The sequence below is a fragment of the Siphateles boraxobius genome, unplaced genomic scaffold (genome assembly GCF_051911475.1).
Source record: "Siphateles boraxobius isolate OS27281-9 unplaced genomic scaffold, OSU_SipBor_1 53, whole genome shotgun sequence".
NCBI lineage: Eukaryota > Metazoa > Chordata > Actinopteri > Cypriniformes > Leuciscidae > Siphateles > Siphateles boraxobius.
This window is the reverse complement of record NW_027509175.1, coordinates 7,377,501-7,511,105: the sequence shown is the minus strand read 5'-3', so window position 1 is coordinate 7,511,105 and position 133,605 is coordinate 7,377,501. Positions and strand designations below refer to the sequence as shown.

Here is a 133,605-nt window from a genome sequence, read left to right as displayed (position 1 = left end):
TGGCTCACACGATGAAAGAATGTTTAGAAGTTTGTGAAGAGTTTTACAGTTCCACTATCAACTCATCAGTTTTGATCGACAAGCCATGCGTGTGCATTTAGTCATTGTGCAAATTCTAGACAATTATACTTACTCTTTGGCACACATGTGTCAAAACAAGCAATTTGCCTAAATAAATAAGAAATTCAAATCTGATGTGAACAAGAAACTAATTGTTCAGAGATCTGAATTTATTGTTTTGAGAGAAATAATGATCTGAGCCGAGAAAGACTGTAATTTGTTGTTTTTTATTTACTTTCAGTGTTCTAAATCATTTTCATTATCATTCATTGTATTCTACACAAAAACAACATCTTGGTATAATAACGCCAGAGGGATATGATTTTTTGCATTATTGCACCATGATGCAATACTTTATTTTTTATGGAATAACAGCAGGACACTTCTAAATCTTGTAATCACGGTGTCTGACGGATGGTTAAGCCATTACATGTTGTCTCACCGGCCTGAAGCTGCAGTGAAGTGTTCTTGTTCTCTGACATATGTTAGTCCAGATGCCATGCTCTCTGCTGCTGGTCATTAGCCCTTCTATTGCCCTGTGTCCGGCTCATATTCACTCATGCTGAGCACACACACACACACACACACACACACACACACACACACACACACACACACACACACACACACACACACACACACACACACACACACACACACACACACACACACGCGGGTTTATTTGGTTTCCATGTTTTGTGGTGACTCTCAATAAACGTAATGATTTAACCTACCCCTAAACCCATCACAGAAAATTTCTGCTATTTTAGATTTTTAAAAAAGACCATTCTGTATGATTTATAAGCTTGTTTTCTCATGGGGGCAAAAAAACTCCCCACAAGGACAAAAATGACTGGTATTGCCCTATGGGGACATTTGGTCTACATAATGGAATTGCAGGACCACACACACACACACGCACATACACACACACACACACACACACACACACACACACACACACACACACACACACACACACACACACACACAGATTTCTTCTCCCGCCATTATCACTGAACAAAGCATTTTGTTAAACTATTTATTTTGCACATTTTACACTATTTTCACTGTTATAAACATGCTTTTATATAGTCTACTTTACACTAAATGTTTGACTATCTTGACTGAACTGTTTCTTATTATATAGGCTACCTTAAAAAAATGTAACTCTTGAAATATAGTTATCCAAATATAATTGGTTATCCTTCAAATAGAATTTGAAAAGAATGTCACTGTATTTTATTTTTAGAAAACATTCCACCACATAATTCTCATATTTTCTCTATTTTCATATATTTTATTAGCTTTTATTGATACAATACAGGGGAAACCATACTAGTTGTTATATTTTTTACTCATTTATTTTTGAAAGTCAGTTTCTATGAACAAAGAATGATACAGAAAAGATAGCCTATAGGCTTTATGGCATTGGCATTAAAAAAAAAAAGATTTGAAACAAAAACGCTGGTGAAAACACAATTGTCTCATTATTAACTTTGTCATAATGCTTGTTACAAGCCCCGGTCTTTTTTTAAATTTTAAACATTTAACTAACAGCCTTTTTATCTAACAACTTTTTTTTGTAATTCAGTCTTTGTTTTCTTTCTCTGGTATTTGCAGGGGGAAAATTGCCAATAATTACTGCTGCGTGTTGTGCTTTTGATAAATAAACTTTGATTGTACACATTATTTAGCCTAGAAGGACAAATGCACCTCGCACAGATCAAAGTAGCTTAATGCGGGTCATTTGGCTTGCTTGTCTTTTTAATGGGGTTTTATAAAGGGGCTCATTGAAAAGTCAAAACGGCGTAAGATGCGATTTCACGCCTTTTTAGGTTCAGCCATAAGTGTCCAGCAGCTCGCGATAACAGCTGTGTGTTCGTGCGTCTGTGTGTGTGCGCTGAGGTGAACGGACACTTGAGTGTCCCCCGGCAAACAGCGGCCGCAGCGCGCGCCAGTGTCCGCTCGTCTCTCCGGTTGCTGGGCGCCAAGACAAACTCGCGCTGTGTTTGAGCAGAACACTATTACACGCGCGCGCGTAAATATTTGCTCAGAAAACAGACTCCCCACGAGCGATGGGTATAAATGAGCAAACCGATAATTATCCACGAAACGGACGACAAGACTTCACGAGCGACATCCATCCAGCATTACACGGTAGAGAGACTCACTGCACAAACATTTTCTAAAATAACGGAAAAAAATTCTATCTTTCTTTCTTTCTTTCTTTCTTACTTTCTTTAATATACAATATATATATATACAAAATTATATAGTAAATAGATATTCTTACAGTTTATTAATTGCAAAACTGTTGACCAAATATATTTATGTACATGTACAAATTGTACAAATTACATTAGCTATAAATGCAACAACAACAAAAAGCTTTCCCCAATCTGGTATTTATAATTTAAAAAAAAGAAAAAGAAACAAAAAAAGGAATATATATATATATATATATATATATATATATATATATATATATATATATATATATATATATATATAGCCTAACTGTAGCTATATATTGTTGCACATTTATATCGGCATCTTACACAATTTATTAATCAGCCTAAATTTCTGCTGCAGATAAACAATAATAATGGCTTTCTTTCTTTCTTTCTTTCTTTCTTTCTTTCTTTCTTTCTTTCTTTCTTTCTTTCTTTCTTTCTTTCTTTCTGCTTATTTATGTTATCTTTTCCTGTATATAATGTAATATATAGAATTAATAGAATAAAAAAAAAACTGTGAAATATGTCACAGTTTAGATTAGTATTCGCACAGTTTATTAATTGCAACGCTGTTGGCCAAAACTATGTTTATTGGAAATATAATATATTACATTTTAATTAGCCTACATCATAAATGTAGACTAAATGTAAAAAACACACACACACACACACACACACACACACACACACACACACACACACACACACACACACACACACACACACACACACACACACACACATATACTCTTGTTCTGAAAAAACAGTTAATAACTTAAAGTTAATAACTTTTAGTTAACTAAAAAAATTACAGTAGCCTATATGTATATCAAATTTTCTTCATAGGATGGCAGCAAGTGTTATCAGGACACTGAATAATTTGGGTTTTGCAAAACCCTTCCCTCCCTGCTTCTTTCCCGCTGAGGATGAGGATGAGACTGAAGAGGAATATGAAGAGGAGCTGAGAGAGGACAGTCTGGAGGAGGAAGAGGATGGAGTCGCCAGTGAGTCTCAAGAGGAAGAGTCGTGGAGTTGTGATCCCTCCCCCAATAACGCTGAGATGACCAACCGGCTTCTGCGATTCGCTGAGCTCATCAGCAACGATGTCCAGCGATACTTTGGCCGAAGCCAAGACCCTGATGCCTGTGATATTTATGCAGAGAGACCGTGTGCAAAAGTCGGGGGCCGCCAGCGATACTATGCTGACTTCATCAAAGTAGCATCATCAGGGCAGGCCGAGGAACCGGAGTCCCTCGGGCCCCTTGCAGAGCTCTTTCACGATGCTCAAAGGAAAGGCCGGGGTTTGCCCATGAGCCAACGGTGTCTGCCGGTCAGCTTCTGGACAGAGCCTTTCGCACACCAACTCGATGTGTTAAGTGATACCAACCCGCAAGAGAACTCGCTCAGTGTGATGGACACATCAGAGAGCTCGGTCAGCATCAGCATGTTCAGTAACACGAGTGTTTGCACCATGACCAGCTCCAGTGTCTCAGGGACTCTCAGCAGCTCCAGCACCCTAGACTTCAGTGATTTACTCGCTCACTGGGCCATGGACAGAGAGAATCCCAGTGAGTTTAACTGTGACTACACGCTATCATAACCAATCATTTTTTCAGTCATATCATTGCAAAATATCATTCATATTTCAATGCTTAATGCTTAAAGCTTTTCTTTCTGTATGATTAAAAGCAAATCAAGATACTTTTTTTCTTTTCTTTTTTAATACCAAATAGTAATTTGCTATTTGGAATATCAAGTGTACTTTGTTATGATCCATTCTCAAATGTTTTCATTTGTTAAGTAAACATATTTATTTTATTTTTATTTAAATGCATTAAATTTGTGATTTCAGTTTTAAAATTCTACTCCCTACATTTTCTGGATCATTCTTTGCTCTAGTTTGTTTTCATGTATAAAAATAATTATTTTGCTAAATAAAATGCAGCTACATATGTTATTAAAACATCCTGTTTGTGATCAATAATGCAGCTAACTTCTATTTAATGGGGATAAATAAGAAGGAATGTTGTATAGTCAGGTCACAATCACAAAAGTTTAAGTTCATTAAAAAGTCCTGCCTTCGTTTAAAGAACATTTAAGTAGCTTTTATAAACGTGCCTTAGAGAAAAACTGGTGTGCATCTTAATGGTGAAATCTTTATTTTGAGCAATATAGTGACTTATAACAAAGGCAATAAAGAAGCATTTAATTTGATTTATACAACAAGGAAAATTCATTTACTTTACATAAATCAATCAATTGCTCGAAACGGAGTGGGAAGAAGTCAGACTTATTTAGACCCACCCCGGTCTGTTACAATTAAAAAGAAAAACACAGGTGGCTGCTTCCTTAATTGTTAACGTTATCATATCTTGAATCAAAACAATGGCACTGACATATTTTAAGATATGTCAGTGCAAGTTGCTATAAACCAGCTGAAATATGCATTTTAAGCCTTGTCATATATATATGTTAAACCGGGGTCATATGTACTAATTTTTATCTAATTTTAAAAAAAATGTATAAAAACTACAGTATAGACATCAAAATGACAAAAAACACAACAAATTAAAATGAAAGTGAAAAAGTGAAAAAATAAAATCGAATTCAAAATATTAGCAAAAACTATAGTAGGCCATATCAGTGATACTAAAACAACACTCCCTGCAGTCGATTAGTGTAGAAAATATAACTGACCACAGAATACTGCAAACAACCAATCAGAATAAAGTATTCCAGACAGCTGCGTGCGTACAAATGACACTCACATTCATAATTATTCGAACAATAGAATAATGCAGTGACAAAGCGTTATAGTAAACTGGTTTCAACACATTTCCTGGTGATAATGATCTGAATCTGATCAATATACTACATGCACAAAACAAAATAAACTAAAAGTCTGTCTATTTTCGTCCACGTAAACACAGGCCCTTATGCTGAATAAATTACTGTTAATGCATGCGAGTACCAAATCCCAATTCTATCTGTGTTTACAATGTAGGAGTGAACATTAGTGGATGTCCGCTCTATAATATTCATCATTAGTAATAGTACATGTGTGCATGTGTATCTGTCTTCAACACTGTGCTCTGAGTGCTTACGTGTACTGAACATGGGCAACTCACTTGTGAACGTGGCACGTGGACAGAAAGGTCAGATATGGACACGTGGTTTGGTCACACATTGATTGGAATCGTTGAATCCATGAATGCATATTATTTATACTTGTTTTGTCGATGAATAAATAATTTAACATGAGACAATATTTATTAATTTGATTTTGGACTGTATGTGTATATGGACTATAAAAAGTCATCAATGTAAACAAAAGCCGTTTTCATCTACTAGCTCATCTATTCAATAATTGGTTAAGATGAAGCAAGCAAAAAAAGATAGCTATGTTAAGTGAAATGAATTTCTATACGTTATTATATTTGCCTGTAATCTAATGCTAATTTCCAACGGCACTCGTGAAGTGGCCAGTAAGATCAGTAGATTTGCACCACGCAGGCTTTTCAATGATTCGTCAGCGTCAGTGTTCTCTTATCAGCGGCACAAGACCAGACGGCAGCATTTTACAGCTCATTTCAGCACTTTTACTACAGGTCCGCTGAACTGACTGACCATGAGACTTCTACACATTCTGGGTTTCACCCTCTTGCTCTGCGGCCTGTGTGTGAGGGCAGAGGATGGAAAGACTGAGGACAACGTTGAAGAAAAAGAAAACAACGGTGAAGAAAAAGTTCAGAAAGACACTGAAAATGATGCAGAGCCAGAGAAACAAGAAAAAACAGATGAAATTACAGAAGAGAAAGACGTTTTGGTCCTTCATAGTGTCAATTTCGACAGAGCTCTCAGTGAGAACAAGTTCCTGCTAGTGGAATTTTGTAAGTATGACTTTCCCTATGAATCTGACTGATTAATGTACTGATCTTATCAATGCAAGAAAACATGTGGCCATGCATGAAGGGATTTTAACTGCAATTTGTGTTCAAAATGAGCAGGAAAAAAGTGTCCCTTTCACTTAAAAAGATTTAGTTGGATGCATTTCAAGTATCCTATCCATGAGCACCACAAGAAAAGTTCAAGGATTGCTAACGTTTGTTTGACACATCATCCATCAGGAGCGCACCTGTTATTTCTCCCACCCTTGAAAGGCTGACCTTTTATGCGAATTTTACAACACTGTATTATAGTGTATTGTGCTACTTTCATTGCAGTAAAATATCGAAGTAGGCGAAAAACTATGTACTTGTCAATTGTTACATTTATGCAAATGCAATTTGTAACGTAACTACTAGCACATAACTAACATGCAAAGCTAAAATGGTCTAGTTGTCGCACTTTATACTCTTGTAATATTTCTTTAACAATTTCAGCATATAGGCCTAAAGTATTCACCGCCGTTCAAAAATTTGGGTCCGGTAAGACTTTGTAATGTTTTTGAAAGAATTTTCTTATGCTCACTAAGGCTGCATTTATTTGATCAAAAACACAGTAAGAACAGTAATTCTTTGATGAATAAATCGCTCAAAAGAACGGCATTTATTTGAAATAGAAAACAAAAACTTTTTTACATCTGAAAATTACATGACTCAAAACCCTACAGCATTATAGACCCGGTGTGCTTTATATGAAGGTAGATGTTGGTATCAACCTTGCACTTTCTTTCAAAACATAAAAAGATGCTCCATGGTGTGGTCACTGCCGCAGTCTGGAGCCCATTTATGCCGAAGTGGCTGGACTGCTGAAAAATGGGTCATCTGATGTACGGCTGGCTAAAGTGGATGCAGCTGAAGAGAAAGAACTTGCCAACGAGTTTGGTGTGGGGAGTTTTCCCACACTTAAATTCTTCAAAGATGGCAACAGGCAAAATGTCACAGATTTTTCTGGTAATGTATTTGTTCGTTTAGTGTGTTTGCATGCATGATTTTATTTTCATACAGTGTGCAGAAGCTTATAGGCATTATTATATGATTTGAAAAGGAAAGCGAACTGTAAAAGGGATCACGATGTGGCTGGAGAGGCACACAGGCCCCAGTGCTATTGTTCTCAATGATTTGAAGAGTGCAGAGGCTCTGCTGGATGCAAATGAGGTGGTTGTGGTTGGATTCTTCCAGGTAAATTATCTTTTGTTTGCATAAAGTAACTGACTTTTACGATCCGACAATTCCTTATAACAAGAGTGCAGAATACTGTATAAAAAACAGATCATGACACTCTCTCTTCACAACAAACGATTTATCAGATTTATTAGAATTGTTTTAAATGTAATTGAATTTACTCTCTCTGTCTATCCAAGGATTTGGAAGAAGATAAGGCAAAGACATTCTATGATGTAACTTTAATAGCAGTGGACTTTATCTTTGGCATCACAAGCAACCCAGAGCTCTTTAAGAAGTATAATGTAAAGAGTGACTCAATGGTGCTCTTCAAGAAGGTAATCCCATGCTCCTATAGCACTACATTTTGTGATTGGTAAATTAACTACTATTGGTGTGTATTTTAATTCATCCCAGTGATTCAAAACTTTTAAATTTGTTGTCTAAAAAAGATTCATTCAATGATTTATTCTCCAGGTAACATTACAATTGAATCTTTTTGTGTGTTATGAGTGAGTCATTGAATAATTCATCTAACCGATTTGCTAAAAACACAAGTCAACAGAAACAATTGAATCTTTTTGTGTGTATTATGTGTGTCATTGAATAATACATCTAACCGATTCGCTAAAAACACAAGTCAACAGAAACAATTGAATCTTTTTGTGTGTGTTATGTGTGTCATTGAATAATACATCTAACCGATTCGCTAAAAACACAAGTTAACGGAAACAATTGAATCTTTTTGTGTGTTATGAGTGAGTCATTGAATAATACATCTAACCGATTTGCTAAAAACACAAGTCAACGGAAACAATTGAATCTTTTTGTGTGTGTTCTGTGTGTCATTGAATAATACATCTAACCGATTTGCTAAAAACACAAGTTAACGGAAACAATTGAATCTTTTTGTGTGTTATGAGTGAGTCATTGAATAATACATCTAACCGATTTGCTAAAAACACAAGTCAACGGAAACAATTGAATCTTTTTGTGTGTGTTATGTGTGTCATTGAATAATACATCTAACCGATTTGCTAAAAACACAAGTCAACAGAAACAATTGAATCTCTTTGTGTATTATGTGTGTAATTGAATAATACATCTAACCGATTCGCTAAAAACACAAGTCAACGGAAATAATTGAATCTTTTTGTGTGTTATGAGTGAGTCATTGAATAATACATCTAACCGATTTGCTAAAAACACAAGTCAACGGAAACAATTGAATCTTTTTGTGTGTGTTCTGTGTGTCATTGAATAATACATCTAACCGATTTGCTAAAAACACAAGTTAACGGAAACAATTGAATCTTTTTGTGTGTTATGAGTGAGTCATTAAATAATACATCTAACCGATTTGCTAAAAACACAAGTCAACGGAAACAATTGAATCTTTTTGTGTGTGTTATGTGTGTCATTGAATAATACATCTAACCGATTCGCTAAAAACACAAGTTAACGGAAACAATTGAATCTTTTTGTGTGTTATGAGTGAGTCATTGAATAATACATCTAACCGATTTGCTAAAAACACAAGTCAACGGAAACAATTGAATCTTTTTGTGTGTGTTCTGTGTGTCATTGAATAATACATCTAACCGATTTGCTAAAAACACAAGTTAACGGAAACAATTGAATCTTTTTGTGTGTTATGAGTGAGTCATTGAATAATACATCTAACCGATTTGCTAAAAACACAAGTCAACGGAAACAATTGAATCTTTTTGTGTGTGTTATGTGTGTCATTGAATAATACATCTAACCGATTCGCTAAAAACACAAGTCAACGGAAATAATTGAATCTTTTTGTGTGTTAAGTGTGAGTCATTTAATAATTAATCAAACCAATTTGCTAAAAATACGAGTCGACGGAAGCAAGCCTCAATATCCTTTTTATCAAAATTTGCTTGATTCCAAATCTAATAAACAGAGCAATTCCAATAGGGTCCTCCTTGCACCAATAGTGCTCGAGCCCTAATAAGAGACTCACAAAAGAATGTTTAATACCATATGCCTTTTTAATTATGTATGGTCATCTGTCATTTTTACACAGTCCCCTTTCTATGACCAAGATTGATCTACATGACAAACTGATGACAAGACCTTCATTCAGTGTTGCTCCGAGTCTCGTTCAGGCATAATACATCAGGGGGCGTGTTCATTCAGTTAGTCCAACCAATGAAATGCATCTTTTCTGCCCACACTCAAAAGCTATTGGTTCATGTTATAGTCAGTCGCTGAAGACAGTAAAAGCCACACACTTGAGATTTCAGTACATTAAATATCTAAAAGTACATAAAAGTGTACGATTTGTTCACTTAAAAGATTAATTTAAAAACACAGATTTGTGTAATAAAAAGAAAAAAAGAATGCAATTAATTAAATGAATTCAGTTTGGCGGTTCAACTGTTGGTTCAACTATCTCCCAGCATGTCCTTCTTTTTGTGTATGTTTCAGTTTGATGAAAAGCGGGCAGACATGCCACTCTCTGAGGAAGAGCTAGACAAAGGGGATCTGATTTCATTCATCCATTCTAACAGTATGAAACTTGTCATTCCATTTAATGAAGAGGTAACACGTTAAAATTAATTTGAAAAACTGACCAATGGACAAAAAGTTGCAAAAAACAATTTTAATATATCTATCTAAAAATATATAAACTACTGTATTTGTGCATAAATCAAAAATTATTTATGAAATTATTTATGATATTATCACTATTTTTGTTACCAAACCAACTTTTTTAAAACTTTTTTTCTTTGTATTTATATTATCTTTCTGCAGAATGCTGATCAAATTTTTAGCTCTAAGGTCCGTAAACATATGCTCCTATTCATTAATACAACTGTGGAATCCCAGAATGCACTGCTGGAAGATTTTAGAGATGTTGCCAGTGAGTTTAAGGAAAAAGTAAGGTTTTTAACTAAATAACTAAATTGTAACTAAATAAGGAAAAAACACGAATATAATGTGAAATATAACATCACATGATTTCTTTACAGAATCAAGAGTCATATTTGTTTATTTTCAGAGAGCCATTTCAAATGTTGTCATGCTCACAGTCTGTGTGTGTGTGTGTGTGTGTGTGTATGTGCGTAGGTGCTTTTCATCACGTTAGATGTTACATCTGACAAAACGGATCATGTGCTGAAGTATTTCAGTATCTCTAAAAATGATGCTCCTATTATTCGCCTGATCAACACTGAGAAAGTGGTGACATACGCAATGGAAGGATCAACCATCGACAAAGACACGCTGAGAACATTTTGCCAGGGTGTTCTGGATGGTACTGTGAAGGTGTGTAATGCAGCATTATTGTAATATTGAATAAGTTTCTAAATCTGCCTACTAAAAAACAATCTGCATTTTATTCTAGCCCTTTTTGAAGACTCAAGAAATTCCTGAGAACTGGGACAAGAATCCGGTTAAAGTTCTTGTAGGGAAGAACTTTAACGAAGTGGCTTTTGATGAGACAAAGAACGTCTTTGTGGAATTTTGTAAGTTTTTTTTATTTTTTATTTTTATGCTTTATTTCCAACAAATAGCATGCACAAGGATTACTTTTATATTATATCTGAATGGAATTTCACAAGTTAGTTCTTCTTAGGCTCAAATACAAGTATTTAATAGTATATAGCATTAAACTCAGCATGAAATCAAATTTGACCATTTCCATTAGAAATTATTTATCCTTGCACATCATTATTTATTTATTTTAAATCACATGCCATCGTCATTTTTAAACAAAATAACTTCCCCTCCTTCTTGCAACGACTTCTCTTCCTTGATGACGTGTTTACTGCCGTGAGGGTGGGACAACCTGTCACTCACATGAGAACGACCAATAGCAAATCACAACAGTCCAACGATCCAATCAATTCGCCATAGACAATATCAAGTGCCACCCTACATTTCTTTTCTTGATTGAGAAGTCGTTTTACTCAGATATGGATTACATCACAACAGGGAAGAAAAGACTATCGCAATTTCCGTTTCAGCCGACTTTATCATTTGTGTCATTCTCACAGATGCTCCATGGTGTGGTCACTGTCAGCAGCTGGTTCCTGTGTGGGATGCGTTGGGAGAGAAGTACAAAGACCATGAGGACATAATCATTGCAAAAATGGATGCCACAGAAAACGATGTGGAAGATGTCATTATACAGGGATTTCCCACCATTAAATACTTTCCTGCTGGGACTGAAAAGAAGGTTCGCAACAACACACTCACTCTAAAGCATGTTACCTATCAGTGTTTTTGGTAGTGGGACACTTGGCACTCTTTTTATTGTCTTTACCACATATTTTAGTAATCATCCTAAATTAGTTATCATTCACAAACACTCAAAATTCATCCTGTGAAAACCGTTTTGAAATTGGACTGCATCACCATTGAAACGGTGGTGATATTTTAAAACCTTTTAGTGTATTCAATTTTTGTGATATCAAATTCAAATTTGGAACACAACCTGGTTAGACATGTGGCTTTGATTTTTCTAGCAATTTTGGGTATGCCTATGTTTATACAACAACGATGAACGATGTACTAAAAACTGGAAAGTTTTGACAAAGTTGTCGAAATGATCCATGTTCACACGGATCCTTGAAAACGACTAAAATCGCTGTACTATGCATGCCAGTATGGAGTTATTATTGTGCCATAATTAAACAAACAAATCCAGCATTTTGCAAACAAACACGATCTGCTTTGCAAAGGAAAACTTGACTCGCAAACAAACAGAAAGCAATGTGCAAGTGAAAAGGTCAATTTGAGCGAAAATGCAGTGGAGTAACACATATACAGGGGCGGAGTGGCAATCGGGAGAGTCGTGACTTTTCCCGGTGGGCCGGTAGTGTTTCGAGGCCGCGAGGACTGGTCTGATAATAGTTATACATAGCAAGTTCTTATCAACATCATCTGGCGGCCTGATGTGCGGCCGCTGGCCTTAGATCTTCTGCCAAGTGCGTCAGAGGTTACGGGTTCTAATCCGCATTCGTATAGGTTTTTTTTCTCTCATCATAACTGAATATGTTCATCAGTGGTTACAGTCTATATCAAGCAGGGACACGTTTTGTGTGCATTTTATTTTGTGATTTCACCGGAATGAATAGAGTCTCCACAACGGCGATAGTTTGAAGAGCGCGTCCGATTGAAGACTGCGCGAGGCACAACAATATCCATGCAACAGATAGCAGCAGCAACAAGCGCTCAGCTTGAGTTTAAAAACAACACATTTTAGCACTAGATCTCTTATTTAATAGCGAACTAAATGAATGCTCTGCTAGTCAACTGATGTTTTATTTATTAGGTAGGCTACATCCGTGCCTTAATGTTTAAAAAACTGATGGGACACGACTTCACTGGATCTAAACAAATCAATCTAACCATAGATGTGAAATCTATCAATCTAACCAGTCCCCATACCCCGTCCCCACCCCCATCCCCACTCCGCCCCTGCACATATGCATTGTGTTTTGCACATATAAATAAATGAGCCTAGATAATATTTCACAAATAAATACAAACCATCCTACAAATTGCATGTAACCTTTGAACAAATACCAAATCGAGTGCATACAAATGCATATCTGTCTGTTATTGTGAGACACTTGGCTTTTAATGAGATCTTTCAGCTCGATTTTCTCACAAATGCGTCCAGGTAGATTTTCTCACAAATGCAGTTGAGCAACTTCGTCTTCTAAAACAGTAGATGGCGCTAAACTAGGGGATTAATTTAGCGCTAGTCTCCCAGGAGAAGCACTGATTAGAAACGCGTGCTTGCCTTTGCATACAGATGAGGAAAATGAGCGGTGAACAGGTGAGTTTTCTTACTGCATATATAATTTACTTTTTTGAGGTTTTCTTTGCTAAATGTTATTACATATCTAGATCCACATTAGAAATCCACATTAGCACTTAGTAGCACTTCGCTCTCTCTCTTTGCAAAATGTTATTACATATCTAGACAGAAATCCACATTAGCACTTAGTAGCACTCTCTCTTGGATAGAGGAATCTATAAGCTGAAAGCTCTGCCATCATATGTTGCTTTTTTCAATTTTTTTATTTACAAATGTTAACAAAATGGGACCCTCCTTTCAATTAAATGAATTATTCTCATTAATTTATGGAGAACGGAAGAAATAGACTCGTTCAGTGTAGACAATCACTAATTTAGTCATTTCGTACGCGTCCGATAGGAAAAATGTAAAAAGCAACATATGATGGCAGAGCTTTCAGCTTATAGATTCCCCTATCCCAGAAAGAGTGCTATTAAGTGCTAATGTGGATTTCGGTCTACATATGTAATAACCTTTTTGAGTTTTTCTTTTGCAAAATGTTTAATTATAGATAAAGATAGAAACTAACCTGTTCACCTCTCATTTTCCTCAGCTGTAGGAGTCAGTGCTTCTCCCGGGAGACTAGCGCTAAATGAATCCCCTAGTTTAGCGCCATCTACTGTTTTAGAAGAAGTTGCTCAACTGCATTTGTGAGAAAATCTGCCTGAACACATTTGTGAGAAAATCTACCTGGACGCAATTGTGAGAAAAATCGAGCTGAGAGATCTCATAAAAAGCCAAGTGTCTCACAATAACAGACAGATATGCATTTTTATGCACTAGATTTGGTATATGTTCAAAGGTTACATGCAATTTGTATTTAATTGTGAAACATTATCTAGGCTCATTTATTTATATTTGCAAAACACAATGCATATGTGTTACTCCACTGCATTTTCGCTCAAATTGACCTTTTCACTTGCACATTGCTTTCTGTTAGTTTGCGAGTCGAGTTTTCCTTTGCAAAGCAGATCGTGCTTGTTTGCAAAATGCTGGATTTGATTGTTTAATTATGGCGCAAATTAACTCCATATGCCAGGCCAGTAGTTGGCGATGACTCTTCGCAAAGAAACATTTACAAAGAGACGATAACAGTATAATTTTAAAATACTTGCACTCTGAAACCGGTTTTCAAAACGCGTTTGTTGTATAAATGAATGGCTAAAACGCAAAAAAAGTTTTCCATTTTTAGTTAAAAACTGTGCTGTGTAAATGCCCGTTTGAGTCCAAATATTTTTGTAAAATATATATTATGTATAAAATATATATTTTTTAGTTCTGTACATTTGTTTGACAGTAAATTTAAATTTATACGTTTCAATTTATGCCGCCCAAAAAAAAGGGTAATATTTAACGGGTATATATTGCAAACGGACATAAAATGATAGTAGGCCTATGTTGTTTTTTTCTTATGTTATTATGTGTAACTAAGAGTGAGAATGGCAGTACTGAAAACTGAAAAATGCATTTAAAATACTTTTTTAAATCAGATTGTTGACTATGATGGAAATAGAGATTTGGAAACATTCTCAAAGTTCCTGGATAATGGAGGAGTGTTACCAGAAGAAGAGAGCAAAGATAAGGATGAGGACAATGATGATGATGATGATGAAGATGAGGTCAGTCAAAGGCCAACAGTTGGATTGATTATTTAGCCTGATATTAGGTGCAAAAAACAAAAAACTTTTTGATTTGAGTAATATAGTTGGTGTGTTTCTTTCTGCTTTTCAGGTATCGGATGAATCGATAGAAGAGTCACCAAAATCTACCAATGAAACAAGTAAAGATGAGCTGTAAAAACAAGGCATACATCAAATCCTTTGTACTGAACCAGATCAGTGTGAGATTTATGGAACAGGAGCCAAATGTGTTTTATCAGATTAATGTCATTTTCTCTGCACTGGACCATTTCAACAAACTACATACCTGACTAAATTTAATAAAAATAACTTAACATGTAAAGGTTCTATTCATGGTCCTGATGGTCTATAAGTTATTTCTGTGGTGTGGGATCAGTTAGACACTACTATTGTCAGTATTGTAAGGACAGATGTTAGAACTAGGTTGTGAGGGGTAAATGTAGAAGGTGGAGAACAGTTGCAGCAACGAGAGCTCAAACAGGGAATACACTTAATGTCTCTTTAATTAGTCCAGAAAGTAATTCCAAACTGAAAAAAGCCGAAAGAGAGTTTAGAAACAAAGTGTAAATTAGTATTTCCCAAAATCAAAAACATCCCAAACCTTCAAAAGGAAAAAATAAGGACAACAAAAAGCAAAATTCATCAAACAGAGAAAATAAATCTCTGATTTATATATAAAATCACAGGAGGGATTTACCAAAAGACTGGAGAATTTGGTTTTAATATATCAAACACTAAGGAACAGAGCAACCAAAATACACTCACAGGAAAGGAAACAAGTGGCTTCAGAAAATTATATTGGGGAATCTCACAGAATTGTCAAAACCATGACTGATTATTGAAGCCTCTTTAAAAGAGAGAGAGAGAGAGAGAGAGAGAGAGAGAGAGAGAGAGAGAGAGAGAGAGAGAGAGACTATTATTAAGGAAATTAAGTTTTTAAAATGACAATTAATAACATTTTATGTTGAAGAAATCATTACTGTAATGGCAAAAATGGTTTTATCACTATACCATGGTGGTATGTTTTACTATATAAAGTATGCAGAATTAAATGTTACACATCATTGTATTACAGTATTTTTATGTTTTAATGTAATACGATACACATTACTGAACTGCTAAGAGAATCTAGTCACCATTGAGAATAATGGGAAATGCAATTAACGTTACATCTTTTTAATCTTTTGATTTTGTGGTGTAACATGAACACGGTGAGTTTCACCCTGATTTTTTAGTGTATTTGTTGATGACATGGCCTTTTTTCACAGTAAATAATGAATTCATTAATTAATATCCCTTGGCCACAATTATGATACAACATCCATGTTTGTGTAAATATTAATTTCACAAGCAACACAGCTAGAGCAAGGTATATTCATGCTTTCAAGGGAGCACCATGACGCATACAATGCATCCGTGTTGTAGGAGAGCAGACATTGTTGCGTGAATGTGCTTTGGAGGTTAATATAGCTATTGTAAATAAAGTGGTAAATTATGTTTAAAAGCTCTCTTAATAAAGCTCCCGCATCGCTTCATAAAATGAGTTTAAACCACTGGAGTCACATTGATAATTTCAATGATGTCTTTACCTTTCTGGGGCTTGAAAGTTCTAGTTGTATAGGCTGTCAATGGAGGGACAGAAAGCTCTCAGATTTCATTTAAAAGATCTTCATTTGTGTTCTGGAGATGAGAAGTCTTACGGGTTTGGAACGTCATGAGGGTGAGTCATTAATGACAGAATTTTCATTTTTGGGTTAACTAACGCTTTAACTCACCCTAAGGCACATTCCTCTTCATTGCAACGGAATGCACAGATAACCAGTAAACAGGTAGAGTGAGTCAGGCAGTGATGTCAGAAGGAAGGTTTTCTACAAAGTATCAACACGCAGGTAAGAATAATTTAGCTATATACATCTGTTTAAAGTTAATTCACTCTTAATGTATGATACAAGTTAAGCATTTTGAAGTAAGGTATAACACAAAGTATGATTAAAATGGCATGAGGTGACCGGTGTTATTTTTTCTGGGCCAGGGTAACTCGTATGAAACATAATTCATGTATGAAGGAACATTTCTAAAAAGACAGGTAAACATTCCCAATTTCCCTATAAGTTTACATACATTATGTGATCAAATGTGTAAATGTTTGGTAGAAAGACACGCTTCAATACCAACATGATAAATAAGGTCTGAATGTCATGTGCCTTAGTTTGTTTTTTCAGCCAAGTTCACAACTGAGATTGCAACATCAGGCTTAGAAAAAAAAAATACATGTGGAATTACACTTTATTTCGATAGTCACTTTTGACATTCAACTATATAAGTAACTTTTCAACTACATGTCAACTAACTCTCATTAGAGTATTAGTAGGCTGTAGTAGACAGTTAGTAGACTGTTAGGTTATGGTTAGGTGTTAGGGTTCAGGTTAGGAGAACAAGTGGACTTGTAGTTGCTGAGTTACTTAAAGAATATCTTTTGGGGGACCAACAAAATAAAGTGTTGGCAGATATTAAGCAGACAGTCTACTAATACTCTAATGATAGTTAGTTGACATGTAACTGCAAAGTTACTTATAGTTAGTAGGATGTCAAAAGTGGACTATTGAAATAAAGCGTTACCCCCATTTGATTTTGTCATCTTGTTCAGCTGTGTTCCCCTCATTATCCTGTGTATAAGTTTCATTCCTTGGTTGTCTGGTATTGTCTGGATTATTAAAGACTGCTTTGAACTTTCACCTTCCCCGTCGTGCATTTAATATATCACTACCAAGTTGTGTCACCAAGTTGTGACAGAATACCTGACAGATAAAGTGAGTTATATTGCGGGAAACTTTTTAGCTTTTGTATATGTTCTCTTTTTTTTTTTACTTTTGAAATATCCCCCCGTCGTTTTGGACATTCCATCTGTTCGCCAGCTTTGTCTCAACAATTTTTTTTTTTAGACATCGCCTACCATTCTCACTACTCAGACGACTGCCTTTGTGTAGTACTCTAAGCGGGACTTAACATCGACACGAAGTCAAAGTTCTCTGGGGACCTCGAAGGAGCTTCGCTATGTAGAGAGGGTCCTGGCATCATGTGAATCCTCTTTCTAAGTCATCCCTGCTGATGACGACACCAGCCCCACTCCCAACCCAGAGCCCAGCCAGAAACCACCCAGCTGCGCGGAGCAGCAGCCTGTGCCCACCGCAGACAGAGGGCCAGACTGTGCTTCAATGGGAGAGACTGCCCAATCAAGAGTGACTAAGAGGAACATCGCCCCGGAACCTGAGCCGGCAGCGCCATCTGTCACTGCGGCAGTTTTTGTGGAGTTGAAGTGGATGAATAGGAGCCCTCCCACCCCTGAGAATAAGTTTCTATTGACTTTAATTGACAGTTGTTTTGTATTTGGAGAGGAGGATTGCCTACCCCCCTTTGATCCCACCTGAATCTTCATCTTCATCTTCAAACCTGCTAGCCCCTACCAGCCTCCCTCTCCCACCTGGTTTCCAATCGCTTGCCCACAACTCATTGTTTTCCCTCTTCATTCCCTCTGTCCCTTCTCGGCCTATTTTCCAGCCCTCAACCAGTCCGGCTACCTTTTCTTCGCTGTGTCCCATCAGCCCCTCTGTTCCTCCTCAGCCTAATCTCAGTGGCGCGGATCCACCCCGTGCCTTCAGTGAAGCCAGCACCTCCTGGGCATGGGGATCCCATGGCTCCGTCTCCAGCCTCTGATCCTGTCACTCAACCTTGGCCCATCGCCCTGACTCCTCTGCCTTCACTCCTTCCTCCCTCGGCTCCAGCAGGGATCATCGAGCGTTCGGCTCCACCGGGCTCCCTCGAAACATCGGCTCGGCCTAGGTCGGATGTCGCCAGCACATCACCACGGACTTGCGGATCGTCCACTCCGCTCTGCCCCTCCACCCCAACGGATCTGTTTGGCTCTGCCTTCCCTCAGACTCCACCTCTGCCCTCGGTCGCTCCAGTTCCACCTTAGTCTCGCATAGCCAGACCTTCAGACTGACGGTAGATTGGTCTGGACTCTATCGCAGTTTTTCTTGGTCAAGGACCACCCAAGAGGACGTTTGACTGACATGTAACGCAACCAATCACAGTTTGTTTTGTTCCGCGTCATGTTTAGGGCTGTGACAACACAATGTCTATGTCCCTACAATAACAGACCGGCATGTATCTTTTAAATTATTTATTCAAGGATGTCGCGAAAGTCAAGTTTACTGCAACAATGCAGCTGCAAACTTCACATACATTTGTAAATCCAGAGTTAAGTTGAACCTGGTAAACGCTCATTGTCACAGTTATAAACACAATGGCTTTTCTTCTTCCATGAGGGGTTTTGGTGTCACGGCATTTGTTTCCAGGTGGATCGATAAAGAACGCGACATATACCTGTCCCGGACATCCTGTAGAATTCAACCAATCAAATCATGACATCAAAACTCCTGAAGTGTTTCCAGAAAAGTGTGCCAAATGCATCAGACGTTCAGGCAACGGTCCGTGGGCATGACGTCTAAGGCTGAGACTAGTTCCACCTCAGCGCTCCAGTGCCCTGCTTCCACCTTGGCGGGTAGTCGCTGTGGCTCTGTCTCCAGCATCAGTTGAGACCCTTACCACCTTGGCTCTTCCCTACATCAAATACGCCGTGGGACACCATCCTGGCTGTGGCCTGGATTGCCATCTGCCTTTTCCTGCTCGTGGCCACCCACTGGATCACTCCTCCACCTGCACCACCCTGGACTTATTTGTTTGTCCCTCTCCCTGATCACATCATGAAAGCCTCCTCTTTCATTCGTACCATCGATGCGAGGTCGTGCCTTTCCGGGAGGGGGCGTTCTGTGACGTTCATAATGCGTCATGTTAATGTATTTACAAGTGTACTGACGTCAGGACAACTCATATTGATATAGTAGAGCTGATTCAACCAGGTTATTCTCAACATGCTTGGCTTTGTTCTACTTTGAACTGAACTTGCTTCGGTGTAGAAGCATTAATCTATTGCAATTAAAATAGGTTACCACTTTCCTCAGCTCTGAGCACTGCTGGTAAGAAAGACAGTGCATTTTATTTTTCTACTGATAGATTATTTTGATTAGACTTTTTTGTTATGACTAAATCAGAACATATCTGATGGTATTTACTAGATTTGAGTATTTCTAAAAGAAGGAAGGTAATGTACACCGATTTTATTCTATCATATTTTCATTTAAAAACTCGATGACTTATGGCCATTTCAGACAGGACGCAAAAAGCGCTGCGGTGGCCTCAGCGTAGCCCATTCAGATACAAAACGATTTGCGCCTCGCTGGCCAGAGCAAAATAGTAGTTTTCAAAACTTTTAGCGGGAGTTCAATACGTCTAGTTATTTGATTGTTGTTCCTCCCTTCCGTCAAAATATATATCTGTCCCATGCTAAGAAGCGAGCGATAGCACTAGCCCTGCTAGTAAGAAGAAAAAAGAGAGCAGCAAGGAAGAAGAGGTCCGGGAAAAGAACAGTTTGGGGAATAGTATTGTATAGGTCCAGAAATTCTGACACAGTACCAGTTCATCCATTTTGCTTTCTGCGTCTGTTTGGATGCCCCGTTTCTACTGGTCGCGGGGGTAATCGTCACCGAGCGTAGCGGCGAAAGTTGAAATATTTTTAACTTTGACCGCAGCTTGCGCGCGAGCTCGCCAATGGTGCGCTCCGCTGTGCGTGCGCTTTGGTCGACGTCCTCGCGCGGCGCAAGCCATTGAAATAAATGGGTTTCATAGCGCAGCGCAGCGCAATCCGCGTCCTGTCTGAAGGGCGCTTCAGGCTTATAGGCCTACCATCTCATTACCATCTCATTAAATTCAGTATGGATATTCCTGGACGTGCTGGCTGCACATCCCCACCCCCCGATTACGATGACATCCATCTTTATGAGGAGATCCCAGCTACACTGACACCCTTATATGACACTGCTATAGCGCCACCTGCCTACAGGGAGACAAGTAAGAGATGCAGTTGCTGAGAAATTGTCTTTATATAATAAATAAAAGTACAGAAAAATCATTTTCTTTATCTTTACAGAAAATTTTCAAGAGATTCCTAAGATTCTTCAAACCCCTTATAGGAGGGCAGACATTTTTCCTGTCCTCAATGTGCCACCTCAAATAGCAATAGTGAGACAAGAACAAAGTAAGTGCAGTAAATCAAGCATTTTTCTCTTAAATTTAGACCATTATTATATATGTATTGTATATGCACAATGTGAACAGTATCCACATTTTTCTGTGAATGTATGAAATACCTGGATGACATTTTCCAAAAATTTGCAGTATATAATATAGTCTAAGTTACAGTATCCTAAAGCAATACACGAAATGAACGGGAATGAATCATGATTTTTAACATATTTTCTTTTCTCTTATATTAATTAAAAATATATTATTATAAATAAATTTCAGTAAAACTTTCAGTAAATGACGTGTTAATAATAATGTGTTAATAAAAAGTTAATAATGTGGAACTTTTACTGTGTGTTTACTGTTACACACGTTTTTTCACCATTGAAGTGTTCATGCAGCAGGAGGCGAGGGCTGTAGGTCCTCAGGTGACAATGGTGCAGCCACAGAGGGTTGTTGTTTTGGGTGACACACCAACAGTGACTGTGTGCCAGTACTGCCATAAGAGCATCATCACTGAAGTGGAATATAAACCTGGTTCTGCTGCATGGGCCACGTGCCTCTTATTAACTCTACTTGGGTAAGTGAATTATCGTAAAAATTGTGTGGTAACTGTGGAATACTATTTTATTTTATACACCTAACATTTATTATTGTGCATCTGTCTTTATTATGTTTTACAGGCTCATTTGTGGATTTTGCCTCATCCCATTCTTTGTCAGGGGGTTTCAAGATGCCCATCATGCCTGTCCTTACTGCCACAGGCACTTAGGAATATACACCCGCAAATGACTTTCCAAACTCTCACCCACACATTTAACATTGTGATCCATAATCAAAATCCCCCCAAAAAACATTGTAGAACAGATACCACACTAATTTAAGTGCCACAATGCATTAAACAATTATAATGCTAAATATATTTGCTTAGTTAACAATTTACTTGTACATGAGAATCTTGCCCTGGCCAGTGTTACACTCACTTATATGGAAGTAAAATAATGCCAAATTTCTTTGAAACAAAAAAGCCTGTTGAATTGCACAAAAGGCATTGCATTAACCCTGCTTGCATTTTAATGTTTTGTATTTTTAAGGCTGTTCTGAAATTCAACATGGTTGAATATTTTTTCAATTTTTCAATTTCAAATGTTTATTTCAAACCTGCATTCAAGTTTTCTCACAAATCAACATAACAGGCTACATAACAGACAAATTATACAAGTGCATGGTTTGAAAAGGAGGTGGATGAAGCAAATGCTTATATGATTCCAAACCCCCTCACATTCAACACAAAATGCCATACAAAAACAATATACAAACAAAATAATTCAAGAGCAAAAGTATTCCTGTACAGTACATACAGAATAATAATTGTTACTATACAATTGGAATAAGACAAACAAAACAAAACAACGCAGACACACCACACACCCTTACAAAAGACACTGGCCCAAAGACTCTCTGCCTCTACACCCTCTCACCACTAGCTTCATGCTGAAGGCATCATTCTCTGTCCTCTACATATTTCCTTATAACATTGTTTTTAAACAAATATTTAAAATGAATTATATTAGGACAGGTTTTTAATTCATCCACCAAATCATTCCAGAGCTTCACTCCTCGCACTGAAATACACATAGATTTTAGAGTGGTTCTAAACTTGGGCAAATGTTTATTTTTATTGCCTCTTAATGTGTAACTATGATGAGCATCTCTATCACAAAATAAATTTTGAACATTGGGAGGCAAAGAATTTTGAGATGCCCTAAACATAATTTGAACAGTTTTAAGATTCACCACGTCCTGCAATTTAAGCTCTTCCAGCTCTACAAACAATGGATTGGAATGATGTCTATAATGAACACCAGAGACAATCCTAATGGCCTTTTTCTGCAGAGTGATCAAGGGCTGTAAGTGAGTTTTGTAACAGTTCCCCCAAATTTCAACACAATAATATAAATAAGGCATAATAAATGAATGGTACAGTAGAAGTCGAGCTTTAGTGTTCAGTAAATGACATGATCTTTTCATCATTCCAACACATTTAGCCACTTTTGTCCTCAGGTAGCTGATATGGGGTTTCCAAGAGATCTTCTCATCTATTATAATGCCCAAAAATGTATTTTGTTGTACCTTTTCTATTAGTGTATCGTCAATAACAATTTTAACAGGTATATTACATTTACGATTACTAAACAGCATAATTTTTGTCTTTTTCAAATTCAAAGACAGCTTATTAATATTAAACCAGGTTTTTAACTTTACCAATTCCACAGTTACCGAGGCCAAAAGTTGCTCCAAATTGTCATCAGCACAAATAATATTGGTATCATCAGCAAAAAGGATAAATTTCATTTTCGTTGTTATTTTACATAATTCATTAATATACATTAGGAATAGTGTAGGTCCCAGTATTGACCCCTGCGGCACTCCACACGTTATATCCAGAAACCCTGATTTATATTGATCAATCTCAACAATCTGTCTCCTCTCGCCTAGATAGCTCTCTAACCATTTTTTTGCTATTCCCCTTATGCCATAGTCCTCCATCTTTTTTACTAAAATCTGGTGATCAATGGTATCAAATGCCTTTTGGAGATCTATAAAGATCCCCAAAACAAATTTATTTCTTTCAATACCATCTGTAATTTCTTCCAATAAGTCAATTAATGCATGTGAAGTACTTCTATTTTCCCTAAACCCATATTGACAATCGGATAGTAATTGGTGTTTATCAATGAAGCTTCGAAGTCTTTTGTCAAATAATTTTTCTAAAATTTTGGAAAACTGTGGCAGGAGGGAAACAGGCCGATAGTTATTAAAGTAATGTTTATCCCCCAACTTTAAAATTGGTATGACTTTAGCAGTTTTCATTTGCGATGGAAAAATGACCAAATTGAAAGGATAAGTTACAGATATATGTGAATGGATTTATAATTTCTTCTGCAACATTACGAACAATTCTCATATCGATATTATATATGTCTTGGGATATTTTATTCTTGCAGTCCCTGATTACTTTCATAACCTCCCTCTCATCGGTTGGAGTGAGGAACATGGTATTAGAATTTATATCAATTAGTCCCTTAATATGTTCATTAGTGAATGGAATTTTATGCGCCAGATCAGGTCCAACATTGACAAAAAAATAATTAAATCTATCCGCGATCATTGTTTTGTCTCGTATGATTGTGTCATTTTCCACAAAATACTCCGGATAACATGAGCTGATGGAACCACGGCCAATAACGGTGTTCAACACTTTCCAAATTGCTTTAATATCATATTTCTTATTGATCAATAAATTAGTATAATATTCTCTCCTACTTGCTCTCAATATGCTAGTTAATTTATTTTTATATGTTTTATACTTCTGTTCAGTTTCACTAGTTCTATACCTAAAAAATTGCCTATATAGAAAATTTTTCTTTTTACACGAGTTCGCAAGCCCTTTTGTTATCCAGGGTGTTTTTATATGTTTTCTTATTGTGCATTTTTTGATGGGACAGTGTTTATTATAAAGTGTAATAAAAATATCAAGAAAAGTATTGAATGCTGCATTTACATCGGACAATTGATAAATGGATTCCCAGTTTTGGCTTGCCAACTCGTTTTTCAGTGCTGTAATTAATTGGTCAGTTATGACTCTACGGTAATATTCACTTTGTACAGTTTTAGATAATGTACAGTTAAGATCATATACCATGAACACTGGTAAGTGATCACTAACATCATTCACTAACAAAAAGCTTATTTAAGCTGTGAAACACATTTTCATATTACAAATGAAATAATCCATATACACCTTTCATATTTCACTTCCAAAATATCCAAACCGTTTAAAAATACAACCTATAATATTCAACAGGCAATTTTCGGTCCATTTTATTTCGCTTTGCAAATTCGCTTCCACAAATTCAGTGGTTCAAATTCGACAGTAAATTCAACATTGACATCCAGTAACTCAGCGGTTCTCAAAGTGTGAATGGTTCTCTATTCTCACTGGTGGGGAATAGAGACGTGACAGGTGGGGCGCGCCAAACGGGACGAAATTTTCCTTTATATGCCTTTACCTTTATTCGTTGATGGCGAGTCCGCATCAGCAACTTCATTTTTGCATGCGACACAGAAAACACCAGTTTATTAATAAACAATTAAATGTCTCCTTGGTATTTTTTACACATTCATAACCATTACTTTTGCCGGTTCTTTGTGGCAAGCTTTATGCGTGCGCTCGTGCGCTTGAGTGCGGCAATATAAAACTCATTATCCTGTATAGCCTATTTTGACTGTCACAGCTGCACTTTTATTTTCTTTATTTATGAACTTGCTGTTATTTGATGTAGATAGTCAGTTTGTATTTAGACAACTTGTTACTATACTGATTCTACTTGTTACTTCAATAAATTGGAACATTTTAAGCTTGTTGCGTATTTCATTAGCATTGTGTTGGGGCGATGGGGGCAGGTGGGGTTTGAAAATTCTCCCTTGTCCAAAGTGGTGAATGACCGAAAAAATTTGCCAACCACTGCAGTAACTGCAGGAAAAGCAGTAGATTACAATGTAGCATAATCTCCATCTGCTGTTAGTTAATCTCACCAGCCGGGGGTGCAAGCGCGTGTTGTTGACGAAGACCGAGCAACAGTTAGAGCAAGCCATTCATTCATAAAAACTCATTTACAGCAATTGAGTATGCATTAAGTTTTTGTGATGATTATCTGGGTCAGTATATATGCAGAAAAGATGATAAAGGCACACAAGCTGTGTTTGTTTCATTCATTATCTTCATTGTTACTTTCCCTGTTGCCTTACATGTTGCAGCTTTCTCTACCATGAACGGGATTATAATCGGTTTCCCTCAATTTCTCATCATACTCAAGGATTCCCCTTCCGTCGGGACAAAACGCTTAATGGACTAATACTAAAAGACCAAACACACACCTTATTGGGGAAGTATGCCTACATGTACTGCATTAGATTAAACTGGGAAGGGTCATAGCACTTGCATATTGTTGTCCTATATTAATAGTTTAACTGTAATTCGCTTTGGATAAAAGCGTCTGCTAAATTATAGATATCCATAATAAAGGCTAGATGTCTTATGGCGGAGCCTCTATCATCATCACCGTCGGCCATCTTGTCACAGGCAAGCTTTCTGACGGGCTCTGTGGTACCTGATATAAGATGAGTGATCAGCACGAACACAAATAGTCTTATCTCGTTGAAATCTTGACGGATTTACAAACGGTTTGGTTTCTTACAAACTTTATTAACGTGGCTATAATTCTAGATGATTTTTTATTTATACACTTATTGTTCATAAGTATACAGTGTGATAACTACATCTCTGACGTTTATAACAAACCAAACCGTTTGTAAAGGTTGTAACCGAACGCGACGCGCTGTTTGATGCTGAATGGAGAATGAATGACAGTCGCAGTGGAGGGAAACGTTTTCGTGAACTTGAATTTAATGACTTAAATTTCTCCCTCACATCATAATATAGTATGACTTCATATAGTATACCCCCCTCTCCCTCTCTAACATTTTCTCATCGAATCTAGTAATCTACACGATTCACGTAGGTCACGGTCACCTATTTTGGTTTCAAAACGGCGAATTTCGCCGAAAGGTGAGTGATTTTCATGTCTGCTTTTACTGACGACTGCTTCTCAAATCTTGGAGTTCAATGCAGGATTCACAAACCGCTTGCTCTTGAAAGATGGTGTTAGTTTTGAGTTTTGTATTGTGGAGGTCTCCTGCTAACTGGCTAACTCACATTATTACTGTCTTACTGAAAAACTTCTGCTGATCAGCTGTGGGCCACTATTACCTAAAACTGTGTCTATTAATGCAGATTATCTGTCGTTCTCACAACTTTGAGGAAATATTTGTTTACCAACATATAGGCCTATGTTACATCAGATCCTTCACGCTAGAGCTCGGCTAACATTGCATACATGCACTGTAATAAGGGTGACCACCTGCTAATAAGCCCAAGGTGGGACAAGGGGTATGTTTCTGAGGGACAATGTGGGACACTGCCTGGCGCGGCGGTGCCCCCACCCCACGGACAGACTCACTGATAGTGGTTTACCCATTTCTAGCACATACCACCTTACATGGTATATTAATAATGCCCTATTCCCCTAAACATGTGTAATTGCTGATGTATGCTCATGAATAGGCCAACCAATGTGTATTTTTTTCTAAATAAAGATTCATAATATTTTGAACATTCAATGAATTGACAGATGCACTTCCACTTACGATTTACTTTAGCTATTTAATTTTATTTATTTTTCATTACAATTTATTCACCTTAAATAAATAATAATATAAAATTATAGGATTAACAGGAATAGCTTGTTTTCACATGACGTCACGTCACTGCGTTGCCATAGCGATACATACAGATGGAGGGCAGGAAGTGATTTTCTATATTTAGGACTCACTATAACAAACTCAAAATGCCTATGTTTTGCGTCGTTTATGGTTGCTCAAATCGATCAAACCTCGAGGAGTTTTTATCGTGTGTCAAAATTTGTTGTTCATAAGGGGGGAAAATACAAGAAATTGACAGAAAAACATCGGAAAAATTGCCGGTCGGGAGGAGCCGAATTGGAAAATGCCCGTGTGTGTCAGTGATCACTTCGTCAAAGCTGAGTTAATACAGCTTATGTGTCTGTTTGTGTAACGTACCAGTTTTTGAACTTTGTAAAGTCAAAGTATGTCTGTGAGACGAGGTAGTTGCTGATATCTACCGCCTCAGTGGCAGGCAAATCTTTCAATTCAGTTGAAAATCGGTCCTCTTCATAACGTATGGATCACGTCCAACATATGTTTAGATTTTTTGTTTATATATTTCTCTTGTAATAGCGTCTAAAGTAGTACAGTACGGACTTTCCTCCATCACGTCCATTGCGTTCTTCACTTCCTGCCCTCCATCTGAATTTCGCGCGTCAACACAGTCACGTGACTGCAAACTACCTATTGTAGTTGCTCAACACCACAGGAACAGTTTAAAAAAAATTCTTAACTCACAACTCCAGAGGTTCACGGAACGAGAAGTCACTGCGCTGTCATGACAACAATGAAAAAGTTGACAACAACCTAGTCAGCAATTCAACTGAGGTCACGTGGGTGTGGCAACAGTAGCGTGCTGAACTGTCAAGTAATGTTCGTTTGGGTGCCTGGGGCTCGAGGATATAGAGCGACCGACTTTTTTTTTGAGCAAGCATTGATTATGCGTGACACGGTCTCAATTTGCGGGACGCATGAATTGGGCTTCAAACGCTGTGCGCGCACGCGCTACGCGGGACGGGTGGCCACCCTAACTGTAATTGATACAGTTTCCACATATTCACCGCAATATATTAGAAAAATACTCTGTAAATAAATTAGTGAGTAAAAAAACATGCACTTGTTAATGCTGATGGTGAGGAATTACAGTTGCAACATCTAATAATGTACCCTTTTACTTTTACTTTACTCTTTTACTAACTCTTTGAAACTTCTTAAAACAAACTGTCTCAAAACATATAAAATAAATTATTTGCTAAAATAATGACAAAACTAAGAAATCAGAAATATAATAAGAGCAAGGGTTCAACAATGACAATTATTGTTGAAAACTGTAAAAATATTATTTCTCAACTGTCTCAATACAGTGCAACTGTCCTCAAAACCTTTTTATTATTATTATTGTAACAGACTTTGTTGGATTGTACTACATGACAGAATCCAACAAAGTCTGTTACTATAATACCGGTAATGATGTACTGGCGCTCGTTGTATGTGTGTATGCAATCTATTTTTCCCCTCGGGGCTTGCCGTAGATAGGAATGGGTCGTGCTCATTTGGTACTGGAGTGTCGCGGGTTTTTGGAGTTAGTGATCTGATGTGTGGTATAATAAAGTGGAGTTCAAACTGCTATGTTTCAAACTGCTACCCTTACACCTAGAAGGTTAAGTTCCCCTACGGCTATTTTCTTCAACTTAAACCAATACCGTGACTATGCGCAGCTGCGCACGAATTGTCTATGCACTCGCGAGCAGGGGCGGAGCCAGACGATGTAAACATTCGGGGCTTAGCCCAAACCTAGGGGCGGTCCAGGCAGGGGCATACTCCCTTGGAGATTTTTTCCCCATTTACGTCAGCTAAATGCACTATTTTTCAGGCTGTTTGAGATATTAGAAAGCCTAAAAATCTATACACTACCTGGGAAAATTATGATAGTTAGGCCTACTCAGTAAAAAAAAAAAATCACAGAGTAGAGCCTACAACCTATTTTGTATGTAATTGTTCTCCAGCTGTAGTGAATCCAAAACACCAAAAATGTTAAGGATGACTCATTTTCACCCCTGGCAACTAAAAAGAGGCAACCATTATCTGACTATTTTTAAGTTTGCCTAAATAGGTAAAACACAGTGGTATCTGGTGGCGTGTAAAACTTATATAGCAGCCCTTTTAGACTGGGGCCAAAACGCCACCATAACTCGCTGAGAATAATTTAAGTGTCTTATTATTAAATATGTATACTTTTTGTTCAGAATTGCTGCATTAAATATTGATGATATTGTGCAATATGTTACAGTAAATTAATGATGCGTTGCCCAAAAAGCTTGCATATAAAATTGTGGACAGTGATATTCATTTAATTAGCAATACTCTGCTGCTACCATTTATTCATTATCACTGTTCACCATAACAATTCCTTTAATTATGTAAATACTAATATGTTTATTACATTATTACAGGTGCATCTCAAAAAAATGTAATATTGTGGAAAAGGTCATTGTGCTGCACCACCAGAACAAAACTGACAGATTGAATTTCAGGAAACCTTTGCAGGTGTTTTGAGTTGATTAGCTGATTAGAGATCTTGTCAGGTCGTATAAACAATTCTTTGTTCTAAAATTCTAATACATTTTGAGATAGGCGTACTGGAGTTTTGATTTCCATGAGCTGTAAGCCCATCATCATGATTAAAACAATAAAAGGCTTGAAATATTTAACTTTTTATGTAATGAATCTAGAATATATTAAAGATTTACTTTTTAAATTAAAGTATGGGGGGAAAAATAACTTATTGACGATATTGATGCATCTGTACTTGGAATTGTTGTCATCACTTAACTCAAGTGTTAGGCCTACAACAGCAGATTCACATTTAACACTTGTCCACGGTTCGTCTGACGCTGCTTCTGAATCTCTCTCATAAGACAGTAAAAGAAATGGACACAGCGACCTCGTTGATTTCAACGGAGAGAGTTGAAGCCGAACATGGGCACTCACTTCCTGATAGCCAAGCGTTCTGCGCAGGCTCAAACTGAGCTTGATGACGTAGATGTCACGTGAGCAACCTGACTGACAGTTGTAAATCTTCTAGTAGCTGTGCCAAGACAAATCTGAATCACCCATAGACAGTCACCCAACGTTAATCGTGCACAGAGACGGTGAAGCGCGACCTGCAGCAACTTTTGGTAAGTATTCTGATTAATTATTTTGTCATTTTGCTTAATATTTATTTATTTAAAATTTAACGTCAGTACGCCTGCGAGACTGTGCGAGCTTCTCCTCCTGTCTATACGGTAATGTCTCTATTGTGCGACATGAAGTCGCGTGGTTATGACGCAATTTTTAGCCTATTTTTACAAGAATGGCTTCTACGGGGCCATAACGTAAGATACAAAGTAATGGAGCCTTTTATACATTGTCGTGTTTCTTTAGAAATAAATAATGGACAAATGAAGTCTTTGGATGCCTCAGATGTAAAGTTATTCGCTGTCAAAGTGACGCCAAAATGAATGGGAGTCAATGGGATGCTAACAGCAGGTGATAGCCAGCTACAATGGCGGCCCCCGGAGGCAGCTTCAACTTCCGCCTGATGGATTACCCCCTTGATCTCTCTCCGGCCGGTGAGGTTTACTGTTAGTGTTCCGTATAAAAAAACTTTATGATGTCCATAATAACTTCAGCCGGTTAGCCAGTAAGCTCGCTACGACGCCGGTTTAAACATACAACAGCCCGCAAGCGGCCAACCCCTGATGACAACGGCGAAGAAGATTAATTTATATTCTTCTTCGTTAGTTTTTATTGGCAGTTGGCAAACAAGCTGAGTGATGCGCGATGCATTACCGTCCGCCACCACGCACATTGTTTAATTTTTTGCCGCTCCATCAGAAATTCTGAGAGGAAATTAAACAAAGTTGAAGTTATTTTAAAAAACCTAAAAGATTCGGGGCTTTTGACAAACCATTCGGAGCTTAAGCCCAATTAGCCACCCCCCCGCTCCGCCCCTGCTCGCGAGGTGTCTAGATTATGCGCATGACTTAAACGCTGGCAGACACAGCAGCATTTGTTGGCACGTATATTGATCATGAAATCAGAATTTTCTTATCTTGAATTATTCATTCATTCATTTATGTCACTTGTTTAAGTCATCTAAAAAAAAAAATTTAAACTCGATTGGGGGGCCCCCTGGTGGCCCCAAGCAGCCACTTAGTTCGCTTATGCCTCGGGCCGGCTCTGCTTTCATCCCTATTTTGATGCTTTCTCTAGTGTGTTGAAAGTCTCAGTGTGGCTGGTACCATGTGTGCTCGCTCTTGAGTTCGAGCACGCGCACGAGCGCTCTTGTAAAAATTGGTTGCAATCTGAAACATCACCGCTAGATGCCGCTAAAAACTACACATAGCCCCTTTAAGTCGTGATGATATTCAGGAAAACAGCACTCGTCGTGTGAGGTTGCTTAACTGTATCATATGTTAAAATATTAAAACTTCACATTTTGAATTTTTATTGGCAATAGGCTATGTTGTTAACATAGCGCAACCTTGTTACTGTCAGTAGCCTATAATACATTTATTATCCACTGTCGATCGCAGCTTACAATAAAGTTAATAAACCCAGAATCATTCTCTCGTTTTAGTGATTCAATAGATATTTTTTGTTATTGACGTTTCAACAGGCTAATTGTCCGTTCGGGCAAGTAAAATTCTCTTTTACTTGTCACTTCAAAAAATCCAATTGTCCCGGACAAGCATTAATGTCGAGCCCCTTGTGAATTTAACCCTTAATCAGTGTTCAAAAAGGATAACGTTTAATGTGTTTGGGGTCTAGTAGACTTTTAAAGAGCGATTGCATAAGGAAATATATATATTTTATATGGAAAAGTATATATCATTTTTTTTATTTACTTCTCAACTATACATTTATGCTGTGTTTTAGTGGAAATTTGGAATTTGTTTACCTATTTACTGCACAATTACTTAGGCCATAAATTGGCTCATGAAAAATTATTTTTTAAAGAAAAAATCACTTAAAAGACGATCTTAATTAAATCTAAATTGTTTTTGGACATTGCTCTATGTGTTAGGGATAGAATACTGACATCTGCTGGTTTGTGGAAAAACTTTAGAAGAGAAAGTGCAATGACCACATATATCCAGTAGAGGTCCATATAGGGACTCATTTCTATTTCACTTCATTTTTCTTGATGCTTCAACTTCTCCTCAAAACTTTATGATATATATTTTGTGAATATATATATCTAAACATTCTGAAATACATAAAAAATCCATTTTTGTCTAAGTTAGAATTTGTTGTCGTTGTCTGATATATTTCGAATTATCTGCTTTTGCAAATTATTATACATTTGCAGAAACATTACAAGTCACATTTTCTTTCTCTCTGTGTGTGTGTGTGTGTGTGTGTGTGTGTGTGTGTGTGTGTGTGTGTGTGTGTGTGTGTGTGTGTGTGTGAGTGAGGGAACATGCGTGTTCCATGTTGCATTTGTGAAACTTTTGCAGATTTATGCCAGTTTAGTTAATTTTTTTTTTTTTTTTTGCCAATTTCTATAAAAATGCTCTCTGTTGCAGTCACATACATTTGTGTGTGTGTGTGTGTGTGTGTGTGTGTGTGTGTGTGTGTGTGTGTGTGTGTGTGTGTGTGTGTGTGTGTGTGTGTGTGTATGAGATAGTTTGAAAGTTTGTTCCACTTTTTATTTATGCTCTAGGGCCAGTCCTTGGTTTATATGTAGACATTTTCAGATTTACAACTTACTTTTATTTTTTGACAAACAAAATGAAAAAAGTCATTTTTTTCATTTTCCCATTCATTTTCAATGTGGGGTCATTTTGACCCCAAACACCTTAAATGGTAAAAAAAAATTACACACATTTAGAACAACCAAATCAGGCCTATTTTTTTTTTTTTTTTTTTTTTTCATGTTTAGATTATTTAGGAAAAGTCTCAGAGTTTCATGCCCCTGAGATGAAGGAAATGTCAATTTTTCATAAAAAATGAAGGAAAAGTCCAGTGGGGCCCCCTGGTACCCCAAACACTGATAACATTAAATTATGAATAAATATTATTTTAAAACCAAACATTGCTTCCAAATCAATAAAAAATGTTCAACCTCAATACAACAATAACACGATGCAAAGTTTTAGAAGTGACAGGTTATGCCGAGTTCAGACTGCACGATTTTCAAAATAATCGGGTCACTGTTGTTTTCACACTGCATGACTATCTGGGTAACATTCAGTTGCTGCTGTGTTCACACTGCACCGTGGATCGGCGACAGGAGGTTTCACACTGCATGACTTTACAAAAGAAAGAATCGCCGACAACTTCTGTCTGGTCCGCAAACTACGTTTCACAACCAAACAAACGCGAGAAGTGATAAGGAAATAACGGAAGATCAGCGTGCGTGAGACCGGAGTTCTCGCGCGACACTGAATTTGTTATTAAAAATGATAGCCTACAAGAAGATTGCGATCCAAATTGTCTGTGCACTGATTTGTAGCGAAAATGAAAAAAAAAATAAAATAAACAGTTTATGCAGGAAATGGTTGGGAAGACGAGGGGAGCAAGGACTGTGTTTTGCAAAGAGTTGGGGGTAAATAAATAATTTTGCAAATGTCCTGCTGTTGCTGCTGGTCATGCAAATGTTTGTGCTTTGTTTCTGTTTGATATAATTGAAAATTAAGCCCTATCTATTAAAATACTGATATTCTGGTCTATAACTCCTCCCTGAACATCCTGCTGTCCTGTATCTTGCTCTCTCATTGGCTGTCGGTCATCGCCGCTGTAGTTTTCAGTCAGAACACTTTTCACACAGCAGGATTGTGAATCGCCGACAGGTCCAGATATTTAGCATGCCAAATATCTCACGGGCGTCGGCGACTCGTCGGCGATTCCCTCAGATCGCGTCTTTGCTCATTCACACTGCGTGATTGTCACTCGCGTGAACGAGCACCGGTTTGCCTGTGATTTCGGGCAAAATCTGGGCTAAAATCGTGCAGTCTGAACTCGGCATTAGACATGGAAGATCAAGTCCTGCTGTGTGAAATGTTTTTTTGACAACAGCATCGGCGACGACAGACAGTCTTCTTGTTGTGTAATCCCGGGCGTACACCAAAGGATTTTCACAGTCCCAGACTAAAGACCGGCAGTCTTTAGGAATCTTACTGGAGTCTCGGCGCGCTCCCGTCGTCTCGATCGTTAAATGTGAGGTGATAATCTGCAGTCGGCGACCTTATTTATGCCAGTCTTTCTCTAGTCTTTCATATCAAACATGTTTGATATTATCGCAAGTCTTTAGTCTGAGACTAAAAACTGTGAACCCAAGTCTTTAGATGTGAGCTGATAATCTTATAAAGTCTTTTCTAAATCTTTTCAAAGTCTTCAGGTGTACAGAAAGCATTACACATGCAACGACTTTGAAAGTTGCAGGGCGCGGCCATTTATAACTTGGATGTTCAAGACTTCCTGTGTCTTCTGCTTGCAGTTATCTTAGCTGTAAAAAACAACTCGATATGCTGCTTTACATTGCAATCTGGTATTTCTTATCATATTATTTTAATGTATTGTCGTAATTATAAACAGACATTTTGCATTTAGCCTATACGCATTCACAGAGAGTGGCTTAGGCTATATTCTGGGTTGTAATGTAAGGTGGATAAGTGTAGGGAGGCATTAGCTCGCATCACATCGGGTGTGGCTGATAAAGATAAATGGGAGGAATGCAAAATCATCATGACATTTTAACTGTTTAACTTTGCAAATTGCCTAATATTTTCAGTTTCCTCTTTTTTATTGTAATCAATTCATGTCAGGTTTTTACATTTTCAGTAAATCAATGATAACACATTACATTTCTTCAATCACAAACAAGCTAAAGACACTCATAATGCTATGCAAAAATATATATAAAAAAATTCTAATATTTTCTAAAAGATTTGAACGACAAAATAACTAGCTTCCGGCAGAAGGCTGTATGCTAGTCAACTTACGCCAAAAGAGTAACACTTGACGATGTATGACGTATGATTTAAGAGTAGCGTAAGCTTTTTAATAGTTTTTAAAGTTTTTAATATCAATATTTTTCTTACACGAACGCATCAATTCAATTCAGATGTCCTTTATTAACCTGCCAGAGCTGTGTCGAGCACTTTTATCATGGCTGGATGCACTTTGATGGACTTCGAGAACTACAGTAGAATTTCAAATTTTGTGTCAATTTTTAACATATTCAGAATTAATAAGGGTAAATCAACATACTAGACTGGATGGAGCGTCAGCTTTATCTACATAGTCTAAGTTGGGTTTCCACAGAGTTGTATCTTTACCGGTATGTAGATCTTTGATGGAATCACGTCCTCGTGTTCTAATATCAAAGAGACATGAACTTCAATTGTATGAGTTTCTTAGTCTGCTGTTGGAATGGGAACAAACTCAATTGTGTTAGCAATAATGGAAGCTCTATTATATTATTACAACTGTATTATTTTTAATACCGTATCTCTTCAGTTAAAACCAAAATGCATATTGTCCATTCAAGCGCACATCTGAAAATCTCTTTGAAAATGTGTTACTGTAAAAAAAAGTTCAAATCTTGTTTTTCGAGCAATAAAAATAAATCAGAAAAAAATCCTGACTGAGGTTTTCATTATTAATGAAAGGGCCAAAATGCATATTGAAAATTGCAGATGTCAAATGCAAGTTAAAAACCAAAATGCATATTGTCCATTCAAGCGGACATCTGAAAATATCTTTGAAAATATGTGTAAAAAAAAATCCCGACTGAGGTTTTCATTATCAATGAAAGGGATGATTAATCGAATGACATCCGATCAGATAAATTGCTATTCGTTTCTATTAAAATGAAATCCTACATATTCAGTTAATCACATTACAGTGATTATTTTTGTTTATTTGCTTTTTATTTCAATTAGCAGTAATTAACTGACAAGAATATTGCACTGGAATTTGCAACAAAATACAACATCATAAATAAGGATGTTCAGAATCGGGTCTTGTTTACCTAATAAGGACTGATAGATTGAAAGAAGTTTTCATTGGTGTTGAACCATAGTGACTGAGCAACTGGTTATAAATACAGCTGATTTCAAGCAATGATCTGAGCATTGCACAACGGAGTATAACAAACACCATTGCTGAGTTGTATTGGTATGACATTTCTCTCTTTCCATTCTTAGTGTTTTAAAACGTGTTAATGCATATATTTATTACATTATTTATAATAATGTTGATTTTAATAGGACGTTGTCAACATGTGGATTTCTGCAACATTCCTTCTTTTTGCCTTGACTGTGAATGGAGTGTCATCCGCAGGTACAGTAAATGAACAGAATAGATAAAATACCTCTACATTTAATTTTTTTGCATCTGTTCAAACTGCAGATAATGAGGAGGTTTTCAGATTCTGCTTTCTTTAATGAAATGGCTTACATTCACAATTTTCGTCATGCACTAAATACTAATCTCTCATTTTTATTCAATCTTCTTTGCAGAATCTAGCATTGGCCGAAAATGCCCCAAAGGCTGGGAAAAATTTGGAACACAATGTTTTAAATATTTCAGCGACTCTAAACCATGGGCCGAGGCAGAGGTAAATTTGTGTTTTCGGAAATATAAATGATTAGGTGCAAGTTACACTTTTTACACAGGTGGGTCACCAAATAATGTACCCTATTAACTATGCACTTAAGTGTAAAAATAAGGTTAAAACAGGTTAAATATAAAGTAATTAAAAACTTTATGAATTTGAATTTATTTCTTAAAAAACAAATTCAGTAAATATTGAGTGTTTTAAGTGTTTTGCATGTTGGTTATGACATGCACTTTTCAAAGATTATGATAAACTATACCACATTTATATAGCCAAGACCCCCATCCCCCCTTCAGTTCATTACTGAAATACTGCAGTGTACTTTAAAACTCTTTCTCCTTACAGCAACAATGTGTTGACCTCGGAGGGAACCTTGCATCTGTCCACAGTCCAATCACTCACAATTTTCTAAAAACCTTTGTGAAAAAAAATTCCAAAGGCTCCACACGAACCTGGATTGGTGGTCATGATGCACCTCAGGTGATTCTTTTATTATTTCCCTTTAAATATCAGTCCAACCTAAGAAAATAAAAAGCTCTGGTAAGTCATAATTATGACATAAAAAGTTGAAATTATGACATACTAAGTCATAAGTATGAGATGAAAAATTGAAATAATGCCTCAAAAGTTGAAATTATAACTTAAAAAGTTATAAATAGAGTTACAATTTTAAATTATGACATCATTATTTTGAATTTTCATAGCATGTCATAATTTCCTCTTTTTATTTCATAATTATGACGTACCAGAGGATAGTTTGTTTGTTTTTTGTGTGGCGGGAATGGGCTTCTATAACCATTGTCAGATTATTGTAAAAGTTATATTGTTGTAATTAAATATTGTTGGCTTTTATAAAAAAAAAAAAATAGCTTGAGCTTTTTCTCATTTTTAAAGGCTGGTTTGCATCGCCCCAACAAACACCAGCAGGAGTTTCACACTCGAAAATGAAAGAAGTTTTATGTTTATTTTAAACACAGACAGTTAGAGTTCCCACGTAAAGATTAAAAGGAGGAGGGGAAAGTATAATCAAGTGGAAATGGAAACAATACATGCTTTCAACAATGTTAATACCGTTTTTCAGGAGCTTATCTGGTTTTGGAGTGACGGATCAAAGTTTGAGTACAATGACTGGCACACTGGTGAGCCGAATAATTCAGGAGGACGCGAAAGATGTGTGGAGATGGGCTATGGAGGTAATATTTCATCTATGCTGTCCATATATTAAACCTATTTTACCAAAATTGTTTATTTAGTATGAATCATATGCTGTTTCAAAGGTGGATTCAAACCTTGCATGTTTTATTACACATTTATGTTTAAAGAATCCTGCTTGCACTAAAGCCTAATTATATTGTATATAGCCTAATATTCTGAATATTATGACTTTAAAATTCCACAGGTGAGAAACGCTGGAATGATGCACCCTGTGGAACTCACCTCCCCTTCATCTGTTACAGAGTGGCTAGAATTGAATTTTAATCCTAATTTTGATTTATACTAATAGGCTCTCATGTCTCATGTCTGTCCATCTCATATCTCCAAAGTCTTCAAATCTGATGCAACAGACATACTTTGAATTTTAATATCCATCTTTGCAAAAATAAAATTTTAACTACAAATGTGCACCTTTCTTTCTTTGTTGCCCTGAATCATACACTGGGCATACATATGTTGTAGTTACGACATCTACCAGCAGATGTAGCTGCTCTTCTACCATGTTTAATAGCTTTATTCATACCAAACGACCTGCGTAAAATTGTATCAAGTATAGAACAACAACAACAACAAAGACACACATAATAGTATAATAAAACCCACAAACCAGAGAAAAGCATTTGTATGAGGTTAAACATTGAGAGTAATTTTTGACTTTTCAAATATTTTTTTTAATCAAAAACAAAAATAGTCTAAATTAATGTAGTAAGTATGATAATTTGTGTAGTTATAAAGAAAATGTTTTGTTTTTGAGAGATAGCCACACGAAATATGTACTATTGTATCTTCTATATCAGAAAAAAAAAATTCCCCTCAATACTTTGAGCAGAAACCTTCCATTTAATGAGTCCATGACTTATCCAGCAAACGCTTGACTGACTCCTTGATATTGTCTTTAATATCTTGGGCCTCTTTAGCTAAACAAACCATTATCGTAAATGTTGGTTTACTTGTTTAAAAGTACATCAATTAAGCAAACAGTCCTGGCCAGAATTTGTCACTGGTTGTTTAACACTCCAGTGCTTATTGAGATCAGTGTCTGCTGAATGATCAACCAGAAACAATTCAGAAAGCTGCAAATCTCAATGTCATGGATTATTATGCACACTATGTGTGCTTTTGTGACATCAGAGGTGTTTGTTTTTATTCACTTGGGGTTGTGTTTGTGTAAGTAAGTGTGCATCTGCATTGTGCATTGTCCCACAGATGTAATGACACTGAGATGTGTTGACTGAGAGTACCAGGCTGTCCCACTCATATTTTCCTGCTTGGACAGCATTCAAAAGTGCCTCAATGCTCCCTTTGATTTGGTTTGGAATTACCATAATTTAAAATCTATCAGTCATGTCAGTCACTGTATTATTTGTAGGCTAATTATACATACAAACTGTTAAAAAACCTGAATATCAATTTTTAATTCAATAGGATAGAACACCAGAAAGCTATTTGTGGAAAGTATCATGTTAGAAGTGCGAGACATTATTGTACATTGCTGTCATAAAATCTATTTGATCCATATAGATAGCAACATTAATGTCTTATTTTATTGATATTTTGTTTGAAATTTTGTTGTCCTTAAACCTCTGGTTGTATTTGGTTATTTTAGACTGTTTTTTTTTTTTTACTTCACTGGAATTGTGGCACTTGCTGCTGGGGGACTCTCCATAGGCATAATGGTTTACTGTACAAACTGTATATTCTATTCCCTTACACTAATCTTACCCATCACAGAAAACGTTATGCTTTTTTTCATTTCCAAAATTCAAAGTTTAGTATATTTAGTAAACCATTTCCCTCGTGGAGTCTATTACAAATGATTTTCCTTATTTCTCGCACCAGATGGCATTCCAAAATATATTTTTTTAAATCTTAAACTGTAGGCTATTAATTGTAAATAATATGAAATATTGTTTTATTTTCATTATTCTTTTATAGAAGAAAATTGCGCATCTATTAGGCTATAGGTGAATATTGTCTAACACCTTAAAATCCTTAAAATTATTGAATCAAAATAGTTCATTTATTTAATTAATAACAAGTGTGAACCCTAATAGGAATACCAGATGGTAGTCGTGAATTTTTGATGTGTGAGAGAGAAAAAATAATCAAGGTAGAGGGAGAGCACAGAGATTATTGCTTCCTGTCCTGTGATTGGCTACTGAGCTCAGCCCGCACCAAGCTCCTCCCCTACGGCATGCTGGTGTGAGTTGCTTATGTCGCTGTAGTGCAGAAAGAGGGGGAGAGAACAGAAACGAAAAGAGAGACTGTGCTAAACAGCCCCCCTCCCCTCTCCGGGAAATCAGGCTGATGAGTAAGGCAAGCAATTGTATCGCTGGTGCATCTGAAGCTACACAGCTATGGAGGAAAGGTAAGACCCGAAACACAGACAGACACATGAAGAACAGCACAGAAAGGCAGGGAGGTTTGTTGTTCTGCAGTCAGGGAATGATGTAGCAGGATCTGCGATACACCAACGCACCATGTTTCCATGGGAAGCAAGAACGGGGGTGGGGTGGAAGCAGAGGAGGAGGAGGAGAGGAGAGGAGAGGAGATGGATGCTCACATATGCACTGTGATGGAAGATATTACTGTTGCGTTCGTAGGCTTGTCTCTTTAGATCAAGTGTTTGTGTTGCATGTAATGCATGGAGCCTGAACCTGTTCTATTGAAGACTGCACATGCCTCATGCAATCATACAATATCAGGTATTTTGTAGAATGAAAGTGAATGTTGCATCTTTCTGATAGGCCTCACGTATAGCCAAACTGCTACTTGTTTCTTTAGCTCTGCATCTAATCTAATATTCTGTTGATTTCAATTGTCACAGGCTTTCAATATTTGTAGATATATAATAGATGTCGATATGTGCTGTGCTCCTTGGCTTAAATTCAATCAGTTTACCATAAAAAAGAAAATCAGACATTTGTCATTTACACTGAAATGACTATATATATATATATATATATATATATATATATATATATATATATATATATATATATATATATATATAATATCTTATATTATATATAATATAATATAGGACCTCTTATATTATATATATACAGTATAATGTATGTGTGTGTGTGTGTGTGTATATTATATATATATATATATATATATATATATATATACAGTAGAAATATATCATAAAATATATTAAATGCGTATATCCAATATAAAATACTTATTTGAAAAAAAAATATAGGCCTACTGTGAAATATTTCATGCTTACCCAAATTAATTGGTTTCATGATTTGTCAAGCAGAAGAAATGATGCTTCTGTCTCTTAGACATGTGAAGTAACAACATGTGGTTTTGACATATGAGGCACTTTCCATGATTAGGGCACAAATCTACCATAGGCAATGAGTTCTCTAAGGCTACGTTCAGCAAAAATCTGATTTGTTTGATTTTGAAAGTCTGCACAGCAAAAAAACAAAACATTTGGAAGTGGTTTTAAATGTGATTCCAATCAGACTTTTACAGATGTGTCAGTCTCAGAACTGCTCAAATCAGATTTTAAATGGACTTTTGCGTCACTTTTTACACGACACACAATGATAATTGCTGAATTTGCATACTACTTACTATAGAAAGATATGATAAAAATGTTAAGAGTAGTAAGTTAGTATGCGGTTCTGAATCCAGCAAATGTCAAAACCGATTAAGGAAACGCTGGAAGTATTCACACGGTGTTGGTGTTTAAATGGTAAGATTTCTGCATTTTCTTGTGCAACGGAGAATTTCTGCACCACGACTTGACGGGCCGCTTATTTGGATGGCGAGATGATGCACCTCCATTTTTCCTGAATCTGTTTTGAAAGCCTTGTCACATACGTGGGCACGCCTACATCATTTACCAAAGCAACCCATGCAGATGGTTATGACACACAAATCTTATTTGGTCACTTGCAATTAATTGTGCAGACAGTCTGCCTGAAAAGATCTGATTTGAGGAAAAAATCTAATTTGCCTGCAGTCTGAACACATTGCCTAAGTTTTGTCAAAATCCAGGTCAGAGACTGGTTCCGTGGCAGCCCTTTAAAAAAAAACGGATGGCCTTCCTACATTGTTCTTCAAGCCTTACTGCAGTGAACCAGTTTCCTGCCGCCTTTACCACAGAAGTTCATGTAAATTATCCTCCTTTCTTGAGGATGTTTCATCTGAGTTATTCACCCCACCAACAAATCATAAACGTATGACAAAAGTATGGTGGTGGACCTCTTTATGTAATTTAGGTACCTTAACTATCTTCTGATTAAAGCAAACTGGGAGTGAAGAGGATGTTTCTTATTTATACTTCCAGGCTTTTTCCCAATACTACACACACTTGTTACAAAAAATGTATACCACAGATACACAGATTACATATTGTAACTTCTGTGTTGTGCAAAATTGTATAACACCGCAGAATCTTACATCCCCCCTCCTCCCGGACCCCCAGTGCAAGCCGTTTGTAATGCCTGTTTAAAAAAGAGCAATGTAATTGCTATATCTTTTAGATTAGGATTTCCTTAACTGGGGTTAGAGTTATGAAAATAGTTGATGAAAAGCTAATAATAAAATAAAATGTAAGATTGAAATAAATGGAAAATTTTTCAAATAAAAACTATCAAAATAAAACACATACTTAAAAATATATATATTTTTAATTTGTTTACCTATATGATACCATTAACCAACATCTGAGAACTTTGGAAGTGAATGTGGTGTTAAATTATTGAAATAATATTCAGGGGAAGTAAATATTTTAGGGGTTCATTTGACAAAAAAGTTTGGGAATCCCAGTTATACTCAAAATGGCAATTCTGTTAATCTTTTGTAGCAATGGCAGCTAAGCTACCTGGCTAATCGGCTAGCAGTATGTTAAGGTAGCAAGTTATTCAGTTAGCAGTATACTACTAAGACAACAGATTAATCAAATAGCAGTATGTTAAGGTAACAGGCTAAATGATTAGCTAGCTTGCAAGCGTCTTTGTCGGGTTCTGAGGTTGACTATCAACATTTTCTGAAAGCTTAGCACATCCATTCACTGACCACTATTTTCCAGACCCTATTTTAAAATGTATTTGTGTGAAGTGTCAGTGTGGGAATTTTCTTTTTCTATGCTTTGTAGCATGTAACGCTGGCTGTAAAAGCTCATGATTATGACAAGTGCTTGTGCCTTCATGAGAATGACATGTATTTTTTGGTCTGTAACAGGAAAACTATCGGGTGTTCTTGGATCTTCTGTGCAGAATGCATGAGTGGTTTTACCCTGGGGAGATTCTGCTTCAGTAACTCTAAATAGTCCTTCACAAAATCGCTTGTTTGTCTTTGCCAGGATCCTTATGGTTCACGTTCCTTGTCCTTTGTCTTTGTGATCTCTGAGATGGAAAGAGGGGCTCTGGTTCTAACACTGAGAGCTTTATGTGATAGAAATGGCATTGTCTGAAGAGTAATAACATATGGCAGCTCAATATTCCATTTCCTTGTATTACGTCATGTCGTGAACATTATATTTTTCATCCGATCCAATTCCCCTGTGACCTCATTCACATTCAGTTTTAATTCCCAAGTAACTTATGTTTTATCAGTATTCACAAAAGTAGTATTAATTTTCTAGGGATTATGTTAAGTACTATCACAACTTATTGCTTCCTTTAAATATGAGTGCTTGTAGTTACTGATTCAAACCTCAGGAAACACAAAGCATGTTTGTGACCCCATTCCAGTTACCTTTTCAATTAAACTTTCAAAGTATTGTGGGATATTACTGACCGTATCAGCTATAATACAAAGCTTTAAAGATTTTAACATTTTTAGTGATTGAATCATGCTTTGCCTAAATTACCATTAGTCTAAGCGAGTGTCTGTGATAAATCAGTAACGGAGATCATAGTGAAGCTCAAAAAAAGGACTTGTTTGTTTGGAACAGGACTTGGAGGACTTAGAAGTGTTTGTTTGTTCTTGCATTTTGTCCTCTGTCTGGGTCAGAATATTACAACCTTCTGTAAATTATTGATGTGGTGAAGAGTAGTATTGCAACGTATTTAAATGATTTTCTTATGTTTTTGAAAAAAGTCACTTAGGTTCACTAAGCCTGCATTTATTTGATCAAAATAAAGTAAAAACAATAATATTGTGAAGTATTATTGCAATTTAAAATAAATGTTTTCTATTTTAAAAAGTAATTTATTCCTGTGATGGCAAAGCGTCATCACTCCAGTCTTCAGTGTCACATGACCCTTCAGAAATCATTTTACTTTATATGCTGATTTGCTGAAAGAGACTTTTCTTATTATCAATGTTGAAAAAGGTTGTTCTGTTTAATATTTTTGTGTAAAATGTTATATAGTATACAGAATAGAAGCATCTAAAGCATTTATTTGAATTGGAAATCTTTTGTAACATCTCACATTGCTTCACAGAGTTCAGATTGTATCGAGATTATATCGAGTATACCATATAACATTCCTTCATGACATCAAAAAGCATCGATTATATCGATTATATCGAGATTATATCGAGTATACCATATAACATTCCTTCATGACATCAAAAAGCATACTTTAGCTATGAGACTTTGCTCATTAACGGGCTTTCAGCACATAAATTATATGTATTTATTTACAGGAAATATTCATGTGATTGCAGCTCTTGTGAATTGCCATTTTAGGTTACCATAGTAACCTGTATGTCTCTGTAAATTTGTGTGTGACCCAGTTAGATTATTTTAACTCTCTTGTCTGTTCCATACAAGTTGATTTGTCATGGTATCATTGCAATACCCTGTTCTTTTGTCATGTACAATGGTAATGTCATCGTGTATCTCAGATTTTGCCTTGTTTTGTTGTATTTGTAGCCTTCTACATACAGTTAACTTGCAGTGTTTACTGTATGTGTGTGTTTTAATCACTAATCTCTCTTTTCTCTGTAGAGCCCAGTATCAAATGAGGGGAGATTGTGATTGGTCCCTGCAACCTGTGGTGTATTTGTGTCTCCAGTGGATCAAATACACTTTATTACCTTAATTATCTTCAGTCATATATAAGAACACACACACTCGCATGCACAACGCCTGAGCCTCATCTCTCTAAGGTGAGAAACACTTTAAAAAGAAACACGGCATGAAACGGAAGTTGCGATCATCTTTTCATTCCTATTATTGTGATGTATATCCAAGTTAAACACCTTCTTGAAGGAGAAAAAAAATGATTAAATTTTGTCCATTGTACTGTTATTTTAGTTTTAGCATAGTTTTATTAATATTTGAATTAGCTTTTCTTTTTATATTTGTAGTTTTCATGTTAATTTAGTTTAATTTGTTCGTAATTTTGTTATGTGCATTTGTAATTTTATTAAATATTGGTATGGTATTTAGGTTTTATTAATTTATTTAATTCAGTTTTAGTTAGTTTTTATTGATTTCAATAATCTAGTGCTTTAACTTAAACTTATTTCAATTATTTTTTAAACATATGTTTTATTTTATTTCAGATTTATTTCAATTAACAGAAATGTTTAAATAGTTTTAGTTAATAATAATAACTCTGGTCCATCAGGAATTAATTTTCTTTCATGGTGTCTGTTCTTAAAGGGAGGGTAGGTAGAATTCCCCAAAAATAAATTTTTCCAAATTTGTTTAAATTGTCTCTATATATCAATGCATAATTAAAATGTAAGTACTCTGGAAAAGAAATTATAAAAATCGAGTGTCTGTAGTCCTCTCAGGATAAACACAGCTCATTATTCCATTCGGGACGAAAGAAATGATTGGCTGGGGCGACTGTCACTCTCCCTCGCTACCATGGATACCACCTCTGCTGATACAGGAGCAGCCCAAATGCGCGCACCTGTTTGAAGAGGCACGGAAGCTAGTAATAACAATTACGGCAGAGAAATTATGGCCGCTGAATTTTCCAGCGGTGGCGATAACTGAGTGATCTCAAGGGGCTGAAAAGTAACTCCATTCTGGCTTTATTTCTGCTTGACAGGTAATCTTGCTGTTTTCATTTTGATGGCATTTATTTTTTCATGAAGCATGTAACGTTATCACTAGCACACGTAGCTACCTAATATAGCTACCTAACGCTACGTAGCATAACTAACGTTACACTGGCTTAGCTATGACAGTATAACTTTGGTGTCGACTTGTATGACGTTACTGTTAGTGAGCCAGGGTTGAGACGATAAACAAGCAATACCTTGCACGACCTCCTCTGCTTCGCCCTCGACCCCGGACCTGTCCATGAGCCGACGAAGCGGTACTTGTCTCCGGAGTGTAGTCCTCATCAGAGCCAACAGTGCTTTCATCGTGGAAGCTCTTACATGCAAAACACCTGTATATGTTATGAATCTTACAAATTCACCTTCATCACAGTGTAACTGATAGTAACGGCAAACATGTATCAATGAAGCTATTTATAGCTTTGCCTTATATTGAGTTCGATTCGGTTACGAGCTAGTAAAATATTTTAAACTTTACCAGTATCGATATGCAAGCTTGATAGTGAGTACTGACAGCCATGTTAATTGTTTATATTCATACTGATAAAGTTAGTTATTTTATTACTTGTGATTCTGACATGATGCCACTACATGCACTGCGCTCCTCTCTGCTCGGCGCTGGTAAACGCGTCCGACTCATCCAGCTGAGCGAACGACCGGGATCGCGCGTTCATGTGTTTTGGGGGCGTGGCTTTGGAAGGAGCCGAGAAGGGAGGGGTCGGGAGTTAATGGAATAATGAGCTGTGTTTATTGCAGTCCTGAGAGGACTACAGACGCTCGATTTTTATAATTTCTTTTCCAGATTACTTAGATTTTAATTATGCATTGATATATAAAGACAGTTTAAACAAATTTGGAAAAAAGTATTTTTGGGGAATTCTACCTACCCTGCCTTTAATATTAGCAACATTTTCAAATATTAATATTACGTTATTTTCCCTGTCCATATTGGTATACAGCCACTTGGAAACTAATAGGACAGATTTTGGAATGATGTTTAATAATGCAATTTAGTCTTAGACATTCAGTTTTACTGTTTTTCCACCTTTCTTGGCATAGGCTTCACTATGGAAGCCTGTTTCCATCCCAGACTAAAAAATATAAAAGGTAATTGTGAAATATGGCTTAAAATAAGAAATAAAATCACAGTTGTTAGATATAGCCACAATTACAAAAACAATAAAGTTTAAATTATTTGATATGAGTGATCAAACTACTTTCTCCACAAACAATGTGCCATCATAACTCTTACTTCAGGATGTCCCAAAAGGTTTTTCTCCTGTTTCAGGTTTGTGCTTTCTGCATCCTTGTATTTTGGGTGCAGTTACACCCTCCAACCGCATGGAGGCGCAGCAAGCTTCTCCTGATAGCAGCAGTGAGGAATGTACTGTACTAGAGGCTCTGCCTGGCAAGGGAACCCTAATTTGCTCTCAACACAAAGGAAAAGTGAGACATCTTTCAGTACACTCATACACATAAACACACACACACAAACTGACTCACACCACAAAATGATTGCACAGATGGGTGAAATGTCTCACAGGCAGAATATTTCCCACAAGCACAAGCTTTCTGTCCCAGATAAACAAGTTTACCCTGATCTCAGCTGGCTGCTCTATAAATAATACTCATAAAGTGTCCTCATACGATAGGTAACATTTAGGATGACCGTTCCTATGTTAGGTACTTCTCACAATTGAGATTTTTTTGGAAGTTTGGAAATGTATCATTATTCATGTATATTAGGACATGTAGCACCTAAAGTTGATTATAAATATTGTTGGAGAAGATAATAAGCTTCTGTTCAAGCATCACAAAACAAAACTATTCTGAAGGAAGGATCAATGGAAAGGCCATCACAGTAAATTGAATGGGATTGATTTCGGGATAGCAGTCATCTAGAATAGTGGTTCACTCTTATGGCTTTTTCAATAACCAGTACTTGGAGAACATACGGCATTATCAAATGAATATAGTTTCAAAAGAAGACTTTTCTGACCTTTGGATTCCACTGTGTAAATAATAAACATTTCATTTATGGGAATGGGAAGTTTTAGTACACACTTATATATGTGTGTGTGTGTGTGTGTGTGTATATATATATATACACACACACAGATACATACATAAATGTTTATTAGACAAAGGTAAATGTTAGAATTATTTTAATATAAATACATTTTGTAAAAAATGAAATGGCAAATATTATAAAAATTCAAATACAATATTTTGTCAAATACAATTGACATTTACAAAATAGAAAATTCATTGAAATGTTTCAGTACATTTTAGGGTGTTTTTAAATTTCTGCATTAATACAAAGTTCTGTCATGAAACTCTAGATGTCGCGGGCTCATCTCTATAGGACACAGCTGATTAGTTCCTGCTCTCAGAAACCCTCCACCTTCCCCAGCTCCACCTGTATAGATCTGCTATGGGTGATTCATGTACGCTATATTGTACAGCAGCAGCATGTCTTACTTGCTAACAGCAGCGTGTTGTGTATTTATTGGCAGTAGCAATTCCCGTACTTGCTCTGCAGCAGCAGCAGCAACGTAGCAGATCTATTCCACCAAGACCAAACATGTTACATTGTCATGTCCATTACCATGCCAATCACTCAGAGAGTTGTCATGACAGAACTTTTATGTGCTGTTTTCAGGTGACTGCGCTGTACTGTTTGGCATGCGAGAATGCAATATGTGAGGACTGTATGAAGGGAGAACATTCTGAACACCCCACTGATTCACTGGAAAATATTGTGGACCAACAACTAGCGGCACTTCAGGACAGAGTGGATTCAGCTAAGAACAGGTGAGCCCATGATGCCCATCCCGTCATTCTCAGTACAGAAAAATAAATAGACTTTTAGATGTATAAAAAAGAAGAGCCACACAAAATATATACAGTGCCTAGCATAAGTGAACACACCCATGCTAAAGTTGACTTTAAAAGTTGATCTTAATGCCTTAATTTAAAAAATGAGGAAAAATCCTACCTTTAAGGACACCAATTTTCTTTGTAAATTAATAGTGTATCGTCAATAAATAAATGTTCTTCCATAAAATACAGGTTGCGGAAGTTCTGGACACCCCTATGTTAAATTCCCATAGAGGCAGGCAGATTTAGATTTTTAAAGGCCAGTTATTTCATGGATCCAGGATACTATGCATCCTGATAAAGTTCCCTTGGTCTTTGGAATTAAAAAAGCCCACATCATCACATTCCCTTCACCATACTTAGAGATTGGCAGGTGTTATTTCAGTTAGGCTAATAGCTGGTATGATTTGCATTGAGAGATGATCTTATGGAAAGTGCCCCATGCCAGTCTCTAGGTATGGTGAAGGGAATTTGATGATCTGGGGCTTTTGGGATGCATAGTACCCTGGATCCATGAAATAACTGGCCTTTAAAAATAAAAATCTGCCTGCCGCTATGGGAATTTAACATAGGGGTGTCCTGACTTACGTAACCTATATTTTAAGGAAGAACATTTATTTATTTACGATACATTATTCATTCACAAAGAAAATTGGTGTCCTTAAAGGTTGGATTTGTCCTCATTTTTAAAATTAAGGCATTCAGATCAATTTCCAAAAGATGGATTTTTTTTTCCCTCTTTTTAGTCAGCTTTAGCATGGGTGTGTTCACTCATACTATCCACTGTATATTTTATACTGCATTCACCTGGCAATAAGATAAATTTAGTTACATATTTTACCATATTTAAAACAGAGATTCAACAGATTTTACCTTACCATCAGTACAGACAATTTGAAAAATATTCTCAGTAGATTATGTTTGGGGCTTGCTTGACACAAGAAAAAAATTCCATTCCCTAATTGCTTGATTCATTACGTGATTGCTTGGGGATTTACTATTGATGTCTGCAGTAATGGTTGATGAATGAATGGATGGTTAATGGACATATGTAACTAACTTACAGGCTTCCTCAGATAAGAGAAGCAGTTCAGTGTTTGAGAGACATTCTGCAGCAGCTGATCACTCAGCGGAGCTCCATTGAGGAAGACATCCACTCCTCCTTCAGCGAGCTGCACAAAACTCTCGATACGCGCAAGAGCGTCCTGCTCATGGAGCTGGAAGTCACTTATGGACTGAAGCAGAAGGTTTGTTTGCAGTGCGCAGGAGACACACAACTGATTTCAATAGAGTTTGGTGTTTGCATGTTGTTAAGATAACGGCACTAATGCAGATAAGCATCAACATTAATGCCTTGCACAAATATTTGCCATATTAGTCCATTTGTAATTAGATTAAATATGCGTACCGTTTGGTATTGAACAAATAGTAACACTTTACAAAAAAGGTTCCATTTGTTAACATTAGTTAATAAGAACCAACAATGAAAAATACTTCTGAAGCATTTATTAATATTAGTTGATGTTTATTTCAACTTTGACTTTTACATTATTAAAATCAAAAGTTGTAGCTGTTAATATTATCAATTAACAATGAACAGTTGTATTTTTATTAACTAACATTAACAAAGATTAAATACTGTAACAAATGTATTGCACATTTTTGTTAATATTATTTTATGCATTAACTAACGTTAACTAATGGGATTTTATTTTAAAATGTTAACAAATAAATTATAATATATTAATTTACATATATTTGCTGTATACTACAAATAAAAAGTTTGGGGTTAGTAAGATTTTTTAAACGTTTTTGATGTCTTTTTGCTCACCAAGGCTTTATTTATTTGTTTAAAAATACAGTAAAAACTATTTTTGAAATTTCATTACAATTTTTTTTTTTTACATTTAAAATGTTTTTTTTTTTTTTAATTTTATTATAATGTAATTTATTTCAGTGATTAAAACTGAATTTTCAGCATCCAGTCTTCAGTGTCACATGATCCTTCAGAAATCATTCTAATATGATGATTTGCTGCTCAGGAAACATTTATTATCAATGTTGAAAACAGTTATTATTTTAGTATTTATATTTATATATTTTAGTGGAAACCATGATAAAAATGTATCTAACATTATAAATGTCTTTACTGTCACTTTTATCAATTTAATGCATCCTTGCTGAATAAAAGTATTAATTTCATAAAAATAAAAAAAATCGTACTAACCCCAAATTTTGAACGGTAGTGTATTTATTAAATGAACATATTAAAGTATATGAGTACATTAATTCGATATAAATAAATAAAATACATATTTTCTATCTATATCTTAATTATGCCGCCTATCTTTTAAATCATCTCTTCCATGTTATTTTGTGTATCCTAAAGGTTCTGCAGGGTCAGCTGGACACTCTTCTACATGAGGAAGCTGCCATCAACCATAACTGCAGCCTGACCGGCGAGGCCCTGGACGGGGGAAACAAGGCTGTTGTTTTGCAGACCCACAAAGACGTAGGAGAGAGACTGAGTGACCTGGCCAGCCAGGGCCTTCCTCTTCAGCCTGAGGAGAACGACCAGCTGGATCTCATGATGGAGATCGAAGGGCTTCGCAAATCCATCCACAACTTGGGCACTATCGTCACCACCAATGCCGTGGCCAGTCAGAGCGAGGCGTCTGGGGAGGGTCTGGAACAGTGTGTTGTGGGCCATCCGGCATCTGTCATCATAACCACAAGGGACAAGGCTGGAGGACTTTGCAAGACGGGTAACGCCATCATCTCGGCTGAAGTCTGCACGCCGGATGGAAGTGTTGCAGACGGCGAAATTGTGGACCATAAAAATGGAACGTATGAATTCCAATACACGGTGAAGAAAGAGGGCAATTTCAGTCTAGCACTGAGACTTTATGATCAGCATATTAAAGGAAGCCCCTTCCAGTTAAAGGTCACATGCTCTCCGGATGATTCTCCGCCCACCACCACTGCAGCCAATGCTGCATCCACGGGTTCCAGCGATGGCGGGGCACGGAAACGCAGCGCCAAGTCCCCAGGGAGCAGAAGCCGGCAGAAGGGCGTCAGACGGGGAGGAAGCTTGTTCAGCACCCCCAAAAAGAGAGTGAACCCAATCGAGGATGACCTCATTTTTAAAATAGGTACATGCAGGAAAGGATGTAAGGCCCGGTTACACCAAGGACGATAACTGTATAACATATATAGTTTTAATTCATTTTTATTTATTAGTTTTAGTTTATTAAGTTTTTAATATTTTGAACTAGATTTTATATTTATATTTATATTTTTAGTTTTTACTTTTATTTCAGTTAAAAGTTGAGTAATTTTGCAGTTTTAAAACAAATGTATTTTATATAGTTTTAATTCATTTTTATTTATGAGTGTTGGTTTATATAGTTTGTTATTTACGTACTTTGTTTTACTAAACAAAAATGATTAATGTTGCCTTGGCAACAAGCTAAACTATAATAAGTTAAAGTTTTTTCAATACATTTTTATTTCAGTTAACCTTTATTTTTTCAAGCAACAAAAATGTTTTAAAGTTTTATTTTTCCTTTTAGTTAACAATGATAACCCTGCACCAAACTAGTACACACAGTACCATTCAAAAGTATTTCAAGACAAAGCATTGTCACTTTTGATCAATTTAATGCATTTTTGCTAAATAAAAGTATTAATTTTCTTTAAAAAAAAATCAAAAAATATCTTATTGCCCCCGAACTTTTGAACAGTGGTGTTTCCAGCATGGAAATGCATGCATATTTGACCCAATCTAACCTTATAAATAAACCTGAATAAAATCAGAAGAATGTTTTAAGGTTACATGACCTAAAAAAGAAAAAAATCCCTGACATAACCACCTAGCAACACTCTTGCAACCATCACACCACACACATTTTCTTCTTCAAAACAAGTCCAAAAAGTAATCTTTACTGTACTAATCTTCACAAATGGCTGGTCTTCGGCTGGTCTGTTATCTTCAGCCCAAGTCTTTTACATAACACCTGTTGGTTTCATAGGAACAAAAGGGAGGAATAAAGGAGAGTTCACTAACCTCCAGGGAGTAGCAGCGTGTTCAACAGGAAAGATCTTAATTGCAGACAGTAACAATCAGTGCGTGCAGGTAAGAAAGCCCTGTTATTTTCAAACATGGAAACTCTACTTACAGTATATCTGTATAAACAGATTCTCTGTTGATCAGATATTTTCAAATACGGGAGAGTTTCAAAGCCGGTTCGGGGTACGTGGCCGGTCACCGGGACAACTGCAGCGGCCCACTGGAGTGGCTGTGCATCCAAATGGGGACATCATCATTGCTGACTATGACAATAAGTGGGTTAGCATCTTCTCCAGTGAGGGCAAATACAAGGTCAGTTATATTTAGTTATTACAAGCAAATTTAGAATTTGAAATGCAACTCGAGTTTTAATGATAATGTACGTTGTTCTGATTTTTCTAAAGGCCAAGCTGGGCTCAGGAAGGCTGATGGGTCCGAAGGGAGTGTCTGTGGATCAGAACGGTCATGTTATCGTTGTGGACAACAAGGCCTGTACGGTTTTCATCTTCCAGCCCAGCGGGAAACTCGTCACTAAGTTTGGCAGCCGGGGAATCGGCGACAGACAGTTTGCAGGTAGGTGCATTTCTACTGCAGTCGAGATGAAGGGTTGCACACTGCTTTGCAACAGACAGATGCACATTTTGTACTTTATTCAATCATGTAATGTTATCATTCTATGGTTCTGCATCCTCGCCCTTTCTTTCCATGTAGGCCCACACTTTGCTGCAGTCAACAACAACAATGAAATAATCATTACAGACTTTCATAACCATTCTGTTAAGGTAAGCTTAACATGCTGTTTTCTAACATCGCTGACCCTCTACTTAGACATATTGTAGGAAAATTATTTTATCTCAGAATGATTAAAAACAATATTATTATTAATAAATAATAATAATAGTAGTAGTATCATTATAAATAATATAAATGAAAAAAACAAATCAAAATAAAATATCAGATTAAAATACACATATAATAATAAAAAGAATGATTTTTATTATAATAATGATAAAAACAAATCAGTATTATATTAATTTATAAAATATAATTTAATAAATAAAACGATAAAATGTTACAGATCAAAACACACATTGATATTAATTATAGAATTGCATTAAATATGAATTACTAAATAAAAATTGCATTCATATTTATTTATTTAAATATTAAACATATTTGTTATCCACAATTACTATATCATAACATTGCATTAAATAGCATTGTTTTACAGATTTATTGCAGCACTTCTGATTGACACTAAGGGGTGATAAAGTTGATTTGGAAATTAAACATTGCCTAAAGAAAAAGGCTCGAAAGGATCACAGAATAGAAGATTGTTGCTTGATTGAATTGCCTGTATTTGATCTTAATTGCTACTCTGTACGATGCAACCATTCTCTAGCCTAGGCAATAACCGTGAGCTCAAACTCATCACAAATATTTCGGTTGCACTTTATTTTACAGTATGCGTACTTGCATTGTACTTACCTAAGAAAATACTGGGTAATATAAGGTGACTACATGGGTTAGGTTTAGGTCTAGGTAACAGTTATTGTAATAAACTATAATAAGTATTTACATAGTATTTACATGGGGAACAGGACTGTAAAATAAAGCGGTACCAATAAGGAAAGACTACTTTTTGTCTTTTGTTACTAATGTATATTCTGCACTTTATATAATGTTCTTATGTCATATATAATATTACTTAATACTCTCTTATAGGTATTTAATGCAGATGGTGAATTCTTGCTCAAATTTGGCTCAAACGGCGAAGGCAACGGCCAGTTCAATGCTCCCACAGGGGTTGCTGTGGATGTCAACGGGAACATTATTGTGGCAGACTGGGGAAACAGTCGGATACAGGTAATGAGTTGTTATGAAGTCCTGTATTAACTTGACAGACACCGTACTTGCAAAAAATTCAATTGAAGGTGAAGTAAAACTCCTACCACCCTGTCTAGACTATCTTGCCAGAAAAATGTAGCTAGTACCTTACAAGCTGATGTAAGTCAGTCTCCAATAGCTAAGCTCTGCAGAAGGAACTTTGTTTCTGAAAAGAATCTGAATAGTTGTCGTAAAGGGATAGTTCACACAAAAATTCAAATGTTCATTTACTCACCCTTAAGTTATTCCAAACCTGAATGAGCTTCTTTTCTTCTGCTGAAAACAGTTGATGAATTCATATAGGTTTGGAACAACTTGAGGGTGAGTAAATGAGTAAACTATCCCTTTAAATCCTCCAATTGTGAGGTCAATGTTTATTTTATTCTCTGCACTCTCTTCGGAAACACATGTCCAATTCCTATTTCCTAGCATTTGCCTTATCCCAAACTCACAACAATATTTGAGAAAGCAACACCAGAGCCAGAGTGTTCACTCTTTGGAAAGTCAACCTAATTTTTATTTATTTATTTATTACATTTTTGGTATTGGTAAGATTTTTAATGCTTTAGAAACAAGTCTGCATTTATTTGATCATATACTTTAAAATATGATTACAATTTAAATAGTTTTCAACATTAATAATAATAAGAAAATGTCTTGAGCAGCAAATCAGCATATTAGAATGATTTCTAAAGGACCATGTGACACTGAAGAGCCCCAAAAATGTCCTGTCATTCATTTATTCCTGTGATGCAAAGCTGTAATTTCAGCATTATTACTCCAGTCTCCAGAAATCATTCTAATATGATGATTTGCTGCTCAAGAAACATTTATTTTTATCAATGTTGAAAACAGTTGTTTCTTTCAGGATTCTTTGATGGATAGAAAGTCCAAAAGAACATAATTTACTGTACTTGAAATACAAATATCACATTATAAACGTCTTTACTGTCACTTTTGATCAATTGAATGGATCCTTGCTGAATAAAAGTATTAATTTCTTCTTTTAAATCGTCCTGACCCCAATCTTTTGAACGGTAGTATATAGTTATCTCTTTAAAATGTTCACCTATAAAACATTTTCCAGCACTGCTCAGAAGCTAAAATGACAATACAAAACAGATAAATACATACTTACAACACAGAATGTTTAAAAATGTAATTCCGAAATCAAAATTGTCATTCTCAGGTGTTTGACGGAAGTGGATCGTTCCTGTCCTACATCAACACCGCTGCCGACCCTCTCTACGGGCCGCAGGGCCTCGCTTTGACCTCGGATGGCCATGTTGTGGTGGCAGACTCTGGGAACCATTGCTTCAAAGTCTACCGCTACCTACAATGACTTCACAGGGACTGGAAAAAGAAACAAAGTCAAACTGTATGTGTCCAAATCTTGCACTTAATGTGATGTAATGGTATTCTCCCTCCTTGGTTTTCACATCTTTTAGTATTTGTTATTACCGTGAAATGACTCTCTAAGAAGACTAAAGCTTGTTAACTCTATTTATGGGATGCCTTGGAATGCCTTTGCCAAACCTCCACATATTACTGTGGAAATACTGAGACATCAGAATGCATTGGTGAGTGTACTACCTACAGTAAGCTGCAAACTCTGCTGCATGTGGGAACCATGCATGGGCCGCCACCTTTCGGACACATCCCGGTCCCATCTGACTTCTCTAGGATGCTATTAGAACACGATCTGAACACTTTTAATGAGAAAACATTTTAGAGATACTCCTAACTCATGCAGCCAAGAGAGCAGGAAGCGATATCTCACTGAATCCAAGCTTTAGCATTCCCTCTTTGACCATTTAGCTCCATTGTTTATGCATCTTAGAATTGACTAATACACTACTAAAAGTTTGGAATAATTCAGCTTTTTGTAATGTTTTTGAAAAAAGTCTGCATTTATTATCAAAAAATAGTAAAACCGTATTTTTTTCATATTATAACTTAAAATAACTGTTTTCTGTTTTAAAATGTATTTTTTCAAAGCTGAATTTTCAGCATCATTACTCCAGTCTTCAGTGTCACATGATCCTTTAGAAATCATTCTAATATGATGATTTGGTGCTCAAGAAACATTTCTGATTATTATCAGTTGAAAAGAGTTTTTGCTGCTTCATATTTTTATGGAAACCATTCAAGTTTTGGAAGAGTACAGTTAAAATAAATAAATGAACACTTTTTATTCATAAAAAATGCATTAAATTGTTCGAAGGACAGTAAAGACATTTATAATGTTACAAAAGATTTCTAGTTCAAATATATGCTGTTCACTGAATTTTCTATTTATCAAAGAATCCTGAAAAAATAAAACGGCCAAAACTGTTTTCAACATTGATAATAATAAGAACCATTATTAATAATTGAGCACCGAGAATAATTAATAATAATTGAGCAGCAAATCATTATATTAGAATGATTCATGGAGGATCATGTCACACTGAAGACTGAAGGAATGATGCTAAAAATTCAGCTTTGCATCACAGGAAAAAAATGCATTTTAGAATAAAAAACAGTTACTTTAATATGTCAATACTTCAAAAATATTGCAGTTTTACTGTATTTTTGATCAAATAAATGCAGCCATGGTAAGCATCAGAGACTTAATAAAAATATTTAAAAAAATGATTATTCCAAACTTTTGACCAGTACTGTAGGCCTGATTATAGCTTCACAAACGCTGATCTTATTCCACCCGTGTCTGTTTAATTCATTCCAATCAGTGCAACTTCAATAAGCAAACTTACAGTGTGGAATTGAAACATCACGAATAGCATTTGTCCTGTGTAATGATGACATACTGTGTGTACATGTGTACAGTAGATTACACAACGCACTGTTGCCTTGCATACCTATAGAATGATACTAGCAGCGTACGGCTCTTTATTTAGAAAATATTAGGACTCTCTATTTTCCTTACGAATACTATTAAAAGCTGGAAATATCTATATATTTGTGTATTTATCGTAAATAATGTTTCAGAGCAAAGAAGCTTGGGTTTCAAATGCAAACGTAGTCAAAGCCAAACATTTTCAAGGACTTGATTTTGATTCGTCCATCGTTGTTCTCCTGTGAATGCCAGGATTCTTAGAGGGATTATTCATATAGAGTAGTAATGATGTCATACAAATGTCTGCAGAACTCACAAGCAATAGTATTTCATCATCATCAAAACGCAAAGGTCATTTTTATGTTTTGCAAATTCCAGAATGTTCATGGTTGTTTTGGTACAGTAAGTCTGTACTGTAAATAATGCATATGGTTTAATGTGCTTTATTTTCTGTATATAAGGATTGTATGTAAAGAATGTTTTGTACGTTCATCAAAAAAAGAAATTTTACTTGAATGTTATCGTTTTGTCTGTACAAAAAAAATCAGCCTTAACATTTACATCATGCAACATTTTCCATTGTTTCACTTAATTGATAAAAAGGGTTGCGGTAGTTTATTTTATTTCATTTAGTTTATATTTTTGATGTGTGCCTGTTTACGACTTACAAAGATAATCCTGCTTGGACTGTGTTGATTTTTCTAATATTGCTGTCACATCATACCATTATCATGCTAATGTACAGCGCATTAAAAAGTGACTTTGGAAAAGCTTGTCCTGTTTTAAAAAAAAGAATTGATGATAAAATATGACATCATTCATTTGTTACGTTAAATTTGAAAGATGTTCTCGCTTTCATTTTAGATTGTCACTTAAATAGTCAATATTCTGGCCCGGTTTCACAGACAAGGCCTAGATTAAGCCAGGATTAGGCCTTAGTTCAATTAGGCTTTAGTAAATGTCACTTAAAAAAATATTACTGGTAATCACTTGAGACAAAACAATAGCACTAACATAGGAGTGTTGATAAACTCTAGATATAGAGATCTACTCTATGTTTTGATCATCGTTCTGAATCCCATCTGCGATCCGGACATAGTCTTAGACAAAAATGTGATTTTCTCAGATTTTGTTAAAAACGTTTCTTTAATGAGACCTACCGACATTCAAGTGTTGATAGAAAAAGAATGGATGCAGCTAGAACTTTTTTTTTGTTTTTGCTTAAAAGAACGAACAGAACCTCTGCTTCTGATATATTGCATGTTCAGATATTGATATTTTTGGGGGCCTATTTTTGGGGTGAAAATTATCAAAAACTATGCCGCTGGCAACAGCAAGAACATTGGTGGCGAAAGAGGTAATATTTTTGTGGAAAGTCAAATATGAATTTGAGCATAAAGATCTGAGAATAATTCATACCCAAATGTCCTACTTTTTCAAACTCAAATTCTTTCTACTTAGCACAATCACGACAGACTCAAGTCATATCAGTAGCCACATAAAAATGGTTTAATTTTACACAGAGCAGATCGCCTCATTGCGGTTTGACAAGTTGGCCAACTCAACATAAAATAAAAAATAGAGTGCAGCTTTGGCAATCACCCCTCTAGTCTTCACGCTCCATTTAACCGCAACAAAACCATAACCACTTAATATCCACACCATTACAACGCTAAACGATTAAACCGAGACAGACAAAACGAGGCACGGTTTCGTGATAAACAGCAGCTTTAGAGGGGCTTCTGTACATCTTTGATTGATGCATCAGCGTAGGTCACTTCTGAAAAAGTCGTGTGTATTTGAACAAGTCTGTTTCCATGTGTCTAATGATTTTAAAAAGCAAAATAAGCAGCCGTCTGATTTATATTATAAAGTGTAAAATTTACAAATAAATATTCAAAAAGGTCAACACATGCACAGTTTTAAACAGAATCAAATACTGTAGGGGTTTATTCAAGTCCAAGTGAAAAATTTATTCCGTGCACGATTCCAATTATGATGGGTTGCCAGGCGACCAGGTACCTCAACCAATCCAGAAGTTGTCCATATAAAACATGTGTTCTCTCCCAGCTGATGTGGAGATTTAAGGCGTAAATATGGTTATTACAAATTTGAAAACTTTTAGTGTGTATTTTGGTTGAATTCATCTTCAGTACACTTTACACTGTCAAATAAAGTTAACCAATTTTTTTTATGTTTATTTTAACATTAAGAAAATAAAAAAATGCATATAGTACAAAGTTTTATCCCAGATAATATAATAGTTTTCTCACAATTGCGAGTTTATATATTGTAATTCTGAGAAAAAAGGTCAGAATTGCAATATAAAGTCACAATTACAGGGCGTTCTAGGAATTTGGTCATTATTTATCGAATGTCATGCATGTGAATTATGACCAATTTAACAAAATTCAAGGATACGGGTTATTCATCATCTTTTTGAGGTCCACCTTCTCATTGCAGTATGGACACGTCTGCTTTTTTCCCACGATGCACCAGCCACGAATACAGAATTCATGAAATCTGTTGACCATAGGTAGTTAAGGATAATTTGACTAAACAACCAAAGATTTGCAGAAACTTTTACTTCATGTTTCCTCATACAATAAATAGAAAAAAAAATCAAGTTCTTGAAACGCACATCAAAAAATGTAGCTAACACAAAATGTCAATATAACAATAAAACTTCTTGTTTTCTGTTAAGAAAAACATTACAGGCAAGGTTTATGGGAAATGAAGGATACATGTGGTTACAGGAGAGCTGGTAGGTGTCCTCAATGATGCCTTCCTCATCTAGGTCGACAAAAATCTTCTGACCACACACGGCGCAAATGTCATCACTAAGGTTTCGGGATGGCATACCACCCATGTTATAGTACTGAAGAAGGCAGACAGAAAAGAAACCAGGTAAAAGAGTTACTGGGAGAATTAACAAAAGCCTTTACTAAGATATGAAATTCATTTTTTTGATATTGAAATGTTCACAAATAATACTGCAGGATATCTGAGAATAAATTTAAGGGTTTAAAGCCGTGTGTCCACCAAAGCGTTTTTAGCCAGCTGAAAACGCCTTGCACTTTTTCAGTTGAGACGCATGGTTGATATGATACGGAATGTGCGTGGAAGTGTTACTATTACTAATATCTGATTTCACAGAGAGTTTCAGCCCGTTCTCATCCCAAGGCGTCATATACTGACGCTTTTACCCTTTAGCATCAATATGAGACGCAGATATATGGCGCCTTCTAGTGGTCTAACCCTAACACTTCCCCAGACCTAAACCTACCCATAACCGAAGCATGTTATATTGACGGTAAAGGGTGCCATGTGCGTCGGATGTAGATGCTTTGGCAAAAGCGTCAGTATATGACGCCGTGGGATGAGAATGCGTTGAGAGTTTGTATCTGAATATAAAATGTTGATACAATGCAAAGTACTTGTTTTAAATGATTTTGTTCCATTGTTGTGCTGGTTGTTGTCGTCTGTTGTCCTTGCACAAGCAGGAGGTTGCGGTTGGTCGATGTGGGGTTTGTCCCGCCCCTCCTTCACTGTAATTGGACGGCTGGGTAAAAAGTGACAGTGATGAGCCTCTGTTTTACCCAAAGTTGAACATTCTTCCACTCTCAGCATCCGGAAAAAAAACAGCAAGCACTCAGCGCGAAAGAGATGCTCAGCATCATGTCACGCTGCTACCGTATTTAAATAAGCGCCGATCCCATTGAAAACAACTGAAAAAAAATAAGGAAAAAACGCTTTGGTGGACACACGGCCAAAGAGTTACATTAATATGAGAATGTCTGGACATTGACGTATAGAAACTGATGCATATGTATTTACCCCTATAGTGGATGCCATGTAGTCTGAGCAGATTTCAGCAAAGTCACGTCCCATTACCCCATAGTACAGACCATAGAAAAGCATGATCACACCTACATCCATCGAGTCCTCTGCTTTAATCCTGAAAAAAAAAAAGTATTTACTTGGTCATATCCCAATTTCAACTTTAATTGAAATAATTGTGCAGCCCTTAAAAACATATTTCAACCATAACTTATACAATCAATTGTCTATATAAATATTTTTAGAATGACAATCAGCCTAGCATGTACATCCTCTGAAACGTTTGTTACCACAGAAGTACTGTATGCATCCATTTCTTTTCACACTCACAATTTCAATACCTTTTTCGGACGGGACTAGTTTTCTAAAATACATTTGAATTACAGTTCTTATTATTCGACGTCTGTGATTTCATGTATATATATATATATATAATTTTTTACTTAATTTGGTAAAGGTTTTGGCACTTGCTATGTGAACAACAAAAATTAGGGACATGATTCGAAAAGGTTAAATGGCCCTGAAAAAAATAGTCACACTTGAACTCTTCGCAGTCAAAATGACCGCATTGGATTCAAGTGGGAAGTGAATTTCATCTAGTGGAAACGTTTGGAACTGCACCCAAACAAAATCTTACTAGTTTTTTGAGGTATCAACATCAATTTTGGAACACAACTTGTTTAGATTTATGGCTTTGATTTTCTCACAATTTTAGAGTAAAACACGTTTTGGAATATATATATATATTTATATTTAATATAACATTTTTAAATGGCATTTGTGTGCATTTTTCATAATAATACAGCTTTTTTATAGTTTCACTTTAGCAATACTCTGTCTTTATAAAGAGAGCAAACTGCAGTCTGTGCTTCAAAGCATTCAAGATTTACGACAGTTTAAGTTGGAAATTTAATTTTCAGGTCTATGCTCAAAAAGTAATTAACAGGTAATAAATGGATCATAACCGTTCCTTAAATATAATTTAGTACTATAAATCCCCTAAAAATAATTCAATAAAAAACATTATCAAACTAAAATACAGTACATTCTTTTCATTGAAATAATAAAAACAATTCTGGCATTTTTGACCGCCACATGAGCAGCACCAGTTAAGTAAACTTGACGGGTTTATAGAAGTGACTGTTCATAATAAACTCACATAAGTGAGCAGAGAAATCTAGACAAGTACCTTACTCTAACCTGACACTGTCTTTGCAGTTTCCACAATTTGGCTCCATTTTTTTATTGTAGAATTTAATTTTTTCTTAGGATACCATCCATATTGCAATGAAATGAAAGCATGCCGAAGACTGGTGCGCAAACGATAGCTCAGATAGGTTAAAAAAAATAACACATGAGGAGAAGCATTAGGAGGATCATACAATATTGGCAATCATAGACATTCAGACCGGATTATATTTCCCAGAGGACTGTTGAGTTTGCTGAAAACAGTAGGTAATTTGCCCTGGAGGTTGTGTGAGGAAAAACTCAGACTTGGCAGATTTGGGTGGGATTAAAAATCACAAAGTATGTCTGTGAAACACAAATTTCTCTAACGTCCCCCTGGAAACTTCGTGCCATCCGAATAGGGCTTAAGGGAGTAATTCCTTCTAATTAGAACGCCATTGTGTCAGCATTGCCATGGAAACAATGAACAGGGGGCGAACTAACTACTGACTCACTCCTCAGACAGACAATTTCTCCTCCTTAGGATCCCTGTGGACTGCGTTTAGGATCTGAATGAAGGCGCTGTTTCATTTCTGATCAAAAATATCAATGTTTTCAATGTTACGCACCTGAAAAAAACGTTGAATCCAAACATGGTAAACATGATGGCAAGATATCCTATAACACCCACAGCGTAGCTCAGCTTGTAAATGAGGAGGAACCACTTATACACCATCCTGCAGAAGTGAAAGGCTTTTAGTTCATAATCTCTACAACAATGCACAGGCAACACATTCTACAAGGGGCATTACACGTCGTATACTGCACTCATAAAACTCGCATAGCTGCTGCTTTTTTATATGAGACAATTATATGTAAAGCAGTGCTTCTGAATCTGAAGGCCGTCCGTTTTCCAACACAATACAATATCCGAAGCTGCATACACATGATAATTGTGCTGTAATGACGACAAACTGTTGATTGATATATTTAATTAACATTGTTAATTAATTTTATATATTAAATTAATTAACTATGATTCATTTTGTGATTCCAGAAGTTACGTTATGTATTCCAGAACTATATTTTCTTCATTAAAAAATAATAGTTGTTGAGGGAAAATAATAAGAAAATCAGTTTATTTTTATTTTACAGTGTGCATTATTTTAATATTTCATTTAAATTAATAATATATTAATATAAATAGCTTTATAGCTCTTTTAGCTTTTTTAAAAGAAACGATCATCCAATTAATGAAAAAGTTTAACTTTCTATATGCTATGGAACCCAATAAGAAATTTTGTAACCCAAAGACAAGTCCTTTTTTGCTTAACAAATCTTTGATTACAATATACTTTCATTGTATAGAAAAGAACAGTGTGAATATTCCTCAAAACTTTTCTTTTTGTGACTAACCGAAGATAAAAAGCTATAGAACAGTCTGGAACAACATACAGGCAAGTAAATGATGACAAATGTCATTTTTTCTTAAAGAACTGAAAGCATTTCAAGCATTACCGTGGCGTTCTGCAGGAGAGAGGCTTGCGTGTGGCTCTGAATATGACATAGCTGGTGATGACGGAGAACATGCCCCATGTGGACAGGAAACGCCACCAATAAAGCTTAATAGTGAAGTACAGAGGAACCACCCACATCTGCAATAGTGTGACCATCTACAAGACAAACAATTGTAACAATATTCATCAACTACTTTATTACAGAGCTTTATTTGTGCACATGGACCCTAAAAATCTTATTTTAATCGGACTACTAGCACAGTCGGAATAAAATTGTAAAAAAATCACATGTTATCACGTCAATCGGAATGAATTGGCCAAATCCGATTAAAATTCTGTGCCGATTAAAATGCTGAAAATAAAGTGCTTTAAACTGTTTCTAATCCGATCAAGAGGACCTATACACACTTGATTGGATTGAAAATAAACTGATAAGGGGAAAGTACTATGCATACACGATGACTTAGAAATGGCATAATGATGCGTGATGTCTTGTCACTCAAAGATTTTCCTTCAACTCATCGTCTGTGACGTGGAGCAGGACAATGTCCCACCAGTCCTTGTTTTGGGACTCTCTTTCACAGACACCTAGTTTTGGGCGAAGGACGTAGGGGTGTGCGATATTGACAAAGAATCATATCTCGATATTTTCTGGGATTTTCTCGATAACTATTATTAGACGATATGTTGCTGAGTGTGTTTATTGTGTTGGTACTTTGGCAGGTTTAGGACTGTCGTGGACACCTGAATCCTAAAGTTTTTGATATTCTTCATACTCTGTCTGGTGGTCAGTTCACAGCAGTGACAGAAATGATTTTTTTGATATGTTTCAATAGATTTTTACCTAATATGGGAATTTTTACCTGTATAAATTTGGAGAAAAACTGCACTCTTGTGAAATGTATTCCTAAATGATATACATAAAGACTAAATCACGCAGTGAAAGCGCATACTCTAAATGCGCACCCGCACTAGTCTAATCTACAGGACTACATCACGTAGAGTATGCATGCACTCTCTGGGTGTGTGTGAGGTAGGGTTGGGCGGTATTACGGTAATATCGTATACCGCGGCAGGGCTTGACATTAACTTTTTGAGGCACTTGTCCTTCGGACAAGTAAATTTATGTTTCACTTGTCCATGCACAAAAGTCACTTGTCCGAGTAAAGATTTATAATTTTATCTAGGGCTGCACGATTTGGGGACAATGTCATATTCCTATTATTGAGATCAATATTGCGGTTGTGATATGCGATTGCGATATAATAAACAAATGGTTTCATGAGTCAACTTGTTTGGTTCTAAACCAAATGCACACACAGATTAGTGATAATTCTGAAATTAGCAATAACAACTAAATGATTGATAACACCTATAATGATCAATAAGCCATTGATGTTTGGATAAAAATGAACTGTCTAACAGGTAGGACATATACAGAAATTGAATAAAGTTATCAAACAGTCTGCGCAGCATAAATTATAAATTATATATAGACTACTCCTTATTAAAGCTACACAAGTTCTTTAGTCAAGAGCAGTGAGTAATTTTCTCTGTTCCCTTTGTTCTTTCATTAACTTTACTGACGGAACACTTTATTGGTAGCTGGCCCTTTAAGAGCAGCCGCTGTGGACAGAGACGCGGATCTCACACGCGCTTCATTCTCTCACGAGTCACAACTCTTTATGTCCATCATAAGACTGCTCTTGTGTTATGAAGATACTCGACAAATGACATTTTGGCTTAATTGTGTGTGTTGATGTTCGTTCAAGCACGAAAGAGAACTGTATTCTGGCGCGCGGTCTGTGCATGCGCATCATACTGGTGCGCGTCTTTCTGCGAGTCACATTCAGGACATTCACAGGCCATTCACATTCAGGACATGTCTTCGTTTCAAATCTGTAAAATTAAATCTGTAAAATAGACGTAACGAGTGGCACATAACGTGAAGTAACATGGCATTTTATTTTGTTTGAAATTTAACTTGTCCGGTCGGACAACTAATTTTCTCTTCTACTTGTCCTACAAAAAATCCACTTGTCCCGGACAAGCGGACAAGCCTTAATGTCGAGCCCTGCCGCGGGGTCTTAAAATAGCAACGGTATCAGTTTCAATACCGTCATTACCGGCACTTATATATAATATATAAATATCATATAACGGCATAAACGAAACAATTCAAAAGGAAAAGAAATATAGGCAGCATACTCTCTGATTAATCCATGATGTGCATTTCTCTCTATAAGCGCGTTCACTACGGAGATATCAATCGTCAATTTCTTTAAACAAAACAATTCAAAAGGAAAAGAAATATAGGCAGCATACTCTCTGATGAATCCATGATTTCTCTCTATAGGCGCGTTCACTACGGAGATATCAATCGTCAATTTCTTTAAACGAAACAATTCAAAACGAAAAGAAAAAGGCTAGCCTATACCTTCTGATTATGTAATCCATGATTTGCATTTATCTCTATATATGCGCGTTCACTAGGTGATGGCGATCGTCAACTTAATCTTTGCAGCACTGACAGAAAAGTTGTATTAATAAAAATCAATGGACGCGTTTCACTGGATTTACAAATGCACTTCTTGCTTGTTGCTTGTTAATTTAATTTAAATTAATTAATAAAATGAATACTTTAATTGTAATAATTAAAATAATTAAATATTTTTAAGTGTCCCATTTTTACTCATTTATAAATAGTATTTATATCTACCACCCCCTCAGCACCTGGGTTAAAAAATTATTTGGCGCCAAAAAATCTATTCCAATTTGAGGCTTTTTAAGTATAAACGCGCACATCAAGTGATCGCTTTATTTAGCGTTCATGTAAACACTACATCAATCGGAATAAATTAGTTCAGATTGAAACGAAAGGAGTCCATGTAAACGTAGGTACTCACGTTGTAGGATCTGCCGTGTCTTTGTTTCCACTGAACCAGGACAATCTGAGCAACCACTAGCGTAGCGATGAGAATCAGAACCATCTCGGCATGCATGGCCTCATGACCTCGATGCTTCACATGCAACCTCTCGTGCTGCATCCTGGAGTTACACACACAGAAGAGTACAGACAAGTCAGAAATAATCCAGATTAATCCAAATTTTGGTTAATCCAAAACCAAAGACATAGATCAACACTGATTTCAGATCTGTGCCAGCAAGCCGTCATAAACACATTACGGGAAGTCAGTCGGTTGTTTTGAACGTCTCACTACAAAGATCCGGTTAAAAACTATTCAAAAATTATAAAGCATACAGAATTACATCTCGTGCTCCTAAATTCCCGCTGTAAAATATTCACTGATTTCAAATCCAGAAGCTAATTATACAGAAAACTAGGTTAAGACGTTGTGAAAGAGGTTAATTTTTGCAGGATCATACACGAGGCCAGACCTACTGAGGCCACTTGCACGACATTCCCAGTGTTCACTTATAACAATGACACACATGCTCCAGGAACTATTTTTATGACAATCATAAGGCACTAAAAAAGACAGTTTAGAAAAGTTGAACATCCTTTTACAACAACTTTCACTTTTCTGAACATCTAAAAAAAATCACATAAAAAAAGATTGCTAATGACTACTTACTTCCACGATTCTCTGTTAGACATTTTCAAAAGATCGTCCTGTGAAGAAAGAACTGGATATAAATACAAAAATAACATATTTAGGTAACTGGCATGCTTTACAAAAACAACACTGAAATGCATCTTCTATTCTTTTACAATTATTATGCGTGTAGTTTGTATGACCCTTCAAGTTAGTACAAGACCCCTGGAGCCAGTTGCACCAACAGGGCTTACGCGTGGTCTTAAGGTAAGTAGGTCTTAACTCAGCATTCTAAGTCCGACCTAATAGTTACGACAGTTGCACCATCCAGGCTTAAAGCTGCGTTCACACTAAACGCGACTTTGTCGCTGCAAGTCGCCAGACGCTGGCGATGAGGTTGCTAGTGGGCGTTCCCCCTACTGGTTGCCTAGTGACTAGTAATGTTTATGAATGACATCCAAAAGACAGCGAATCAGCTTTCTTGCCACTAAAAAACACAATTTCTGGAGGGAAAATACTAAATATAAATATACTCCGTACATATAAACGTCTGTAGTGAAGCATTAAGATGAACGAGACACAAAAGTCGATTTTCTCATTGCGGCCGTTTATCTACGGCATAAGCGCAAACGCCGGTCTATCTGGGTTCACGAGCCATTCGGGCTCGGAGTCGGCACGGCGGGTACCACCGGCTGGTGCATGAGCTGCAGCTGGATGAAGTCCGGTTCCAGCAGTACTTCAGGCTGGACAGGACCCAGTTTGATGTGCTGCTGCGGAGGGTGGGTCCCCTGATTTGCAAGGACAATACACGTTTCAGACGAGCCATTTCCACCGGTGAATGGCTGGCAATTTGTTTACGGTAAGTAAGCCTATTTAAATGCGTACTGAACCAGGTTGATTAAAATATTTAATCGATTTAGATGCTTTTATATAAACTAAGCACTAAAATATTAGAAAGGCCACTATAGTACATTTAGGTTTTGTTTACTGTCTCTGTCAAAAAAAATTATAGTTAATTGTACAGGCTATTCAATCATTTAAACCTACTTGGAATCACCGCAATCGCTGAAACTCCTTTCCACTCATCATTCTTTTTATATATGTCCCTGTACGTGGGCAGAGAAAATTGCTAACCGCAAGGATCAATTTTTCATCCATCTTTACGTGCACTGCAGGCCAAGGGGTTGTGGAGAAGGATCACGTGCGCTCCACTCCTATTGGTTGTCGCTCGCGAAAATCGCTCTTCATTTGCATAAAGTAAAAAAACTCTCAACTTTGTCGCGTCGCCAGACACGCCCCATCCAGTCGCCAACGGTCGCGCCCGCGTGTGTTGCCGGAAGTCACCCGCTCACCATTGAAAATGAATGGTATCGTGTCGCTTGGTCGCGTGTAATGTGAACGCAGCTTAAGTCCTCTTCTCGCTAAGACCGGGCGTAAATCTTACGCCTAGTCAGTAGCAGGCGTAAAGTCAAAATCTATTAAGTTTCTATAGTTACCACTTGATAACTCAGCAGTAAAGACATGGTGCGCCTTATACACAGACTTTACAATGAGCGGGCTTTTAGATGGGCTGATTGAGAGGTTTCGATTCTGTCGGAGAGATATGAACTTGTTGAAGAGCTGTCACCCGACTTACAGTTTGTGTCGAACCACAACGCAGCATTGACACTGACATTACAGCTGTTAATAGCGCTACTTTTTTATGAAAATGGTGCGTTTCAAAACACTGTTGGAGACATGATTAATGTCCACAAATCCACCGCATGTCGGGCCATCCGCAGAGTATCACTGGCACTGAGCCGTCGCCTTCCGCAATCTGCTCTCTGTACAGCTGACTGTACAGCTTTATTAGTTTTCGTATCTCAATGTCGGGGAAATTTCCTTTCCTTTTTCTCTGATCCTCCATTGATATGGCTACAAGTTAACCTAACAGCGGAAGATAGTTTACAACGTAACCCTAGCAACGCATGCTGCTGGGCAACTGCTATAGTTCTGTGGCCATTCACAGGAACGCGTATCGCTAAAACCAGGCGTAGTTAAGCCTAGGTTAGGTGCACATGGCCTAGGTTAAGCCTAAGTTTGGTTGGTGCAACCGACGTTAGGTCAACTCTAAAGACTGGTCTTAACTAAGACCTACTTAGCAGTTAGGACCAGGCTTAGTAAAGCCCTGTTGGTGCAACTGGTTCTTGGTCTGGATTTATTTTGCCCGATGTTTTGATTTCGGTTACTATTAAACGCTATTGACCAGTCAGAACTCAGGAGTTTTCTAGAGAATCACATAATAGAGTGCAACAGTCGGGTTCCGGAAGCAGAAATCCCATTCATTTTCTCCATGGGGGAATTGATTTTTAACAATTACTTTTAAATAGTTAAAGACAGAACTACAGTGTGAGCTACAAGGTCGTTAATCAACAGTAAATGCTTTTGTTGAAGGCATCAACCTCCATTATAACTTATTTTTTATATAATCTTGTTTAACAGCAGAATTTCTGGTGAAAAAACTACATTACCCATGATTCTGCAGAGAAATCTCCACCAATTAGAGAATCAAAACAAGCAAATGCCAAAAGAACAATTTAGCGCCAACCCAACTCCCATGAAGCACTGTTTTCCTATGCTACTACTTAAACTACTTAAATATTTAGATTTATTTATAAATGCATATTTTGTAATAAATATAAAAGGCCTATATAGGTTATCTTTATTAAATCAAATGTTTTATATATCTCCATATTTAATTAAATTATGTCATTCGCATAATGGGAGTGTAGTTCTTTCCCTGAGTAAAGATGTTAAGAACACATTCTTGTCTTTTTGTCTGATGAAGTTTGTTACAATTTGATTCACTTTATAGCTGGTTGGTTTGGTTCATGGGTGATAACTCTTAAACTAAGACTTTTTTTAAATCCCTTAAAAATACTTCCGGACCAAGGTCGCTACAAAAGTGGGCGGACAATGGTGCACTTTATAAACAAAAACATTTAACAGCAGAATGCAGCAAATGGCCAATCAGAATCAAGTATTCGAGAGCAGTGGCAGACTTAAGCAGACGCTTGGGGCCCCGGAGAATCTGGGGGTCCCCATCAGATATTGGCAAAACATATTCGGCAAAGCTCTCTAGTGTGTATTTGTGTTATAAAGATTCTTTGACCCGCCAAATTATGTAACTGTAGTAGGTGCTGTAAAGAGCTAATCCTAATCCCAATCCTAATCCTACCGTCACTAAATTGTGTGTACCGTCACATGATTCGGTGGGTCACAGAATTTGGCACAACACTGTCTGACTGTCTTACAACAGAGGTATTTACCTCAGAGAAGAAAGTGTTTAAAGATACGCCTTGTGTGTTCATGTAGTGTTTCATATTGATTTCTCAAAATGATTTGTTCCGTGTGCCTTTCCTGGCCGAAACTGTACACTCACATGAATGTACACAAGAGTGCAACGACCGAAAATTTTTGTTTAAATTACATTTCCGGTTTGTTTCTCTGCAAACCCTACCATGTGCCTTCAGAACACTTGGAATATGGGACGAGTTGCATGGGATTATTGATGACATGTTTGAATCCTTATTTAGTTCACAAATCACTGCCAAGTGCAAGCATAGTTTCTTTTTTTTTTTTGTAATTTCTTATTTTGTGATGGGAAAAAAAGGTAATACGGCTTTAGAACCACATAGAGTATTAAATCAAATCCTAGTATCAGTTGATTATGGGGATTCAGTTATTCTGGTTTTACTCGACCTGAGTGCTGCATTTGATACAGTTGATCACACTATTCTTATTTCACGTCTTGAACAGTGTGTGGGCATCCGAGGCCTTGCCCTAAACTGGCTTAAATCTTTTTTGTGTGCCAGAACTTTTTCAGTAGGCATAGCAAACTGTTTCTTCAGTTGCAACCATGACTTGTGGTGTTCCCCAAGCGTCCATTCTAGCACCAACACTGTTTTCTTTATATGCTCCCATTAGGAAGCATGGAGTTTCATTTCACTTTTATGCAGACGATACACAAATATATCTGCCTCTGAAGCAAAAAGACATGAAAGAGCTTGGAAAATTGTTTGCATGTCAAGAGGACATTAGATCTTGGGCTTGGCAAACTTAAATTATTTTATGCTTAAATTCTGGCAAAATGAAGTTATTGTGTTTGGGCCTCAAGTTAAAAAGTCCAATGTAAACCTTAATCTTGGCTATATTAACACCTTAATCAAACCAACAGTAAGAAATTTGGGATTCATTTTAGATTCCTCCCTAAAATTTGATCAACAAATTAATACAGTATTGAGGTCATGTTTGTTCCAATTAAAACTGCTCTCTAGAGTCAAGTCCTGGTTATCTTTTAAAAATCTCGAGAGAGTCACGCATGCTTTTGTTTTATCACACCTGGATTACTGTAATTCTTTATATGTTGGTCTACCTCAGTCCTCAATATCACGACTCCAGATGGTCCAAAATGCTGCAGCCAGGTTTTTAACTGGAACTTGTAAGCAAGAGCATATTGCTCCGATCTTAAAATCTTTAAACTGGCTGCCAGTGTGCTATAGAATTGATTTTAAGATATTGGCCTTTGTTTTTAAATCCCTAAATGATCTGTCACCCTCTTATTCGTCTAACTTATTAAAAAAATAAGCCAACATGTCTCAGGTCCACAAAAAAACTGCTCTTTATCTCAGCCTAGATCACGGTTAAAGGCAAGAGGTGATCGTGCATTTGTGAAAACGTCAAATTCTGTTTGAGTTTAAATCTAAATTGAAATCTTATTCTTTTACTATGGCTTTTTAAACTTTGTATGTTAAATTTGCTGATTTAATTTTTTGTTTGTTTCCTTTCATTGTTTTATCTTATTTGTACAGCACAATGGTTCAACTGCTGTTGTGTTTAACGGTGCTTAATAAATACAAATACAAAATAGATGATAAGTTGTGAAGGGGAAAATAAACTACGGTAACACTTTACAATAAGGTTCATTAGTTAACTACCTTAGTTAACATGAACAATACATCTTCAGCATTTATTAATCTTAGTTAATATTAATTTCAGCATTTACGAATACGTTATTAAAATCAAAGGTTGTATTTGTTAACATTAGTTAATGCATTGTGAACTAACATGAACAAATAATGAACAGCTGTATTTTATAGATTTTTTTAAGATTAATAAATGCTGTAATAAATGTTTTGCTCATTGTTAGTTCATGTTAATACATTAACTAATGCAAACTAATGAACCTTATTCTAAAGTGTTACTTAAACTACAACAAACTATGATTGAAAGAGAGACAGCAAAATAAGGGTTACAAATGTAAAAAAAAACATGACTGGAATTTGCTTAGGGCCCCCAAATCATTAAATCCACCCCTGTTCAAGAGATGTAATAATAATAATAATTGAAAGACTACATTTAAAAATGCCAATTTAAGTGAATCACAAAAAGAAAACTGGTACAATTGTACCGATTCCTTTATACATGCATTTGAACCTATAACTACCCATCTAGAGTGCATATAATCTGACGCTGGCATCTTATTCTGTATGTAATCGAGTGTGAGATAAACATGGCCATGCTTGTCCACACATCTCCATGACGAGTCAGCAGACTAGAAGAGTGCTTTTGTAGCTCTTGCAGTTAGCTGGGCATTTATACAAACTAACTTAACTGATCATCATACAACAGTGCCTTTCAAACCTCCAAGTTTTCATAACATAGCTCTCAGTGTACAAAAAAGGGTCAAACTGGCTTGCATTTACTGGCAGGTTGTGATTTATCACTCTCACTACTACCTAGTGATTCACTTTTAATAAAACAACAGGCAGTGCTAGGCAATTGATTTCTTATTGCAGTATCACTGTGGATATCATAATCATATGTTTGCAATATAATCCACAAACGGGTGTCCCTGACACGTTTTTAAAGGCATTTTACTCGCATACATCAAGTTTGCTGAACAAACTAAGCAAAACCTTTCCCATTATAATCAACGGATCTATGTAACGTTAACGTTACACTGCACGCGAGCGTGTTGGTCAGATGTAAACAGATTCGTTCATTATAATAGCAGGGTAACGTTAACTTACTAGCTAACGTTAGCCGCCGCGTCGCTGACAGTGTACTGTACACGGCAGTTAGCCTAACGTTATATACCAAAATATTAAGGCGAAACATCACCAGTTTTAATTGTCTGAGGACCATCTATATATGAAATACTGAATCCAGTACCTGGGGTTGCAGGTCAGCCATTATTAATATCGCTCTAGATTCCAGTCATCTATTAATGGCTCCGTTTCTACCGGCAGACATCATCATGCTCGTATTCCATTCTAAAAGAATCGTTCTTCTTCTTCTTCTTCTTTTTTGTTTTATTGGCAACCGCACTTTACAGTGCATTACTGCCATCATCAGGTAGCTTGGATCAGAAACACCTCCTATTTTCTTAACATTTCTACCCCTCCCCACCCCTAAAGAGAGGAGGAGAGAGAGAAAGAAAAAAAAAAGAAAAAAGAAAAAAAAATTTTTTATATATATATATATATATTTTAACCCACTGACGCTGCGTGTTCAGCTCCTCCAGTTTCCACCCCACCTCCCTTTAACTCCCACTTCTCACCAAACCTTACTTAACCTTCGGATTAACTTTTTCCTTGTCCCACACTTTACTTTAAAAGAATCGTTCTGGTGAGTCGAATCTCTTCAATGAATCCTGTGAAAATTGGCCCGAGCAGTATTCGGCCGACTCATTTGTTTGAACCTGAACCGTGTCTTTTGACCATGTTTTATACAGTCTATGCTTTTGACAAAGCAGGTCCTATTAAAACGTGCAAAAATAATTTCAGATAGGTTGCACAAATACATTTTATTAGGCCTGCATGTTGTTTCATTTGTTATGGTTTAGATATTATTATGTTTTATTTTATTTTATTGAAACGTTTTTGATATTTTACAGCGGTAATTTAGGAGCACGAGATGTAATTCTGTATGCTTTATAATTTTTGAATCGTTTTTAACCGGATCTTTGAAGTGAACTGTTCAAAAGTACCGACGGACTTCCCGTAATGTGTTCATGACGGCTTGCTGGCACAGATCTGCGCAGGAGCAACACTCACGCACACATCTACCGCTACGGGATTGGATATTCACTAGAAATTATAAAATATCAGTTCGTTTAAAGTAGACTCATTTCTATTTTCTAAAATATCAAATAGCTCGCTTAAAGCCTAGCTTGAGAGCCTTAAAGTAGGCCTACGGTGTTAAAAAACAACAACTACACATTGTACTAAGTGTGTAGTTGTTGTTTTTTAACACCGCACTTTAAGGCTCTCAAAAAACTCCTTTCATTGTAAAAGTACTACAGCTTTTATTAAGCAATTAAGTGTAAATGAGAATTAATTCTCAAATCTTACTGTATTACAAATTATACATTTTGGCTGTGTGTTAGATAGCTACTCTCAAAACGTTTACTTAATTATATATATAATTAAGTAAATTATATATATATAATTCTGAAATTAGGGAGTAGGGTACATGTAGCCTACTATATTCCCTAATTTCAGAAGTTTGTCATGTCTGTTAGCTATGAGTCAAAGTTAGAGATGTGGGTGGTTGAAGAAGATATGGCACAACAATCACACTGGCCAAACAAACAGCAATGGTTTACTTGCTGAGTAATGCAGATTTAATAGAACATACAGAAACATTTCAACTGATTGAGCATTTCTCAAATGGAGATTCTTTCCTGTTTAATGTTAATCACAAAAGTCCATCATACTATTGAGTATTAGTCATTTAACTAAAAATGTTTTGTTTTATTTTTGCAGTTTGAACAATTCACATGCAATAAATATGTTGACATTTTTTATCATACATGTTTTGGCAACTAATGTATCTTAGGCAGTTAAATTAAAATGTGGCCAGAAGTGAGCCTTCTATTCCAAAATCTGTCTGCCATTGTAAATAACTTTTTACGTTCAATATTATAAACATACCAACTGATTATTGCTATAGTTTGTTATAGTGTAATATTATTTGTTTGCATACACGTATTACTTGATTGCTTCATGATTATTTATTATTTGTTCACATAATTTCTTCATTTCCCCAAAATGATGCCGTCCCTGAACTGATTACCAAAAGCGCCACATCGAGAATTAAAGATTAACCAGCACTGCAGTCCCTCCTGTTCCAGTGCAGGGGGGTGTATGGTATAAATTCTGGGAGAGCAGCACTGAATTATCTACAGCTGAGAACCTCACACTGTTGCTGGAACTGAAGTGTGAGCTCTACCAACATGAAGCTTCTCTTATTACTTTTCCTGTGTGTTGTTGGAACTCTCGCACAAGAGGAATATGATGATTATGGAGCGGTAAATTTATTAACATTCTAATACTTAATATAATTTTAATATTACATTTTGATAATGTAGTAATTATTTTCTTGTTTTTATATGCCGTTTTGCTTCAGGAAGCAAACAAAGAGGTAAGTCCTTTTTAAAACTCAAAATAGTAATAAATAGTCAATTCAAATCATACTGCATAAATAATACAGAACATATGGTTAATAAATTAATACCCACACACAGTGACTTTGGATAATATATTTGTCAGTTATTGTTGATTAAGATTGTATTACATTTTTTTTTTAAACTCGTCACATACGGTGTATGTGTGTATACAGATCATATTTTGGAGTACATAACTCAAATCATATGGAATGTGCAAACAATTACATAAAAAAATGCAGTGACATTTTTAGATGCATTGTTCTGAATTTAGCCTAAAGGAACCGTAGATGCCAGGGGTCATCGTCCTGTCAGTAGAGGTCGTGAGACGTACTCCTCAGGCCCAGCGGCCCCACCCCCCGTCAGTGGGGCAAGCCGTTATCGTGGACGACCAACTGCAGCGCCAGTGGGGAAAGCTACGCAGGAGAAGGAAGAGCACCCAGATTCGGGTGGATGTACCCACATGTCTGAGAAAATGGTCAGAGTGCCAATATGCTTTGATTCTGTTTGTGCAGTATGTACTTAGATGGGCGGCATAACCCATTCAGGCACTAATTTCTGATATTTTAGGATAAGATGACAAAATTGTAAGTGAGGCCTAGAGGAATAATCTTAATAACATATAATCTCCCATTGAAAACCCATTTGTTCAACCAATAATCTGAATATAACTGTTAATGGTGGTTACGGCCCTAATTTAAGTAAATACCACACAAACCACAATTAAATTATTTTTTTCTCTCTCTCTTCAGGGAGTGTTGTGTCCCACAGGTTGTGAGCTGAAGAAAACCATCCAAAAGCAAGAACGTAACGTGAAGCCGACTGTAGATCAGCTGAAAAGATCTGTGGATGAGTTGACCCAGTCCTCCAACTCTATCTATGGCTACGTCCTGGACATGACTGCAGAAGTAGCACAAAGACAAAGAGTCAACGAGGGTAACTAACTATACTTCCTTCAGAGAGCCTAGAATCTTTTGATCTGGAAGCAATAGCCCAGGGTGTTTCAACTCTGGCCCTCGAGGTCCATTTTCCTGCAGAGTTTTGGTCCAACCCTAAACCAACACACCTGAACGAGCTAATCAGGGTCTTCGGGATTCAGGAAAGTTATAGGCAGATGAGTTTGATCAAGGTTGGAGCTAAACTCTGGAAGGTGGACCTTGTAGGTCAGAGTTGAGAAACTCTGCAACTCTATTGTGATGAAACAAGGATGATTTTTGATTAGCATTCCTATAGCTCAGCTGTTTGATTCCCTGGGCTTGAAAATATATACGTTGTGTAAGTCAATAAGAATTAAGATATCTGCCAAATAAATAAAAATATCAACTCGTTATCCTTTTTCTAAGACATTCTCAATTATTATACATCCCCTCTTTGTGTTCTCTCATAGGCAATGGTTTGCTGGTTGGTCAGTACACAGACACTCTAGAGACACAGCATGCTTATATTAAGGATGCTGTGGACGTCACCTTCCCCCAGAATATCAAAATCCTACAGGCTGTGCTGGAGAAGGTCCGTGAGAAGATTCAGCGTTTGGAGAAAGCCATCACTACTCAGAGAGCCATGTGCCAAGCGCCTTGTAAAGTCAGCTGCCCGATTCCTGTGGTTTCCGGCAAGGAGTGTGAGGACATTATTCGTAAAGGAGGAGAGGACTCTCAGATGTACCTCATACGGCCTGATCCACTCAGTACACCATACAAGGTCTTCTGCGATCAGACGAGTCAAAAAGGAGGTATGTCGACTTCATTTAAACAAACCCCTAATGTAACTCAGGATCTCAAAATTATGTGGCCTATTGAGGAAAGTCACGAGAAACGCCCAACCCAGATTCATTGGGAAAACGTGCCTGGGGTGACATATCTGCAAAAGGATATTACGGTGCTTGAAAGTTTTGCAATACTTTCAATGTGAAATGTCCTGTGAGTGGCACTAAAAGTGAGTTCAGTATTATCTGAAACAAATGAATGTGAATCTGGCAACGTTTTATGTTGCCTGTTGTATTTAGGCAGTTCGGACATTAAATGTCTAATGAGTGGTGCTAAAAGGTTAGTGCGCTAATGCATTTGGAAATAATGTTGCACCTATGAACACCACCATAATCCTAACCGGTAACTCTTTTAGAGATCTGCAAAAATGTAGGTAGATGCATGTTTTTCTAATGATGCAACCTTCATCATAAACTTCTCTATTATTCCAAAGGTTGGGTGGTCATCCAAAGCCGAATGGACGGCAGTGTTGATTTTGGCAGGCGCTGGGACGACTACCGAAGAGGCTTTGGAAACATTGCATTTGATGTGGGCAAAGGACACTGCGAGACTCCTGGTAAGCTATGGCTAACAAATGATATGCAAAACCATGATATAAACTTAGAAATGTGGGAATCGGGTTTTAGAATGTGTAGTTTTACTGATGAACAAGAAGAATCTAGCCAAGAACTTACTTCAGACTAGCATTGCATATTGTGTGGTGGTTAGACCCTGCAGAAGACCAAGATTATGTTTTGTTGTGCTGGTTTCCCCTATCAGGCTTCTTAACTAGCTAAACCAGCAAGCTTACATGTTCAACCAGTATTGGCAAACAAAAAAACAAACAAACAAACGAAAAAAATCTGGTGAACAGCATATAATCACCAGTATACAAGCCTGTACCAGAATAGCAGTTCTAAACACTAATCTTTCCAGCAAGGTTCTCCATATCAATGTTACATTGACTGATTCACCATATCATCTCATTCTCTAATTAACTTGTTGTGGACTGTTTTAGGTGAGTACTGGTTGGGTAACGAGCGTATTAGTCTGCTTACTAAGATGGGTCCCACCGAGCTTCTGGTTGAAATGGAAGATTGGTCTGGTTCAAAGGTCTACGCTCAGTACGAGCAGTTCACTGTTCAGGGCGAAGCCACCAACTACATCCTAGCAGTTGGCCGTTACTCAGGAACAGCTGGAAACACATTGTTAGATGGTGCAACAGAACTGTTTGGAGAAAACCGTACCATGACCATCCATAATGGCATGATGTTCAGCACCTATGACAGAGATCACGACAAATGGTTCGTATGGTACAAATAGCTTCTCCTAATGATGGCCACACTGAATCCTGTATGGAAAAACTTCAGTATCTAATGTTCTTTCTCTCTCCAATTGTGTCAATCGTAAACAGGATACCTGGAGATCCTTCTAAGCAGTGTTCAAGGGAAGATGGAGGCGGATGGTGGTACAACCGATGCCACGCTTGTAATCCTAATGGGCGATACTACAGGGGCGGAGCTTATACAAAATACATGGCCAAGCATGGGACAGATGATGGCATTGTGTGGATGAACTGGAAGGGCTCGTGGTATTCGCTCAAATCTATTAGCATGAAGATCAGACCTTTCTTCAAATCATGATAAAAGTGAATTGAAATGAGATACAATGTGTCCATTCTTGTGTACATTCCCGTTCAATGCCACTCATTTCTTTTAGGTTTTTTTGAGAAATAGGAGGATAATGAAACCTGAACCTACATTTTTACTAGAGCTATTATTTGTATTTGCATAAAAGAGTTTTACTGAACTTGAAACATTTGGAACTGTGTTATTGGAAGTGTTTAAAAAGGAATATATGCAAAACAGTGTAAAACAAGATGGATACACAATTCACCTGATTTTCATTAAAGCCGGCCTATAAAATAAATTAAACGAAGTGTCTTCAGTATTTATGTTTTTTTTTTCTCATATTTTAGAGCTACAGTAGTATCAGTTTGGTATGAGATGTTTGAAGCTGCAATAGCAAAAAATTCAGGCATATTCAAAATGACTGAATATAAACACATACAGTTGTTTCTTTGGCACTTTATGAGTTCCAAATTTACACATTGTGGATTTTTCGAAAATAATCTGTATTAAAACACCATTCACACTCTCACAGGTTTATTTAATTTGTCTACTAATAATTTCCAAAAGTGTATATACATGCATCATGGGATAATTTTTGTGTGTTTATATTCTGTGATAGAAATGACAATGTAGACATTTTTAAAATAATAATAAACAAAAAAACAAAACAAAACAAAACAATAAAGTACCCTTTTAAAAGGTACTAATATGTTCCATTAAAGTACTATTATGTAATATGTAGGTACTAATATGCACCTTTTAGGGGTAAATAAGGTACAAACGCATACCTTTTGAATAGGTGCCGCTCCAACCTTTTTCTGAGAGTATCTATCCTAAACATACACAATTATATAAAAATGTCATAATTTATTTGACATAATTACAGCTTAGTTGGAAATGACTTCACATGTCTCATGTTTCATCCCCAGCATGCTTATTACCCATTTTGTTGTGTCCTTGGTAAACAACACTTTATTTAAGGGGCAAAATTGTTTGGTTGAAACATTCTTAATAAACATTGTTTAATGTCATACTTAAAAACTGAAAAAGGGGCCAAACACCTACACACACACATATGCCTTATGAAAAATGTTGCTTTATTGGCACAGAAGTCATGATACTAAAACGTTACACAGCTGTGAGATTTTAATGAGGTAAATCTGTGAAATGGCATTTTGTACAGTATCTCATTCACATTTGCTTCTTAGTTACTACTAAGGCACAGCTGTTTTAGTCTTTTTTCTCCTGCTGTTAAGAATAGAACATTTGTTTTCTAACACCAGGAATAGTGGACATAAGTTATAAAAAACAAGAAACTGTTAAGGTGATATTGCCTAAATAAACGGCACATGTGATCTTTAAATAAATATGCATCAAATATTTAACACAAGAAATAAGTATTTGTCAGTATAGCCTACATGCTCTTATACATTACCAAACCATACACCGTGTTGAATGTTTTGTAATCCCCAATATTACTAATCTAGACATAAATTGAATTGATTAAAAATCTTCAAGGAGTTCATCTAAAACCACCTGATGCTGCTCAATGTCTTCAAACTTTGTGAGAAGCTCATTGCGAACAATGGGAATTTTACGGTAAGTGGGGGACACAGCGGGCCTATAAGCAGACTGAAGTTTTAGTTTTTTGACTTTGGCGAATGATTTCCGCCTCTTCGAGATTATGCTGAACTGCGCCATTTTGATCTCCATAGCTTTGAAGGCTTCGTTATCAACAGCATGGTCAAAGGTTTGCTTGCATGATCCTTTGCACGCACGGATTTTGATGTCAATGTCCACCTTCACTCCAAAGAATTACACAAAAACAAGTCTGAATCAGGGCAAAAGTTACATTTCAACATTCAAGCAAATAGTGAAATCCCTTACTCAAACGTTTTTCGGAACATTTGATCAAATATATTGATTATGTGAACCTGAATTTACTCAACTGACCTTCCAGTCAACAAAAAAACAACAACAAAGAAAAAAAAACAGCATTAAAGGACAATTCCGGCCAAAAATTAACCTAGGGCTAAATAGCACATGGGTACCGAGTCGACCGTTCTCTGGGATGCGTTTTCATTATAATCGAATGTACCCAGTTTTAACGTTCGTTTTAGTATAACCACAGATTTACATTTATTCATTTAGCTGACGCTTTTATCCAAAGCAACTTACAGTTGCTATATATGTCAGAGGTCGCACGCCTCTGGAGCAACTAGGGGTTAAGTGTCTTGCTCAGGGACACAATGGTGTCTCACAGTGGATTCGAACCCAGGTCTCTCACACCAAAGGCACGTGTCTTATCCACTGCGCCATCACCACCCCACCAGATTATCAGATTATCTTATAACGCTAACGTTAGTGTATGGGGCATCGAATAGGCCTAAGTAAAAATAAAAATCGCTAGTTAATACCACTAACAAGGCTCAAAACAGCCCCACACTAACACGGTAGCATAAACGAGGGTCCCTACCTGCATACCGAAGCATTGAGAACTTTGTTAGTGTACAGACAGTTTAATAAGATACTTTCTAAAGACAGTACACTTCGCGTATACAAGCAGGAGCCATCTTTGGAAAACAGTCTCGACCAGTCGAACCACGAACGCCATGCTACGTGAGCTGAACTGTGACTATAGACCAGGGCGTAGCACGGCGTTCGTGGTTAAACTACAACTAACGTTAAAACTGGGTACATTAGATTATCATGAAAACGCATCCCAGAGAACGGTCGACTTGGTACCCATGTGTTATTTAGCCCTAGGTTCATTTTTAGCCGGAATTGTCCTTTAATAAACTTCTGAGTAGGCTGCAATATATACCTCTCAGAGATATTTATTAATACTATGTTATTTGAATGTTAGTATGACTTTGACTGTAAAGGTGCAGTCAAAGTCATACCATCTCTTACAAAGGCTTACAAAGGTTGAGAACAGCTAAAATAAAAGACCTTACCTCAGTTCGACGGATTTCATTTATCTGATCCCAGATCATGCGGTGATGCTTTTGTAAGTCTTCTGCAAGTTCTGTAGACCTCTTGTGCAGGAATGTTAGGTTTCTTTGAAGTTCTTCAGCAAACTCAACATATCTGAGCTCCTGCACTGCACATGAGAATACCATCAGACCTCCTCAGCCTTTTGTAAATGACAAAAAATTATAATAAAACAGATTTTTCTTTTTTTTTTATGTTTTGTCGAAGGGGCCTTCTGAGTAATTACACAGAAATCTAGGTTCTTGAAATGAATATTGGGCATAACTGTTCTGTTTGGCACATTGGCAGAATCCTTTGAACCAATAGGGAACCCTTTCAAAAAGTACTGTATAATTCTCTGAGGAGCATAGATGGAAGCTATTAGTTCCTGTCAATGATTCCTCAGTGACCTCTTTAGAAGGGAACGATTTGAGGCACTTGAAATATAAATGAAAACTGTGTGAGAACAGAAATAAATTATCTGAGGCAACTTCAAAAGGATGTCTACATGGGTTCTCTTGAGGATTCCTTCTTGTGTTGCAATCTAAGCAACTCCAAATGGTGCTCCAGGTATCTTCCCATTTTTTACTTGATTTCAGAATTAGATCTAAAAGCATATGAAAAGAACCATAACATTTAACATACTATATGTTTGGATGATAGCTTTTCTTTGTGACCCATAAAGCTGGACACTCATTTGCATTACTGATGAGGTGATGTCCCGATTTTGTTGAATCCTTCCACAAATATTTCTCAGTCGTTTATGAATGTCTTCATCTGCCACAGTAATAAGACCCTCCAGTTGACATCCAGATGGACATTTATCCTCCTGCAAAAAGAAGTGGTTTGTGATGTGCAATATAATATCTGATTATTTAATTTATGAATTATTTCTAATTTACTTATTAATCAATCTACCAAAAACACTTTGAAGATGAGTGATCTGCACTCTTAAAAATAAAGGTTCCAAAACAGGGTTTTCACAGTGATGCCATAGAAGAATTTTTTTTTTAAGATAGTGATTTTCCAAAATCACTCACCCTCTCCTCATCGGAGCACAAAGGGTATGTTGACCATGCTGGACACAGTCCAAATTTTCTGAAACCAGAGTGATTATGTTGTTTGCGACTGGATTTCAAGGCCGTACACACTGCAAAAAACCAAACACACTTGCGTTACACTTTAATGTTTGTTATTCATAGATGGATGATGGTGGCTAATTTTGAAAATTTCGTTCACATTAATGGGGTAATATCATTTGATTGTGATATATAGTGGTAATGTTGTAAGCTCATTGTTTGTTCAATCTTGATGTGAAACCACCTTATAAAGTCTAAAATAAATAAAATAACTAAGTATCTAAACCAGTAGGGCACAGACGACTACAGTCTTATATTAAATACTGAATATATTAAAGGTAGGTAAATGAGTTTTAATTATTAACTGTGGTCAAGATGATAATATGATCTTTAGGATACACTGCCAGAAGAAAATGTGCAAAAATTGTACCTTTAGGGGTACAACAACTTGTCACTCAACTTTGTATCTTATCTACCCCCTAAATGGCACATATTAGTACCTTAATCTAGGTACTGTTGTGAAACTTTTAGAGGTAAATAAGTAAGTATATATACAACTATACAAAGATGTCCTTATACTGCCCCAGTGACAAAATTGGCAAATGTTTTGCTGAGACATACTAAAATAAGCTTTATTTGAAATAAAAAAAAAACACCCAGTCCAAAACTTAAAGTGAACACATTTTTATTGGAAACATGAGGTATGATGGATGTGTAAAAATATACATGGCAACATTACAGCTTTACATTAGCACAAGCAGATTATTGATACTGATCATTCAAAGCAATGGCTATCTGTCCTCTCCCCCCAGATCCCCTCTTTATCACTTTTCAGACAGGTCTGATCTTCATTTTCACTACTTTGAGAGAGTAATCAGCTGGTTTGAAAAGCAGCCATACAACACCATTCTCAATCTCATAAGGGACTTGGGTGCCGGGGTTGTACTGTCCTCCTTTATAGTAAATCCCATTGAGATTGGCTGACTGGCAGTTATTATACCACCACCCTCCACCATACATCTCCGCACAGTTCTCTTCCCACTTATCGTTGTCCCGATCAAAGGTGCTAAACTTCATGCCATCATGTGAAAGGAAGGATGCGTGGTTAGGCTGTCCGTTCACTAACGCATCACCTGCGTCCCCCGTGTAATGGGACACGGTCAATGGGAACCCATCTGCCTCCGAGCCAACTCTAAAACTGTACTCGGCATATGCCTCGTTCCCTTGCCAGTCCTGCAGCTCAACTCTCAGAAGACTCTCTTTCTGAGTAAGAAGGTGTAGAAAGATGTTGCCGATCCAGACCTCACCCTTACCCTGTTGGTCTACCTGCCCAAAACCATTTCGATACTCCTTCCAAGTGCGATTGAAATTAACAGACCCATCCTCCCGCTGCTGAACCAGAGCCCAGCCCCCCATCCCAGTGTCCTGGTCACAATAAACCTCTACTACCTCGTCCGACCCAGCCAGCTTTATTTTGAACAGGCCGCTCTGACCGCCGTTAACATGCTTCTGCAGGATTTCAACGCAATCTGAAAGAAGATTACACACCTGCTGATTAGAGCAAAGCTGCATTGCAAATTCGCTTAATTAATTTCGGAACTAATACGGAATTTACATAGTTAGGTAACATTGTTTCTGGATAAGGGTATATGAGTGCAATTAAATGTGACATGTTGTTTGTAATTACTTGGATATTAGTTTAGTACATTACACCACATGCTTCCAAGAAGATCTAAGCAAACTCTTGCTAATATTGTTAGTATTATCAAGATAATTTAATTTGCTAATGGTTCACTTGTGTATGCTGCTTGAGTTAAGGGTTTCACTCAAGTGTACCTCCACCAACAAAGCCATCCTTGCGCTCGTCCTTCGATTTCACACTTCTTGCGTGGATGTCGGGCAGATCCTCTTCAACATCACCACGCATAAACGCCCCAAGGTCATCCCCAAAAAATGGGTCGCTAGAGAGTGTGGTCTTTGAGTAACTTTTGCTTCCATCTGACACAACTGTTTTTGTGGAGGATGACGATGAGGATAACTTTTGGGTATTAGTGCCAAGCCCCTTGAAGAAGTCTTCACCGAAGCCGCCTAGATCACTGGTGCCGTGAGTGAGAGAAGTGATGGACTTTTCATCCCCACCAGTCACGGTTATTTTTGTGGTGCCACGGCTCAGATCTTTCCCCTCTTTGGCTGCCATCAAAAAATCTGAATCAGAAATTCCTAGTTTTCCTAAACTTTCACACCCGGGCCCGCTATACGTAACCTCAATCTTTTCCACGGGGCCGTCTTTGGTGTGTGTTACCACTTTGTGCACTGACTTGGTGCACTTCGTGATGGTGGAGGTGGAAGAGGAGGTATGCGATGTAGAGGAGGAAGTTGAGCCCATACCTGAAGATGGGAACTTGCTAACAGTTGCGGCAGATTCGGCAGTGGAACCTTCCGCCTCCAGAGTAAGCTGCATCTGACCCACATCCCCGAAGAGGAGCTGCTTCTGCTCGGCTTTACCCGTTCCACTTTTGTATATGGAGGGTAACACCACGTCCTTCAACGGCCTGCTCTTCATGATTCCCAGGGAACTGACTGTCTCCACACTCTGCATGCGGATAGCGTCCAGATTGTCCATTTGCTTGTCCAGAGTCACGTAGCTCTCCTTGTCCACCGTGAACTCACTGTAGCTGGCGCAGGAGCCCTTGCATGTGCGTAGTTTGATGTCAATGTCGACCTGCGTCAAGAGATCATATTGGGAGAATGTGCTTTAATAGTAAGTTAAGAAATCACTGTAGAGATAGATAGATAGATAGATAGATAGATAGATAGATAGATAGATAGATAGAAAGATAGATAGATAGATAGATAGATAGATAGATAGATAGATAGATAGATAGATAGATAGATAGATAGATAGATAGATAGATAGATAGATAGATAGATAGATAGATAGATAGATTTTGTTGAAATATTTTGCACACCTCAAGTCGCTGCATTACAATAACTTGATCTTTGACCTGCGACTTCAGAGCGTCCAGTAACCGGAGTTGACGGTCGATTTTAATCTTGATATCAGTAATTCTCTGTCTCAGCTGATCAGCCAATGTGGCGTACCTGTTATCATTACCTGGGTGGAAGTAGAAAACATTATTTGAATTGTCTTACTTGTGTGAGCTTACAAAAATTAACTTTATCCTTGGCATTAATTATGAAAAATTTCCAAAAATCAAAGATTGAATCAAAACAAATTCTTACCGGCGGAAGAGGTCAGTCGCTCTCTCAGGTAAGAGTAAGTGTTTTTGGACACTTGATCAGCGGAGCGATAAAGTTTCCGGCCCTCGTCCAGGAGACTACGAATCCTCTCAATCTTCTTGAGGATATCGTGGTCTGCTTTGTCCATGAGGCCTTGAACTCGGCAGCCGGATGGACATTTGCTTCCCTGAAGAAATGAAATGGTCTTGAGCTAACTTCTTGTTGGGGCTTATTGAACTTTTCTGTGCTTGATGAAACCTTCAATCAATATGTATGACTTAAATAATAAATAAATAATAGTACATACCCAGTCATCATCTGTACACATAGGCCATTCTTTTGTCTGACAGGTATCTTGCGCCTTATAACCGTGTTCAATAGGACGAGCACCTCTAGGGTTCACGACTGTGTTATTGTCCTCTGACTGGAAAAAGAGTCAGAGAGGGAAAACTAATTTAGGTGCGCAAATACATTGTGATCAATGCATGAATAAATACATTTTTAGTGGTATTTGTTTAAGAATCCAAATGCGTTTAAATAAATGCAGTGCATAAAAGAAAAGTAACTTACCAGGGCAGAGGACACGACCACGAACAGGCAGAAGAGCGAATGTGTTGGCTTCATCTCTGGCCTCTTTGTGCAGAATACAGACTCTCACTGCTCACACATCCCATATGAACCCTTCTGATTGATCAACAGATTGACTCATTATTGACCATCGTCACTGATTCCCCACCCCGCAATCTGGAACAGAGAACAGTGTGTGAACAAACTCGCCCAACCGAAACAGAGATGGAGAGAGAGAGAGAGAGAGAGAGAGAGAGAGAGAGAGAGAAAGAGGGAGAGAGAGAGAGAGAGAGAGAGAGAGAGAGAGAGAGAGAGAGAGAGAGAAAGAGGGAGAGAGAGAGAGAGAGAGAGAGAGAGAGAGAGAGAGAAAGAGGGAGAGAGAGAGAGAGAGAGAGAGAGAGAAAGAGGGAGAGAGAGAGAGAGAAAGAGGGAGAGAGAGAGAGAGAGAGAGAGAGAGAGAAAGAGGAAGAGAGAGAGAGATAGAGAGAGAGAGAGAGAGAGAGAGAAAGAGGGAGAGAGAGAGAGAGAGAGAGAGGGAGAGAGAGAGATGCAAATTACACAATTTTGACCATTATCAACTGGTTTACGGGAAAGATAACATTTGTACTTGTACAAGAACTGACACTGCAGTATGACATACTCAAACATTCCACGTGGGGCTAACATATTAATGGAATATATATTTATTGTATCATTTATTATTATATTATTTAAAAAAAATATATTTGGGGACTTAAGCGGTCAGATTTATTTAATTCTATTTCAAATAAATGCTGTTCTTTTGAACTTTTTATTTATAAAAGAGTGCTGAAAAAAGTATCGCAGTTTAAACAAAAATACTAAACAGCACAACTGTTTTTATAATTTATAATAAGAAGAATTTTTTTTGGGGGGGTCAGTGAATCAGAATATTAGAATGATTTCTGAAGGATCATGTGGCACTCAAGACTGGAGTAATGATGTTGAAAATTAAGGAATAAATTGCATTTTAATATATATTAAAATAGAAAACAGTTATTTTAAATTGTAATAATATTTCACAATATTACCGTTTTTTTTTATCAAATAAATGCAGCCTTGGTGAACATAAGAGACTTTTTCAAAAAATATACTGACCCCAAACCTTTTAACGGAAGTGTAAGCCAGAAAGTTGTTTAACATTTGAACTATATTATACACATTTTTATATAATTTTAGGGTTATGGATAAATCATTCCTTACTGACTGATTCAACAGGATGATTCACTGAATGTTTGCAAACATGATTTGCACATTGAAAGTGGGAACTTGTGTCTGTGAAGATCATTTAACTGTCCTTTTCAATTACACAACTAATGTTTGTTTTAAGTTGTTTTTGATGTGCTCTCTCGTTGCACTACAGATAACATCTCTTATGTTGGCGAAAGACATCTTAGCTTTAATGTTCTTTAATCATGATTTTAGAAAAGATAACAATTTCGGCTACCAAATTTTCATCCAATCTGCCAACAGAATCTATAACAATTTTTAATTTGAATAAATTTATTATTAAAAAAAACACCATGCAAAGTGGCATATTGCTTCTGAAATTATATTACAAATGGTATATTTAATTGTAAAATTTGGGGACCATTTATGTAGGGTCTATAGCACTGTAGCACATAGTGCATCCTTAAAAAGATTGTATGCTAGGCCAATTAAACCTTTAAATATGGTCATTATAGAAAAAAATGGCAACTGCTAAAAGTAGCAGTATATTAATAAATGCAATAATATAGTAGCACATATAGTGTGTGTGTGTGTGTGTGTGTGTGTGTGTGTGTGTGTGTGTGTGTGTGTGTGTGTGTGTGTGTGTGTGTGTGTGTGTGTGTGTGTGTGTGCTAACTGTCCTAGAATAGTAGGAACCACGATGACATAATTTTGTCCTACACGGAGGAGATTGTGTGTAGAACGAGAATGTACTTGGAAAGTCCAGTCTTGTAGTAAATTAGGTGTGCAACCTTCTGTCCGTATAAAAAATAAATTCTAAAGAAACGCGTTTGTCGATCATGACGAATCTCACGCGCATATCCGGGAGTTTGCATCGGTTGATATTGAGAGTTTGTTCAACCTCACCACTGCCTTTCTGCGGAAATAATGTTTCATATTCACACAATATCACCAAATCTGCAACTACTGTCAGATGTTTTACAAGAGAATCACGTCGCAGAAGCAGTAACAGACATTACGCCTCATCAGCACACCGAATTGTACGTATTGGATGCGCGTCGGGGTTTTGGGGTGATACTGCAACGTCAGGTATTTAAATTGAATTACTTAACTTTATGTAATTTGACATTGGTTATAAGTTATTTATCAATCTCTGCATATTAGCACTTGACAAGAACGTACACAAAACAAGCGAACTAAAAAACTTAGTTGTTTCTTGACTGGCCACTAGATGTCTCCAAAGCCTTTTCACACTTTCTAACCTCCCTGACGCCAAAAATATTCGTTGTTTGACTTTCACTGCATTATATTAAATTACATCAAAACAACCGGGATTCTGAAACCAAATGATAGGCTACTAAACATTTTCTTCCAACTTTTTCTCAAGCCTATTTTAGTGGACATATGTATGTTCATAACGTTTAACAACCACAAATGTCCAAATATTTTTGTCTATTAAACGACCTTATGTGTGATCACTATATATAGCCTAGCTAAAATAAAATAAAAAACCTTTTTGTAAAATGTGTTTCTTGTAAAAGTATGTTAGTGCAATACTTCTCTAGAATAAATGCCACTTGGTTTGATATTTTGTTTTTAATTCATTCATACATTTTTAAGTGTGGCGAATGTGTCCAAATAGCCTACTGTTTGGGCCAATTTTGTCTTGACGAAATTGTGTAATAAGAACCATCAAATCTCACAAAATCTCTTCCATGCAGTTCCTCAGCTCATATATGGTGGGAAATTGGACTTCCTTGTGTTTGATTATCTGTCAGAAATCACCATGTCACTGCTCTCAGCAGCCAAAGCTAAAGCACCTGTAAGTTATTTATACCTGATGTGACCCACAAAACTGATTTTGTTGGTGTAAGATAATAAAGAAAGGGTGAATCTGTGATATTTAATAATATTTTTGACTTAATTTGTTAATTATGATGCAAACTTAAGATTACAAATGCTCCCTTTTCTTTAAGAATATGGGATACGCTCCTGATTTCGTCCTTTCACTTACTCCATTTATTAAGGATATCAGCAAAAGAGGTAAAGTTATGTTAAGTTATGATAAGAATGTGACTTTTATCCAGACACATTTTTTTAGATTAATTAATGTTTATATGGGTTGTTTTGTGTTATATTTACGTTTATTATATATTATATCATGCAAAAATGGTATATCTTTATTCATAATATTTTATGGAAATACTTTTTAGACTGAAAATGTTGTTGTCATGCTGTTTTTTTTCTTCTTCCTGTAGGCATTCGTGTGGTCAGTAATGCTGGAGGTGTCAATCCTCTTGCCTGTGGAGCAGCTTTACAGGAAGTAGTTAAAAAGGCAGGACTTGACTTGAAGGTAGCTGTGGTTACTGGCGATGACCTGATGCCAAAGGTAATTGAACTTTAGTTTATTAATGCTTATGCCATACATGGGTATTTACTCACCTTATAGGAGCTGACATGTTGACATCACATGACCAGCCAAATACTACTCTTTTTATTTTAGTAACCCCCCCTATTATTGGACACTTTCACTTAATGTAATCATGGCCGACTAAAAATAACCACAGTTCTACAAAACTTTAGCTTTTTCCTGATGATACAGCCACATCACTGGGTGTCAGTATAATCCAACATGACAGCCATATACAGTAGGATAGTCAAATGATATATCACAACAAACAATACAGTTCTGAATGCACCTTAAGGAGATTTTTTATTTAGCGTCTTAGCATCTATTATTCAACACACATTGACGAATATTTAAGGGCATCATATTTAATGACTAGATTTTTTTTACAAAATTTGAATAATGCTTATACTACCATTCAAATGAATCAGCAATGATGCATTAGACTGATAAAAAGTGAAAGTAAAGACATTTATAATGTCAAAAAAAAAAATGTAAAAAAAATCAGACTTTCTTTTTATCAAAGAGTCCTGAAAATAGTTTCCACAAAAATATTAAGCAGCACAGATGTTTTCATCATTGATCATAATAAGTAATATTTCTTGAGCATCAAATCAGCATATTAGAATGATTTCTGAAGGATCATGTGACACTGAAGACTGGAGTAATAAAGCTGAACATTCAACTTTGCATCACGGGAATACATTACATTTGAAAGTAAATTCAAATAGAAAACAGTTATTTTACATTGTAATAATATTTCACAATATTGCTGTTTTTTTACTGTATTTCTGTATATTTGATTAAATAGATGCAGCATTGATGAGCATAAAAGCATTTGAAAAAACATACTGACCTGAACATTCAAACGATAGAGTATAGTCAAGTCAAGTCACCTTTATTTATATAGTTCTTTTTACAATGCAGATTGTTTCAAAGCAGCTTTACAGAGAAAGTTAATACTTATAGTTAATACTTTAAAACTACTTATGGGTATAGGTGTGTATTATGCTTGGCAAGCACCACCTGTAAAACATTACCCTTCTTCTTGCCCCATTTCATTGCAATAATTCTTATGAGTTTGTTCAAATTCCTAAACTAAGTATGAGTTATTACTATATAGGGTTACACTTTATTTTAAGGTGTCATTGTTACAGTGTAATTAAATATTTAAGTACAGTGTAATATTAATTAACTACATGTACTTACTATAAGGGGTAGGGTAGGATTAGGATTTGGTTGAGAGTTAGTTGCATGTAATTATTCATCATTTACTGTTATTACTATGGTAATTACATGTAACATATGTAACAAGAACACTGTAAAATAAAGTGTTACCCTATATAGCCATAGCACTAATAACATTATATCCTCTACCCTTACTTAGGAATTTTCAGACAGTGTTGAAATCTTTCCTGTGATCTTTTGGTTTGTTGTGTATCCTAGAAAGACTCTTTGACTGAACTCAGGATGACTGATTCAGAGGGAAAGAAACCACTTCCAAAAACCGTTCACAGCATGAATGCGTATTTTGGGTAATGACTACAAGTTAATTACAGCATGTCATTGTTCATGTCTGTTATTCATGCCTGGAGCCGCACTGGTGGTTTGAGCATATGAGGTTCAGCTTTCTTGTGTCTGTATCTCTCAGCGCCCTCCCCATTAAACGGTGCTTGGACCTCGGGGCTGATATCGTTGTGACGGGACGCTGTGTGGACAGCGCTGTGGTTCTTGGACCGCTGATGCATTCGGTACGGTTTGTCATGCAGGAGCGTTCTTCAGATTTCCTGTGCAACAGACATTGTGTAACAGACTCATCAGTAATGACGAGTTGGTCATTTGAACCGTCTTCATCAGCACAAAACCAAAACAAGTTACACACCAGTAGCGTATCTTTTCAGAAAGAGCTAAGTTTACTTTAGCTTCTACAGGGAGAGGTCCAAAATCAAAAAGAAATTCACATTCAAATTTAAACCACCTACCCCCGTTTTCTTGTTAAGCTGTTATTGTTGTGGTGCTTTTAACAGTATTTCTGTTCATATTTGGCAGCATTTTTATATTTACAAAAAGTGCATATTTCTCAGTCTAGCATTTGAATTTTCAAGACAAACCCAAAGATTCCTTGACTTTATTTAACTTTTTTTTATTATAATTATTAATCTTGTAATAAATGTTTTTTAAATAAATCTCGTATAAATAAGTGTATACATAATTTATATAGCTTATTGTCTCTTTTTTTGTCTCTTTTATTGTCTCTACAAATTCTTATTACAATCTATGATGTTTCATTTTTATGTTTTTTCATTATTAGTTGCATTAGATATTCACTATTGTAATTTATTTCAAAATACTATTTCAAAGTAGTATATATACATACATATATATATATATATATATATATATATATATATATATATATACATATATATATGAAAAAAGTTTTTAAAATGTTTTTGAAATGGGTTTCTCTAAACTAAATGTTCAAATTATTTATATAAAAATTATTAAAACATTTGTCTTTTAACAGTTTGCCTGGGACTCCAATAACTATGACCTGTTGGCTGCTGGAAGGTACTGTTAAATCTGTGAGCTCTTGAAACACACACACACACACACACACACACGCACACACACACACACACACACACACGTGCGCACGCACACACGCACACTGGTCTGAGGTGAACATAAGGTCAGACAGCCATACATGAATCATTTGTTTTTGTCGCGTGTTGTGAAGAACCTTTCAGTGTAGGAATATGTGTGGTTAACCACATTTACGTTATTAGTCAAGTTCTGTTCCTGTTTTGGTAACCGAGAAATTTCATGAGAATTTTTTTTCTGTTGTAGCCTTGCAGGTCATCTGATTGAGTGCGGTGCACAGGCCACAGGGGGGATTTTCACAGACTGGCACACAGTTCCTGACTGGTAACAACTCAAAATCTGATATATTCATGGCACATTTAAAATCAAAATCAAAAGAGAAAAAATCATTGCATCGTGACTATTTCAGCAGCACTTTTTCCTCCATAAATTCTCATCATAGTCATTTATCTTGATGATTCCTTGATGATTCAGTTTGATTTTTTTTTATTCTCAGTTACATTAGATTTTCATTATTGTAATAACGGACAGAGAACTAAGGAGAACTCAGGTCCTAATTACACAGAGCAAAGAAAAGAACTAATGAGATAATTGATGGACCAACAGGTTAATGGGATGAATAAACAGACAAACTAAAAACTAGGTCAAACAGACAGTCAAGGAAGACAGAACCAAAACACAATGAAACATAGCCAAACCAGAACATAACTGACTATAACTGTAACATACAGTATACACCTGAATGCAGTATTTCATACTTCATTGCATTAAGACATCATATCTTTGTTTAAAGATTGTCATGAAAATAATGTCACAGTGCCAAAAAATCTGATAACACTTTATTTTACTATGTCCTTATTACATGTAGTTACTATTGTAGTTAATAACTTGTGCATAATTACATGCAACTAACCCTAAACCACACCCTAACTCTATAGTAAGTACATGTAGTTCATTATTGTTACTCAGTACTTACATGTACTGTTACACAGACACCTTAAATAAAGTGTAACCAAAAATCCTAATGGTCCTGAAAAAGGCTTTCTTCTCTTTAAGTAAAATACAATTTGTTGTTAATTCTTTTGATTTTGGTCTGAAATATGACACATACATATTCTTGACTCCTTGACGTTTGAGATGTGTTGTATTCAGTCAAAAAAAAAAGATACTTTTGACAAAACGTACCTCATTCTTTTTCTTTGTTTATTATAACAGTGGGAAGTATTATGTGCATTCTCATTTGATTTGCAGGGATAACATGGGCTTCCCTGTGGTAGAATGTTCTGCTGATGGTTCATTTACACTGTCCAAACCTCCAAAAACCGGTGGGCTAGTTTCATTTGGTACAGTGGCAGAGCAATTAGTGTATGAGATCGGAGACCCACAGCATTACCTCTTACCTGATGTGACATGTGACTTCTCCAATGTCACCATTACTGAGATCCCAGGTCATTATTTTTTTTCCTTAGCTTTTACGTGATCTTACATGCATGGTTGTTTCTGATACTCTGGCAGTGGCATATTTAAAATTATTAATATTTTAATATTGTGGAAAGACAACTTTAAGCAAGCCGAAGCTGGTTGGTGACAGCACTTATCTCCAAAGTCCTCATGAAGTGATCAGATTGTTGTTTATTATCTCTAAATATCTGACTCAGAGACGCAGCCCCATTGATTTTACGCCAGTTGTCTAGACTGAGTACCTAAGAGCCGGTTCCAGCTATCTGCTATAACCTTTACAACCTCTTCCATTTAAATGTTATTTTCTTTATCACAAAACAAATATTTTATTTTTCCCCTAAACTTCCATCTCACTGTCCATGTAATCAGTAAGCTAACAGTACAGTATGTACACTGTCTTGATGCTTTTTCTCAATGCTTTTTCACTATGACTTATTTTGCCCTTCTAGATGTGGATGGTGGAGCAGTGAAAGTAGATGGTGCCAAGGGATCACCTCCATCAAGTGACTACAAGGTGGGTAAACCTTTACACCCGAGTTGGTTTAAGTAAATAAGCTTTTTAAAAAAAAATGGTTATGGTTTGTATTTTGTCACCTCAAGGTTTGTGCCACATATGTGGATGGGTTCAGGGCGACTGCAGTTTGTCCTGTTGGTGGTCCGAGAGCTGTGGAAAAAGCCAGAAGAACAGCAGAGAGTATTATCAAAAGGTTAAGGCTTTACTTCTAGTGATTTTGTATGTCAAATACTTCATATTTAATTCATTGTTTAAAAAACAAAACACATTGTTCCATTGGAATTGGCAGAAATACAAGTTAGTATAAGTTAGATTAAAGGACAATTCACATAGTACTGACAAACGTGAACCAATGCGGACAATCACCAGATTACAGTACGTCACTTCTCAGACATTTCACAAACCGACAAAGACGAAAACAAGTGCTGACCAATGACAACAGACGCCGGCAGAATAACACACTGATCCGACAAAACCCAGACAAACACAATACAATGTTTTATAGTGTTTAAAAGTGTATTAACGCCCCTTTAGAGCTTTTAATGCATGATAAAATATGAAATGAACTGTACACATTTAGAAGAAAAGGTTCTATATAGAATCATAAAGGGTTCTGTAAGGTGCTTCATAAATAGTAGTTTCCCATTATGGGATCATTTTATAAATTTAGTTTCAAGGGAAAACACAATAATTTTGGTCAGAAATCGTTCGTATCATTCGCTGAGTTTGTATCAAGCGCTCTGGAGCTAAAGTTATGTGTTTCGTTTCCATCATGCTCTGTAAGTGATCGACCAATCACAACAGACTGGGCCATCTGACCAATCAGAGCAGAGTAGGCTCTCAGAAAGGAGTGGTTTAGAGAGACTGAATATTTGAACTTACCGTCTTCAGACTCTTTGGAAAATGAGGTGATGTGCAGTGTATATTATGAGAAAAATAAAGTGTTTTTTGACCTTGAATTCATGTAAGCCTATTGTAGGAGACCTCCAAAACAAACCTTTAAAATAACACTTTAACTACATTTTATGAATTAAACAACTTGTAAATATACTTTACCACTAGAACGAATCAAAATAACCCTTTAAACATGAAAGTATTATGCAATAATTTAAGACATTTCTCCTTAAATAGAACCTCTTTGACATAAAGGGCTCTTAAAATTGAGTCAAGAACCCTAGGGTTTCATATAGAACCTTATTGAACCTTTTTTTCTAAGACTGTAGCACTTTATGCTGAAACATCATCTGTAGGACCCAGCGAATTTTCAGACAGCTGGGTTTGGAGGACTATGCTGAAGTCAACATTCAAGTTCTGGGCGCTGAGGACACATATGGACCACATGCGGTCAATAAAGTAGGCTGTCTGTTTCTGTTTTCCATTCAAAACTGTTTAACATCACAGTCCGCTTACAATTAGAACAAATAAACTACAGTTTTTGAAGGCTGTTCTTTATTGCGCAGGGTCTTCGTGAGGCTGTGGTTTGGATGGCCGTCCATCACAAGCAGAAGAAAGCGCTTGAGTTTTTCTCCAGAGAGGTGGCACCAGCGGGAACAGGCATGGGTGAGTTAAAACCTCAACTCAATCTTATCCTACTCTGTTTCCAAACCACTGTGGTTAAGCTCACTGTTCATTTAAAGCTGAAGAAACATTTGAACATCTTAGGTCAGTATCTTATTTCTTTCTCTCTCCCCTCTACAGCTCCAGGACTCACAGCTATTGTGGGAGGGCGACCAAGAATGTGAGTGTTAGTTGGTAGTTCTTTAAGTACCAAAAACTGTTTATAACTTAGGATAAAAGTGTACCATGAAAAATGTTGTATATGTCTTATTTCTCTTTCTAGATCACCAGTTCTGAAACCTTTCTTTTTCCTGCATCCCAAAGCAGATCTGGAGGTATTACCGTTTTTTCCCTCCCATGATAATACAATTTTGTTGTGGTTTTTTTCTATATATTTTATTCTTTTGGAGATTAATTCAAATGCCATGTTTTATGAATATGGTAATATGGTAATATGGTAATACACACTAGTATAGGGTGAATTCAGGCAAACTGTCTCACATTTCTTATTGAGATGAATGGAAAAAAGTGTCATGATTTCATGTTACATCTAAGTATCTGGTACCATCATCACTGTATGTTTTTTTTTATAAGGGAACTGATACAACAAAATCAAAATGTGCGTTAAATTAAAAGGTCATTCTATATGGATTGGACAGAATATGCAAATGGATCATTTTAAATATACATATATGGATGATTGTGTGAATGAATGACTCTTAATTGTTGATTTCAGGTGCACATTCATCTGAATGGGGAGCTTGTGGAGACTCACAGAGATGTGGTTTCAGACCCTTCATTAGCAGAAAGACACGACCCCTCCCTCCCCTCAGAGGAATACAGAGGAAACCCCACAGGTACCCTGCGGAGTGTGTGTGGAATGTGAAATATGAATCTTACACTACCTGAAACTTACTACTTTAAAAGTTTAGGGTCAGTACTTTTATATATAAATTGATCAAAAGTGACAGTAAAGACATTTATAATGTTACAAAAAATTATATTTCAGATAAAATCTTCTTCTTCAGATAAATGCTGCTCTTTTGAATTTCGGACTATTGACTGTTCATCGAAGATTCCAGAAAATATGTATCTCAGTTACTACAAACAAATTAAGCAGCACAACTGTTTTCTTTGATACTAAACATATTAATTACAATATATTATAGTGATTTCTGAAGGATCACGCGACACTGAAGACTAGAGGAGTGGCTGCTGAAAATTCAGCTTTACCATCAGAGTAATACTTTACATTTTAAATTATATTCATATAGAAAACAGTTATTTTAAATTGCAATACTATTTCACAATATGGCTGTTTTTACTGTTTTTTTAAAACAAATAATTGGTGAGACTTCTATCAAAAGCATTTTTTCACCTTAACGTATAAAAAGTTATTTAGCAAGATGCTCTTTTCCATAAAACGAAAGAAGGTTGTAACCCCGACTCTCATGATTTGGGTGTACAGTAGTACATATCTACATACTACGTCTAAAGGTCATACAATACGCTTTAAATTAAATATGCATAACATTTCATTTAATGACAATAAATAATTAAACAGTCTCCTTGTAAACACATTCATTTTCTATACTAAATTTAGAGCACAGTTATACTTAATTCAATAGTAATTTGTTCAAAAGAAGTCTGAATATGATAAGGATAATATAACATTTCTTTCCTTTCATTGACAGGTTATTCTCTGTATCTTTTTCTTAGATAACATGCTTTGTACGCTTCCCAGCACTGAAGTTTTTTTTCTCTCCAAAATTCTTCCCAAATCAGCTCATTGTGACTAATCCTTATTAATGACAGACTCTCTTGTGTATCAAAACAGTTTCTTTTCACATGGAGGTAAGCATGCAGTGTTTGATATGACCTACTTCAAGGTGGAAGTGAATGAAATGTTTGAGCAACAAACTCAACTGAAAGAAGTGGGCTTAAGCCTGGTTTTAAGGGCCAATTTGATTGTTCTACCAAGAGAAGGTTTTATAAGATCCCTTGCACCGGAATCCAGTGCTGCTTATTTTCCCAGAGCTCTTTGCTTTAGGCTCTCTGAAAGGCACAACCTTTGTAGTGTTCTGGCAGTGTTTGCATGAGTCTCTTTATCCATTTGCCACTTCTCAGTTGCCCTAAACAAGCAGCTAAAACCTTTAAATAATCGGAAACACCCTTTCATTGGATCTACCGTTTAAACAGCAAGCACAGACTGTTACACACACACTTTCATTCATTCACAAATACGCAAGGGCCATGCACACAAACACTGAAGGTATGAAATACAAATGAACACAAAATAAAGCGACATAGACTCTATGCTTTTTTTCTTTTCACTTTTGTTTCGCTCTCCTTCCCATTTAAATGGACAGACAGACGAACCTGGAGCCACGGTGATTAGAGCATCACAGAGGGCTGATTGTAAGAGAGGCTTCTAACGTTACCGCAACCCAAGGGCATTTTTCCGAGACAGAAAAACTGATTAATGGGGATGTAGCCAATGATAACCGTCAAAGAGCTGTGTTGAACTCCTAAAGAACCAACCATCACTATTACTATTGATAGTTCATTCGAAAATGTAATTTGTATTTCTTTCTTCTGTGGAACATAAACGTTTTGAAGAATGTTCATGCTGCTCTTCTCAATGCAATGAAGGGGCATAACACCAAAAGCTCCAAAAAGTGCCAAAAGCATCATGAATGCAGTCATATACTGTCATCTCAAAGCTTAATTAGCTTGGAATGAAAAACTGATAGATTTTTGTGGTCGTTATTCATAGAAAATCTTGAGCATCTTGGGCATTCTCCTTTAAACATCTCCTTTTCAGAAGTCATACAGATTCGAAACTTCATAAAGGGGAGTAAATAATGACACACACACACACAAAAAACTTATCTGTGGACATAGAGACTAAACATTGGGCTTTTTAGACTTGGGACAATAAGCAACCACTCACAACATCATAAGAACCACATTGCAACACCCTGGCAACAACCCAAAACACACCAGCATCATAGTGGCATCAAAGCATCATACACTACTTTAAAAAAATGTATGAAGACTTCTGTATGAAGTCTCTTATCCTCACCAAGCCTGCATTTATTTGGTCAGAAATACAGTAAAAAAAACAGCAATATTGTGAAATATTATTACAATGTAAAATATCTGTTTTCTATTTTAATATTTTTTAAAATGTAATTTATTCTTGTGATGCCGAAACTAATTTTCAGCATCATTCCTCCAGTCTTCAGTGTCACATGATCCTTCAGAAATCAGTCTAATATGCTGATTTGCTGCTCAAGAAACAGTTCTTGAAATGATCAATGATGAAAACAGTTGTGCTCATTAATGTTTTTGTTGGGAAACTGTGATACATTTTCTCAGAATGCTTTGATGAACAGAAAGTTCAAAAGAACAGCATTTATTTGAAATAAAAATCTTTTGTAACATTAGAAATGTCTTTACTGTCATTTTTTTGTATCTTTCTAATGCATTCTTGCTGTATAAAAGTATTAATTTCTTTAACAACAAAAAAATCTTACTGACCACAAACATTTGAACAATAGTGTACCGGTAAATGCTTATTTGCTCATTCCTATTTAAATAATCAATCAGATCAAGCAATATGTGTGCTGACTTGATGCAAAATGGGCTCAGATCCTCACTGTTAGTTCAACCTGCCAACTGCTGAATTTAATTACACTGAGAACAAAATTGTCTCTCTTTCAGATCTGCCCTCTGGGCCGCATACCTTCAGACTGGAGGAGTTAGCATACACGCGCAGTGGAGACAAAGGGGACTCCGCAAACATTGGTAAGTGTTTCTCCATGTGCTTTCACACACAGTCAATAATATTTCCACGATGAGACAATTTGCTTATTGCATGTCAATGTCACACCAAAAAAGCCTTTCTGGCTATAAATGCTGGGAAAATGCTGGGTCATGCCATGTTCTCTGACCACAAACCACGAATCACAGCCCAATGTCTGCAGCCCAAAAGGCAACACTCTCTTGTGATGTGGCAACTTGCCCTAGTTTTAACTTCATCTTCGATGTGACGGGTGGTTATTTGTCATTCATAGTAGACTGTGAGTCTGTGTTTTATTTATTTAATTTTTTTTTTACATATTTTGTTAGTTTTTCTCATGTTGAAATAACATGTCAAACTCATACTGAAATATCTATCTATCTATCTATCTATCTATCTATCTATCTGTCTGTCTGTCTGTCTGTCTGTCTGTCTGTCTGTCTATCTATAAATGCATATGCAAATGTAGAGAAATTCTGGTAATCTTTCACTTTTGCCTGTGTGAGTTGTACTGGGAACATAAAACGACTAAACTTAAAAGCAACTGTCATGTTTTTGAGCTAAGTATCAGACTTTCTTTTTTTAAAGTTACATGCATATGGTAATATCATTCAGCATGATGGTATAAATCAAATATTTAGGGTAGATGTCTCACATGTCTGTTCCATATATCAATAAATCTGTATGGTTTACTTCTGTATTTAGGGGTTATTGCAAGACACCCACTGTATTTCCCCTACCTGAAAAAGTTTTTAACTGCTGAAGTTGTGGAGCAGTATTTCCAACATTTGATCAGAAAGGATCAGACTGATGAACCCTCCGTCATACGGTAAGAAGAATTTCAAAAATGTGCAAGCAGATGTGCTTTCAGTGGTGAAAGACCTCAAAGACATCAAAAAGTGATGGTTTGATGAGGCAAAAAGCACAATAGCCGATCTTTTAAATAAAAGATTATCATAAAACACAATAGTAATACTTTGTTAGTAGTCTTTTTTTAAGGAAATCTTTACCAGTTGATGTCTGAAGCTCTAATTAAGTTAAAGTCACACAACATAAACATTGTAACACCTTTATTCGGAGCTTCTCAACATCTGCACCCTGCACAGCTTTTTATAGACCTGTGTGTGTGTGTGTGTGTGTGTGTGTGTGTGTGTGTGTGTGTGTGTGTGTGTGTGTGTGTGTGTGTGTGTGTGTGTGTGTGTGTGTGTGTGTGTGTGTGTGTGTGTGTGTGTGTGTGTGAGAGAGAGAGAGAGAGAGTGCATGCATGCAAGCCTCTTGTTTTACGGGTTGGGGAAAACGCCTTTGGTGCCGCTAATGAGGACCACCTCATGCTGAGGACTGAACTGTCTAGATGCCTGTCTGTATGAAAGTATGGTGTGAGCTAATGCACAGATGTGTGAAAACTGGGAGGTGATCTCAATTAAAATAATGTATTTCACATGTTTGCGTTGGCTTCCAGGTACGAACTGCCTGGCATTCACGGCCTGAACTTCATTCTTCCAAACTCACTCGGAGGGGGAGGGGTGGCGTCTCTGCGCAGCGACCCTCAGGTAACACACATTCATTCAAACAAACTCGCAAAATGGACACAGGCACAGCGACTTCAACCAGTGTGGGTCTTTTTGAAGTTTCATAGAAAAGGTTAGCACAAAAAAACAAAAACAGTAATGAAATTCTGGGGAGAAAAAGTATTTTTAAAGAAGAAAGCAGTTCACACTTGGTACGAGATTACTTGATCTAGCTATTTACAACCTTAAAGAAATGGCTCGAAAATGTTTTCTCACCCATGTGTCATTCCAAACATATATGCCATGATACAAAATTTGGGGTCAGTAAGAAAAAATACCACATAGTGTAGCATTGTGTTTTTAGTGTTACTAATAATGTGTTATTCTGCAGGGAAAGGCCTATGGGCAAATGCTGCTTGACTACAAACTGAGAGGCCTACCTGATTTGAAATCAATGGTCGATTAAAAAGGACGACGACTGAAAGATGCCAGTGGTGTGTTGAGATTTCACATTTTAAAAAAGTGCTTCAAATTGATATTGTCAAAGAAAAGAAGTTTTATAATGTTTGAAAATGTCCAGATGGATTATATTAAGAAGTTTGTATAATGTAAACAGTGTCTTCCGTTTTAGTTTGTGTCTACTAACAGTTTCCAAACTGTGAACTTTTTAAACGCATAACTGTGCCTTTAATCATTTTTATTTTCTGTTGTAATTATTAAGAATGATTAGTAGTACGAATGAGCATTAAAAACTTGTATTTTATCAATGTAAACAAAACAAAGAGACAATTGAAGTTGAATGTGAGTCTTGTTGGGTCGTTGTTGAACATGCAAGCACTTTGATATGTAGTGAATACATTAGAGAACGCCGTACTTCACTTAGTTGTGTTGAGTTGGCCACGTCTGGCTGGCGACAGCGAAACAATAAACCCTTGAAGTCCCCATATAAAACGTCCTCTCATTACCTCTGACCCCTATCGACACAGGAAGGCAGAGGGCAAAAGGCTTTTCCTCTTCTGATGACTGAGTTTGTGTTTACCGTTGAAGATACATGCATGTATTCTAAGGAAGAAGAATTTGCTTGAATGCCGCAATTTTTTTTTGAAAAAACAAAATCAGTGCTCATCAGTGAGGAATTTGAATGATTATAGGAAATGTCCCAAACTCAAATACCCCTTACATTTTTATTCACTGTGACGTTAACACATTCTTTTATTAGGCTTTTGAACTGCAATGTTTTGACCTGCATTAGCATGTGCTAACAGCGTGATCTTAGCAGCACAGAGTGATCAAAAGGAAGTGGAAAGCGAGACATGTGAAGAGTTCATTTGTCAACGGCCGACAGACAGATCCAGCAGTTCCTCATTGTGCGCTTGCAGAGCTTCTTGGCTTCGTCTCAATGCAACGGAGTGTCATTCACAACAAACACATACACGGTCACATAAACTGAAATCACTCTCCCTCAAAACTCGCACATTTATCACAAGCGCATTCAGCTGTCACATACAGACTTTGGGATGCTGGGGGACAAAACAGGGAAGGAAGATAAATGGCTTGTCATTTATCACCCGGTATCTTTCAGCGCTCCACTGCTGTTCAAACAAGCAACAGCCCCGAGAGAGCACCGAGTAATCACTAATCCCTCAACATTCAGCTTTTGCCCTCACTGGGACACCTTTGTTACTATTCTGACACTGATTTCTCCTCCTGTCCATCATTGCTCTCCCACTAAACTAAACCTCAGGGGGAGGGTGCAGCTTTAATCCTTTCCTTTATCTCTGAGTTAAGACTGTTTAGCATCAGTTTGCTACAACATTTACCACTTAATGTCCTCTTAAGCTCAATGTGGGTTTTATAAACTTTGCATTAAGGATTGTATGGAGCAGGACTATTTACAAGACAACTGGTTGTTTTCATTCCATTGACACGCTCTTAGTTAAGACCATTAGCTGCTATTGGTATTCATTAGTGCTGCTGAACTCATGGTGAATTCAATCCTTTTCTGTTTTGGAATTTTGATGGCTACATTTCTGGGGACTTTTAATAAAGTGCTGACGTGTGCTCTGTCTGCACGGCTCGCAAACTGGTCTATTGGTAAAAGGAGCTCTTGTTTGGTGCGGTCTGGGTGAATGTATTGAGGACTTTAATTATTGCCACATGGCATGAACCAGCTCTCAACTTCAAACCACCGTTGGCCAAACTTTCTGCTCTCACTTTTTCCACATTCTTCTACCCTGCCCGTACCTACATCAGAGAAAATCCAGACGCTGCTGGAGCTCAGAGACATTCAGTTGAACTAGTTTATTTGTTCATTTTCGAGATAAGACATAAGAATAAATTAACTTGATTTGTAGAACCTGAATTTGAAAAATGACTATACACACACACAGACATGTGCATGTTTAAATATATGTATGTATACAGTATATACATACATGCATCGGTTTGCGTGTATTCTTTCTGCACATTTTTAAAACATGCTGTCTACAGTTTAAAAAAAACACTGATGCGTTAACCAGAACTTTACTGTAAAACTTAAACAGTTAATATGCATTGTTTTACATACATGCCTATATTTTACCGTAGCTAAATGATAAGTTATCTAAAAGTTAAGCAATTATTAGGTTTTATTTACATTTTCTTTCATTATTATCACAGCTTCTTCAATAGCGCATCAATAGTGACCAATAGTCTTTTCAGCTAACGCACTGACGTCATGCCGGACCGCTGCTGCTTAGAATAAAACGAAGCGGGGAAAGTGAAGCCTGCGCGGGACTGCAAAATGTTAGATTCTCTTGCTCTATTGTTGGAGAAAACCTTTCTACTTGCACATTTGAACTTTTTCAGAACCACTTCATCTAAACAAGAAAGATGCGCAAAGCCTCGCGAGGAGAGCCCTTATTTCCAGCGCGGAGATCTTTTGGAGGTTCCTCGCACTTTGTTTACTCACTTTGGCATTTATCTCGGTGACAACAAAGTTGCACACCTTATGCCTGACATACTGCTGGTTCTGACGAGCAACAAATCTCAAACCCAGAAAGTAGTGACAAACATGAGGTTGCTTCTCGGCGTGATCTACAAGTATGCATCAATACGGGTCGACACTGTGGAGGATTTTGCCTTCGGATCCCCTGTTTTGCTCAACACAATGGATACTACCCTGAGAAAACAGCCGCTGGCCGCTGAGGAGGTGGCCAGAAGAGCTGAAAAACTTATCGGTCATATTCCATATAGTCTTCTTTGGAATAACTGCGAACATTTTGTCACTTACTGCCGCTATGGGACAGCGGTCAGCCTACAGACAGACAAGGTAAACAATTCCAGCATGTTTTCTTTTTGAATCGACGAGTCGATACTTCACATCAATGGCCACTATATAAAGGTTAATAATTAAATGTTGCCACTTTCTTGACTTTCTTCTTGGCATGATACGCACATTAATGCATTAGCAAGGTATGTATAAAATAGGTTTAGCAAAATCAATATTGGCTAAACATAAAATGAAATGCAAAACTTTGTAGCCTGCAGGGCCGTCAAGGAAAAAGTTACATACTTGCCTATTCTATAAAGTCTTATTTCTGCACAATCTTAATTCATGGCTAAACGGATTAAAGTGTTATTTCATTTTTGTACCCTATCAGGATAATAGGTAGCCTACAAGCTGTCACTGGGGCGGTACCCTTTCAAAAGTTACACCTTTTTTTCATAGCTTATACCTATAGGCTATCTCAAAAAAGTTTGTGGCCTATATTAGCCCACATAAATATTAGGCTACATTACAACCGTTTTAAAGTTTTCCTTTCTAGTGACAGCTTTTGTACCATTTACCATTTTGTAGGCAACTGAGAGTGGAAAACATTAACATAATTATTTAATAAAACAGGCCTAGGCTGTTTTCCATTCTATTTTATTTTTTCAAGGGATTTTTTTTAAATGTTTTTTCACATTTTTTAAAAAACTTTTTTTCTTATTGTGTTTAATGTGTACTAATTAGAACATGACTTTTCATAAAAAAGTTTTTTTTATATTAATTATTATATTTATATTTTTTCTCGTCACATGACAACTAATGGCTTCCAGACTTTAGATTTTGGCGAACGAACGTTTTTATTAATGTTTAGACCTAATAATATTTTAAAACAGGCTTTTAAAATTAGGCTATAATAATAATAAATAAAAAAAAGTAGGCTACAACCACATAGCCTAGCATTTACTATTAACTTTAAGCCCCCCAAAATATCAAAATGACTAATTATAAATTACTACATTTAGGAAGAGGTAGCCTAATTACATTTTCGTCCGAATAGGCTATTCTAATCTTTAAGATTCTAAATGCCAGGTTGTCGCAGGGCTGGATGTTCCACCGACCTCTTTAATTCCTAACATCCATCTTCAATGAGAACGTATTTTCACGTCATTTGGCTGACCGAGAGCTTTTCGGAAAATCTGGGTCATTTTAACGCGAAAACAACAGCTTGATTCAGTGGCAAGTGGGTCTGGGGAGATGTAACTACGAGCCCAGAAAAACAGCAGCACCGTCTCAGATGCGAATCACACTTTGCTTTTTTTGTTTGTTATAGTGCTCTGAATCTCATCCATCTCCTCTTTCTTTCATTCAACAGTTCTGTGAAAGTTTAAAATCAGTAATCCGGGACCAGAGGAGTGTTCTTCTCACAACTGTCATCGGAATGCTTTCCATGTTTTTTCTTGGAATAGCGCCGTCCACCGCACTTCTAACCTTTATCATTCCTTTCATCTTGTGGATGGCTGGATAATAGACACACTTCAAGAATAAACCCACACGAACTAACCTATTTAATGTATCAAAAAGTTTGTGTATTTTGCTGTCGCCTATTATAGAATGACACTGCGTCTGTTGACATTCAGTTGTATTTTTTCGCTATTGATAACTTACTCTTTTTCATTCTTTTTTTTTTCATATATTAACATTTTATATTGTAAATTTGTATGACCTTTTATGAAAACATACTGTACAATCTTAACAAGTTAATACATGTCAAATCAAATGGTATATTGGCCTTATGCTCTTGTGATAATAGCACAAATATCCATTTTCTTTTCAGAGGTTCTGGAAGAGCCTTTAACATCCGTCATGGAACCTTTCTATTCCACAAAACGTGGAAAAGGGATCTTTAGATTGTTATATTATATTGTTCTTCACACTAAAAAAAAAGATTATTTTAAGAACTGTTCACTGAACGGTTATTGGAGACTGTTATTTTAATGTTCAAAATCCTTAAAGGGATAGTTCACCCAAAAATAAAATTTCTGTCATCATTTACTCACCCTCAAACCTGCATGAATTTTTCTCTTCTGCTTACCACAAAAGAAGATATTTTGAAGAATGCCGGTAACCAAACAGTTGGCCCCATTGATTTCCATTTTGGTGTCCCAGAACTGTTTAGTTACAAACATTCTTCAAAATATTTTCTTTTGTGTTCAGCACATGAGAGAAATTCATGCAGGTTTGGAACTTGAGGGAGAGTAAATTATGACAGAATTTTCATTTTTGGATGAGCTATCCCTTTAATGATTATAGGCAGGCTAATTTATCTGCTCTATGAGCTTACAATAGCTTATTATCCAAATTTACATTTTTAAAATACACATAAAACCTACGCTGGAGGCTGCGCCTGCATGAGAGACTTTGCTTAATGCTGGACAATATTTACAGAGAGTTTGTCCAAATCCTGGTTATCAAATGCAGTTTTAATGATGACAATATTAAACTGTAATGAATTGTATCGTGTGTCGGTAAATGTTACATCCCTGCTTCGTGACCTTGAGAAACACAACATGGGGAGCCCAAAATGGTTCTTCTGTGGAACCCCGTTTTGGAACCTTTATTTTACTGTATAGATGTACAGTAAAGAATGAACATAACTTAGACTTTTTAATTACATTAATTGGTTACACTTTATTTTAAGGTGAGGTAGTTGCATTGTTACTCAAATAAGTATATTAATTAAATATAAAAATACATGTTACGGTTAGGCTTTGGTTTAGGATTAGTTACTTGTAATTATGCATATTTACTGTTATTACTATGGTAAGTACATGTCGTAGTGTGTAACTACTTCATCTTAAAATAATGTGTAATTAATAAAAAATTATTTACATCTATATTTGAATTTGTGTTTATTTTCAGATGTTTGCCAGATCAAATAGTTGCATTTGTTAACGTTAATAATGCACTGTGAATGAACATGAATTTTGAACTTGCGTGCTATAGGATTAGGAATATATTGCTCATTGTTCATTGCAAAATGACTCTTTAATGTAAAGTGTAACAATTGTATTTAACCAAGGATAATCTTGAAAAATTGTAATAAGTCAGTTATTGGTTTTAAAGATTTACATCGGCATTGCTGCCACATCTGTTCATTATACAATCAGCAATACCTTTCTTTGTTCCAAATATAGAAAATATTAGGCAATTTTATCCACAAAGGGTGAGAAGGTCTACAGTCATTGGGAAACTATGCTTTGTTTGTTTCATTGGGCATGTGATGTACTTATTCTGGAGCTTTTTTCTGAAAAAAAAAACAAAGCCCTGGGTTTGTAATCCCCCCTCCCCAGTCTGCCTCGACTGGGATAAAGCCTGCAGGTGCCAGAACATCCAGAAGCTCACCACTTCTCCAGTGAGGATGTTTCCCCTACAGTTCCTCAGCCTTTTTAATATGGCAGTGGCCACCATTTTTGAAGAAAAAAAGAAGCAGCAAGTGGTCCCACATGACATCTCCACTTATAAAAGAGGAGATCTTCTAGAGGTCCCTCGAACTCTCTTTACACACTTTGGAATCTATCTGGGTAACAACCGTGTGGCTCACCTCATTCCTGATATCTTGCCAGTCTTGACCACCGAACAGAAGGCCCTTGAGAAAATGGTGACTAACGACCGGCTGATTTTGGGTGTGATAGCAAAAAAAGCAAGTGTCCGTGTGGACTCAGTGGAGGACTTTGCATATGGAGCAGAGATTCTGGTCAACCACATGGACAAGGTGTGCAGTCGGCCACCGTTTACCGGAGAGGAGGTGGCTAGAAGAGCTGAGAAGCTCTTGGGCTCCGTAGCTTACAGTCTGCTGTGGTACAACTGCGAGCATTACGTCATGTACTGCAGATACGGCACCAGCATGAGCTTTCAGACCTACCAGGTGAGATTTTTCAGAAGAGAGAGCAAATCAGAAGTCTGTGATAGCATGTTCAAAATAAATCTATCAAAAGAAAGAGGTTATTTTCATGTACTCTTGAAATAATTCATCTGAAGCTCTGATATTTGTAAATCTTCAGTATTATTAACCACTTTAATATTCATTACCAAATTAGACTTTCGAGGGTTGCTTTGGTAGAGTATATTTGTGACCATAAGACCGAATTTATAAGGACTAAAGGAAGTAAGAAGGAGTCTCAAAACTCTTTAAGCATTTCATCTCTCGCTATTTTGTTACTTTCAATCATTTCATGCGTGAGGAGACTGAGGAGGACACTTTTGCAAAAATATTGCATTGACTAAAAAGTCTTGAAATTAGGATATACATATCTTTAGCTGATGAACCATGTAGGTTAAGGATGTATTGCAACATCACTAATTCCATTTCAAATGGGATTACGCACAAAAATTAGGTTTAGAAATGAAATGTGATTGAGAAATATAAATCACTTTTATGCAAGACGTTGTTGGTGACTGTGTAGGGTTGTAGTAAAATATCAAATATATCAGTTATAGCAGTATATATATTTTCATTCAGATGTCTATAAGTGAAATGTAATAAAGCTGCTTAAATCGCAAAAGATCCGGTTCACCAACAGGTCAAACAAAAAAACAATATATGAGTCGCATACAATCAGTGCATAAAAACTATGAAGTGGAAGAGAACAGTCAGGCATGAACATGAGTTTAGACTATTTGACATTAACATTAGAGGTGATTTATTCTATTTATTTATGTTTATGATTCAGTTGCTCCAGTTGGTGTTGAGCAAGAATGTTAATCTGCAGATTCCAGGCAACAGGCAGTAATCTCTTTGAAACTCTTTGCATACACACACATCATCTATCTTTCTTTTTTCAGTCTAAAAGATGATGATATTCCAACAGCATGACAAAACTAACCACTCTCCAACTGTGGTGGATATGATTTTGCCACAGGAATCTAAAATATAGGCTCATCAAAGGACAACTATTCTGTTTTTTGTTTTGTAAGGCTCTCCAAATGATCTGTTTTCCATTAAATGAAAATGAACCATGGACAGTAGGAAATCTGTGGTGGTACAAAAAAATTATTCATTTATAACACCATTTCGGAAAATTCCACCAATGCAACACCAAAGAAAGTCATTACTGTCTTTGTTAAGAGAGACTTAAGATCCTCAACTGACCTTTCTCATTTTTAAAAAATATGTATTTTTAATTGAATGCAAATGCAAAATTCTAAACTTTGGAATTCTTGTTTTCTTCCCAACAGTTCTGCAAAGCTGTGCGCAAGATTGTGTGCAGCAAGACAAGTTCTCTTCTAAGTTTTCTGTTGTGCTTGTTCATTATGTTTTATCTGGAATCTGTGTCCATCTTTGTAATTTTACCCACGGTTTTCATCCCATCCACTATTTGGATGGCATCCTGAAGCTGTGTCAAACAACTGTCTGGAGAGACAAAAGGATATTTTTTGGATTTTTTTTAAATTTTTTATCATTGTTCATTATTTAGTTCAACATAGTGCTTCATTACCCTAAATTACATTTTGAGCATTGTAAAAACACACACACACAATATTTAAGACTTATCAGGGCAAAGAAGACCTTTCGATTAAACCTATGTGATCTTTCCAGTATTGTCATGTTAATAGCCTATCAGATAATTTATTTTCATACTGTATGTTGTGACCATAGACTGTAAAAAAATAGGTTGTGACTTACATAGGCCTATTTGTCATATCAGTATTAGGTCTATTAATTAAAGGACATTTATGTTTTTGTCTGTAAATGTTGTCTATTCCTGGACGATTCATGTATAGCCTAAATACTTAGAGTCTACTTGAAGGTAGCTACTTATTTAGGAAAACCATACTTGGTCTAAATAGTGGGACACTTTTGCCATTGAGATGACTTAGGCTACTAGAAAAAGTATCCCAATCAACCTGAAATAAATAAATAAATAAATAAATAAATAAATGGCATTTAATAATTTTAGCATAATTCTCCCCGATTTTCCTCAGAATTTTGATTTCCATGCACTTATTATTATTATTATTATTATTTTCCCTTCTTGAACGTTAATTGCGTAGTTGTGAGTTGCAGATCAAATGCAGCCCTGCTGCAAAAACGCCCGGGCAGCTCATTAGTTGAAAACGCGACGACCGTCAGGTAAATAGTGTTTGTCGTAAGTAACGTTAACAGGAACAGTAGTCAACAACATCGAACCGTCGTCGATCATCAAGTGTCACACAAAGTTATCCCCGTAATTTACGTTTCTTAATTAATTTATTGTGTGGCCAAAAGGTAAGAGAAGCGGTTTAATTGCATCAGTATCAGTTTGAACAATTCCAGTGTCATTTTTCATGAGAGCTGATAATAGAACTGTGTCACACATTACTCGCATCATACTATTATTCACTCACAGCTTGGTATATTATATAAAATATATTCGACTTAGGAAACTAACGTTAGTTTGGTTGACCCTTTTGCTTCCCGCTCGTTTAAATGGTCTGGCTGTTCTGTTCTGAATATGAACTTTTTACCTCAAAATCCTGACTTTTTTGTTGTTGTTAAGACTCTCTTAGATTTTATATAGTAGTGAATTTTCTTATTGGTTTATACCGTTTTATTGATGTTTTCGTAAAAAAATGAACGCTAAATTCGTATAAGAACGTATATTTTGTTACTTGACAGGTCTTTAGTTATGATGCTAATTGTGTTTGCTAGCTGAGAAAAGCTGCGTTCCTACGCGAGCCTTAAATCTCACACTCGTCAATTGTCTTTTTATCAATAAATATAAACATTTGTGTGTAACACCTTAACGTTTTTCTACTTAGTACTTCTCTACAGATATACACCTACGTCATTTGAACTTTCATAAATAGAGAGGCTCAAGTGTAAGTGATAGTTACCTGACACAACGGTTTTCTTTGGTAGCGCTGTGTTTTCTGACGTGATCATGGATGAAGGCAGCATCAATCAGGCATCTGAGAACAGTATGATGGACAGCTCGAAAGAAGCTGCTCTTTTATCCCTGATGGACAGGACGGGCTACAGCATGGTTCAGGAAAATGGACAGAGAAAGTTTGGTGGTCCACCTCCAGGTAATATGGAAACTGCATACAAGATATCATTTAAGTTAACACTAGGCCCCATGAATAATTGATGTATGGGCCAGAGGGATGGGGAAATATTGTTGACCAGTAGCCAAATAGCTATTTAGGCATTATTTTAAGCACCTGATGTAGATAAATCAGCCTTTCTAAAATCTCTGATTCCTGGGACAAAGTGTTCATCCTCTCCACAGATGACTACAAACCAGCAATGAGCTTTATTCTGTTTCATGACAATCCAATAATTTCTAAAAATAGAATAAAGTTCCAGCCAATGCTTTTTCTTGCTTAATATCATTTATCACATCATAGTAAGAAGGTAAAATGATGGCAAATGTAATTTCATGTTTAACAGTTTACAGTTAGATTGATTCATAAAAATATGATTTGTAAGTTGTCAAGAAAGTTTAAATTGCTCCACTCCTTATGATGTATTTAATCATATTTAATTTTTTATTAGCCTGCATCATATTTTACCACAAAATGTGCAATAATATTGCTGGAAAAATGAAGACTGCTATATTACAAAACCATTCAAGCTTAATATTTTTAGTTTCATCAGATAGTGGTGTTCATAATAATGAACTAAAGTTATGTCTCAGGTTGGGAGGGCCCCCCTCCTCCACGAGGATGTGAGGTGTTTGTGGGTAAAATCCCCAGAGACATGTACGAAGACGAGCTGGTGCCTGTTTTTGAGCGGGTCGGTCGCATCTACGAGTTCCGTCTGATGATGGAGTTCAGTGGGGAGAACCGTGGCTACGCCTTCGTCATGTACACAACGCGAGAGGGAGCCCAACGAGCAATTCAGCTCCTGGACAACTTCGAAATCCGCCCCGGAAAGTTCATAGGAGTATGTGTAAGTCTGGACAACTGCCGCCTTTTTATCGGCTCCATCCCGAAAGACAAGAAAAAGGAGGAGATCCAAGAAGAAATGATGAAGGTCAGTATATCACACGACTGCAAACATTAGAAACTACACAGAACTGTTAAAACTGTATGACATGTTCACTAGCACCATCTTGTGAACAAAAAACTTAAAAGAAATTGACTTCATTTTATAAGATAACAGAAAGCATATTAAAACAGTTGGTTGTAATCTAATGTCTAATCTTTTTTTTAATTTCAATTCTAAATCCAGGTGACTGAAGGGGTGGTGGATGTGATTGTGTATCCCAGTGCAATGGACAGGATGAAGAATCGTGGCTTTGCCTTTGTCGAGTATGAATCCCACAAGGCAGCTGCCATGGCTCGCAGGAAACTCATACCAGGTGCAAAAGCACAGTGGAAATATACATCTTATATACATAAAATATTTATTTGTGGTGGTACTTGATATGGCAAGCATTATTATTTCAATTGCTCATATATATAAGTTATATTAGTTTTAACCGCTTTGTAATCTTTAATCAAAATATAAAAACGTGCTAGGCTATGGGTAGATGCTGGTATGTAATGACAGCTTTTCACAATTCAGTCAATTCCTCCAGTTGATTATGGAAGTAAAACAAGATCTTTGCAGGAAAATCCATTTAAAAAAAAAAAAACCACTAAAAAAAACCACACATGATATTTTGTAAATAAATTAATTTTATTTCAGACAGATAGGAATAAAGTGGCTGGAGAAGCATGCCAAAATAAATTCTTCATTTATTATAATGGGAGCAAATTATTTTTCGATGTGTGCCACTGTAGATAGTGTATTCTGTTTTTTAATTTTTTAATTTAAAGGACAATCATTTTTAGGCAGGACTGCTTGATTACTGGCAGGCAGGCAGGACTGCAAATAAAAATATAAAATATGCAACTATCACACTATATTGAAAGTGTAACCGATTTGGTGGGCGGTGTTTCAATTTCAGCGGGTGCTTGTTTCACAAGGGTTTGAGCATGACACTTCAACATTACACTTGTTAAAACTATTCACAAATACGCAACTTGCTGTGTGTCAATGTCAACTCTATGTTTCAGGAACATTTCAGTTGTGGGGTCACACCATCCAGGTTGACTGGGCAGAACCTGAAAAGGAATTAGATGAGGAAACCATGCAACGAGTGCGAGTCCTCTATGTTCGTAATCTCATGCTGAGCACCATGGAAGAGACGCTTCGCTCTGAGTTCTCACGCCTGAAGCCTGGCTCTGTGGAACGTGTTAAGAAGCTGACGGATTATGCCTTCATCCACTTCTATAACCGCGAGGATGCCTTAACTGCTCTTGAGTCCATGAATGGGAAAGTTATTGATGGTTCGCCCATCGAAGTGACTCTTGCCAAGCCTGTCAGCAAAGATGGGAACAAAAGATCCGGACCACGGAGTAGCCACAATGGAATGGCAGCTGGCGGAAACTACAGTGATTCCAGCTTCTTGTTCCAAAGCAGAGATGATGTGAACTTTGGCACAGGAGCAATGGGTGATGGGTTATCTGCACGCCCCCTCAGCCTGCCGCCTCACTTGGGCAGCCCGTATGCAGTGGACTTAGATCGCTGTGCGTATCCATTCCTACCAGGATCCACTTTGGTCCCAGTCAGCCTGAACACCCTGAAGCCCAGCCAGCTGAGCTCAGCTGTATCATTGCTGGATTACTACTGCCACAAGAATGACTGGTCTCTGCCTGAGTATCACCTCTACTCCCTAGCCGGACAGGAGGGGAAAATACTGCTTATCTACAAAGTAGTCATCAGCAGCACCAGGAGCAGCTTCATGCCTGATAAAGTCTGCACCATATTAGAGGATGCCAAGGAGCTTGCTGCTCAGAATGCACTCTGGAACCTGGGTTAGTTTCTCTCAGTTTTTCTTTGGTTTCTGTAGTTTTTTTTTTTGGTACAATATTTAAAGGAATACCAGGTTACATACAAATTGAAATTAGGAGTACACTGATATCAAAATTCTGGCCGATACATACAGTATAAGACAGGGGTCGGCAACCTTACGGCACGTGGAAGGATAATCACAGAAGCGTGCACCTCCGGTCGCGGGAATGGTTTGTCCGATCTGCGAGCCAGATCAGGTTACAATCTCTCACTTTAAAAGTATTTATAACTAAAAACAGGCTGTAACTATGGGGAATGATTACCTTAAAATATACATTCATATCCAAGTTTGAGGGACTTTATTTAAATTAAATACATAGGCCTACACCTCTTTAGCTATTGTCATGTGTCAGTGATTATCCCTCTGAGTGTCAATGTTGGCACATGTGCCATAGGTTATTTGACCCCTGGTATAAGACGATAATTACTTTCATGTTATGGCTGAGACTATCCATGGCCAATGATTAAATTGTAACAATTTATTTTGTCTAAATAAATCCAAACATTTAAAACTACAATCAATCATTTTAAATATATCACAAGTGAACATTATAAAGTACAGTATGAAGAATTGATATTTCTTTTGATATTGGCATTTAACATGAAATGTACATTAAATTATTAGTCTTTTTTTAAAGATTTTTTATGACCATTAGATGACTAAAAAAATAATACTTCAATTAAGAAATTAATACTTTTATTAAGCAAAGACAATTGAATTGATCAAAAGTGGCATAAAACACATTTACAATGGTACAAAAAATTATATTTCTATCTTCAAAGAGTCCTGAAATAATGTCACAGTTTCCACAAAAATATTAAGCAGCACAACTGTTTTCAGTATTGATAATAAGAAATGTTTCTTGAGTACCAAATCAGCATATAAGAATGATTTCTGAAGGATCATGTCACATTTTAAAATAGATTAAAGTAGAAAATTGTTTTTTAAAATTGTAATAATATTTCACAATTTACTGTTTTACTGTCTTTTTATTGCCTTAAAAAAAACATAAGAAACTTTCTTCAAAAACATTTAAAAAATCTTACCAACCCCCAACTTTTGAATGGTAGTGTAAATATCAAATATCAACTGATATATATCCTAAATTGATTGTTACAGATAAATTAAAATGTCACTATTGTCTAACAAGCAATATATTGTGCAAACTACTTTCAGTATGTATGTACATGTTAAAGGTTGTGTTTTCTTTGTGCTTGTGTGTGTGTTTCCATATAACAGATTGCGCTATCAGTTCCCCTGGCTCCCCTTTGAATGTTTCTTCTCCTGCACCTTCTGGCTCTGGTTTCCTGTCCTTTGGATGCAGGTCTCTGCCTTACCAAGCATACCCCATGGCCTCCATCTCGCCTCCTCTACCCATCTCCTGCTCCTCTGCCCAAAGACTTTACATCCCCAACCAGTCATCGTTCCTGTAGTCAAGCCATCCAGTATCTGAAAAGTTACTTTACTTGTTTCTTAAATGTTCATATTCTTAAATGTCGTTTTTATTGTTTCACATATTTTTCGGTTTAGTGCTGTTTTAATAGAATGACTAGCTGCGGCAGGATTTTTGTTTTTTATTTACATACTGTAACTTTTACTGTTGTTGTTTGTTTAGCTGAGTATTTTATATATTCTGTTTGGGTGTTTATGTCCCTTTTTTATTCTTAAGAAGTAAGTTATTTACTTTAGAAACAGTGTTTGAATAGAAACTAAAGATAGAAACTGTTAAAATGAGCAAAAAACAGACTCATCTTCTTAATACTGCAATAGTGAGTAGGTAATGTTGCACGTTCAACTTTGTGTCACATTCCCCCTGGCAGATTAAATTTCATAATTTCATTTTGATTGTTCATTTATTATGGATTTAAAAAGAATGTTTTGATAATGCTAAAATAGCCAACAATGCTCAAACATTATAACAACCTAGTCAAGCCTGTAGTTAGTACATTAAAGGTGCACTTTTATATTGTTTTAGTATTTGTTTTTTGTTTTGTTTTTTGCGCTTGGCATATTTGGCAGTCGTCCTCAATTTATATTGCTAGGTAGGTTGCTAGGTATATGGATACCTCAACATGAATGCAGTGTCAGGCAAAAGCAAAACTTTTCATCATGATCTCATGTCTGGCTTAATATTGCAACCCGCTCCATGTAATATAAAACAGCTTTTATTAGTCTTTTATAATTTTAAACCTTTATACAGATTTCCTTATGTGTTATAATTTTAAGCACTTTTAAGTCATTTGAAGCATATTTATTGTAATTATTTCTGAGTCAGATATTATTTGATTAAGGTAATTAAACCAAGTAAATATTCAAAAAGTACAGAATAATAATAGTTTTGTGCATACAAAATTAAACGGACTCTGACACTAGGATACAGGCAGAATTAATTTCATTTTGCATAAAAAGTTAAAATATCCAATGACTAAGATAAAAAATTCAATCAAATTGTGCAAATTTTAGAATTAAAAAATTGTGCACGTGTTGACAGTTTAGTATAATTGTGTGTCAAGCTCCTGGCTTGACTCATTGCTGTCCACTCCTTAGTTGTTTTCAGTAATTGGATAGCCTCTGCTATGCTCTGTAACAATTTTAGATCACCTTAGTCAGGATTTTTTAAGAATTAGATTATATTGGCAATGGAGATGCTGTCTGTTGTGCAAAGCTGGGCCTATCTCCCAGTGTTGCTGCTCACAGTGATTTTTAATGAGATTTTTGATGCTTTGGAGGAAGTCTATGTTCATAACAGTGAGAGATGTAAACCAGTATGGAGGACGAAAGGGAGTGACACAGAATACTTTCATTATAAGAGCTCTATAAGGTTTGTAAGATCTTTTTTAGGTCACAAAATTAGTTGTTCTTTACAAAATATAGCCATTAGTGTACTTTTTGTGTTTTATTAGCTTTATTATATCCATTTGGTATACAGGACAGTACAGAGAGAGAAAGGAAAATGGTGTGATTTGGAAGCGCAGACTGGACCTGAACCGCCATTGCATAAATTCTGCATTGGGTCAAGTGTGTATTTGAAATATTTAATTATAAATGGAATTTACTTACTGGTACTTCAATTCTTTAGCCTGTTTTTATTGATGCCCATAAAGGACCATGGGACTGGAATCCATGAAGTACACCAGATAAGCAGATGTTTGAAGAAGCTCAGGGGACGTCTTTCAATCCAAATCAGGCATGTGGCTGCATCTCTTCCCAATTCAATTGGGACATTTCTAACATTGGTTTATTTAAAGATTTTTTATTTCCTTTTTATGAAAGGCAGAACAAGGTTTGCTGAACAAAAGTAGCACCTCGGTTCATCATTACTTCTTCATTCTTGTCATCAGGTGCAAAAGTTGCTTTTGGGAAGTATTGTGAAATTTCAAATAATTTGTAGTTTGAATAGGCCAACAGTATAGGAACTAAAAATGACAGTCCTACCCCAGGTCTGGTAATTATTTTTTCAAAGCTGTTGGAAATTAACCTGTCCACTCTTGGTACTGATAAATACTTTCATGATGTCATGAGGTCTTTTAGCCTTTCGTTCTGTGAGACACTTCACCTGTTTGGCGTTACTGTGGTGGCCATTGACGTCACATAGGCTATACTTCATTGGATTCAAAGGGAGTACTTCAGCTTTGAAAATACTGAAGGGAGCAGTGAAGGGGGCTTTTAAACATGACATCTTCAGAAATCCTGCAGTAACCTTGGAAACCACAGCCAAAAGCTGTGTTGCTAGAGAAACAATGTTATCCCCTCTCAAAAGATGAGGTTAACCAGCTTCCTGAAAGGAAACTTAAAAGATGATGTTTACCATTTTGGTGTATCTCAAAGATTGACGGTATTTGCTATCTGAACAAATATTCAACATTTCTTTTGTATTGACTCTTCTCATAGATGTATTATACTTGTGTCTACTTACTAAATATTAGTCAATGTGATGTCCGTCACAAACCTATTTAGAAAAACAAACTGCATGATGAACCAATGTGCCATTTGTCCTATAGAATCAGACTTTCCTGTTAAAATTAAATTATTGTGGCTTAGGACACATTTTTGTGTATATTGTGGGTTTCTGAACGGGACTATAAAGGTTCCATCTTCAATACCTATCACTAGAGGGCAGTGCAACACTTTGTGGCTGCAAAATTGTCCCAATTCCACTGAATTTATGTTGAGGTGATTGCTTGAGTTCTCTGAATATTTTACCAGAATAGGTTTTAATGCAGTTCACTTATATGGATATCTATTCATTACACGCCTCCTCCTCAAGTAAGTCCCATATATATATATTTTTATTTTTTACTCCATGATCATATATAATTTTGACCTCATTTACATTGTGTTCTTTGAACATGATTGAGAATGAATGTTAAAGTGGGTAGTTGTTGCCAATTTTTAGTGAATGCATCTTTATGTAGCTCTTTGCTTCTTTTTTCTTCATAAAGTGAGTGGCAGAGGTCACATGTTGGTAATAGTATTCTACAAAAGGCTGTTGCCTTCTCCTTTTTTAACCCTTAAAACACCTATGATCACCAAAATGACATTTTTGAAAGATTTTTACTGTAAAAAAATATTTATCCCTTGAAAAAGCTTGAATGTAACTACCCACTTGCTTCGGATCCATGAGTATGTAAATTAGTCCCGCATCCACTCACGCCAGCTCAGATATGCACTCGGTCAACTTTACTCAAGTTACCTATAAACGCTGCACAATGGTATTGCTCTTTATAATGTCAGGCACAAAACAGCAATTAATATGATTAGCCATTTGCTTGACTATGTTATCAAACAGCTAATAATGTATTGCTAATGTTACACAAACCATGTTCGCCATCTCAGTCTGCCTTCTAAAAATCAGCATCCTTAGAAACGCTTTGAACAACTTAGAGCATTTGTGGAGAAAGGCATATAAGTTCTTCATAACATCGTAAAATACATCATATGCATAATTCACCCACTATATTGCTAAATGTACCTGATCATATCAACAGTAAAAAAATACCGGGATGACCTGGCTTTTCTTCAGACTCCCCTGCTTCGCAGAATAGTAATGAGGATATGCTAAAGCCTGCCCGCACATTGACGTGATTGGTTACAAGAAAGTTTGTGACGTCAGAAACATCAGTGATTTCAAACCGCGTTTTCGAGACTGTCTTTGTTTCACTGCAGTTTTAAGGAGAAAATACAGCAATGGTGTTGACTTATGAATTTAAACATGATTTGCCTGAAAGCATATATTAAAAACACCACATTGACATAAAAACAACTTTAAAAACTTGATTTTCACCACAGGGGGTCTTTAACTTTTAGAGTTTAACTTTTCTTTTAGAGTGCCGCAGCAGTCACACCTTTTTCATTAAGGGACAATATTTGCCCCTTTAATCGATTTTTTCCAGTTCATTTTTTCCTTTATAAATACTTTTATAAATCATTTAAAATAAATAATGCTTCAAATAAAACAATCTTCAATATGCAATCATGGTTAAAGTGATACTTTTAAATATTAAATTAAAATCGCCAGTAGGTGCCGATATGTCACTGTCTTTATGAGTGAGTCATCGAGTCATTCATTCATTCATTCATTCATTCAGTAACAAAGCAAGTTGCTGTTTATGAATGGGTCATTGAATCTCACGATTCGTTCAAAGCCACAGATTATTTCTCGAATCACCGCTGTGTGCTGCAGTTCTGCCGTGCCGTGGCTTTCGTTGCAAAATAGCAATAATATGCAATAATATGATCAACATTAAAAACACTGCTGGATATCAGCCTGCATTTTGATCGCAGATTTAGTCGCACAAACAGCGCAAGCGGCTCTTTAATGAAACTTTAATTAAAGTAGAAAATCTCAAAGGAAGATCACTGAACTCTTGTCTGTGTTTTCAGATCATCCGCGCTTCTTCAGAAGTGTAGAGAGAGCGCGCGAGCATGGTTGCCAGATACTATTGACAAGACCGGTAGCAACCGTGTTCTTTTAACAGAAAAGCTCTGACTGGGGATTTAATTATTTAAATCTGGCAACCGTAAGCATGAACGCTCGTAAACACAGTCTGTAATGTGTTGTTGTCTCCTTTATTCGACAGAAACAAGTGGTTTTGTTCAAGTTTGTATTTTTTTAAAACACTTCAGTCTCGTCTTTTTTCGTCAACGATATTGTGTGTGGATATTGTCATAGTTATCGTTTAATGACGTGGGTATCGTCTCTCATCGTCTTGTCTTAGTCAGGGAAAAGGGTCGTCAACGAACATTTTTCGTCATAGTTTTCCAAAAACGAAATTAACACTGCGACACGACACAGAATGGTGTGGCGAATCATATAGCTGCACTCACAGCACACCAGTGCTGGTGTGGCAAACGATCAACGCAACGCATTCATCGTCAGTCGCCTATGAAATGCAGGTTGCACCACCCACATAGATCAAAGTGCTGCCCCCAAATGGTGCGCTGTTCAAATTGGGTTAAAAAACAAAACAAAAAAACGGATGACGAGTTCGACAAGAAATTCAAGGTCTCACGTGAAATTTAAGAGTTCTTATCAGAAATGTCAGATTTTAAGACATTTTCAGACCTTAAAAATCGAAATTTTTATTTTTAAGACGTTTCAAGACTTTTTACGGACCCGCGGGGACCCTGTTTATATTTCAGCAGTATCTTAGTCCTTATATTTTTTAGATTCAGTTTCTGGTTTGGAGGCTATTTGTGGAATGAGAGTGCCCAAAGCAATGGATCATTTTAAGAACCAGTTGCCAAGTGTTTTAAATTTGGAGTAAATCATATTAATAAAGTCGAGGGCCTCTCAGTGCTTGGTTGTGTGTTATATATACAGGTTGTGTGTTAAAGATACAGTCCAATAAAACAAGCACACACAGATACACACACACATGCACTCTCGTGTATGAAAAATGGATAAGTTAGACAGATGAGGTCAAGAAGCAGTCTCAAGGTGCTGTGAGAATGGGTTCAGGTGGCAGAGCCCATATGTCAGAAGCAAGACTAGAGAAAAAATGAAATAAATTCTCCTTGATCTCAAGCAAACTCCTATAAGCCGCACACACGGGACACATTGTTACTTATAAGGGTATCAAAAGATAGTATGCCCCACAGGATAAAATTATCCCAGCATGATTTTTCTGACCCGTAATATATCTGAGCTTGGACGGAATACAGAAAAACGTTTAAAAAAAACAAAATGTCCTATTGCCACGTTTTGGGTTTTGTTTCTTGTTCTTGTCATTGTCATGTTTCTTTGTCATGTGATTCCCTGTTTGTCATGTTTGCCCTGTGTCTTTGTCTAGGATTGATTGTTTCATGTAACTACTGTTGGTAGCCCTGTCGATGTTCTTGTTTTGAGTTCCATACCTCGTCATGCCTTTGTTTTATGTTTGATCACGTTTTGTTAATTAAAGTTGCACTTGGGTTCTCACTTCAACTTGCCTCCAGAGGATTCATTACAGAATCATAGACCAAACATGGACCCAGCAATTCGTCTCTTCCGCCTCAGCCAAGGTGACCGTCCAATTTAGGAGTACGTGAGGGAGTTCTGTGAGCTTTGCTATTGGGTAGACTTTTATGATGGTATTTTTTAAGGACATGTTCCGCCATGAACTTAATGAACCTCTTTACCACCTCATGCCTGGCAATACCCCTCACAACACTCTGGTGCAATATATCGACTTTGCCCTGTTGTGGAGCGGCTCGTCATTTACTATTGGCTTTGCGGATGAGGAGCCCCGCAAGCCCACGGTATCCTCTCAGCCATGACTCTTCACGTCATTCCTGCCGAGCCAGAGACTGTTCACGTCATGTCAGTTGCGCCTGAGTCAGCTCTGGATGATACGGCACTTACGATAGTCGTCACAGCTATGATGTGTGTGTGGGCAGCACACACCATCGGCTTCAACCCGCGAGCCCTCGCCCAAGTTGGCCGCCGCCCCTGAGTGTTCGCCTCAGGCCAAGATGACTGCCGCCGTTCCAGAGTCTTGTCCCAAGATGGCCGCCGCCGTTCCAGAGTCTCGTCCCAAGATGACCGCTGCCACGCCAGAGTCTCGCCCCAAGAAAATTTTGGGGAGGGGCAGTAGGTACCATATTAATGCCTCAGAGGCCGTACCTCTCTGGCTCCCTGAACTGATGATGCTGCCCTGGCCCATTGCTATGCTGGCACCACCCTGGTTTCCTGCACTGCTGGCGCCACCCATGCTCCATGGCCCAGGTCCGCCCACGAGTCACGACCCAGGTCCGCACATGCTCCACAGCCCAGGCCTGGCCCTCCATCCCTCCTCCAAGACCGCCTCAACCCCACCACCCTCCTGAACTATTGTTTTTTGGTTTTGTTGGGTGTCGTGAGCCGCCTATAAAGGGGGGCGGGGAGGGTGTTTGTCTAGGATTGATTGTTTCATGCAACTACTGTTGGTAGTCCTGTCGATGTTCTTGTTTTGAGTTCCATACCTCGTCATGCCTTTGTTTTATGTTTGATCACGTTTTGTTAATTAAGGTTGCACTTGGGTTCTCACTTCAACTTGCCTCCGGAGGATTCATTACACCTATAGGCAGGGAGCTCTTAAATGTACACAAAACAGACCACACGTTCTCTATTAGTTTACAATTTCATGATACATTTTTATCACAATATTATAACAGTGTTGCTTCATTAATGCTATAGTCAGACAGACAGCATTTTGAATAAATTCCCACAGACCAGCTTCAGTATAAATGGATAGTTGATAAATGAAATTAACTTTTCTTTTTCAAATAAATGGTTTTATATTAAGATGCATTTATTTGCAAGAGAACATTGTTTGTTTTTAGATGCCACGTGCCTCTATTTGCCCTGACTAGTTTAATATACAGTACATAAAGAGTCCTTTTGACAAATTATTTTTTTAAAGGATAAATGTATTCCTTCAGTTAAGACAAGCTAATATAAAGTGCATATATACAGTAATAATGATAGATAGACAGATTGTAGCATTTTACGCTGCATGGCATTTCAAGCTATTTTGAGAAATTGCTGCTATAACATTTAACCTTCCAATTTCCAGAGAAATCTTTTTGTTCATTTCAGTTCATGATGAATACTGTCACATTGCAGGGCAATTTTCTCACAGTTTGAATGGATAGTTATATTTTTATAGACAAAGCTTTCCATTAAAAGTAATGAAAATCTAAGACAAACAAAAATAATTGGTCTTTTTTTATTATTATTAAAATAACATGGCAAGTCAATTGCACATGCAGAAGTCTGACCGATTATAAAAGCCATGCAAGAAAACTAGAAAACCATTCGCCTTTCCAGGAATTTTATAAGCATGCCAGAAATGTACAAATCTTGAATTTATGTTCATAGCACTGACCTGCACTTTGCACCTGAAGCTTGACGCTAAAATACTGTTCTTTAAAGGTCAATATGTAGCCAGCTGTCAAATAGGCCGCCTCCTGTGACAGATGATGACGAACTTTCCCAACCTCTATGTTCATCCACAAGCCAATCTGATGAACAGCGGGAGCTATAGTCACATATCTACTAGTAGACCTTAATCATCTGGACAAGAGCACTGTAATCTAGCTGTCAAGCCTTATTGCAGTGATATAGTTTGACCTTTGGCCATTTTGAGCTAGAATATTGACACAGGAGACACCGATTCTATATATTAGATTTTCTGTGCTCTCTAGTCTCAGAGCGTCGTTTTCAATTTATGTGCATTTGTGCCAGACTTTCATTTTTAATATAATTTAGTGCACTGCTACTTTACGGTTTGACATATTGCTTTATTGGACATTAACCAGGCACGATGAGTGTGGGTTATACCTGTGCTATATGAATATTGCTTACACAGCACATCCTTTCGTACTTTTTTAAATTTCTCTATCAATCTTTTGCTCTTATTTTCTATAAAGCTGTCTTGTATAGCACTATGATTCGACACCTCGGCTTTTGCATTTGATCAGAGCAGCTGAATATAACTAGATGTGATGTTTAAGTCACATCTAGTTATGATGGCAGCTTTATAAAATGTGTATTTTAAACAACTTCAGGTGAATCGGTAGGGAATGGAGTCTGCTGTTCAGTTACTGGAACTACAGGGGTATTATCAGTCCAAGGTTCTTTCAATGGATTAATCTCTATTTGTGGCCCCTGTATAGAAAATTTGTACCTGACTGTACAAAGACTGAGAAAGAAAGCTTGAGGAGAGGTGTGCTATTTTTTACGCATTCAGGCTTGCAGGTTTTACCCGATGATCAGTTAAACTCATAAAAATACTACAGACTTACATTGTGCCATATCTAGGGACATATATACGCCTGTAATGGATCCACTGGAGGCAAGTAGTAGAGAACCCAAGTGCAGTATTTAAACAAAACAAGATTAAACATAAAACAAAGGCGTGGCACAAAACCATGGACATAAACGTAAACATAGACTTACACAACAGTGCTCACACGAAACAATACTTGACAAAATACATGGCAAACATGAGGGCTTAAATAGACAAGACTAATAACTAGACAAGGGACACCTGTGAACAATGAACCAATGACAACATGACGCATCAGACAAGGGGACACATGGCAGGATCACATGACTTTGAAAAGGGGATCACATGACAGACATGAAACATGAAAACAAAAAACAAGTTTTGGGTGGACAGGCCGGATCAAATGGCAAAAGATACAGGGGTTTATGATAAAGAGTTTTGTGCAAGTGTGGTGTGGTTTTTGAGGCGGTGTAAATCTTCATAGACTTTTCACTCATTTCTTCGACTTCTGCAGTCATCGTTCTTCTTAGTTGCATTTGCTAATTTTCAAGTCATCTTGAAAGTTATTGTCAAAAAAACTAACAATTTTGGGAGAACGTCACATAAGTTGACTTCATAAATTCATGTTGATTTCCTAAAATTCCTCACCATTATTGTGATAAGTGTTCCCTTTGGTTGGGCACTGGGAACTTAATTTATATTATTGTAATTATCTTCCATTTGATGAAGTGATGCAACATGAAATCAGTTATTTGATTTCAAAGGAAGTGATATATATTTAAATTATTTCCATCTTTTGAATGAATGTATTAATGATATATCATAACTATATTTCATGTTAAGTAATGATCTTTTAACATTTTATTTTTAATACTTATGGCATAAACTTTTAATTGGGTTGATATAACCTCTCTATATTTGTGATATTATCTTGCAATTTCACTTGAGTCACACACAGACTTCAACATTCAGCATGCAAACCACAATAATGGTAACAAATTTTAATTTATTTAATTAATTAGATCATTACAATTTTATTTACTATCTCTTGTCAGTAAAACCCCAATAATGATATCAAATACAATTTAATGGTAAAATAAAGCCAAAAATAGTAAAACAAAGCAATTAATTTATTAATGCCGCAATGCACTCTTGGAGTACACTTCCTCAGATCACAGATAGAATTAAGTTGACAAAACTTAAATGGAGTAAGTAAGAAGAACTTGATGCAATTAAGTTATGCTTACTTAATTAAATTAAGGCAACGAGTTACCTTGGTTTTTTTAAGTAGAGTCTACTTATCCGGGTTTACAGTGGGGAGAGAGTGTGGAGGGTAGGAAATGGTTATTTGGTTTTTTGAAGGGGACTGGATTAGATAGGCGGATTTAGTATGAGTAAAAGTAAAGGGTAGTTAAAGCCTGAAGATGGCAGTAATGCAACTAAATGGAAGCCAGCTGCCTTAAAAATCTAAAGAAGAAGAAGAAGAGATGAAACATGACAAAGACATGAAACGTGACCAAGACAAGACCAAACCGTGACACTACCTTATTTTGCAATGTGGAAGTAAGCTATTTTTAAATGTGCAAGACTTCCAATTCATTAGCCACTATGGGTAAATAACTAGAAAAATACGTATTATAATAGTAATATGATACAAAAAATACCAGAATTGATAGGGGTTTGTTCAACCCCAATCCAGAGAAGTTGGGGTTGATCTGTGATTTGTTAATTATCATAAAACAAAAGTACAAACAAAACAATTGCAATGTTTTCACTGACCAAATTAATTGTATTTTGTAAATATAAACACATTTTGTTTTTGATGGCTGCAGCACACTCTTAAAAAGTTGGGACAGAGGCATGTTTACCACTGTTGTACATCACCAAAGTTTGGGAATTGAGGATACTAATTGTTGCAGTTTTGCATGTGGATGTCTGATACATGACAGCTGTCAACAGTCTGAGGTCATTGTTGTCTGATTCTCCTCTTCATGATGGGCCATACATTTTCAATAGGAGACAGATCTGGGGCCTAATGTACAAAGACTTGCGTTGAATTCATACTAAAACATTGCGTACGGACAAAGCTGTAAATGTGCGTACGCACAAAAAAAACAGATGTATGAATCTCTGCGTACGAAGGATCCCATGCATATTCTCGTTGTACATCCCAATTAACGTAAAAATCAGCGCACATGCACGAGCACAACGCCCCACCCAGTCTCCTCCCTTAATTAAATACATTCAAATATGGTAATGAGTCCACTTCGGCAAAAGAAAGGAGTAAGAAATGGCTAAAGCAAGCGGTAAGAAACAAAACTTTACAGAAAGTGAATCGGAGGTGATACTTTCGGAGGTAGAAACGAGAAAAAAAAATATTTGGAACTTTGTCCTCCGGAATTAATAACAAAAGGAAAAAATATGAGTGGGCGAGTTTGGCTGATGCCGTCAATGCGGTGCGATCTGAAAGTCGCACTGTGAATGACCTTAAAAAGAAATGGTCTGATATAAAGCTGGACATTAAATGGAGAACTTCTGCGCACTGACAAAGTGTGGGCAGAACAGGCAGTGGTAAAGGGGTCGATGAACTTACACCCTTTGAGCAGAGAGTTGCCTCAATTATGGGTGACACCTTACTCTCTGGAGTAGTATCTGCTGCTGTGGGAGACTCGGATTTACTACAGGACTGACACGAAGGTAACCAATATTATCCGCACATTTATTGAATGGAAATGTTTCCGATTCACATATGCATATTATTCTTCAGATGGCGCCTTTATAGCAATGTGTGTGCAGTCGATCGCTCCGATTACATTAGGAAAACCGGCTATCGCTGCAATTGCGTTTTAATGTTTGGCTGGTCAACTGCATCATATGGGAACCTTATACCTGGTAGACATTTAGACTTATGCCTGGCATTGCGCGCCTCAAAGACGACTGGCTTATTCCTGAGCGGTCTGTCAGTTCCCTTTGGAAAGAACCAGTTGCCAGGAAACCAAGTGTTGTCAGGACCTGCAAGAGAAGGGGTATTGCGTGGCTCCTTGCTGTCTCTCTCTTTAGATTCGGACCCAACTCCGCACAGAGCGCCAAGAGGATAGCCCTTGGAAATCTGAAACGGCTGATAAGCCAGTCATCATCCTGGGCCAGAAAATCATTGTGGTCCCTAAAAACTCATTCTCTTCGGATTCTGCCATTAGCAATGTCCTCTAATAAGGCCAAAGCTGCCATTGCCATAGACTAAGGGTTGTATCAATTTGCATATGCTTTTATATGTTCTTACTTAATTGCCTATTTGATATAATATTCCCATAAGGCTCGTGTGACAATATATGTAAATTATTTTATAAATTGCCAATTAATAGCAATCCTTCCCACAGGTGGTAGTTCGATAGACTTGTAGAACAATTCGCTGTGTAATGTTTGCAACTTAACTTCATTGCCTGTAAGAGTCGCCAACGGACAAAAACTATAAGAACTGTACGTACGCCAGACATGAAATTGGCGTGGAGAAACGCACATTCTCACGTTAATTTCACTGTTAGTACATCCGACCGTGAGCGTGAAAGCTGGCGTAAGCAAAGTTTTTGTGCGTACGCAAGATTGATACATGAGGCCCCAGGACTACAGGGAGGCAGTCAAGCACATCCTCTATACAGTAGAGCGTCTAGAAACCACTTTGTTGTAGCACGTGCAGAATGAGGCCTGGCATTGTCTTTCTTCCCAGAAAAGATGTCATCTTGATGGTAGTAAGTCTGTACAATCCCAGTATATGCCTCCACGTCAATGGTATCTTCACACATGTGCAAGTCAGCCATGCTGTTTGCACTGATGCGCCCCCATACCGTACCCCCATACAGATGTTTGCTTTTACACCTGTCGCTGATGAAAATCTGGATGGTCTCTTTCATCTTTGAGACTGAGAATTCAAAGTCTGTTTTTCCCACCAAGCTGAAACATGGACTCATCTGACCACAGCACACATTTCCACTGTCTTTGCGACCATCTGAGATGAGATCGAGCCCAGAAAACTCAACGCCATCTCTGCATTGAACCTCTGGATTTCTCCTTAGAGAGATTCAAGTTGCATTTCTTGATGTAGCGGCAGACTTTGTTAAGTGACAACGGACAACGGTTCCAAAGTACTCCTGAGCCCATGTGGCTGTATTTAACAGAGTAGCATGATGGTTTCTCTTGCAATGCCATCTGAGGGCAGAAGGTCTACTGGCTTGCACTACACAAACCGAGTTTTCTCTGGATTCCCTAATTCCTTTCACAATATTATGTATGGTAGATAGTGAAAGACCTAAATACTTTGCAATCTTGCATTGAGAAATGTGATTTTTTTTAAACTTTTTTTTAAACTTTTTTTTTATTGTTTGACAATTTGCTCATGAAATTTGGCACAAAGTGGTGAGCCTTGACCAATCTTTGTTTGAAAAGACTGAGTCTTCGGTAGATTCTCCTTTTATACCCAATGTGTTGTAGCCATCAAAATCAAAATTGGTTTATATTTACAAAATAGAATTTATTTGGCCAGTGAAAACATTGAAATTGTCATTTGTCATTATCTCAGTTAAATAAAGATTAAAGAAAATTTAAAAAATCACATATATTTGGATTTTATTGCATTTTACAAAAATGTCCCAACTTTTCTGGAATTGGGGTTGTACTTTAAACAAGGTAAAAAATAAATAAAATTAAAAAAACAAGCATGTTTAAGAAACAGCTGAGTGAAATGGGGCCATGAAAATATTACACCCGCCGCAATGCAGCGCCAAGCGCGACGAAAGTGTTTTTGCACAAGTGACGCAGCCTGGTCTTAAGTGAATGGCGCAATTTTTTGTTATTTAAAGAGCGCGTAAGTAATGTGAGCACACAAACATGGCAAATGTTAAAAATAAAAGGATTACAATGTAAAAGATTATTATTGTGTGCATTATTATATGATTAAATGAATCCGGCTTGTCCCAGATGGTCTGCTTGCGCACTTTTACCTCGCGCACGAGCAGATCCGTTTGCGCTCTGGAGACGCGTTCGGTCTTTCCACTATCAAATTCCGTCATCTAGGCCAAATAGAGAATCCACCATGGCGCGAGCGCAACTGGCATTTAAAGGGAATGGGAGATGAGACTCTGATGGGTTTATTGCACGTAAAGTCCAAAACACACTCATTAAGAGAATAGGGACAACCCTTTTAGACCATGCGCCTGGCGTGCCGAGTCTGCCGACCATTTTTCCCGTCGTTAAACTAGCAAAAGTGGATTAGGACACGCCCTACCTGCACTTGCGCCCTGCGCTTTAGACCGTGCTAGGGCCCCATGTCGTGTAAAGCATTGTGTCCCATGCTGAAAGAAAAAAAAAAAGCAAATAACTGCAGGGGAGAGTAGGATGACTAAATCTGCCCTTAGTTCAGTTTCAATCAACCACTTTATTAGCAGGCAGATAGAAATGAATACATCTCAGTGTTTGGCCCAGGGCCGGCCCGTGGCATAGGCGGACAAATAGGGGCGCCACTCAATAGGGGCGCCAGAATTAGTGAACGAGTGAATTTTTTTTTTTTTTTTTTTACTAATACTATTTTAAAAACATTAATTCAAAATACTACATAATAAAGCAAAACAACCCCACAAAAACTTAACTAAGTCTCCCGACTCCGGTCCGGCGCATCAATCTTCCCCCGCCCAGCGAGTGCTTGAAGTGCGTCAGAAACAAAGCGAACGCGAGATCAGTTTACTATTGGTAATTTGTTGTGTAGCTTCGCCCCTCGCTGCATCCAATGTAGACAGCATTTCTTTCGTTTGAGGGCACCTAACACACTCAAGCACCCCGTAGAAACGGTCCTGGCAGCTCGTGCCAGGTCTAGACATGGTGAAAGTTACCTGATTGTGACGGATGGCCAAATTTACATGACATATTTTAGATTAGCATTATAGTCTGCAATAGATACACTGCCAAACGGAAGAGAAGAGGATAAAAGGGGATAAAGACAGAGGTAATGTAATGAATGGACAGTTTATCTAATTGCATAGTAAGATATATAATTTAATGGCAGTAATTTTTACCTTAAACTTTAAGCTAACAATTGTTCGGAGTTCTCCAGAGCCCCCAGTGATTTGTAACAATGACGTCAGTTTTTTTAGACGCATTCACTATCACTTTTATTAATTAATGTTTTACTCTACAGTTGAAATAAATTTACTCTACATTTATTTGCCAAAATTATTAATGATATTTATATAGGCTACAGGTGTATTAAAAGTAGCAATGTTTTATGTGAAATTAACATTAAAGAAGACATTTCGCAGTTTCATTCATGGTGAAAACATGAAACGTGCCATAGTTTAGTGGAAGATTGCTGCCATCAACTGCAAAACAAACACTTTTGCTAGCGCTCAATGAATAGATGTGCATGAATGACATTTGGACGATGACATCACTGTTTTATCCAGAGCGGCTATATATACTGAACAGAATTATAAACGCAACAAAACTGTAAAGCTGTAAATCTGCCTTGAAATAATCTTGAAATAAAATTGGCCAGGGCCGGCCCCTTTGGCCTGCAGCATACTTTAAAACTACAATACAACAAGCTATAAAACATTCTGCAACACAATGAAACACGATTGACTTTTTAGAGGCACAACGCTTTTGCAGGGAAAAGAAAGTAATTTTCACTAAAATTACTGAAATCCCTCCGTGGGTTTTACCATTTAGCACCCAAACGCTCCTGAGATTTATGTTCGGCTCAGACTAAATCCCTGACATGTGCCACTGACTATGAAGCCTAAATCCCTGGTATTTGTCATCTTTCACTAGCTAAAAGTGCTATGGACAGTTCAAGGCCCAGTGCGAAGTGAAAATGGCAGGGGAGCTCTTGAGCTCAGTGGACTAATGATGTTCATCTGTCCTTGCTGCTTACAGCTGTTATAAAAGATCAAAATGAAGTGCTACGTGTCTAAATTTTCTATCTGAACTTTTTTCTCTTTTTTCTTTTTTGTACTCAACCTCAAGAGTTTAAATATGATCAAACTTTGTATCACTTTCCCTTTCAGAGGTGTTTTAAAAAACCTATGCATTGTGTCCATTACTCTGACAGATAATGAAATCACACCCGTCTCTGTGACAGCCTTTAAAAAAGAGCCGTTTTTAGACAATCAGAAATGCCCTCTGACTGTCAATCATTCTTTGCCTTCAGGTTCGCTGAAATGCTTTTGGAGTTATAAGAACAGAGCATTCAAGGTCATATCTGTGCTGCTTTTTATTCATGTACTGTAGATTCGCACTTTAGCACATATTGGGCCTCATTAATGAAACATGAGGAGAACAAATTGTGTAAATTATTCTCAAATCCATTCAAATGGAAAAATTAATGCATTTTTTATGGAAATTGAATATAATACAAAAATATATAAAAGTATGGGTTTGCAAACAATTTGCACAGAATTTCTCTCTGCTTGTGTTTCATTAATGATGCCTTTTGAATCTATAGGCTACAAAACATTATTTTCACTGATATTTCCACTAAGACATATCTGGGAACACTTTAAAAAGTA

At 36.8% G+C, this 133,605-nt stretch overlaps 13 protein-coding genes and 1 long non-coding RNA gene across 22 annotated transcripts; 10 read left to right on the top strand and 4 right to left on the bottom strand.

The window, feature by feature from the left end:
• Nucleotides 1-2,040: 2,040 nt before the first annotated feature.
• percc1 (proline and glutamate rich with coiled coil 1) lies at nucleotides 2,041-3,975 on the top strand. The gene is made up of 2 exons (XM_077204934.1): nucleotides 2,041-2,220; nucleotides 3,144-3,975. Exon 2 carries the CDS (start codon nucleotides 3,145-3,147, stop codon nucleotides 3,895-3,897), a length of 753 nt encoding a protein of 250 aa, XP_077061049.1. The 5' UTR covers nucleotides 2,041-2,220; nucleotide 3,144; the 3' UTR covers nucleotides 3,898-3,975.
• Nucleotides 3,976-5,876: 1,901 nt separating this feature from the next.
• On the top strand, nucleotides 5,877-15,206 carry pdia2 (protein disulfide isomerase family A, member 2). The gene is made up of 11 exons (XM_077205249.1): nucleotides 5,877-6,187; nucleotides 6,986-7,192; nucleotides 7,287-7,420; nucleotides 7,603-7,740; nucleotides 9,863-9,976; nucleotides 10,190-10,315; nucleotides 10,505-10,702; nucleotides 10,782-10,902; nucleotides 11,434-11,615; nucleotides 14,735-14,863; nucleotides 14,976-15,206. The coding sequence occupies exons 1-11, from the start codon at nucleotides 5,926-5,928 to the stop codon at nucleotides 15,039-15,041; spliced, it is 1,677 nt and encodes a 558-aa protein (XP_077061364.1). The 5' UTR covers nucleotides 5,877-5,925; the 3' UTR covers nucleotides 15,042-15,206.
• On the bottom strand, nucleotides 11,434-19,716 carry LOC143714187 (uncharacterized). 2 transcript variants are annotated; one of them, XR_013195415.1, is made up of 3 exons: nucleotides 16,660-16,743; nucleotides 16,474-16,564; nucleotides 11,434-11,469 (listed from the first exon to the last, which is right to left on the bottom strand). It is a non-coding gene; the product is annotated as an uncharacterized LOC143714187 (long non-coding RNA). The 2 variants fall into 2 exon arrangements; XR_013195414.1 differs by lacking the exons at nucleotides 16,474-16,564; nucleotides 16,660-16,743 and adding an exon at nucleotides 18,385-19,716.
• Nucleotides 16,585-25,449, top strand: LOC143714186 (lipopolysaccharide-induced tumor necrosis factor-alpha factor homolog). 2 transcript variants are annotated; one of them, XM_077205250.1, is made up of 6 exons: nucleotides 16,697-16,773; nucleotides 16,917-16,970; nucleotides 20,718-20,854; nucleotides 20,934-21,041; nucleotides 21,419-21,608; nucleotides 21,712-25,449. In XM_077205250.1, exons 3-6 carry the CDS (start codon nucleotides 20,719-20,721, stop codon nucleotides 21,818-21,820), a joined length of 543 nt encoding a protein of 180 aa, XP_077061365.1. In that variant the 5' UTR covers nucleotides 16,697-16,773; nucleotides 16,917-16,970; nucleotide 20,718; the 3' UTR covers nucleotides 21,821-25,449. The 2 variants fall into 2 exon arrangements, with proteins under 2 accessions (XP_077061366.1, XP_077061365.1); XM_077205251.1 differs by lacking the exon at nucleotides 16,917-16,970 and having other exon boundaries at nucleotides 16,585-16,773.
• Nucleotides 25,450-36,454: 11,005 nt separating this feature from the next.
• On the top strand, nucleotides 36,455-38,563 carry eslec (eosinophil lineage-specific marker). Its single transcript, XM_077204933.1, has 6 exons — nucleotides 36,455-36,502; nucleotides 36,595-36,667; nucleotides 36,847-36,944; nucleotides 37,290-37,424; nucleotides 38,026-38,137; nucleotides 38,344-38,563. The coding sequence occupies exons 2-6, from the start codon at nucleotides 36,607-36,609 to the stop codon at nucleotides 38,421-38,423; spliced, it is 486 nt and encodes a 161-aa protein (XP_077061048.1). The 5' UTR covers nucleotides 36,455-36,502; nucleotides 36,595-36,606; the 3' UTR covers nucleotides 38,424-38,563.
• Nucleotides 38,564-40,343: 1,780 nt separating this feature from the next.
• trim2b (tripartite motif containing 2b) lies at nucleotides 40,344-58,596 on the top strand. 3 transcript variants are annotated; one of them, XM_077205245.1, is made up of 13 exons: nucleotides 40,359-40,527; nucleotides 45,082-45,242; nucleotides 47,211-47,258; nucleotides 47,440-47,597; nucleotides 48,814-48,965; nucleotides 50,098-50,278; nucleotides 51,421-52,183; nucleotides 53,063-53,166; nucleotides 53,245-53,412; nucleotides 53,505-53,673; nucleotides 53,812-53,882; nucleotides 54,826-54,966; nucleotides 56,177-58,596. In XM_077205245.1, exons 3-13 carry the CDS (start codon nucleotides 47,219-47,221, stop codon nucleotides 56,327-56,329), a joined length of 2,100 nt encoding a protein of 699 aa, XP_077061360.1. In that variant the 5' UTR covers nucleotides 40,359-40,527; nucleotides 45,082-45,242; nucleotides 47,211-47,218; the 3' UTR covers nucleotides 56,330-58,596. The 3 variants fall into 3 exon arrangements, with proteins under 3 accessions (XP_077061361.1, XP_077061360.1, XP_077061362.1); XM_077205246.1 differs by lacking the exon at nucleotides 47,211-47,258 and having other exon boundaries at nucleotides 40,344-40,527; XM_077205247.1 differs by lacking the exon at nucleotides 47,211-47,258 and having other exon boundaries at nucleotides 40,386-40,527; nucleotides 47,476-47,597.
• Nucleotides 58,597-59,313: 717 nt separating this feature from the next.
• On the bottom strand, nucleotides 59,314-74,254 carry rnf175 (ring finger protein 175). The gene is made up of 9 exons (XM_077205248.1): nucleotides 74,121-74,254; nucleotides 67,947-67,984; nucleotides 67,257-67,398; nucleotides 64,352-64,506; nucleotides 63,463-63,570; nucleotides 61,664-61,784; nucleotides 60,571-60,704; nucleotides 60,248-60,349; nucleotides 59,314-59,896 (listed from the first exon to the last, which is right to left on the bottom strand). Exons 1-9 carry the CDS (start codon nucleotides 74,139-74,141, stop codon nucleotides 59,776-59,778), a joined length of 942 nt encoding a protein of 313 aa, XP_077061363.1. The 5' UTR covers nucleotides 74,142-74,254; the 3' UTR covers nucleotides 59,314-59,775.
• A 1,873-nt stretch (nucleotides 74,255-76,127) lies between these two features.
• On the top strand, nucleotides 76,128-80,071 carry fgb (fibrinogen beta chain). The gene is made up of 8 exons (XM_077205244.1): nucleotides 76,128-76,257; nucleotides 76,359-76,373; nucleotides 76,670-76,873; nucleotides 77,148-77,331; nucleotides 77,783-78,124; nucleotides 78,592-78,714; nucleotides 79,156-79,441; nucleotides 79,552-80,071. Exons 1-8 carry the CDS (start codon nucleotides 76,186-76,188, stop codon nucleotides 79,778-79,780), a joined length of 1,455 nt encoding a protein of 484 aa, XP_077061359.1. The 5' UTR covers nucleotides 76,128-76,185; the 3' UTR covers nucleotides 79,781-80,071.
• Nucleotides 80,072-81,102: 1,031 nt separating this feature from the next.
• Nucleotides 81,103-84,325, bottom strand: LOC143714028 (fibrinogen alpha chain). Of its 3 annotated transcripts, none has more exons than XR_013195386.1 (4): nucleotides 83,782-84,325; nucleotides 83,387-83,570; nucleotides 82,726-82,871; nucleotides 81,103-81,599 (listed from the first exon to the last, which is right to left on the bottom strand). XR_013195386.1 is itself a non-coding variant. In XM_077204931.1 (4 exons), the coding sequence occupies exons 2-4, from the start codon at nucleotides 83,442-83,444 to the stop codon at nucleotides 81,272-81,274; spliced, it is 501 nt and encodes a 166-aa protein (XP_077061046.1). In that variant the 5' UTR covers nucleotides 83,445-83,570; nucleotides 83,782-84,325; the 3' UTR covers nucleotides 81,103-81,271. The 3 variants fall into 3 exon arrangements, 2 of the variants coding, with proteins under 2 accessions (XP_077061046.1, XP_077061047.1); XM_077204931.1 differs by having other exon boundaries at nucleotides 81,103-81,568; XM_077204932.1 differs by having other exon boundaries at nucleotides 81,103-81,568; nucleotides 82,726-82,866.
• A 163-nt stretch (nucleotides 84,326-84,488) lies between these two features.
• On the bottom strand, nucleotides 84,489-87,776 carry fga (fibrinogen alpha chain). The gene is made up of 6 exons (XM_077205243.1): nucleotides 87,631-87,776; nucleotides 87,368-87,484; nucleotides 87,064-87,247; nucleotides 86,790-86,935; nucleotides 85,657-86,542; nucleotides 84,489-85,349 (listed from the first exon to the last, which is right to left on the bottom strand). Exons 1-6 carry the CDS (start codon nucleotides 87,682-87,684, stop codon nucleotides 84,652-84,654), a joined length of 2,085 nt encoding a protein of 694 aa, XP_077061358.1. The 5' UTR covers nucleotides 87,685-87,776; the 3' UTR covers nucleotides 84,489-84,651.
• Nucleotides 87,777-89,429: 1,653 nt separating this feature from the next.
• Nucleotides 89,430-103,622, top strand: LOC143714175 (uncharacterized). Of its 3 annotated transcripts, XM_077205238.1 has the most exons (20): nucleotides 89,430-89,904; nucleotides 90,537-90,637; nucleotides 90,792-90,858; nucleotides 91,074-91,204; nucleotides 92,669-92,757; nucleotides 92,874-92,973; nucleotides 93,750-93,793; nucleotides 94,073-94,150; nucleotides 95,078-95,274; nucleotides 95,737-95,801; nucleotides 95,888-95,994; nucleotides 97,052-97,154; nucleotides 97,262-97,361; nucleotides 97,500-97,539; nucleotides 97,642-97,693; nucleotides 98,095-98,215; nucleotides 101,085-101,168; nucleotides 101,869-101,992; nucleotides 102,623-102,713; nucleotides 103,063-103,622. In XM_077205238.1, the coding sequence occupies exons 1-20, from the start codon at nucleotides 89,655-89,657 to the stop codon at nucleotides 103,135-103,137; spliced, it is 2,019 nt and encodes a 672-aa protein (XP_077061353.1). In that variant the 5' UTR covers nucleotides 89,430-89,654; the 3' UTR covers nucleotides 103,138-103,622. The 3 variants fall into 3 exon arrangements, 1 of the variants encoding a protein (XP_077061353.1); XR_013195412.1 differs by lacking the exons at nucleotides 102,623-102,713; nucleotides 103,063-103,622 and adding an exon at nucleotides 99,078-99,212 and having other exon boundaries at nucleotides 89,528-89,904; nucleotides 101,869-101,903; XR_013195413.1 differs by lacking the exons at nucleotides 102,623-102,713; nucleotides 103,063-103,622 and adding an exon at nucleotides 99,144-99,212 and having other exon boundaries at nucleotides 89,529-89,904; nucleotides 101,869-101,902.
• Nucleotides 103,623-105,337: 1,715 nt separating this feature from the next.
• Nucleotides 105,338-107,703, top strand: LOC143714178 (lecithin retinol acyltransferase-like). Its single transcript, XM_077205240.1, has 2 exons — nucleotides 105,338-105,981; nucleotides 107,294-107,703. Exons 1-2 carry the CDS (start codon nucleotides 105,454-105,456, stop codon nucleotides 107,444-107,446), a joined length of 681 nt encoding a protein of 226 aa, XP_077061355.1. The 5' UTR covers nucleotides 105,338-105,453; the 3' UTR covers nucleotides 107,447-107,703.
• A 1,636-nt stretch (nucleotides 107,704-109,339) lies between these two features.
• Nucleotides 109,340-111,562, top strand: lratb.2 (lecithin retinol acyltransferase b, tandem duplicate 2). The gene is made up of 2 exons (XM_077205241.1): nucleotides 109,340-109,846; nucleotides 111,157-111,562. The coding sequence occupies exons 1-2, from the start codon at nucleotides 109,340-109,342 to the stop codon at nucleotides 111,310-111,312; spliced, it is 663 nt and encodes a 220-aa protein (XP_077061356.1). The 3' UTR covers nucleotides 111,313-111,562.
• Nucleotides 111,563-112,047: 485 nt separating this feature from the next.
• On the top strand, nucleotides 112,048-117,641 carry rbm46 (RNA binding motif protein 46). Its single transcript, XM_077205239.1, has 6 exons — nucleotides 112,048-112,186; nucleotides 112,820-112,986; nucleotides 113,598-113,935; nucleotides 114,134-114,263; nucleotides 114,964-115,764; nucleotides 117,042-117,641. Exons 2-6 carry the CDS (start codon nucleotides 112,842-112,844, stop codon nucleotides 117,233-117,235), a joined length of 1,608 nt encoding a protein of 535 aa, XP_077061354.1. The 5' UTR covers nucleotides 112,048-112,186; nucleotides 112,820-112,841; the 3' UTR covers nucleotides 117,236-117,641.
• Nucleotides 117,642-133,605: the final 15,964 nt, after the last annotated feature.

Coding starts and splice junctions, on each gene's coding strand:
- percc1 (XM_077204934.1), top strand. CDS start 3,145: ATGGCAGCAAGTGTTATCAGGACACTGAATAATTTGGGTTTTGCAAAA.
- pdia2 (XM_077205249.1), top strand. CDS start 5,926: ATGAGACTTCTACACATTCTGGGTTTCACCCTCTTGCTCTGCGGCCTG. Junction 7,741..9,862: donor CAATGGTGCTCTTCAAGAAG/GTAATCCCATGC, acceptor TGTATGTTTCAG/TTTGATGAAAAGCGGGCAGA. Junction 10,316..10,504: donor CCAGTGAGTTTAAGGAAAAA/GTAAGGTTTTTA, acceptor GTATGTGCGTAG/GTGCTTTTCATCACGTTAGA.
- LOC143714186 (XM_077205251.1), top strand. CDS start 20,719: ATGGATATTCCTGGACGTGCTGGCTGCACATCCCCACCCCCCGATTAC. Junction 21,042..21,418: donor AATAGTGAGACAAGAACAAA/GTAAGTGCAGTA, acceptor TCACCATTGAAG/TGTTCATGCAGCAGGAGGCG. Junction 21,609..21,711: donor CTCTTATTAACTCTACTTGG/GTAAGTGAATTA, acceptor TATGTTTTACAG/GCTCATTTGTGGATTTTGCC.
- eslec (XM_077204933.1), top strand. CDS start 36,607: ATGTGGATTTCTGCAACATTCCTTCTTTTTGCCTTGACTGTGAATGGA. Junction 36,945..37,289: donor AACCATGGGCCGAGGCAGAG/GTAAATTTGTGT, acceptor TTCTCCTTACAG/CAACAATGTGTTGACCTCGG. Junction 37,425..38,025: donor GTGGTCATGATGCACCTCAG/GTGATTCTTTTA, acceptor ACCGTTTTTCAG/GAGCTTATCTGGTTTTGGAG.
- trim2b (XM_077205245.1), top strand. CDS start 47,219: ATGGAAGCCTGTTTCCATCCCAGACTAAAAAATATAAAAG. Junction 52,184..53,062: donor TGACCTCATTTTTAAAATAG/GTACATGCAGGA, acceptor TTGGTTTCATAG/GAACAAAAGGGAGGAATAAA. Junction 53,883..54,825: donor TTCATAACCATTCTGTTAAG/GTAAGCTTAACA, acceptor ACTCTCTTATAG/GTATTTAATGCAGATGGTGA.
- rnf175 (XM_077205248.1), bottom strand. CDS start 74,141: ATGGCTGACCTGCAACCCCAG. Junction 64,507..67,256: donor GACACGGCAGATCCTACAAC/GTGAGTACCTAC, acceptor TTTGTCTTGTAG/ATGGTCACACTATTGCAGAT. Junction 59,897..60,247: donor AAAAAGATGATGAATAACCC/GTATCCTTGAAT, acceptor TCTCCACATCAG/CTGGGAGAGAACACATGTTT.
- fgb (XM_077205244.1), top strand. CDS start 76,186: ATGAAGCTTCTCTTATTACTTTTCCTGTGTGTTGTTGGAACTCTCGCA. Junction 78,125..78,591: donor TCAGACGAGTCAAAAAGGAG/GTATGTCGACTT, acceptor ATTATTCCAAAG/GTTGGGTGGTCATCCAAAGC. Junction 79,442..79,551: donor GACAGAGATCACGACAAATG/GTTCGTATGGTA, acceptor AATCGTAAACAG/GATACCTGGAGATCCTTCTA.
- LOC143714028 (XM_077204931.1), bottom strand. CDS start 83,444: ATGCAAATGAGTGTCCAGCTTTATGGGTCACAAAGAAAAGCTATCATC. Junction 82,872..83,386: donor AGCTATCATCCAAACATATA/GTATGTTAAATG, acceptor TCTCATGTGCAG/TGCAGGAGCTCAGATATGTT. Junction 81,569..82,725: donor ATGAAATCCGTCGAACTGAG/GTAAGGTCTTTT, acceptor TTTGGAGTGAAG/GTGGACATTGACATCAAAAT.
- fga (XM_077205243.1), bottom strand. CDS start 87,684: ATGAAGCCAACACATTCGCTCTTCTGCCTGTTCGTGGTCGTGTCCTCT. Junction 87,248..87,367: donor TGTGTACAGATGATGACTGG/GTATGTACTATT, acceptor TCATTTCTTCAG/GGAAGCAAATGTCCATCCGG. Junction 85,350..85,656: donor GGATGGCTTTGTTGGTGGAG/GTACACTTGAGT, acceptor ATCTTCTTTCAG/ATTGCGTTGAAATCCTGCAG.
- LOC143714175 (XM_077205238.1), top strand. CDS start 89,655: ATGACGAATCTCACGCGCATATCCGGGAGTTTGCATCGGTTGATATTG. Junction 94,151..95,077: donor TGGCACACAGTTCCTGACTG/GTAACAACTCAA, acceptor TTTGATTTGCAG/GGATAACATGGGCTTCCCTG. Junction 97,362..97,499: donor ACCAGCGGGAACAGGCATGG/GTGAGTTAAAAC, acceptor TCCCCTCTACAG/CTCCAGGACTCACAGCTATT.
- LOC143714178 (XM_077205240.1), top strand. CDS start 105,454: ATGTTAGATTCTCTTGCTCTATTGTTGGAGAAAACCTTTCTACTTGCA. Junction 105,982..107,293: donor TCAGCCTACAGACAGACAAG/GTAAACAATTCC, acceptor TTCATTCAACAG/TTCTGTGAAAGTTTAAAATC.
- lratb.2 (XM_077205241.1), top strand. CDS start 109,340: ATGTTTCCCCTACAGTTCCTCAGCCTTTTTAATATGGCAGTGGCCACC. Junction 109,847..111,156: donor TGAGCTTTCAGACCTACCAG/GTGAGATTTTTC, acceptor TCTTCCCAACAG/TTCTGCAAAGCTGTGCGCAA.
- rbm46 (XM_077205239.1), top strand. CDS start 112,842: ATGGATGAAGGCAGCATCAATCAGGCATCTGAGAACAGTATGATGGAC. Junction 112,987..113,597: donor GTTTGGTGGTCCACCTCCAG/GTAATATGGAAA, acceptor GTTATGTCTCAG/GTTGGGAGGGCCCCCCTCCT. Junction 113,936..114,133: donor TCCAAGAAGAAATGATGAAG/GTCAGTATATCA, acceptor TTCTAAATCCAG/GTGACTGAAGGGGTGGTGGA.